The sequence below is a fragment of the Nesoenas mayeri genome (assembly GCF_963082525.1).
Source record: "Nesoenas mayeri genome assembly, chromosome: 14".
NCBI lineage: Eukaryota > Metazoa > Chordata > Aves > Columbiformes > Columbidae > Nesoenas > Nesoenas mayeri.
Window position 1 is genome coordinate 3677894 of NC_137556.1, and position 121896 is coordinate 3799789.

The following is a 121896-nucleotide window of genomic DNA, read 5'->3' on the forward strand; positions in this document are numbered from 1 at the left end:
CCTTAAGCTACAAAATAGCACACATACTAGAGCTGGAGACAGGCAGCTTAATTTCCAAAACAATGCACAATGTGTGGATACAAATTGTACTCATGTCACTCTCGGGATGGCTTTTTGAGTCTGCATGCATGGGATTTATTAAACATGAAATCAGCTGAGGCATGTTAGCAGAAATAATTTTAGACAAAATAGCTGTCAGGTTTGTAAATAACAGGTTATACTAATAAGCCAAGATAACTTTAGCCTCAGCTTAACCTTTGCGGGAAAATCAAGGGCTCCTGGTAATCGAACAACAGCTATGAACTCTCTTAAAGATCAGTGAAGCACACTGGTTAAATTGATATTAGTATGCTGGATATTCCACAGGGAAAACCACAGTAATGAGTACAAAAGCACAGAGCAAAAAGTAGCAGCAGAAACAACTATTACGTTGCTGCTAAAAACAAAACAAAACAAAACAAACTCCAAGGATTTCAAATTCATTCTTGAATGATAAAGACCCACTAGCAGGGAAAAAAGGATCAGTGAGAGAAATGATTTCTAGTCCCCAAACGCTGCCAACAAGAGGCCTAAATATTCAGTATTTTGATTGTAGATTATGGGCATGTGCATCTTCAGCTGGATGTTACAGTCTGGAGGATTCAATAGGATTGATCTCAAAAAGGACATCAGTGCCTTTGTGAACGTTGACTTTTGGACTCTTTCCAATGGCAACCAGTGCACAAAGCATCCCTGGGTATCAGGTCACTGGTGAACTGTGTGAACGAATCTGGACGCTGGCAGGTAAAAAGAAAATGAACAAAAAGCCCAAACAGAAAAAAAAAAAAAAATGAAATTCTGAATTTAAATGACTCGTTTGAGGCAGCTCAAGCGGGCAGTGGCAGAGCTGGGCACAAAGGGTGATGCGAGGAGGGTGTAAATGGGGAGGATTTGTTGGGCGGTGGTGCTGGTTGCTGGATGCAGAGCTCCCGTGCTGGCTGCAGGATGCTGGCCGGGCAGCACCAGGCTCTGCTGCTCCTCTGGCATCTCCCCTCCCGGCACGTTGATGCTCGACTGCCAGAGCTCAGGCTCTGCTCCCCTTTCCTTTCATCACAGGCAACCCCTCGCTGCATCTGCAGCACAAACCCAGAGCAAAGCTGGTTGGTTCAGCTGTAACCCCACCAGATTGTGCAACAAAAATGGTTCTTTTGGGGAGAGAAGGGGAAGACAGGAAGGCAAGAGAAATGCTGAACCTGTAGCTGGTGATCTGAGCAGAAGCTGCCAGCTGAACAGTCCCCAGCCTCTTGCCACGCAGGAGCCACGGGTAATTTAAGCTCGGTATGATGCTGCGAATAACCGTGTTATTGAATCAACAGAGTTTATGCAGTGACTTTTTATGGGGTTTTTCCAGTTCCACCCCCTCACTCCCACAGGCCCACAGAAAGAGAAGCTTTCCACAGTGAACATCTGGAGTGACTCTTGCTCTCGCAGCTTGACCTGCTCCATCAAACCAAACTGGATCTTAAATCACCCTGGAAATCGCTGAGACGGGAAAGCCGAAAATTTCCCCCCTTCTCTTTGTGAGATTTCCATCTGCTGCAGATATGGGGTAGCAGAGTGATCACTGCCCTGCCAACACTTCCCTCCAGAGTGGGCAGAGAGCCAAACTGCAGAGGATTATGAGAATAAATTATATCTGAGAGGAGAGCTCTAAAGAAAGAAAAACACTTCCTCTGGCTGCCCAGACCCCTGCTTTAAAACCTAAACTAAAGCAACAAATGCAAAATATCTCAGTATTTCTGACCGTTTAAATAACAAATGTAGGCACTTGACGCATTGGTGAATTTTATATCCTAATCCATGTGTATAAAAACCCAACCCCTACACAGCTGATTGCTGAGGTCCTATTACATGAAATAGCACATAAACTAGTATGTTAACACAATGTTACAGACTGGCCCATTGCCTCCCAACTTATGCTTTATTTGCATGTGCATGGTTTTTAAATACTGTATAACTTGCATTTTTTCTTTTGTTCCTCACTGGATGGACATTTTAAGTCCTCTGAAAAATCGAAATCAAATAGATGAATCAAAAGAAAAGTCACGGAAAAAATGACAGCACTTCTAATGCTAAAGATGGCTTTGACATATTAATTAGTATCTCAGAAATGAAATAAAGCCAGTGATACAGAGTGATTCATTAGAATGAAATTAATCTGAGGAATAATTAATTCTGAGTGGATGGATAAAAAGAATACAAATAGATATATTAGCAGCAAAACTCTTCACAGATGAGTGCTACAGTGATTTCTAGCAACAGTGGATGAGACTGCAGCTAACACAATTTTCTTAGCAGATGGCTTGGTAGGTGGCACTTTCCCTTCCTAAACTGGTGTTACAGATTTACTCCTGAGCTGCGTGCCAGCATAAAATTCATCCTTCCCCGTATTCCATCTCAGCCCCCAAGTGATGGATGGAGAAGAACAGTTTAACTTCCGCCAGCAGATTTTTGTGGGTTTCTGATGCAAGGACGTGTGACGACAAAGAGTACACTTGGTAGCTACCGGAGCCCATTGCCTCAGAAGGTTAGTGGAGCAAGTGACAATAGTTTGCACAACAGTTGATTACGTTTAAGTCCACGTTATTGCACATTCGGTATGGTCGGGAGCTGTAGCCCTTTCATCAGCAGACTACAAATCTTTGAATTAAAAATAATGACCAGACCACTCCAAATGTCCCAGTTCTGGAGCTTTGCTGTGTCAGGCAGCATTTTCCCCTCTGCAGCTCCCCAGACAAGCCTGCAGACATTGCAATGTTGCAGCTGTACCAACCCAGGGTCTCACCTTCAGCTTCTGGGATTCAATTGTTCTTGGAGGCAAGATGCTGGTTGTCAAAGTCCTTACCAAATCGCATAGTCTGGGCTTGATGGCAGTCACAAATGTTTCACCAAGTTAAATAAAGCACTAGAAAGATATTCCAAAGAATAATCCACACCAAGGCATAAACTTTGGCTGCTTCACTCCTCCTGCCACAACTTCCATTTGAACTTTCGAAGGACCCAGTGATCTAACCAGATTACTCCAAACTGTGACATAATCCCAAATCCACTTTCAACCTGGCTCATCTGGCTCTATTTTCCTGTTCCAGCCTCCGTGCCTGTCCCACCACATCAGGCAGGATTGCTTCATCCCAGCAACATAAGCAACATCTCCCTCTTTGCGGCCCGCCTCGGTGCCCTTGGCTTTTCCCTGCGAAGAGTTGTTGCTGTGACGGTCTGTAACAGACAGTACTGGAAATGTTTCCTGAGTTCATCACTCATTTGTCAGAATCTGCCTCAAGGTCATGGGCTTTCCAAGTCAGCTCCCTCCCGCAAAGCTCAGCTGCCCAGGGCTGGGCTTAGTGCACATCGGGGCTCAGCTCCACCAACTCAGGTTTCAGCGTGAGCTGGTCCTTACCATTTAGAAGTTCAAATTAGGGATGTCTTCTATGTACAAGTTACATTTAGGGAAAGCTATTGGATCTGATCCTATCTACCTTCTGGTTTTGCTTTCCCCCCACTTTTCACAGTAGTTGATTTTCTGCGCTTTTCTCAGCATTGTTTCTAAAATTGTCCCCCAGGGCTTTAGGAGCCACAGGATATACAGCTCGACCAGGAATTTTCCATTGCTTTCTTGCATTTTTCTGCATCTTTTTAGGAATTCCATGTGCCTTTCTACAGTTTTCCTAGTGACGTCTGGGAATGTTCCTTCCATCTTTCTAGGAATTTCTACCCAGCTTTCAGGGAATTTCGTATTGCTTTCCTATTGCCTTCCAAGTAGGTCTTTCACCTTACTAGGAATTTCCATTTGCTTTCTAGGAATTTCCAGATGCTTTCAAGAAATCCCTAATACTCTTCTGGAAACTTCCCTGAATTTTATAAGAATTTCTAAGAATTCCCTTCCACTTTCCAGGAGTTCCCTCTTGCTCTTGAGAAATTTCCCACAGCTTTCTAGGAACTGTGCATTTCTTTCTAGGGATCCTCCATTGCTTTATAGCAATTCCTCCTTACTTCATAAGAAATCGCCTCTAGCTCTCTAGGAATTTGTAGCTAGCTTGCTTGGAATTCACATTTTGCTTTCCAGCTTTCTAGGAGTTCAATTCTGCTTTCTAATAATTTTCTATAATTTTCCAGGGGTTCTCTTTAGCTTTCTAGGAATTTCCCATGGTTTTCTAGACACTTTCCGTACCTTCCTATGAATTCCCTGCTGTTAGGAATCTCCCTCTGCTCTCTCAGCATTTTCATCAGCTCTCTAGGTGTATCTGTCGTGCTGTGGCGCGGTGTCAAGTGTTGTTCCGTGCTGTATGTGATATTGCATGCAAACTCGAGTTGTGGTATGTTGTGTGCTATTCAGAGCTGTCCAACGGTGTCTTGTTTTGTCATATGTTGTGCTGTTACATACAGAACTCATCTGTTTGCTTGTGTCACTTCATGCCTTCCCATGTTGCTATGGCACGTTCTTGTGTGTGACATCTTCTGCTTCCCTGTGCTGTCTGAGGATATCACAGAATCACAGAATCACAGGATGGTTGGGGTTGGAAGGGACCTCTGGAGATCACCCAGTCCAACCCACCTGCTAAAGCAAAGTCACCAGAGCAGATCACACAGGAAGGTGTCCAGGTGGGTTTGAATGTCTCTGGAGAAGGAGACTCCACAACCTCTCTGGGCAGCCTGTTCCAGGGCTCTGGCACCTGAAAGAAGTTTCTCCTCATATTCAGATGGAACCTCCTGTGCTTCCGTCTGTGCCCATTGCCCCTCATCCTGTCTTTGGGCACCACTGAACAGAGTCTGGTCCATCCTCTTGACACCCACCCTTGAGGTATTTATAAGTATTGATGAGATCCCCTCTCAGCTTCTCTTCTCCAGGCTGAACAGCCCCAGCTCTCTCAGACTCACAGAATTTTCCAAAGCCATTGGAAACACTCAGGAGGTGATATCTGGTCCTTAGAGGATGGTGAAAAAAAATTGTCAGGCCTGGTTGAGGCAGTTTTGAGATCCTGTGGCTGTTACCGGTACCCTATCGGATGGTGCTACACCTTCTCTTTTTCCCATCCTACATCCATAGCTGCTTATTGCCATCCCAAATCAGTCTGCCCAGTCAAGTGTCTTCTGCTGACAGCAGCTGGCACAGATGCTTCAGGGCATGAGCGATCCCACAAGAGACATTTATAAAATAGACACATCAGAGATGAAATGGCTTCCTAATCCCCTCGAAAGGCTGGTTTATCCTTTTAAATGTAGCTTAATGCCTCTTCTAAATGCAGATTGGCTTTTCATGTCCATTCCCTTCCAGTCTTATCTGATATAATTATGCACGTTTTCATCTAGATAAATAGGAAAATTCAGTATGCATCAATTTAGCTTGGCACAGTATAGCATGAGTAACCTAGAATTGGGTTCAAATACTACAGATGAAGCCAAAACCTTTAAATGATTTTGTAAGTAGTCCTCTATCAGCTTATATAAGGGTTTCATTACAATTTATATTGCCAAAAATTGTAGTGTTACTTGTCTGCTTGACCAAATTTCCCTAGATAATAGTTTATTCATTATCAGCTGAGACTGGGAAAAGAGTGGTGGGGTTTGATACACTGACACAGATTCAGAAATCCCTGAATCACTTACAGAAACAATCTTTGAACTGACGGGTATTTCTCGGTCTGTACTGATGTCCCTTCCAGTGCAGGGTTTGGATTTTCTCCATAAATGTGCAGTAAGTCAGCAGACCATAGGAAATGCTGGATATACATGGTTCACCTTGACCAGTATTCTGCTGCTGATAGCAAAACCCACCACAGAGCCTTCACAGGCACCTCCCGTCAAGTGAGTGCTAGAGAATAGTTCCCAGAAATGTTGCTGGTTTCTTCAGACAAACCCCTGATAACCGTCAGCGTGGTGCCAAGGCCAGTTCCTAACACCACTTTTCAGAGCTAGCAGCCGAATACACCCCAGTTGTGTATTCCACCCTTGTGCTGCACGCTCAGGGCCATCACCAAATATAGTTTCCCTCCTGCTCTACAACTGCATTTTCATGGAGCAGAAAAGTCTTGATATATCCTACACCTGCCTTTACTCGCTCAGACTGCACTGTTTGTGATCCAGGGTTGCAGAAAACCTGGTCCTGCAGTGCCGCTTGCTGGACATTTATATTCATAAACGGGATGTGCAGCAGCACTTCATTTTCCTCAGATAACGCCCAGTGCCGGTTTGAAATGATAAAAAACATGAAAAGCATTAATTTCCAATGTAAATATTAGGAATACAGGAAAGCTTGAGGAAAGCAAATATAGTAAAACTCATTTCTTAGATGAGGCAGTAATTGTAGAGGAACAGAAATCCTCCTTTTCTGGTGAGCACAGGGAAGACTGTGCGCTGTAATCAGATGGATAAATTCACCCTTAGTTCAACAAACGCAAAGGACTGAATGTACATGTGGAGGTTTGCAGGAGTCAAATGCATTCCTTGGGAAATGCAGGAGTTAATGCATTCCTTGGGAAATAAGGCAACGGAAAGGAATGCTTCAACAGGCACTAAGGTAGGGTTTATTTGATGAATCTAATACTTGCCCTGTAATTTAACCAGCAAAGTGCTGTACTCTGTGTGAACCTGTAAGAAAACACACGCTTGAGCTCACAAATGAAACTGACCAAGTTACATGGATCGATCTCATGGGACTGAGACCAGCTCACGTGTTGCTGACTTACAACACTATTTGGCTTAAACGTTAATGTGCCAATTCTTGAAACACGTGTTAGGGATCGAGTTTGTGCATTTGGCACTGTGTTCATTAGGAAGTTGGGGTGGAGAAAGAGTAGGAACAGCGTAATTGAGTATCCCTACTATTTGTATTAAACCTCAAGTGATCGCACATCTAATCTCAAACAGAAGCTATCTGATGCTATAAAATGTGAATTGGCCATAATTACAAAAAGAAACGCTCTCAGCCTTCCAACAAAATCCGGGATACACGTTTATTTGTTTTCTGGCTGTTTTCTGCAATCGAAGCGGGAGCCACAAAAACGTCAAGCAAGCAGAAATCCATCCTGCCCCCCGCGCTGCCTCCGGGCCCCCGGCTCCTCCGACCCCGGCTCCTCCGGGCCCTCGGCTCCCCCGCCCCCGGCTCCCCCGCCCCCGGCTCCTCCGCCCCCGGCTCCTTCGGGCCCCTGGCTCCCCCGCCCCCGGCTCCCCCGCCCCCGGCGCCGCTCCCCCCGTTAACCGACACCCCGCTGCCCCAAGCCCAGCGCCGGCGGAACCGGCCCGTGACAGCCCGGCGACCTCCCGGCAGTTTCCCCGTGTCGGTTACACGGACACCGCGGCCGGGGCTGTCTCCGGACCGTTAAACGGCCACCGGCCGCTCCCGGAGCCGCCCTGCCCGGCACCCCGGGGCCGCCGATCCCCCCGGGGCGTCTTCGGGACTTCAGAGCCTTCGCCGGAGGGAGGCGGGGGTCAAACGCGAGGCTCCGGCGGGACCCCCGGCTGTCTGCCCGGCCCCGCCGGGGCGGAGCGAAGCGGCGCGGGGCGGCCCAACCGCCTCCCCCGGGCCCTGAGCCGCGGCGCCGGGCGAGCCGCTTCCGGGCAGCGGGGCCAGCGCGGTGCGGAGCGGGGAGAGCGGCCGCCGCGGTGAGTACCGGGGCGTCCCCGCGGTTCGGGGTCCCCGTGGGGCTGGGGAGCGGGCGAGGAGCCAGCGCCAGTGTCCCCCTCGGTGTCCCCCCGGTGCGCTCCGCGGGGGCCCAGCCCCACGTGTCGCCCCCGTACCCTCCGCAACGGCGCAGACCCGTCTGTCCCCTCGGGCCCCTCCGCATGGGCCCAGCCCGCCGTGTCTCCCCTGCCCTTCCCCACGGGCCCGGCGTGTGACCGCCGTACCCTCCACAGGCGCCCAGGCCCATCTGTCACCTCTCATCTGCGTGTCACCCCTGTCCCCTCCATAGGGCACAGCTCCGTGTGTCACCCCTGTCCCCTCCATAGGGCCCCAGCTCCGTGTGTCACCCCTGTCCCCTCCATAGGCCCCAGCTCCGTGTGTCACCCCTGTCCCCTCCATAGGGCCCCAGCTCCGTGTGTCACCCCTGTCCCCTCCATAGGGCCCAGACTCGTGTGTCACCCCCGTCTCCTCCATAGGGCCCAGACCAGTGTGTCACCCCTGTCCCCTCCATAGGGCCCAGCTCCGTGTGTCACCTCTGTCCCCTCCGTAAGGCCCAGACCCGTGTGTCACCCCCGTCTCCTCCATAGGGCCCAGACAAGTGTGTCACCCCATCCCCTCCATAGGGGCCCAGGTTCGTGTGTCACCCCTGTCCCCTCCACAGGGTCCCAGCCTTACTTGTCACCCCTGTCCTCTCCTCAGGGTCCCAGCCCCATGTGTCCCCCTGTGTGGGAGCACAGCCGGTGTCCCAGCGGGTCACCCCTGTCCTGGGGAGGTGCTGTCACAGCCCTCCCTTCCCTGCACACACAACAGCTCCGCTTCCTCACCCGCTCCCCAAATCTCCCTCTGACCACGAGTCGCCCTGTGTCACAGGGGCAGCCGCACGAATCCCAGAGCTGCAGGACAACAAGCCTCCCTGCCGAGGGATCAGCGTTTCCAGGAGAGGAACACCACAAGTAACTTGGAGGTCAGACACCTGGTATCCAGAGGCAGGGATATATAACTACTGCCTTTTTTTATTTAATGAATTATAAATAATTTATTGTTATTATAACGGGTGTTGGGGGTGGGAGGCTAAAGACTGGCTTTGTACCTATGTGCAATTTAAAAAAATCACCTGTATGGATATCAGAAAACAATATATGAAATAGTTGAAAACAACACGAGAGCCATGAACATGTCTGAGTAGAGCCAGGTAGTGCTACTTCCACTTACCAGTTGGGCGATTAAAAAATAAGCAGCAGAGACAAGCTTGCAGCAGTCAGGACTGAAATAAGAGCTTGCACTAACCCTTTTTAGCAAAGCAGCTTTGTTTTTCTTAACAAAGAGATGACATGAACGTGTGATGTGTCTCTGCAATGTACCCCATGTGATGGGAGAAAAGGCAGCACATTGAAAGGCGACACTGCTGAGCTGGCTGTGGCAACTTCTAACATCTAGAGGCAGCTTTAATGCAGAATGATGAAATCTCTCATCAAGTTACACGCCGAAGATGGCTGCTGTTTTGAGGAGAGAGCCCCAGCAGCAGGCTCTATCCATTTCACACAGACTGCTGCTTTTGTTGCTAGGCTACAAGCGGGACGCGCAGTTATAAGCAAAAAAAAGGTATCTCCTAGTGTTGCTATGATTTGCCTTCTCCAGCATTCAATTTGTTTTTATGATTGCAGCAGGAAAAATCACAGTGCAGACAAAGATCTTTTTTTTTTCACTTGTGATTTAAATAGATATTTACTGATAGAAGCTACTTTGGGGAAGGAAAACTTGGCAAGTGGCTTTGTTAACATTTGGTGTAAGTACGTTGCATCAGACTTCTCCCAGTCATCAGCTATGCTGCTTCTTTCAAACCGTGGTAGCAAATATAGTACAAATAGAGAAATACCATTGCTTAATGACCCCGGTAAGTCTGATAAGTGCTCTTTTGCCATCACACAAAAATGCTTTCTTCCCCTAAAAATCTATTATTTCTTCTCATATGAATTGATTATTGTGCCGTGATTGTCATCCGTGGAGAATGCATTGTGTTCTTTTCTCTGCCAGAGCAATTAAAATATGGGTAGTAGATGAGTTTGCCTTTCCGCTGTTGCTTTGCCAATGTGTTGTAAAATAAAACAGGTCACATTTTACTAATCAGTAAGTAGTTAATTTCCTGTCTGTTCTCCTAAGCTAATATAGCAGCTTTTGTGGTGGGCATTGCTCCTGGAAAAGAAAAACCTGAGACTCTTCAGGCAAGGTAGCCCCAAAAAGGACCAATCTCTTATTTGAGGAATAAAAAGGCCTAACAGGATACTTAAATATTGCTCTATCAAAACAGCATGGGAGGTGCTTCAAAATAACATGCTCTACAAAAGCAAACAAGAGGCCATTGTGCTTTGTTTATAAATATGTCAGAGGATGAAGATAAACTGTTCCTCTCCCCATTTTATAGCAGCAGGTACTTTTCTCAACTTGGTGTTTTTCTAGTCTGTATCTCTCATTTCCCAGAACAGGGCATTGGCAGCTGGACATCAGGCTGTCAGGGAACTGCTTTGAAGAATTGAGATCTAGGGGCCCGAATGTGTCAAATCTTTATTTCCCTGTCCCAGTGAATCTGCATGTGAAATGTTTTCAGCAGCACCTGGCTCTGACCTGTGAACTATTCCTGTTCTATAGCATTCTGGTAGGAAAGAGGAATTGCCATTACCTTCTATTTTTACAGAGTTTTCAGAGGAAAGGCTTGCTCAGCTTGTTCAAAAAAGGAATGCTTAGCTGCCTCTAGGAGATTTTATGAATCATGATCTGACCTGAGGACCTTTACATCACCTGCTGTTGGGATCTGAGTCCTGGTAGAGGACACCGTACAAGTTACAGCGTTTTTTCAGCATTTTCGGTGCCTAGTTTTCTCCTTTGCCCTCCTGTATTCAGGCTGGGTTGAGTTCTTTTTTAAGCTACAGTGCCCAGCACAACCCGTGCTTTGTAACAGGCTTGCAACATGCAGTTTGAGAGTCAGGCACCAAGAAGTGGGATGTCAAAATGTTCATTATCACAACTATGTGCACATTGCTTTTGGACATAGACTTCTCCCTCCCTCAGCACTATTTTTGCTGACTTTCTGGAATGGTGTGCAAGAGAGGTGAAAGGCCGCTCTTGTTAATAGAGTCCACTTCTGCAGGAGGCTATAATCTGGACTCCAGACCCTGTAAAAACAAAAACCAACAGAAAATTCTGTGTAGAGAATGAAGCAGTACCCTATCCAGTACCCAATCTAAGGATCTTCAAGACAATTCAGACTTTTGTATCTGTTGAGGAAAACCAGCTGCTGGAGTAGTTCTCAGGCGAGTTTCTTTCACATTCTCTCTGACAATATTGCACTCCTGGCAACCTAAACTGCATCCCTTAAGGAATGTCCATTTTGCCATTAGGGATGGTTCTCGACACTAGAACAGTGACTGTAGCTTTAAAAATGTGTGTTTAGATCAGACATGGAGAATTTGGTTCACAGTTATACCACCAAGAGATTTATTTTTCTGTCACTCTGTTCCAAATTTTAGCTTAAATACTGGCAAAATTAGTGACATACCTGGTAAAGTTTCTTAGTTGTGGATTTTTTTCAAGACTTGAGGTAAATTACGAGGTGTCAGTAACACAGTGTCCTGGTGATATATATATAGTATAAATACATATAATATTTATATATGCACTGCTGCATGAGCTTAAGTTACCCAGAATCTCAGAGATCATGTGCCCATCTGGATTATCCAGTCATGCAGTAGGGTTTAAAATAAAGGAGCAACTATCTGGGTTGTTTAAAATTGAGGGGTATCTTATTGTCTGAAATAAATGAAATGGTCATTGCTACTCTTTTGGCTATTGCTTGGGTTTGAAAAGTGGTTAAATGACCTTCCATTTGATGTTTAAAATGTAAACTTTGAAAAGGAATAGCAGAGAGTTGAACTCCTGACAACTCCTGAACCAGCGTTTTGTAGAATTGCTGCAACTGCTGTTGTTAACCTCTAAATGAGGTTTAAAGTCTTCTGCTGTGGCTCTGCCACAAATCTAAACATGGCCTTTGCGCTAAACTGGTAATCAGGCTTTGTGCAAGTATTTATGTACTTATTTTTTAAGAGAGGCTGCTCTCACTTAAGCCCTCTTTCTCCCTCCAGTTAATGTTAGTATTAAACATTAGGCCATGAACTAGCAGATGGTTCCATCTGATGAGAGATGGCCAGAAATTTTGGGGTGCTTGGTGCTGGGCTTCGAGCCATGTTCAAAGCTCACCGGTATGTACAGGAAAAACTTTAGGAGAATCATCAGTTATGATTTGGAAAACACACCTGGGTGTATGGGAAGAGCCGTAGCACGAATCATATGGATAATCAAACCTCTGTGTCAGTGCCAATGGCATAACAGTGCCAAAAAATGCTCGTGGTGACAGGAGCGCGGTCCCTGCATTGTCGGCTCTGCAGCGGTTCTGCCAGGACGGCTGATGCTCCCCTAGACAATCCGGCAGCACGAGGGGGGATTTAGCTGCCATTCTCCATGGGCCGTTTGGATACAGCCGCCCAAGTTTGGAAACAAAGGGTTTAACAACTTGAATGTGCCAGAGAGCAAAGTCCATTCCTTATTACTCGTTTAATTTGCCAGTGTGGACTGTTAGCAGCCTCAGGGTTTGCAGGCACAAGTGGTTCTCTTAAATACCTTTCCAATTGATCTGTTGTTTGACACAGCAAAAATGTCTATTATTTCTGTCCTTACTGTGTATTTTCCACAATAGATGTTGATGGTTTGGCTGGGTTATGATGTCGTCTTTTATCTTTTCCAGTGATGCTGGCTCTCCTGTTCTGTGAACATGGCATCAAAGTGACATTTCAGTATGAATTATGATAGTAACTCAATTTATTGTTCCCATATCTGTTGATATTCAGTAAATACCAACAGAGGGGAGACCAGTATAAAACAGGACAAAGCTGAATCAACAGCACATTAAATTTTAGGGTGGAAAGATAACCAATGAAATTATCCAATCTGATCTTGAAACCCTCTCCTCCTCAAACAACTCCATTAACAGAGGATTTTGGGAAACAGAAAAAAACAGTCTTTTCCCTGAATAGTCCCCGCTCTATGAGCAATTCTGGCTGGTAAGAGGTTGGTTTGATTTGGTTTTTGCTAGAAAAGTTGTTCTATAGCGTCTTCTAAATATTTCCTAGTTTTCTTCTCCTTCCTGTTGCTTTTAAATCTGCCAATTTAGGGCTGGTTGTGATAGACGTGGAGACTTAAGCCCTTCTTTCATTAGATGTTGAAGTAAACTTAGTCATCCTGAAGTAATTTTTAATCTTCTGGGCTTTAGGCCCTATAAATGCACAACTGTGTTGGTTCTGTGTCCTTTAATGTCGTTCTTTAACCATCTTTGAAGTATCATTAGGAGATCTGGTCATGTGTTCATAATGTGACAAATGGTTGCATTATATAATCTTTGGTTTAAAACATGGATTTAGAGAAACAACATTTATTAAAAATAAATGGTTGGGTTTGTGCTCCTAATTTTTTGTTTGGCTGCACCAGAGAAGTTAACTGGATTTTATTAAGTATTTCTTCTGTCACTGCACCTTCCAGCAGCTCTTCAGGCATCTCTTGAAATATTTAATTTCTCCTTCCCCTCAAGACAGTATTTTTGGCCAACACTAATTCAACATTGAAATAAAGCACCATTCTGATTAGTATATTGGTTTTTAATACAGCTATTTATTAATAGATTTCTATACTTCCTCTGCATCGGCCTCATCCTCCGATATTTGTACCTGTATATGATGCGCCTCTAGCTCATAATCAGATACTCGTACTCTTACAAAGATGTAATATATAAATGTCTGGGGGAAACAGGCACAAAGTCATTTCTGTAGACATTTAACTAAGTTCTTGCTTTTCTGCTTCTCATTAAAACCCATGATAGTAACTGACATCATCTCCTTTCTGGGTATGTACTTCCCCCTTTAATGTTTAGTTCTACAGATTGTTTGGCGTTCGTTCTCTGCTTTTTTACTCTAAGCATAACCACTTTTCATCTTGCAGGTTTGTTGTGAAATAAGTGGAATTCTGAATTGCAAATGTTCATGTTTTCTTCTCAGGGTTTTTGAAGATGTCAGGAAGTGTACCACGAAATATTAATATAAAGGAGCCCCGATGGGATCAAAGCACTTTTTCTGGACGAGCCGCTCACTTCTTTACTGTAACAGATCCCCGGAATCTTCTGTTATCTGATGCCCAGCTGGAAAATGCAAGAAAAATTGTGCATGATTACAGGTATGTCATTGACCACTTCTACTGCTGGCCCAAAAAAGTCCATGTCATTGATAAGTACATGGTTATATATTTAAAAGGAAATATTTGAAGCACTGCGTTCATTGCACCACACTTCTTAGTTTGGAGGTTGAAACACTTTTTTTTAAGACAAATTTGCCAGTCATTGAGGTAATTCTGTCATCTGAGAACATCTATCAAGTATTCTGAAATACAGAAGTGTGTAATTCTGAAAATAGTTACTATGACAACAGAGGTTAAAACTTCCTCTTATGTGTGATATTGTTTGGAGTAAGTAGTTTCTTAAATACTTGGAAAGTAAATTTTCAAAGTTTCATGCTGATGACTCCAGAGATTTTAGCTCTAAAATCTAGTACAGCTTTGAGTAAATAGGAATTTGATGCTGGAGATAACAACTCAGCCAGCGTACCCACTGCTGGGAGTTTCAATTCTTTTTATTTTACCACTCCATTTAAAAGCTGAAGATCTACAAGCTAACTATGAGGCTAGATTAACGTATTATGAACATCCCAAAGTCCTCTGATACCACATTTGTCAGCGAAGGTTGCAGCATTTTATAATAATTGTGCTTTTTGCTATTGTCTCATTTTTTAACTTGTCCCAAGACAAGGTATTGTGCCACGTGGCTTGACAGAAGATGAATTGTGGAGGGCAAAATACATCTATGATTCAGCCTTTCACCCAGATACTGGTGAAAAGATGGTTTTGATTGGCCGCATGTCAGCTCAGGTGCCCATGAACATGACTATCACAGGTTGTATGATGACCTTTTATAGGTAAGTGATGGCAACATACCACATAACTAATTTGTAGGCAAATGTTTTAAGCGAAAATCAATGTTATTGTCAAAAGAGCATTTTAGAAGATTTATCGTAAATATTTTAAAACATAAAATTTCGCTTCCTTTTCTCTCTGCATTCCCTCCCACTGCTTAGTGGTTTCCTCCAGAACTAGCTGGGAGATAAACTCTTAGCCCTTATTCTTCACCATCCCACTTTTCCTCCAACTGGGGAAGTTGAATGTTCCAAAACCCCATCCTTGTAGGAGAGTTGTGTCGGGGACAAAGAGGAGGAGATACCTGGGAGTTTCTAGTCTTAGAGATCTGCTATGTAGGATGTTCTGTCTGCCAAGTGAGTGATCTGTACACTTCGGTCCATCAGTCATCGAGCTCCTGTTTGATCCTGCCATTTTCTCAGTAGTTCTTGAATCACCTCTTATGTCCAATTGGAATGTCCCCATGAGTAACTTGTACCCATTGCCCCTCATCATTTCCATGTGACTCCTTGTAAAAAGGGAATCTCTATCTTCTTTGTAGCCACCCTTTAAATACTGGAACATGGTGATAAGATCTCCCCTCAGCCTCTTTTTCTCTAGGCTGAACAAACCCTGTTCTCTCAGCTTTCCCTCATTTGGCAGCTTCCTAGGCCTTGGATCATCTTTGCAGCCCTTCTCTGAGCCCTGTCCTGCCCGCCCACATCGTTTGTGTACAGTAGGGACCAAAACTGAACACAATGCTGAGTAGAGTGGGTTGATGACTTCATTACCTCTGCTGGTCATGCTCTTGTTGATGCAGCCCAGCATCCTCTTGGCTCTCTTTGCCGCAGCAGCACCCTGGTTACTCATGTTGAGCATGTTGTAAAGCAGGACCCCCATGTCCCTTTCCACGGAGCTGCTACCCAGATGGGTAGATCCCAGCCTGCACTGCTGCTTTTTATCTGGTTATACATGCAACTGAATGTTTTAATGTCATAGGGATTTACTGAAACAGTGGCATCATATTGGCATTTTGAAAACACAGAAGATAAACGCTGTCTCTAAAATCCACTTCTCAGTCACTTACGGAGCTTCCAACAGAACTAGCAGACTGCAAGGGAATAATAACGCTGGAAAAGTATCATAGAAATTAGACTGTTTTATATTCCTCTGTGTGTTTTTTTAGGGAGAGGTTTGCTATGATGCTTTCATTATTACAACAAACCTTTGTCCCAAGTGAACCTTGCTATTTAATTACAATGCTTTTAAATTCTGTTCTTAGAAGTAGCTTGTACTTTCATCGTTAAGACAGTATCTCATTGTTGTTATTGTTTTGTTCAGATAAACTAGAACCTCTGCGTGATTACTGCTTGCACTTGCTTTTCTTGGTTTGCTGTCATTTTTCTGTACTGTTGATTCAACTATATTTTCAATAATAATAATAATTGTTTCTCCTTTCAAGAACAACACCAGCAGTGGTTTTCTGGCAGTGGATTAACCAGTCCTTCAATGCTGTAGTAAATTACACAAACAGGAGCGGTGATGCCCCAATTACTGTCAGGTCAGACACTGAACCAGATACTTCTGATGTGTTTACAAATTGCTCTTTTGTGTACTGGAACGTGGTTGGGCTTTAAAGTTTGAGGTGACAGAGGGATAAGTTTTTCTGTCTATGCTTATTATTAATATGATATGTGCAGATGAGAAGTCTGAGAATGATGGAGGCAAGGACTCCATTTCTGCCATTAAAGATAAACCCAAGCACCTTGATCATAAGCAGTTAACAGTGGTCTGCAAGTATGGGGTTTGGTACAGTTGATTTTAATTACTATTGTAGGCATGGCCTTAGAAATCCAAACTGATTTTATTAGTGTAAGCAAGTTAGAAATTAAGTACGGAACTAAATCTTCAAGGTGCTCATTCAGACACGTGAGACGGTGCTGAACAGATAGCGACACAGAACCAGCAGAACCTGGCTCCATGTTAAAATGTTGCTTGCACGTGAGTTTTTACTGCTAGTGAGAGAGAAGCAGAGTGTCCCATTTGAATCTTCCATCCACATCTTATTGCAGTATCACAGAAAGGTCTACTTCTTAACTTTTGAAAGGTATAACTACATATGTAAAATGTAATTATTTTGCATGTGCAAATGTCTTTATTTTTATTTTAGCCAGCTGGGAACAGCCTATGTTTCTGCTACCACAGGTGCTGTCGTAACAGCTTTAGGACTTAATGCCCTAACAAAGGTATTGCTGGTATTTTTTTCCATTCTGAACTAGACTTTGGTGTTTATGACGTGCTCATTTCTCCTCTGTGTATCTGTGTCATGTACAGCTCCCAGTAACTAGTTATGATGCCTTTTGGCAGCTCCTTTCTTTAGATTCCAAGCTTATTTTTGCCCCATGTAGATGGTTTTATATGTATATTAAAAGCCTTGTGTTTTAATACAAACTGTATATAATAAGGTGCCTTTTTTGCCATTTCTTTTTGTATGTCAGAGTATCTAATAGCCCTTGAAAGTTAATTGCAGTCGATATGTAATTACAACAATGTGGACTCATTATCCTATAAACTGTATAGGGTGTGGTTTTAAGGTGCAGTATCATTTCTGCAAATGTGGATACCTACCCTAGATTGGCTGAAGAACTTGTAAGGAGGTGTCACTCTTAAATGCAGAAAACTCGAATTCTTTAAACAAGTGCACAAAGCAATCAAGAAAAAAGATCCTCTACAAAAAAAAAGACACAACAACACAGCAATAATGTATTTTTTACCCCTCTGCTTATGCTTTATACTGAGTGGTATAGGATTGACAAGTTATTTGAGAGACTGTTCTAATTAGAGTAATTCATATCGTGTGAGACACTGGCCCAATGAACAGTCTCCACAGCCGGTGTCTTTCCATGCAAAGCCACTTGCTCACTCCCCCCGGGTCCCTGGGGGAGAGAATCAGATGAGTGAGAAAACTCGTGGGTTGAGATAAACACAGTTGAATAACTAAAGCAAAAGCCCCGTGTGCAAGAAAAGCAAAACAAGGGATTTATTCACTGCCTCCCATGGGCAAGCGTTCAGCATCCCCAGGAACGCCGGGCTCCAGCACACACAACGGTTACTTGGGAAGACAAATGCCACCACTCCAAACATCCCCACCTTTCTTCTTCTTCCCGCAAAATATCTACTGAGCATGAGCTCCTATGGTGTGGAACATCCCTTTGGTCAGTTGGGGTCAGCGGTCCCGGCCGTGTCCTCTCCCACCATCGCTGGTGGGTGATGTGAGGAGCTGCAAAGGCCTTGACGCTGTGTAAGCCCTGCCGAGCAGTAACCAAAACATCCCTGTGTTATCAACCCTTTTCCCAGCACAAGTCCGAAATATAGCCCCATACCAGCTACGGCGGAGAAAATAAACTGCATCCCAGACAAACCAGCACACTTTGCCAGCGGAGACGGTGAAGTTGAGGTGTGTTTAGTGTTGCTGTTGTGCTGACAGGCGTACTGAGAAGCTGACAGTGCTCTGCAGTGATGCTACTAAATTAAGATTGGTTTTGGCAACCTCCTGCCACTGCTCACTCTGAGAGAAGTATCCGACTTATGTCTTATTTGTTTGTTGTTTTGCCTCTGCCCCACCAGTGAGTTTTCATTGAATTTTAATTTAAAAGAAATAAGTCTGGCCTATCATTAGCACATGAAGCATTTTAATATGACCTTTGGGAAAGAAAATAATGATGTAATTGTTTTTCTCTTTTTTTCCCCTGTGTTTTACAGCATGCCGCGCCTCTTATAGCACGGTTTGGTCCTTTTGCTGCTGTTGCTTCAGCTAACTGCATTAATATTCCACTGATGAGACAAAGGTAGGAAAAAGAACTAAGATCACTCATTCTAGAACATGGTGTCAAACTCATTTTCATCGGGGGCCACATCAGCCTCACGGTTGCCTTCAAAGGGCCAAATGTAATTTTAGGGCTGGATAAATGTAAGACTAGTTACATTTGCTGTTGCAAATACTCAATTGTTTGCTTTTCAGCATAGTGTTCACCATATTTTTCACTGCCTTTTAATTTTTTTTTTTGCCAAAGAGTGTTGCAAACAGGCTGATTTGAAAATAAAATAAAACCTTAATTCTTTTAATTTAGAGTTTTAAGGGGAGAAAGATTTAAAAAAAAGGTGGATAAATGCATGTCAATAAGTGCTTTATTTTTACCCCTTAATCAACAGGGAACTCAAGTTTGGAATCCCTGTCACGGATGAGAAAGGGAACAGGCTGGGTGAATCAACAAAAGCAGCTCAGCAGGCGATTGCCCAGGTGGTTTTATCAAGGGTTCTTATGGCTGCTCCTGGCATGGGTAAGAATAACTGACTATCACTGATGTGAAAGAGATCTTAAATTCTATATAAGTGATTTTTCTCAGCAGCCAAATCATCTTACAGTTATGCAGGCAGTATTTATATTTCTGTTGAGAAGTTCTACAAAGAAATGCACTTTACTTACTGTGAAAACATCCACAGTGTGTTACATCAGAAGAGTTCCTGGGATGCTTTTGCAGAAAAGATACAGGTAGTAAAGGAAAGGTGACAAATTCTGCTTGAGTGGAATTAGTTTAGTGAAGGGCAGGTGCTTTGACCAGTGCCAAGTTACTGAGCTCAGGTTTAGTTATGTGTGAAATTAGAAGTTTTGCTTATTGGGAGAATTTACTTCTGTAAACACCAATCCAGTATGTTGAATTGGCACAACGTGAAATGAAAGCTCGGTTAATGACAAAAGGCTGTGAAAATTGTGTTATGGTATTAGCTGATCTTAGCAGAAAATGAAAACCAAGTGCCTTTTTCTCCAAGGTTAATGTGGGGTTTTTTTCCTTCATTTGCAGCAATTCCTCCCTTCATAATGAATGCCTTGGAAAAGAGAGCCTTTTTAAAGGTTAGTCTTAGATAATCTATGTGTATGTATTTCATATTCTAAGATAATATTTTCATTAATTTAAAGTGTTCTTAGTCTTCATATTTACCTCCCAAACACTCTGGGAGGACATCACCGCAGAGCTGGCTTTATAGTTGTTGCATTCTTGATGCCTTTCTTAGGCAGAAATAGCTTGGTTCTTTTAATCACAGTGTAAAATAACATTAAGAAAATATGAACTTTGTGTTATTTTTATAATTGTTCTTAAAATGCAGAGTCCCTCCTAGTAAATAGTAAGTAAACCTTCCTTGAGCTGAGACTTGTAATAGAGTTTATTAGAAAGAACATTGAAAATCTTAATAATGCTTTTCTTGTCAAGATGTCAATAACTTTGTTTAGCTGCTGTAAGAGCAATTTGACTTTGGGAACAACGATGGTAAAAATCTCCTTTGAAAATGAGTCTTTAAAGTTTACTCTATGATTAAGTGCATAGAATGGGCAGGCGTCATGAAAGGTTACATGTTTGCTATATTCTGTTTATACTAAAGTCGTGTAAAAAGTCAAACACGCAGTGTTAGTAAATATATACATCAAATCAGCATTATGGACTGTGTGTGCATGAGAGGGAAAAGAACAATAATGAAATGAATTATAAGATTGTCTGACACAAGAGAAATAATATTCCGATGACAAAGCCTATAATCCTTTACCAGTAAAGGGAGTTTCGTCTTCCCAGCTGATATCCCTGATTTATTTCCTTGTGCTGCTCCAGGCGAACAATCGTCTCCTTCCTGTTAGAAAAAGTCAGGAACAGACAGTGTAGTCTGAGTTTCCAGACCCTGGCTTGGAAAACTGGTTTGGGTGGGGACTGGGAGGACAAGCAGGGGAAGTCGCCTCATTTTGTCTAAGGCAAAGCTTTCTCAAATATTTAAATTCTATTTCTTATTATTTCTGCCTTTCATTCTTCGCATGCATAGTTAGATTACCCAGTTACCTACGTTATTGGAAAGTGCTTCTGTATTAGTGGATAAACATTGCGAAGAGGTCCCAAATATCTTCCAATTTTAGGGTGGTTTTTTTCCTGAAGTGCTTTGCTATTTTCCTCCCCTTGTCAGCAGAAAATGCTGATGCTCGGGATATAAAAATAGGAAATGTGGCTGTTGAGTTTGAGAGTGAAAGCCGGTGTGTGCTGCTTAGTGCATCCCAATAAACCGCCTGCAGCCTAAAGAGCCCTGTACTGATGTAGCTAATTCTTAATTGCCGATGTCTTTTGACCCACACCCCGTTTGCAGCGTGGCTTTTAGCAGTTTGTGATAGCGTTATGTTCTTGTTAATGTATTGCTCAGGACATTAACCCTTGTTTAAAAAAGAAAAATAATTTGTAAATTTAAAGCCAGGGTGATTTTATATGTATTTGACACAGGAGAAATGTCACAAATGCTATCAACTCAACTGGAAAATAAATTTTCTGAAGAAGTTGCAGCAATTCTCAGAGTTTGGAGACAAATATCTATTGGTTTTGTGTGGCATAATCAATATAAGGGTGTTGTGAATTTTTCAGATCAGCAAAAATGAGCGATTTCTTCAGTGACTTCCCACTGGTCTTTGGGACCATCATGACCGTTTATGCTCATCTGTTCCTCCCCCTCAGCATCAGAGACTGTGAGTTCAGGTGCAACCCTGCTCTGCAGGTAGTCAGTGGTAACACTCGGTAGAGATTAGTATTAAAACCATTAAGGAATGAGCTGCATTTTTAACAAGCAGCTTCTGCATGTCGTCTGGAGGTCTCAGAAGCACCATCCCATTCGCACAACTCCAGCACCATCCACAGAACGCTTTACTAACTCATTTCCCTTTGCTTTGCGCACCATCACTCTGGAAAATAATTCTCGTACGCGTGGCGAAGCCTTTTGAGCAACACACATGGCCAGACAATAGTCAAGTGGTTGTGAAATGATGAGGACAATAGAATTATGTTCTTCAGGAAGATAAAGAGCAATAAGTGCCTCTGGAATGCTGGTCTCAGTGATAGCAGGCTATCATCCTCTGCTATTTGAAATAAGATGTAGGTTAAGTAGCGCTATGAGTTCTCCATATTCTGACATTGTTTCGCACGAGGACATTTTGATGATAACATCAGTATTAATTAAAATTTTTCCAGGAAGGTGTTGCTAGAAATTGCCTCAAGAATTGTTTTAGAACACAAGCACATCCTTGTTGATTCAAAAAGAATCTGATTACTTCTTCACTTGAAAAAGTATTTTATATAGATATATATATACGTGCTTTTGTGATATGTTTCAGCAGTGGCCTTGGCTGCCTTTTGTGCGGTTACCCAGTGTCGTAGTTCTTGATCAGGCTGTATAGTGTCTGGTTGTTATCTCCGTTGTCACACACTTGAGTAGCTCTGTGCCGAACCCACTTACTTTATCTGCTGAAGGATCCATAAACAACCTTGCTCTGAGGCACAGCTTTTCTAGATTTATTTTAGTTACAGGTAACCATAGAAACTTCTGAAGATTCCAATCAACATTAAGGTTTAATTTATGTAACTACTCTTAGAGGTTCAGCTACTGTTTCTCTCCTGTTCTACAAGCTGGGTTATAATAACATTCAAGTTGATTTCAGAAATTTTCTCATATATCCTTAAAACAAACTCCTCAGGGTCTCTTAGTCTGCAACTAAAATATGTGTTGCAAAGTGTTACAAAACTAGAGCAGAGCCTTTTTTTTAAAGCATCATTCCTGAATGTCTTATGCCTTAGGGTCCTCCATGCATTCCTGATTTAACTGTCATTCCATTTATTCATTTTTTTTAAAAACAGGCATAGTGGAAAGTTGACAGATTTTAAGACCCAACAATGAAAGGAAGCAGTTAGAAAAAAGCTGATTCTCCTTATGGCTTTTGTTTGCTTAATGATCATTTCTTCATTTTCTCTGTTTGCACTAACCACTAAAGATGCCATAAAGACATCTGGAAATTAACTCCTAGTTCATCAGGAACTGCCTTCTCCTGGAGGTAAATGACACATCCCTAACACAGTAAATTCTTCTGCTGTCTTGTACTTCTCTATTTTATCTCTTCGTAGGGATGTACAGACTGCACTTGTTTTACGTTGTTCCATATGCAACTCCAGTTCTTAATATTGACCTCCCAGTGTTAGGGTTTCACCTCACCATCTTTCCTGATCAATGCAGCCCGGTAACATTCTTGAAAAAGGCTGCAACTCATATCAAGTACCTTGACAAAAAATGCTCCACCACATGAAACAGCTGCTGTTTGCATTGTCTGTGCTAGCAGACACCTCTCTCTCCCTTAGATTTACGACCAACTCCGATCAAGGCATGAAACCATCTATTATACTGTGATACTGTGATACTATGATTATTCTCATGACACCCTCCAATGTTCTTTACACTTATAAAATCATATTTGAGGCTTTTCTGTTATGTACCTCAGGTCCCGTGCTTGTGCTTCAACATGTAGCTTCACTCTCCCTTAACTGTCCTCAGTCTGAAGTCATTTGCAGCACAGTTTGTGTTCCCAAACACGTGTAGCATTTCCCGATGCCACAGCCGTATATCCCATCCATGGCCAGTCACACCATCTCATCTTGAACTGTCCTTGTGTATAAATATAAAGCATTTTGAGTGACTTTATCTCAGCTGAGAGTCAAGCAAAGGTGTGTTTAGTGGAACGCCAGAATAGCCGAGCACTGCAGTCCCTCTGCATCCTTGTTGCTATTGCTGCCTTTTCCCTTTCTTATCTATTGTTGCAGGTTATTGCTGAACTCCACACTTCCTCCTGCGATCATTTCTGGATTACACATTGACTCCAGGGCAAAAAAAAGTCTTCTACATGATTTCTTCTCCCTCAGGCTTGTTTTCCATGCTTCTTACGCTGCTGCGACCTTCCTTAACACCAAGCTTTGTCCTACCCAGCTTTCTAAATTCCCTTCTATTTCTACTCTCAAATAGTGCCCATTTTTTGTTCACCAGTTTCCCCTTTAACTTCTACATCTTGAGAAATACTTCTTGCAGAAAAAAACATCATTTTTGTTGTAAACATCATCCCCTGTAACATGTGATTTTTAACTCATTAGCTGTTTTGCTTTAAATTCGACTTCCCGTTGTCGTAGCGGTTGTGTGCGTCCTGCTTACTGGAGACACTGATTTTATTGTAGCAATGGGCCGTTGCAGCGGTGTCATTTAAATAGGTCTGGCTTTGTTTCTGTAGTAATTAACTTCAACTAAAATTCTTAACATGGGGGAGTAGATTCCTCGATCATTTAAAGGCCTACAAGAAAATTATCATATTTCTTGGCGTATGTTCAAGTTCTACAAAAGTCACAGTAATGAGGAGTATGCTAAAAATGCAGCCATAGCTTGTTGCTTTTCAGTGTTGTTACCCCCATTCTTCTACCATTTTTTCCTGTAATAAGAGGTGAATTCTAACCGAACTGGAGCATATCAGGCTGTGCTATGGGGGTGAGTGCCTGTACACCAAATCACAAGACAAGGAATAGGAGATGCAGACTTACATTCTTCCTTGACACTCCCTTCTTCATGCTTGGTGGCCGCAGCTGCTGTTGCTCACATAGGAAATCTCCAGTTGCAAGTTAAAACCGGTGTCACTGGAGGGACAGGAGCTGTAACCAGCCCTGGCTCTTGGCTGCGATGTCCGGGCAGAACCCCCTGAGCCCGGTACCTGCAGCGCTGCTCCAAACTTGGGCTGCACTGGCGGCTACTGTGGGCTCGTGTGACACAAACAAGTGACCAACACACTCGGGATCAGGTCGTAAGTAAAACAACCGCCTGTCATCGTTTCTAAGGGCCGCTCGCTCAGGATAACGGCATACACTGATACCACTGGGAATTTTCTTATTGCTTTTCAAAGCTCTCAAAGCAGAGCTCAGCTTTAAGGTGTGTTGGTAATTGTTTTGCCTTCATCACGCCCAGGAGTCTTTTAGGTGCAATTTTTCTCTTACAATACAAGAATTCCAGGAAGGTGGGAAGGGGCAGGAAGAAAAGACACTCTGTTCACCGTGTGTGGTTTCTTTTCAACAGCGGTTTCCTTGGATGAGTGCTCCTATTCAAGTTGGATTAGTTGGATTCTGGTAAGTGATTTCTTTGAGCTGCGTCTGCTATTTTAAGATATACCTGGAGGTTTTTTGGAGGAAGTAGCAAGGTTTGCACTTTGTGAGAAATTATTTGTTTCTCCACTGAGCTGAGAAGTTAAGGAAACTACAGCAGTGACTTCACTTCCATATCTGTAACTGATAATACCATTAAAAGCCATTAGTAATAAAGAAGCAGCCAAGAAAAGCAGGGGTTGTGGGGGCAGAGAAAGAGAGTGGAAAAAAAGCCACCACCACCCAAAAATCACATAAACCTGTAGCATTTAAAAAGATGCTTTGGCTGCTACCTCCATAAATAATAATTGGAATCCAGCTCTGTAGAGGTTGATGAATTCATGCAACATTTGTTTAATAGAGAGGTTTATTTGCTGTTGTCCAGCATTTTATGTTGCCATACACACCAATGCAAACTGCTGAAAGGCCATCAAATGATAATTTTATACACATTTGTAAGCATGGTATTGGTACGTGTAGTACTACATAGTCAGTAAATAATTTCATAAGGTATAATGCAGCGAGAAATAAAGGTTACATAGCACTCTGTAAAACTTCACCTCACTGTACACATCAAAAAGCTCCTAGAAGACCATGCCTAAGGGGTTTGAATTTTCTTTTAGCACCCTAAATATTTTAAACCCATTTTTGTCTCTTCTAGTCTTGTGTTTGCAACACCCTTGTGTTGTGCACTGTTTCCTCAAAAAAGGTACGTATTCTTCTTCTTTTATTACATTATTCTTTAATGTTACACTCTCAGATGCATGCAAGGTACCACAAAAACACAGAAACAAGTGGTCATTGCTCCCTGGAGCACAGAGTCTCAATTCCCATACGACAAGTGTGATAAACTTGAGAATATTCACAAAAGTAATAATTCTGTTACTCATCAGTAATATATAATAGTTTATTTACAAAGTCCCAGCAGCTTGAGATGCAGCTATATAGACTGAACAAGATATTTGTGTGAGTAGTTTAACCATGCTATTGCAAGCAGAGAAGTATGAGCTTGGTAACACTGAAATTATTCATCAAAAAAGACTTTTGCAGTATAAGCAATACATTCATGTCCGGTAAGGTTATGGCTTCATTAAATACAGAGTTCGTTTTAATTTTAGCAGGAAACTCCTCTGGTTATACAGCATTTGACTATACATGCTTAGTTGTAATTTGATTAGTATTTTTCCAGAAAGAGTTTATCTACATACAAATAGCTGAGTACCAAAAACTGTCTTAGAAACACTATTCATTATAGCTGAAACCATAATGAAATGTGGACAGGTTACCTATAAATAAATTCAGCTCAATTTGCAATATGAAGAGGGTCTTAAATTCAACTAAGCTGTCCCTCCCATATTATTAGTGGTTGTGCAAACTTGAGAAGCTGCCAAATGTGGCTTAAACAACGCAAACTGCAGCCAAATCCATTAAAACAGCAAGCAACTAAAGTAGCTTTTGGCTTTCAGGAAACAATACCCAGTTCTCATCTGCTTTAATGGAGTACAGCAAAGCAGTCTGACACCACCCCATTCCCCACCTGGCACAGAATAGAGAATTGCAGTAAATAAGTGTCATTAGGCCACCTGGAGCAGATTTGACCAACAAGCACAGCAGGTGTGGGACAGTTCTTGATTTCACCCAGGGCTCTGCACAGGAAGATTAGACCTTAAACTGGATTTAAGGAAACCACAGCTGTTTAAGTGACCTGGCAGCTTAGTTCACTTTACTGGGAGATGACTCCTATAAAAATAAACCTTTTATTCAGGAAAATGAGGCAGTAAGTTAAATATGCAAATACATTATATTGAATTAAAACACCTTGAGGAAGGTAAGTTTCTGTTGCCAGCAACAACCTCAAGCAACTGAGTAGATTCCTCCACCCTCATGGTAGCAGCAACAGCTGTTTCTTGACTCTATAGAATATCTTGTTGCCTTTTAAGCAGATTCATTTGCCCAGGTCTGTGAGCATGATTCCTTCCCAGGGAGTTTAAAAAGGATCTGAACACTTTTTTCACAATGCAGGAAGTTTAACTAGATGCATCATCCCTCATCTTTTACATTCAAGTGCTTGTTTTATATAACCATTTTACTGTTTCTTTTGCTTAGTTCTATGCCTGTTACATCCCTGGAGCCAGAATTGCAAGCCAAGATCCAAAAGAGCCACCCTAAACTAGAACGAGTATACTTTAATAAAGGATTATAATTCAAGGAAGGGAAGATATCTGCCAAGGAAGATCTTACAAACTTACTTTTTAATTTTGTGCCAACATAGTTGAAGATGAGAACTTGTCCCTCTGTTAAACAAGTTCAATCATCTGCGTTGTTTTCTATTTCAAGACTCTCCTCATTGTAGTGTTTAAATGACAAAAGGTCGTTTTGTCCACTTTGGTATCGATTAAAAGTTTAAGTATACATATCCAAAAATGTTTACATAAGCTCTCAACAGCTACAATGACAATAAACAAGCACACAAAGAAAAAAAAAATGATGCTATTATATTTCATTTGCCACCTCTTCCAGTAATGATGGGGCAGGGATCTCTTTGCAAAAAGTCATAGAGCAACTGAACGCAGTTGCCAGGCCCCCCTGGCAGCCGCAGGTCGCGCCGCCGAGCGGGTCAGCAGGTTGTGCAGAAAGGGCCTTTTACCAGGAGGCTGAGTAGGTTGTAGGTTTTCCCTGTTGGCACAGAACCGTTTCTTTAAGGCAGACGTTGGAGGAGCCTGGAGCTTCTGCACGGTGTGGTACTGTTCAGCAATACAAGCCGCTTTCTTCCGCAGATCTAGTTTTACCAGCATCATGTTGTTCTGCAGTTCTGCCAGTGTTTGGTCCTGAGAAAGGGAAGGCAGTATGTGAAGATATGACAAGTTGCCTCACTCCCTTGTTGCTATGAACTGAAGAGGGGAAACTGCCTGTGCCCAAAATTCACTGACTGGTGTGTTAAATAAGGCCGTGCATAAAAGCTTCTACTGTCAACAGTTCAATAGCAAAATAGGAACAGTAGGGCTAGGAAAAAGCTGAATCCATCCTGCTGTAAGTGTGCTGCCATAGCAACTGTGATTGAGTGAAGTAGATAACGAAATAAGAACCCTGAATTCTCCTGCTGTAAGTGCAAGCTCTCAGTTAACTGACAGGAACAATTAGGGGTCTCCTTTGGAGAGTTAAATATACAGCCTGACCTCAGCCATTGAAAAAAATTAACAGTATAGTTCCCTTAGTGTAATAAATGGTGTCTGGCTAGATAATAAGTCATTTTTCTTTGCAGCTGCAAGAACCTAGGTTGTTTTGCTGATTATGGCAAAGCGCATAAACTAAATCCCCCTGTGCAACCCACAATAAAACAGACATTACCTGTTTAGCCAGAATGTCGTCGCATGTACATAGGGCTTCTCGAAGTTTCCCGGCACTCGTACTGTGGCAGCACGCCCTCTCTGCAGACTGAAGAGACTCCCCAAGCTTTTGCAATTCTGAACGCAGCAATCTGACATTCTACAGGAGAAAGAATTGTAATACAACAGCTGGTTTTGACAGCGCTCTGCAAACAAAGCCACTCCAGAGATGCATATGAGGGAGGGTCCCCTCTGAGTGCGGTACACCGGCATCACTGGTACCAACATCTCTCACAGATGCCACATCTCAAGTGAGGGTTTGTTTTCAACAGACCCATTTCAATACTGACCATTTGTTTAAAAACCTGGAGACAGCAGCTCCAAACACTGCTTGAACAGGCAACCACGTTGCCCTGCAAGCATTCCTTTCTGTAACAGAGGTGGAGTTACCTTCTGTCCATCCTCCAGCTTCCTGTCTACATCCACAGTAATGGGTTTGGCAGAGGGAGGTGGCTCCAGTAACTTCTGGTACTTGCGCAATTCTAGAAACAGACAAAAAGTAGTGAGCAGAAGGACATTCACAAGCTTTCAGTTGTTCTGAAGTCAGGACTTCACTTGAGATAAGCTGCCACAGGCAAGCTTAGAAAAGCTGGGACTTTGTGTAGACATGCACAAACATTCCAGGCTTCTCCCCTTCAGTTACACAAAGGAACTTTAGAATTTGAACAGGGAGATGATCCTGCCCTGAAGTCCATTTTCATGTGAAAGTTAAGTGAAATGCTGTCCATCCAGCACATTATTCCCATCATCTACAACTCAGAACAGTAGTTTCGGGATGTCTGAATCCACTGTACCCTACTGCAAAAAAAAAGTATCTCTAACCCTCTACAAGGATTGCTCAGGCACAGTTCAGAACCAGTGCAGCATCACTGCCTTACCTGCTGTTGCAGTATTTAACTCCAGTTGACATTGCTCCAGTTTGGCTTTAGCATCTACCAGCTCCTGTTGCAGAGCGCAGGAGGAAGCCACTCTCTTTGATCGACGCAAGCCTTGCCCTGAGTCCTTTGGCTTAGTATCCAGGCTCTCCAGTTTTTGTTTTGCCTCCTGCAGAGCAGTTTGGAGCTCCTCAATCTTCTCATCGCGCTCCTTAAAAAGCAAGTTTGTTCAAATATTCAACACGATTTCCTTAACGCATTTTTTCCGAAGCTTTCAATGTCTTTCTTCCGGGAGACTCTCTCAGTCACACACTTCACATGTTGGACCAGCCTTTAATGTCCTTTAAGTGAAAACACTGAACCCATTTCCTGGGAGCCTAAACCACTTTTTTAAGAGTTGTCATCTTCAGAGAGGTCTGCAACAAGTCCTAGCAGGCACTCAAATGCCATAGCATGAAAAATATTGACAGGCCCACACCCATCTTCACAACTAAGATTAAGAACAGAAATTCACAGAACTCGTGTTAATCTGAAGAGTGCAAAGCAAACCACTAGGCAAAAAGATTAAGGGGCAGGAGAGAATCATGTTGAACAGCGAAGTCGGAATAGTTGCACATTAGCTTCCAGATTGAGGGCTGAAAATTAGAAAGCCTAGCGAGCCACATAAAGCGGTAGACAAGAAGCAAAAATTGTGGAGGAAACTTAAATTATATCACAAAAAGCAAAGCAACCTGAAATATTCAAGTTACCTCAAGTACCCCATGTCCCCTCCCACTTTCCTGATGTTATTCCATTGCCCTGAACAAACCTGGATCTCCTCCTGGTAATAGTCAGTCAGTGACTCCTTCAGGTTATTCAGTTTATCCTCATACAGTTCCTCCAGCAGCTCCCTCTGAGCATCCACGTGTTGGCTACAAAGAGAACAAACAACTCCATGTCAGGGTCTGGCACTTCTTGGTACTGTAGCTCACTCTGAACAAAGGGAGATCAGCGTATATTGTACCTGCACCATTGCTCCTTCTGCTGCATGTGCTCCTTCATCTCATTGCAGATCTCCTCACGGAGACGCATTTCTAGTTGCAGCTTCTCCTGCCGCTCTTGCACCAGAAGTTCTCGTGCAGCTTCCACTATACGCAACAAGTCCTGCAAGAGTGACACAAACTGCATTGCCCACACTGCACAAACAGAATTAAGACTTAGAATAAACTAGGCGATCCCTTGTCATTAGGCTGGAGTGATCTGGCTTTGAGATTCTTTTAGTCACTTGGAAAGGTTTGCTCTTAATTCCTCCCCATGAGGTGGCTCAGACACCACTGCACTCCAGATGGAGCCATCTCCAGCCTCCCCTGCTGCAGCGCCCAGGGCTGGACCTGCATTTGCTACCTTGACACATTACAACTCAAGTCTGTGTAGGTGTATGACTTCAAACTTTCAGCTATTCCAGCTGCCCACTTTGAGTATCTAGGAAGTTCAGTTATTTTTCCTCAAATTAGCCATCTGTTTTGCATGTTTTCTGATCTCTAGATTTCCCCTGCAGAGTAGCTCTTAGTCTCTCTATTCCACAGATGACAAAGTGTTTCCAAATGAAGCATGTGCTTTGGATTTAGACCAACTTTGGAATGTTTTCCTCGTGGATTCCCTGTTTCCTGGGTCCTCAGCTGATGTTCTCTGTCATCTCTTGGTATAGTGCTGAGCTGCAGCCTCACACTAACAGTCACGTTCTTGCCCTTTTATCAATAGAGGCTGTAAAACAAATCACAGCTCACCTCCTTCTCATACATGGAGACGTCTGCTTCATCCTCACTCTCTTCTTCTGATTCCACTTCTTCCTTTGCCGCTGCCTCTAGTTTCTGGCTGGTTCGCCTGTTGTGCTCTTTGATGATTGATTGGATGGATGGAAGTCCCAGCTTTGTGGGAGGTGCCTGGACAAGCTGAAGGGGAAAAAGACCATCATTACTCATGCACAAAGCCTGGAAACTGTGTGGTCTTTAAACATGGTGCTTCTCTTTCAGTTTAGCAGAACCTGGGGATAACTGTAAAGGTAATAATCCCCTGGAAAAGCACAGGGAAGGCTCACAAGCATTCCCCCTGCATTGTGATGGAAAGGGGCCCATTCCCACAGAAGCAAGATGTGTCTGAGTGTGCCATGATCCTCATGTGTGCGACTTACCTGGCTGGCAATGGCTGAGAACTTGGCTACATGGAGAGTTTCATCATATGTAGATGCACACTGATTAATGTTGACTATCATGCAAGAGCGTCCACGTCCAGTGAAGAAACCCTGGAACACCCGGGTCAGCTTGCTGTCCCGGAAGGGAACCACCGTCTGCTTCAACCTGTGGGGAGAGACAAGAGTGAGCCCAGGGAACGCAAAACAGCTTCCCCACACACTTGCTCCCTGCAGGGTTCCGGCTGCTCACTTGGACTGCTGGTTCTGGCGGAGGGCAGTAATGCAGCGACCCAGCGTGTGCAGGGAGGTGTTGATGTTGTTTGCTTCTTTCATTCGGTCCCCACTTTTCTGGTCTTTGCAGCGCTCTGAGCCAGCCAGGTCACAAAGGGATAACCTGAAGAAAACACAGGCAATATTCACATGACCTACTAGGTTTATCCTATTCTATCCAGGTTTACAATTCAGATACCCTGCGATCATCTGCCATGCTCATCTTCTCAGATCATCCATAAGGGGACAGAAAGCTCTTCTGGGGTGTGTGGGCTATTGCTGGACAGAAAGGTCCACCCTAAGTGTGGTGGATACACAAGGTAACACCAACACAAGCTTTGTGATGTCAAGTTCAAAGATCCTTCATCAGTCAGCATAGCCACTCCCCAGATACTGAGACAGCCCATTTCCAGATAACTACATCCCTTAAATGTGGGACATTGCAAATACTTTCAACAAGACCTTCCTCAAGATACTTCCCATCCTCACAACAAGAGACAGGAAAATTAAGCCCAGAGAGAACTCCCCCAGAATGATAGAGAGCATGAAACTTACTCGCTGATTTTTGGAACAGTTTCACTGCCACCTCTTTGCAAGTGCAGAATCCGAATGGAGAAGACACTGTGACTATAAAGAAACATGCAGATATTTTAAAAAGGGAATGCAACCTTTAAAAGCCCCTCAGACTTGGATGTTTTTCAGACTATCCCCCCTCCAGACCTGCGACTGGAGTTCTGGTTCATGTGGGTGCTAGCAAAACTCTGGTTTTTCCGACCCAATTTCAGGAGCTTCCAGGCCTCATCAGCATCGTGGACATTGATCCAGTTCAGATCTGGAAAAGCAGGCACAGATTGGGGAGGGTAATTAGGAGGCTGGCAGAAAACTTAGTTATCTGAGCCCCAACTTCACCATTGCATTTGCTTGCCATTAACAAACTTAGCACTCCTGTAATCCAGAGGTCTCTGAGGAGCCATAGATGACATTGTGCTCCCCAGCACATCACTGCTGAGCCACCCACCTACTCAATCCTCAAGTCTCCTTAGCAGGCCACTAAAAATATCTTTGAGGTGAAGCTACCTTTCACATAGGGGTTGCCAGTCTGGTCTTCACAGAGCCGCAGCGTCTGCTTCTTGCGGTTCTGGCCAGGTAAAGGTGGTTCTAACAAGTCATAGATTAACTCATTGTAAATCTCAAAGAAGGAGACCCAGATGGAGAACTGTACGTCTCCTGCGTTGGTGAGTGAAATGCGATCCAAGTCAGCCCACCGAGGGCCCAGGTCTGGGGAAAAGAAGAAAAAAAGGGATCACAATTGCAGCTTCTCACAGGTTCAACCTGAATGGCTTAGCTCTGGAGCGAGATATATTTCTTCAGCAAGAACACCACCCCAGACTCAAATTATTCTGTGTACCTACTCATGTGGACCTACATTAATGCCAGTCAGACACACTAAGGTTTCCTTTAACAGTATCTGCTTTGTGCAAGGACTTTTTAAATACTTGCTCTTGACTCCGGAAGTACAGCATATTTCAAACAGGAACTTTTCCCAGTATCAGTGAAGTTTTAGTCTTTGTTACCTCAGTCACACCATACTTTTGGATACCTAATCAGCTAATAGATCTTGAGTTTGAAAGTGTGTGTGGAAAGCAACACAGCACTTGAGCACCCTGTGTTCCAGCTGCCCCATCCACAGCATTCAGCTGGTCAGTAACTATATCCCATGAATGAAGTAAGTGGGTATCAAGTAACTTTTCATTTCACAAAGTTTGAGTTATTATGCAGCGGCATGTTCTTTGTATGTTGGCAAGACATGTACAAAGCTCTTCAGCCCCAACATCCTCATCTTTCAAAGGGAAAATCTGGGAGACTACAGCACCTTAGCTCCCTTACACACAACACAGCACCCAAATAACCATCGCACTTTCTTCCCCCATACTCCAACAGCACACAGCAGGTAGCACCCAGTGGGCTTTCAGACATACCTTCTGTCTGGCTGCTGTCTGAACGGTTGGTGAGCTGGCTGGATGAAGAGAGGCCAGCAACTCCACTGTCAAAACTGCCACTGGTGGTGGCCTGGAGCTGAGATTCGGCACTATGGCTCCTCTTCAGTGGCGTTAACAGCTCCTCCTGGAAGGAAAAAGATAACATGTGCATGTAGTACGACATCGTCCTTTCCCTGTTATTATTAAGCTGCCCAGAAGCCACACACTTACCTCCCAGAGACCCCCTCGCAGCAGGGTCTGCTTCTTGGTCTCCTCCTGTCGAACCTGCCTGCTGTCTAGCCAGATCACCTCGTTGGAGAGGGACGGCTTTAGGTCCATGGCTTGGTACAACCGGTCCCCCACGCTGTTGAAGATGACCGCTAAGGAGCGCGGCAGAATTCCCCCATCTTTGTGGCTGCCTGAAGCAAGAACAGCGAGCTGAGGATTCACATGCAGAAGCAGACAACTCCCTCAACAGGCCACCAACACCTCGTGTGTTCCTTACCCTGAATAGTGTGAGTCTTCCCCGAATTGGTGATGCCATAGGCGTAAACCAGCCAGTTCTGCCCATTCAGTACATCCTTCACCACCTGCTTCATCGTCTCATCAAAGAACAATTTCTGCCCTACATCTGGTCCAAAGATCTGCAAACGAGATGAGTGAAAAATGACCCCATGTAGATCTTATCTTTTGACTGCTGATGGTTCTTCAAGTGATACGACCTTAGTTCCCTCCACAAGCCCCACATGACATGCAACAGACCCACCAGCAATTCCAGTCAAAGCCCCCTACAAAAACAAGCCGTTGAATTGCTTAATCCAGTAACATCTAATATCACTACAGGCTCTAGTGTGTTTAGAGTCTCATAAGCAAAACAAGAGTTTGGCATTTGCTGCCAGGAAAGCTGCCAGGATGAGCTTAAAAACAGAAAAACTGAGGAAACAGCAGCAGAAACAAACTTCAGTAGGAAGACTGTACAAGACTACGTAGTTCGCACAGCGTGCTGGAATCGGTGTGTATTAGTAAGCCAGCTTTTCAACCTGCAAGGCTGTTTAAGCTTGAAAAAGTTCCAGATGGATTGTTTGTCCCAGTTACCTACCTGGGTGAAAGAGAATCTGTGCGCTGCTTGTCCCACTCCACGTTCCATGTTCCGCATGGTGAAGGAGTCTTTCGGGGCTTTTAGAAGGAGATTCTCTGAATTCTCAATGCAGACACAGCTCTAAAGAACACATAAAAACCTGTCATTGCAATGGCTTACAAGAGACAGTGGCGCAGACAGCAAAGGCGAACGGCAGCTCTCAGCAGGCACACAGGCTACCAGCTCAGAGCCTGCTTAGTTCAGTGTCTCACCTGGTCTTCCCCTTTTTCCACTTCTGTAGGTTTCAGAGGTCGAACTCTCAGATACACCTTTAATTTCCCATTGTTGTCTTCAGCTACAGCCTGCAAAACTCAGCACAGGTTAGAGCTGTAGAGACGGCGCACAACCATCCACCAGAACACTGACAGGAACCACAGCAAAGAACACACGCGTGGCTGCGCTGACGGGTGCTCAGTAACTAATGGACCCTTCTCAGGTCCCAAAATTCCCAGCAATGCCAGAAGCTTTCTTGCACATTTCCAGGCACATCAGCACTTCTTTTGTTTATCTAGTGAGTCAGAGCAACAACCTGAAGACCTGACACTAAGACCAGCCCCCAGACTAAGTGCCACACTACAAGGCATTGTGTTAAGATGCACTTACTGCGCCCTTCATTGTATGCTGCTGTTAACAGGAGCTGCTCCCCCCAATGCCACATTTTGTTCTAGTCTCTTCTGAAGAGTCTGTGTTGGCCCTGCATCACAACACCGCTGTGCAGCGACAGAGCAGCCATAAGTCAAAACACTGCTCTGTTTGTGACAGATGAGCTCCATCCTCACCTGCTGGGAGCCCTCCAGATTGGGCGAGATGGCAGAGAGCTCGGACAGCAAGTCCTTGCGCACATCAGCCCCAAACCCCGTTGCTGTGGATTCAAAAACAGGGGACACCGCAACTTCATCATCAGAGAACAGCCCTGGGGAGGCAAGTGCTTGTGCCATGGCGTCTCACGCTGCTCCTGGCAAAAAAAAGCAGCACCGTAAGGATATGGTAACGTTCCAGCAGGCTCCAAGCTTTGCTCCCCGTGCGTACACCCCACTACAAACAGTCTGCTCCCCCTATCACAAAAACAAGCACAGACTGGCACATGGAACCCTGCACATACGCAGGATGCCGCTGCAAAGGCACACACACCCCCACCAGCACGCAGAACCAGACACCACAGTACAGACTCCCCGCAAAACACGCCCCCACTACACAGAACCCCACAGACATAGCACAGACACAGGACACCCCCACACAGGACACCCCAGACACCAGCCCACGGGCCCCCCCGCTCCGCTCTCCCGTTACCGACCCGCCGCAGAGGGCTCGTTCGTTCCCGCCGCCTCGCGCCCACCCCGCGTCCGCGCGGCACCGACTGCTGGGGTTTCAAACCTCGCCGCCCGCCCGCTCCGCCAATAAGGGCCTGCGCCCGCTCGGCCGCCAATCAGCGCCCGCCGTGAGGCAACGGGGGCGGGGCCTGGGCCACTGTCCGCGCATCCGGGGACGCGCGCGCGTCTCCCGGCGGGCCTTGCGCGCCGTTCCGCCTCGCCTCCTTCGGGCCGGGCGGGGAAGATGGCGGCGGGGACGGGCAGTGAGTGCGGGGCCTGTCAGGAGGGGCGGCGGGGAGCGGGAGGGCGACGGAGAGGGAGCTGCGGCGGCCCGCGGCAGCGAAGCTGGGGCGGGAAGGAGGGCAGGGAACGGCCCGAGGAGCGCTGAGCGGTTCGGAGGGGAAGGGGCGGGGCCAACAGTGTTGCGAGGGTGGAGGCAACGGGCCTGGAGAGGGGCGGGGCTACGGGAGTTGTGTCTGCGTGAGGGGGCGTGGCCGGCGGGGCGGGGTCTGCGGCGGGACCGCGCTCGCTAGTGCACCCCGCGCACCTTCCGCTGTCCCGGCAGAGCACAAGCTGCTGAGCGCCGGCCCCACGGAGCCCTGGTCCATCCGCGAGAAGCTCTGCCTGGCCTCGTCCGTCATGCGCAGCGGAGACCAGAACTGGTGAGGGAGCGGGAGCGCGGGTTGTCCCGGGGGGCACTGCGCTGGTGGCTGTACCGGGGCAGGGCCAGTTCATTGGGCAGCAGCCAGTCATAAACACTTCTATGTGATTTCTTTTCAAAACGAAGCTGGGCTATTGAAGATGGGGGTATTCGAGCTGCACCTTGACAATCCTTTTGCTGGTTTTGCAACTACTGTGTAAAAATGAAAGTGTGTTAATGAGAACAAAGAGTGACATGTTCATAAGTTGGAAGAGGTGAGTTGTGGTCAAGAAGGATATTTGATAACAGGTTCCTGTGCACTGCTGCTGAGCTTGTAGCTGTTTTGCTGCCTTTTTACCTTCTCTGAAGTTTCTGTAGACATGTAATGGTGTCAGAAACTAGAAACTTGCTTTTCAAAGCAAGGGAGGGAAACTGTTGTTTGTTTGGAATTGGGCAAAGGACTAGTGTCCTAGCCCAAAGACTACACTTGAATAATTTCCAAACATAACCTCTTAGCAGGTTCATTGTGTTTGTGGGGCTGTTCAGTGATGAACATCAAGACATGTCAGCATCTTTTCTCTGCATGTTGCTTGGGGAAGAAAGCAAGTTGATAGTGACTCGCTATTTCTCTCCTACAGGGTCTCGGTCAGCAGAGCTATCAAACCTTTTGCAGAGCCAGGACGCCCACCTGACTGGTTTTCCCAAAAGGTAAAATACTGACATTTGAATCTTGGAAAAAAAATGAGTTTTGTATGGGGTATGTAAGACAGCTGCCTAAGAGACTATTTATTTTTTTTAAAAAAAAGACAGCATTCTATTTACATCAGATTAAGTACTTTTTCCTGTTTCTGAAATGAAATTTGAGTTTATATTAGAGTTGGATAAAGTTAAGAAAAAGACAAGGGTGGTCAAAAACACAAAACAGCTTCATTGTACGGGATGGCTGAGTAAAGTAGAACCCCTAACATACCAAGGAGATGGGTAATGCAAATTCAACAGACATCTGCACCATCAGAAGTGGCATGTTGAGGATGAATAAGGGTTAATTGTTCAGTGCTTTGTCCAGTACAAGATTTAGAGGCTATTAAGTCAGACTAACAGGAGGCAAGTTCAAAGCAAACCTAAAGAGATTGTTCTTCACCAGGCATGTAGTTAAGCTGTGGAATTCCTTGCCCCAGGAATTTGTGGATGCCCATGTATTTTGGTGTGTCCTGCTGTTTGGGCAAATACCTGGGATTCTTGTTGAATGAAGGACAGAAAGAGATTAAGAGAATCAAGGCAGGAGTAGCTGAGGGGTTTATTTTGCTTACTGTTTCTGTTAAGCTATGAAACTGGCCTTGATATGTTATTCTGTCTTCTCCATTAGAATATTTTTGCTTTATGTTCACAGATAGAAGCATTACAGCTACAGTTCTAATCATGGTTGCTTGCTTTGATTTCTAAATCATTACTTGAGACTGTCTGTTCTTTAGCTTTGTTCTGAAGATCAGCTTGGGCAGCGCTAGAGTAAAAGAGTCAATATGCTTCCTCACTTTGAGCTACACTAAATTATAGCCCTGGAAAAACTCTGGAGAAGACTGTTGGCTACATTCATAAAGTGTTAGAGCTCTGAAGAAGTAGGAATAAGTGCCTTGTAGACTTTGTGGATAGGTGTTTGAAGGTGACTCCTTGCTGTCCTCTGCCTTTCTTTGTTTCTTCTTAGCACTGTGCATCTCAGTATTCAGAGCTCTTGGAGACTACGGAAACCCCCAAGTGAGTACAAAATCTGAAGCAAGTGCGGTGTGCAGCGGTTTTGGGTGGGCTTGTCGGTTTTCACAGCAAAGTACTTGCTAGTGTTCCTCCTAAAAGGAGCGTTCAGGAAGGAAGAAATTCAGTTGTGTTGCTTGGGTGGACAGTGGGATTGGGGTATGGCAGATGGGGGCGACAGGCAAGCCCAACGTATTTCTTAGAATATGCTTCCAGTATCTTCTTCATCTTGTCTTCTCTTTTCATAAGACCGAAATGTTTCAGTATTACGTGGTTCTAAAACTGATCACTGTGTACCCGTTAGTATCCTCCCTATACCCCTGCTGTCATGACAATTCATGACAGGGTAATTGGGGCTTCTTTGGCACAGCTCCATTTGTAAGAGTTGAAACGTGCACTTGGGGACTTAATGCAGAAAAAAAAATAAACTTATTTGGAAGGAATAAAACACTACATATTAGTATTATTGATGTGAAGCTTCACACATAAAATTATCATTCAGAATAGGGGTAGAAAAGACAGCAAGAGTGAGACGGGGAAATGGTTTGTCTCTTATTTTGCTGTGGTTTCTTGTAGTTTTCTATCAATGCTTCCACTACGGCTTCTTGGTCTCTGATATTTCTCACTCCTAAGTCCAGGTATTTTGTTTTGAGACTTCAAATTAAATTAAAGGCAGGAGGTTTAAAAGCACTATTTGTTTGTGATAGTGCTGAATGATCTTCAGCACTAGAGTTGCAAAGCCAAAGGACTTAGTAGAGTTATTGAGGAAAAACAATAGATGTTTCTTCTTGGGTAGTAAGAACCTTATCTGAAGTTGAATGATTGACTTTTCTCAGGTTGAGAATTTGCAGTGGGCTTGCAGCTTTGATCTATTTCTCAATTCTTTGACACTGGACACATTTAAGAATTATATGAAGTTTTCAGAGGAGATTGTTTGAACATGGTGCTGTCCAGTATCATTTAAGGGAAATTACAAAAGGAGGTTGTTTTGTTTTGTTTTGTTGGTGCAGGTTTGTGTCAGGAATGGCAGAAAGAAGCCATTTGTGGAAGGAGAACTGGGCTTTTCTCTTTCACAGCTGAACTGTTTTTGTTTTTCTCTTATTCTATAGGAGAAAACGCGGTGAGAAGGGAGAAGTTGTGGAAACTGTAGAAGATGTTATTGTGCGGAAACTGACTGCAGAACGAGTGGAGGAGTTGAAGAAAATTATTAAAGAAACACAGGAGAAATACCGGTGTGTTGGCAGAGGCATCGAGCTGTGGTGCACCTGAGAGTCCTGTCTTGAAAAACTGGCCTAAATGTGATGGTGCTTGGGGTGGAAATGCTGCTGAAGGCGTATTGTTCAGCGATAAGTAAAGAGATTTTCTGATTGCAGGCAACTCAAGAAGGATGCAGAGCTGATCCAGGCCGGACACATGGATAACAGACTGGAGGAGCTGTGCAATGAGATTATGATGTGGGTTCCTTAATTATTTCCCTGTCACGCTTTCTGCTGAGTTGTAGTTGCCTGTGTGTTTGTCAGACGCCTCTTGCTCCACCTACATGGGGTTAAGAGAAACAGGGCAGCTGGGCAGATGCTTTTAGCTCTGAGAGTGGACTTAGTTTGGACTGGGAGGCACCAGCTCATGTGGAATATCTTGAAGTTTCAGTGGAGAGCTGAAGTGATGGCTTGCAGTGTCTTGCTTGCTCCTCCATTTTGATAATCAGCTGGAAGTGAATTTTCCTGCCAAATGTGTCGTTCTCTGACTGACCTCTGACTCTGCTCCCCTCCTCAGAGGAACTGAGCCTGAGTCCGCAGAGACAGGTCATTGTTGTCTGGAGATAGTGGGGTGGGGATCAGTAAGCTGCAGGAGGAACTAAGGGGGAGTGGGACGCTCTGTGACTGTAGGTTTTGGTTCTGTATACAGAAAGAAAAAAATGGAGGAGGAGGAGGCAGAAGTCAAGAGGAAGGCTACAGATGCTGCTTATCAGGGTAAGCTGGAAATTAGCTTCCTTACTCCTCAGAGAGAGATGCATATGTTCATAACAATCAGGAAATATTTAAATCTTGTTAAGATCTGTTCAGGAGGAATTCCTTGACCCTAGGAGCTGAAAAGAAAGATTATATTATCTTCCTAGCACTGTATTTGTAACAGAGCAAAATGCTGACACTTTTGAGAAGGGAGCAAATTCTGTGGAAAAGGTCTAAGAGGAAGCAGGATTAACAGGGAGTTCCTTGTTAGAATCTCAGGCTTTCCACCCATTTAGTTTTCCTTATAGTTTTACTATTGTCTGAAAATAAGAGAAGAGAGACATATTTCGAATGTTTAATTTATTTATCATCCTTGGGACAATTCTGTGTACTAACCTACCGGTGGTGGGAGGTGATGAATAACCAACTGCTACTGAAATTAGCATTACCAGCATACTAGTATTACCCAATGCTAGTAGTATTTGTGAACTGAGCCTAGTGTGGTGTAAGAAATTCTTACAATATAGTTTATTTTGTAGGGTTCTTTAGGGTGAAGTCAGAGGTAACTCTCAGGGACTGTCCAAGATGGAGTCATGGAATCTCACTTTTTTTCCTGTTCTCTTCCAGCTCGTCAGGCCATTAAGAATCCGCCACGACGATTAACGGGTGTGGTGGTTCGGTCCCCTGCAGGCTCAACCTCCCCAGGGGGAGACTATGCCCTGGGAGATCTGTCTCAGCCCGCTGTGGATGAGGCCAGTCCGGGGGTAAGGAAACTTCACATGGTGAGAGCGAAAAACCAGCTCGAGACATGGGGGTCTGTGTCCATTGTGGAACAGGAGCCTGGGGAGACGCCCTTGCCTCATTTTGCAGACTTTTTGCTGTGGTAGTGCTGTAGTGTGGTTGGTGTACAGTGCTGCTGGAGATCCGTGTCCTCCTCTTGTCTGTGATGATCAGGTGCCTGGATCAAAGGCTACGTAGGGGCATCAGTGGGTTGGCCAGACAGTCTTCAGTGTGTGCCCGGGCAGTGGCGCTACAGGGCAGGGAGAGGGTGAGGGCGTATGCCTGTTGTAGGTGTAGCGAGTGAGTGGAGCAGGTGTTGGATCAGTGCTCTTGGGGGAAGGAGCAAGTGGGGCTAGTCCGTGTGGTGGAGTGTGGCTTTGAACAGTGTGGTTTTTCTCTTTCTCAGGTCACTCCAGGGACATTGCCCAGCACCCCAGTTGCCTCCTTCATTGGAATCCCTGACACCCCTCCAGGCTCTGCTCCCCTGGATGCCCCCATGACCCCAGTCACTGACGATTCACCCCAGAAAAAGATTCTAGGACAAAAAGCAACTCCGCCTCCTTCCCCTCTGCTCTCAGAGCTGCTGAAGAAGGGCAGTCTCCTGCCCACAAGCCCCAGGCTGGTATGGAGCTCTCTGCTCATATATGCAAGCACACAAACAATTTGCTCCAGACTCTCTCAGTGAAAAAGGGGGAGCTGCAAAGGCTTTTTTCAAAACATATAGTTCTTGTGAGAGTCCAAACAGAAGTGATACCTGAAAGATACAATTACCCGCTGTGAGCCCGAGAGGTGGGACCCTTTCCCAGCAGTACTGTGGGTGCAGGGCTGTGGGGTTACTCAGCACGCAGGAGTGGCCGTCTCCCCTCAGCTGTAAGGAGCTGGAGTTGCAGGTTTTGCTAGAGAAAATCTTTCTCCCTGGAATAGGGGGTGTGTTAAGTCAGTATCATCCTGATCAGTTTCCACAGAGGCATTCTTGGTCATTTCTACTTTGGGTTCACAATTCTTTACGTCTTGGCAGGAAGTTGAGTTTCGATATTTGTAATGGGTCTTAGCATAGGAAAAGGGAGTCCTTTAGTGGGGTTTATGACCAATATTGAAGTACTTCAGTCTCCTTATTGTTGTAGGCAGTTTTTAAAATCACTGTGATGACAACAGCTTTGACCCTTCTTGTGTTAGTGACTCTGGAAGTCTCAGACGCTGTTCAGAGCCCAGTCTGAAAACAGCAGCCATCAGCCCGTGGCTCGGGTTCCCTGTGTTAGTACTTGTGTGATGGAACAGGTGCATTGCTGTTGACTTTGGTTTTTTAATAGTCAGATTTGGGATCTTCTCTATTTGTTAGCTTGGGTAAACGTTTCATGGGTTCTGTTTGCAGGGTGCAATGCAACACAGGGTGGAGCAAGGAAAGATAATGGCTATGAAAGACTGGGTTTGCTTTGTATCCACAGGATGGTTTATATCTGTTTTAAGGTCCATCATAGATTTACCGTGTGACCTTGATGGAGTTACTTTCCATCTTAGTGCTTCAGTTTCCCTCAACTCAAAATAAGGGCTAATTTCATGCCATCTCAGGGGGTAGCGACTGGTGTCTGCAAAGGATTGTGAGGTCCTTGAACAGAGGAGCTAAGGTAGAGCAAATCCTGTATTTGGCCTGACTTCAAAGGAAGGTGGCACTGCAGCTGTATTGTAGCTGAAAAACAACTAGTTTCAGATTGTCATGTTGTGCACTTGCATGAGAGGCCTCTGGCAGGTTCTAGGCTGGACAAAAAGAGCAGAAGAAATTCCGAGACAGTAAATGATGGACATATTCATGTGTATCTGGCAGATAATCACTGATGTGATGGTTTCTTCAGGAACTTCAGTTGTGTCCTCCCTTGGCAGGTCGGTGAAAATGAAATGGCAGTGGCTTCTGGCCACATGAACAGCTCAGGAGTCCTGCTGGAGGTAGGAAGCGTCCTCCCAGTGCTGCACAGTGGGGAAATGCAGTTGGCACCTGGTGCTGTCCCTGCATCTCCTGCCGCTTCAGGTAACTTGAGACTCTGCCTGTACAGTTCTCCCTTCAGATGTACTTTAAAGCTGTTCTGTGAGTTCTCTTTGGAGAGGGGTGAAGGGCATCTAGCCTGACTGGTTTGGGGGCTTCTTGATGAGTCGTATTCCTATTTCTGTACCTCCGTCCCTCTTACCCCTACTTTTTTTGTTAAGAATACTTTAATCCTTACCAAAAAAATAACGCCTTGATCTAAAATGACTGAAACAATTAGATTTCATTTGATCCTGGTCCATGCAGTCCAGTTCTCTGGTTTTGACACTGGCTAATACCAGGCAATTTAGTGTAGAAAGAAACTGTTGACAGCGAGCTGGGGAAAAATCGGTCTTGTATCTGGTTCCCAATGTGTCAAACATCACTCCTTGTGAATCTGACGAACTCATGTTTTACCTGTGCTTTAGCTTAGAGGTCCGTTGAGGATTAGACCACAGTGTACTGTGAGCCCTGGAGTAAGTTCCACAGAGAGGGGTGAGAGGGACGGTGCAAGAGTCTTTGCATTGGGCCTTGTCAGAACAACCTGCTTCAGGTGAAGTTTCTTCTCAGCTCAAGCTCACTCGTGGTTTAGTCACATTGTGTGCAACTGAGGATTTATGCCATTCATTCGTATATAATTCCATATGAATAATCTCGCTTTCCTAATCCATGTCTATTCTGACCTGTTAATTTGGTCCAGACAATTCAGTAAATTCAGACTGGAAATTACAGCCAAGATGCGTGGCAACTTTTGATATAAGAGGAATTCTTCAGGAAAGACCTGCAATGAGATCTCTTCTGCTCCCTTCCAGCTCCTGTGATGACTGTTTGCCTTGGCTTACCTTGTGTGGTGCTCTCAGCCCTGTTTTTCAGATTTCCCATAATTTATGGGGATGAGCCTTTGGAAGGGCATCTCTCTGCATGTGTGGCTTAGCCTGTCCAGCCCTTACACTGAACACAGTGTCCCATAGTCTGCATGATTCTGTCTCAGACTGCACACACAGAGGAGTTGTGCATTTTCGGTGCAGGTTCTCCAGGTAGCTTTTGGGACCGTTTATAGGTACCTCTCCGTGTCTTTACGCAGAAGAAGCCACCAGACAGCGAAGAGCCCAGTGGTGGCTTTGTGGGCTTCAGTGGTGGCTGCTTCTTGCTCATATTGCATTTGCCTTCTACTCTCTGTTAGGTGCTCCTACGCTTTCCCGGCTTTTAGAGGCTGGTCCTGCACAGTTCAGCTCACCTCTTGCTTCCTTCTCCGCTGTTGCCAGCGAACCTCCAGCTAAACTCCTGCCACCCCCCGTAGAGCCTGTGTCGCAGGCAGCCATTGTCATGATGCCCACGCTGTCAGCACCGCCCGTTGTGCCACCAGCTGCAGCTCCAGAAAGCGTAGCCACAGGTGCGTTCCTGAACTACGCACTCGTAGGTCGTGCACTGCTGGAAAGCAGAACTTCCCCTGGGATGAGCACCCAGCGAGTTCTCAGCTGGCTTTTTATCACCTCAGACTCGCCCTCCTTGCTGAAAGGACTGGGTTCTGGAGAAAACAGATGGTTTTAAACATGACTGCTGGGTGGGGGCGGGGGTGCTAATGGTATGTTGCTGGATTGCAGTTCAAGCGCTAGAATCCTTGTCTCTACTGTGGGAAAGCAAACCTGTATTTCTGTTTTATTTTTCTAAGCCCTGTTGTGGTGGATGGACCTGGAATACTTGCCGTTGGTCCTTTGCCTTGTCCACTGCAGCATTTGTTTATGTGGGCTTGACTTCTCCAGATTAGTCTCTGATTGTCACTCTCGTCCCTGTGCAGTAAGCCAGACAGAAGCCTGCGTTGCCATGGAGGCTGTGTCTGATTCCCACACCGTGACAGTGTCCATGGACAGCAGTGAAATATCCATGATCATTGATTCCATCAAGAAAGAGTGCCTGGGTTCTGGGGCTGGCAGCGCTGCAGGCTCTTCCAAAGATCACTGCATGGATGGGAAAGAAGACCTGGATTTGGCTGAGAAAATGGATATTGCAGTGTCCTATACAGGGGAAGAGCTGGACTTCGATACTGTTGGAAATATTATAGCCATCATTGAGGACAAAGTAAGCAGAGTGCCAGTGCTTTTTGTTCCACATCCAGTTAGGTTAATCTCAAGTGATTACTGTTCACCAGTTAGTTTAAACCAGCAAGAAATAAGTATTCTAAAATACACATTCTCACCATCATTATCCAGATCAGTAGGAAATGCCTGTGACACCACTGCTGCTAGTCTGCCAGGTTTAGCCTCATGTTCCTCTTCAGAGTGCAGAAAGAAATCTCTTTCTTCCTCATGTTAGGCAGGGGTTGGGTCGTGTCTCTGGCAGACCGATTGAGTGCTGTATTTCTGAAACTGAAGCTCCACGGGAGACTCCACAGGGAATGATATGAGTCTGGCTGCAAAAGGCAACTTTGTAAACCAGATACACTGTGTTTTCCACAATTGTCTCATTACCTCCTGACTTAAAGTTGTTTGCTTGTTTGTTTGTTTTAATCCCTGTTTCTGACCTTGGCCTGCACTGCTGCTTGTTTGTTTTGGCAATAAAGGTAGACGACCACCCTGAAGTCCTGGATGCAGCAGTTGTTGAAGCTGCTCTGTCGTCTTTCTGTGAAGATACTGATGACCCTCAGACACTGCCTGGCCCGTGGGAACACTCAATTCGTCAGGAGCACGAGAAACAGGCCCAGATACCCCAAGTGTCTGTGACTGTGAAGCAGGAGAGGCTGGAGTGTGAGGAGCCAGAGGCAAAGGGAATTCGAGACCTAATGGGCATTGGCGAGCTGGGGTCAGAAATAAAGATGGAACCTGCAGAGCAGGAGCAGAATCAGCTGGGCCCTGAGGAAATCATACCAGCAACTGCAAGAGGGACGGAAACACCGGAGCTTAGAAGTCAAGAAATAGAAGAGGATCAAAGAGCAGCTGTAGTAGCAGGAGAGACGGCTGAAATTGAGATAGAAACGGCCAAGGGAGAAGACGCAGTGCACAACATAGTGAAGACAGAGGTATGTGAGCAGATAGGCTGTCTGGAACTGGTGTGGGGAAAGAAGGGAGCAGTTGTGACAGGTAGGAGAGAAGTTTAGAGGAAGGATGACTGCTGGGTTGAAGGTGACCCTTCAATGAGTGTGACTGACTGTTTTCGTGGGAGTCATGCTGCTGATCTCTTCAATCTGCAGGGAAGTTCTGCTTTAGGCAGTACCTTTGTGTATCTCCCCTGCCCATGTGCAGAATTGCTGTTGGGAAGGTGCTCAGTGAACTTCATTGCCTTGAGTTAGGTTAGGATGAGTGAGATGTGCCCACACCTTCACTGAAGTAAGCTGACACAAACATCTAGATATGTGCATTTCTCTTCCCTCCAGACCCCACCTGATGATGATTCATCCCCTCCACAAGTCCCAAATGTGAGTGAAGACTCCTCACAGGCTGATGTTCAGCACAAATTTGAGCTGTCAGGTAACTCAATTCAGCTAGGAAATCTTTTACATGCAACATTATTAGTTGGATAGTTGTCAGTGATCTGCTTCAGGTTTTTTGGGGAGGAGGGAGAAAAGGTGTGTAGGCACAGTGGTAATTACTGCAGGATAGTAGGCATTGGTGCAGGAGCTTTTGTAGGAAAGACTGCTTTGGAGAATCAACCTTTCTGGTTTTCTTTCTTTCACAGAGTCAATGAAGGAGGAGGCCCAAGCCCTGTTTAGGAGTCAGATGAAGGTAATTCTCAATTGGTTGTAGTCATCTCGAGTTAGTAACATCTCACTGCTGCTGCCTCCTGGCTCCCATCTGCTGAAAACCAAAGCTTGCATTCATCTTTCTGCACTGAAAAGAATAGCGGGCAGTCTGCAGCTGGAGCGAAAGGGGAGATTGCTTCAGGCACTGCAAAGCTCTGTGTTTGTGTGTCTGTGTCTGCAGGGGGAGGCAGGGCAGGATAGAGCAACTGGGATTTTGTGAAAGTGCCTGTGCAGTTGTCAGCAGCTTAGCAAGAAAATCACTTTGCTTGCTGCGCCGTGGTTGCTTTGGAGGCTCTGCGTTGCTGCTCTCACTGGCTGTGCAGACTCATGAACTCTGTGTTTCAGGATGCACAGGGCGAAGAGGATGATGAGGATGGTGCCAGTGAGGCTGCCAGTTTGGAGGAACCCAAAGAAGAAGATCAGGGTGAGGGATATCTATCAGAGATGGATAACGAACCCCCCGTGAGTGAGAGCGATGATGGCTTCAGTGTCCATAACGCACCTTTACAGTCTCACACGCTAGCTGACTCCATCCCCAGCAGCCCAGCCTCCTCACAGTTGTGAGTATCAGCGAAGCTCTCAGGCACACAGGTGCAAATCCCAGCCTAGTTTGTGGAGGGAGCATAGGAATCTCATTTCTGTTTTGCTGACTGGGTCCAAAGGGGGAATTTGTTGATGATTTGTCTGGTTCTCCTTGCTCACAAGTGTGAGTATGCAGACAGCGCCATGGTATCAGGTCCTGTTTTTTTCTTGCCGTCTTTGGTGTGGATTAGCGTAGGCATGTCAGAGGCAAAATAAACTGTAAGGTTTCTGCTCTGGGGCAGCACGCAGACTCCAGGTTCTCTTCTTCCCAGCTCAGTGTGCAGTGAGGACCAGGAAGCAATACAGGCCCAGAAGATCTGGAAGAAAGCCATCATGCTAGTCTGGAGAGCAGCAGCTAATCACAGGTGAGTTTGTCTTGCGAACTGGCAGAAAGAAGTGACTAATCCCAGACAAGTCTCCACTCTCCCATCTTGGAGTCTCATCTGCCTTGGTACCAGGAGATGATGAATCATTGTTACTGGTAGCAGATAAATAAACATGAGAGCATGAAATAAATATTTGCCAGCTGGGAGGGGGCACTAAGTGGGTCCTTCTCTCTCCAGGTACGCCAATGTCTTTCTACAGCCTGTAACTGATGATATAGCACCCGGCTACCACAGTATTGTGCAGAGGTGAGTCTCAGCAGTCTTCTGTCATTAGAACTGTATATATTTGCATGTTTTATAGGGATTTGTGGCAGGAACAAAGTAGTTTTTGGCTGCCATGCAGATTGCAAGACTTGGATTTTTTTTTTCTGGCATGATTTGGTCAGAAGCAGGTTTCCCTAAGAAAGGGATCATCTTCAGTAACAGATACGTGTCTGTATGCAGCCCTGTCTTTGAATGAAGTACGCTGACTTACAGAGAACATTTTCTGTAAGTAAGGTGGTATAGACTGATCTGCTTCTCCCAGTTTCTATCCAAGGGTAGGATTTAATCTTTGAAATTCCAAAGACCTATCTTTTTAATCAGCACTTCTTACTGTCTCAGATAGTGGACTCTTCTGGAAGAATTACCAGAATCCCCTGCTAGCCCCTGAAATCTCTCCTGAAGAGTTCAGTGGCTGCAGCTCTAGCTCCTTAGTGGCTCCTTCAGTGATGCCTGGAGGAGGCAAACACCTCTCCTGATGCATCTGTCACACCATAGATACTGCTGGTGGTAACTGCTGACCAGCTTTTGTCTTCTGACTCAAGACCCTGGTACTCAGGAACACAGCCTGTGTGAGGGAGAACTTATTTGGCTAAGTTAAATGAATGGTCTAACTAGATCTGTTCCAGATGCAGGGCTGTTTGCAAAAGAGAGGGGAAAGGGTTAAATATTTCTGTTGCTATTTTGACTGCATTTCTTTCTTAGGCCAATGGATTTGTCTACCATCAAAAAGAACATTGAGAATGGGCTGATACGAACCACAGCTGAGTTCCAGCGTGATATTATGTTGATGTTTCAAAATGCAGTGATGTACAACAGCTCTGACCATGACGTTTACCACATGGCTGTGGAGATGCAACGAGATGTCCTGGAGCAGATCCAGGTAAAGTACTGAGCTGAGGCCGGTGCAGGACAGAGCATCCCATAGGTGTGGGAAAGGCTTCTAGAAGAGCACAGTTCACTCACAGTGTCTTGGAATGCCGTAGTCCCCTCTTTCCCTGCACCTCTCTTGTGCTACCTCAGGTGTTTGTGGTGAACTAGACTGTGGATAAGTTGAAACTAACGCAGCAAAATGGTTTTAGGTTCAGCCCAGACCAATTTCAAATCTCATTTCCTTCAGGGAAATGTTAGGCCAGCAAGAACCAGGGTGTGGTTCTGGAACAAACAAGCAACAAGAATGGTGAATGACAGGGGACGCGATTGCTTCTTTAGGTGGCTCTGCTGGTTTCTGCTGGTGTAAAGTGTGTATGAAACTGTGTCCTCTGAATACAGGGCATTTAAAATTTGTTGTGAAGTAGAAAGTCCCAACTGGCAGGGCTAACAGAGTTTGAACTGGGGTTTTGTAGTTCCACAGGATTTGTGTCTTCTAAGGTAAATGGGGGAACTTATTCTGAGCTGCAGACAAGGAACCGAAACTGCCTCTGACCCAGTAGCTCCCAGCCTGTGGTTTGTGATAGTTAACTGACATGCCCTAACTGAGCTTGTTTCACCTAAGAATCTTTAACAGAGTGTGGTTTTCTTGCAGCAATTTCTGGCCACTCAACTGATCATGCAAACATCAGAGTCAGGGATCAGTGCAAAGAGCTTGCGTGGGCGAGACTCCACTCGCAAGCAAGATGCTTCGGAGAAGGTGAGAGTGCTGCACCGTGTGGAAGGGCACTTGGTATGTTTTGAAGAACCCCAAGATACTGCATGAGGTTCCTGTACCAAAGAGGCAGAATGTTTTTTGACATGGTGATGGCTCCAGCATCTTCATGTGAACGCTTGTTTTTCTAAGTGTGTCCATTGATTAGATTCCAGCTCTGGAGCTGTACATCATCCCAGGGGCAGGTCTTAGGAGTTTTTTTCCCGTAATCCAAATAGTTCTATTCCCTGTTTTTAAAAACAGGTGATGAAAACTGTAGGGAAATGAACAGAGTATTGGAAGAAGTGTGATAAGGCAGGAAGATGAAGGTATAGAGAACTGAAAGACTCGTCTCTGCTGGGTTCTTCACTTCCTAGTCAGATTTTTTAGAACCAAGGTATCACTCCAGTGTGGTTTGCTGTGTAAAACACACCTGAGAACCTTTGACTTCCACACTGATCTGAAATAATAGTAATGTAGGTTTGGTTTGGTTTGCTTTTCTTCTGTAAAGACACATCCGATTAAGTGGCCTCCAGTGCTCTCAGCTGGTGCATCCAGCATTGTGACAGCAAGGACTGCCTGCTTAGTTCTAGTGGCCACTGCACAATGCAGAAATTGTTTGGTAGACCAGGCCTTGCCACGGCTGAGGAGGGAACATCCCTTTCCTGGCATTCTGACTCTCGCAGTATCTGTCTTTTGTCCGTTTTTGTGTTCCTGCTGCATAAGGCTGATGCCATGCGGGAAGGGGAGTGGGGCACATGTTTCTCTATGCTCATGTGTGGGCTCAGTGCTTCTGTGTGGTGTGTGCATTTCCGTATCTGATATCTGATAAGTCCTTCTGTTTGGCCTTTTAACAGGACAGTGTCCCAATGGGCTCTCCTGCCTTCCTTCTCTCTCTCTTTGTAAGTATTGAAAGGCTCCGGCAGGTACCACAGTACTGCTGGCAGCGCGCTCTGCTCCTTGTCTGGGTGATCACTGCACTGTCACAGCATCCTAAGCGTTGCAGCGGGGTGTGTTTAACTTGGGGGCTGTACAACAACTGAGAAAAAACATCTCAGTCCCATATTCTCAGCGTGGGTGAGGGGGAGGGGCTTCAGCCTTTTCTTCTGGTTCCAAGTGTTCTCATTTTGTCATCTGCCTTTGCTTTTTTCCACCACTTCTCTCCTGCTTTCTTTCCATGTAAGTGGGAAGACAGACCAAGTGATGCAGTATTGTAGTTCTTACATCTCTCATGTTTATACAGCTGCCCCTTCCCCATGTTTGAGACAGTCCACAGGGTCTTGGGAAAGTGAGGAGTCAGCTGTGTACTCCTTTATCATTCATGGTCCAGAAAGAAATAAGATACTCCGCAGAAATACTTTGCTCTGTGCCTGTGGTGACGTGGAAGTGTTTGGAAAAATATTCCCTCCAGGAAACCCCAAGTCTCTGAGTTGCGGGAAGGAGAGAGGGAAGGAAGATGGAGAGTTGTTTTTTTGTCTCGCATATATTTAAAGACAGAGGAGTACTCCAGCAGAGTCAGCATGTCAGCCAGAGAGAGAGGGCAGCGGATCAGAGGAAGCTCTCAGCTCGCCTTCTACTCATGGAAAGGAGCTGTGCGGAGAAACTAGGGAGCTAGTGCCAGGGTCACTCAACTGGAGGAGCACTTCCCGTAGGGATCAGCAGCTCATAAGGTAGGTTAGTCAGCCATTTCCTCTTCCCATCTTAAGATCCAAGCTAGAATCTGCCGCTCAGGAGAAAGCCTGCACTGTACAGGCTCAAAATGCCTGTCTGGGTGAGAGCCTTGCTGCCTCTCTCTGCCCTGGCTGCAAGCAGCGCACAGAGATGCTGCAAATCCCAGCGCCTGTGCTGTGTCCAGAATGAATTTTAGGTAGGTCTGCAGACAGGCCTCCCCAGGCCTTCCTAGGAAAGCTGCCCTTTCTCCTGTTCAAAAGGCATAAAAAGTTGTTACCAGATGCCCAATTCCTTACCTCCCTGAGTGCTGGAGGAAGCATTTTGTGTTCAGGGTGCATAACTTTCTCTTCTCATTTGCCTTGTCACTAGGACGGAGGCACCAGAGGGCGTCGCTGTGCCATCGAGGCAGACATGAAGATGAAGAAATGATGCTGCAAGCAGACAGAAAATCCCAGCACCTGGCATCCAGAGCTGGGCTGCGGGCAAGATGCTGTTAACAGCTGTTGGAGGAGGAAGAGAAGCTGCAGGTCTATTTCTGGGACCTGATCCACCTTCTTCACTTGCCTCTCTGGAAAGCAGTCTCGTTGGAATGTGTAACCCAAAGAAACTTCCCCGGAGGGGAAGACCAGCCCCCGTGCCTGTTTTAGGGCAGTCATCTTGGGCTTCATCAGTGTTCTGGTGTTAGCTAGCAACTGGTGGCTCGTATGTACTGTAATGTGAAGTGTACAGATTTTTACTAGTGATGTGTAAATGTGTATGTATATTAAAGTCTGGGAACAAATCCAGCGTGCAGTGTACTGAGCATCGCAGCTCTCCACAGGGAGGAACCCTGGTTTTGTGCAAGTGTTTATACCTGTCTTGAATATGTGCAAATATAACTCTCTTCCGGTTATCCGTGTAGCACACAAGTATGGCAGAGCTTTGACACTAGAGACAGTCCGTTAATCATGGGAATGTTGGAGAGTGCTTGGATTGAGTGGAACATTCCCTGCTTGAGCGTGTGAGAATATGGCACTACTGTGATGAACCGGGAGATCTAACGAGAAGTTAAAAACTACAGTCTTGTCAGAGGTTTCCTTAAAAGATTGATGTATTGAAACGCACCTTACATTTATTTCCGTGGAGATCTGTAAAGGGTATGCTAGTCAGAGTGAAAATCTGTGATTCCAGCAGCTGTAAGTATCCCAGTATCTGGTATCACATGGAGCTTGTGAACTGTTTCTACTGGAAATAACACTTTTCCTCAGCAACATGGATGCTTCACTGAGGTTTAAGTTCTCTCTGACAATTTTCAAGTCACCTTCTTATTTTCTGCTCATATGACCTGTGAGATAAAACTTGTGTATTTTCTGCCCCTGTGACCTTCTGGGGGCGGGGGGGAGTATATATATGTGTAGATATATATATCCTTCCTGATGGTTGCAGCAGCTGGGAGTGGTTTACACTTTGAGCAGCATGTACAGGGTGCAGCTTTCTGACACACAAACTGCAGGAAACTGAGTCATTGCGATTTAAGACCAGAGGAATGTTACCTATTGAGAGCTCTTGAGTTTTCACAAGCTTTTTGTTGGAGTTGGTCATTCCTGCTGTGTTGAGTTCCGTGTAGAGCTGAGGCATATTTCCACCAGGAGTCACTCTACTGGTGCTAGAAATGTAGAATCCTGTGGTTTGCTTACTGGTTAATTGTCCTTTACTCCTAAAACTGGGAACAAATTTCTGATTTGAATGTTTATGTTTTCGGTTTCCAGAGATTACAGATTCTTCATTCCATAGCACAAAAAGTTACAGGTTTATTTGGCTTTCATGTATTTTATGGAATAATTCAATTTTGGGTTAAACTTTTTAGTAGGGCCTGTAGCAATAGGACAGGGAGTAATGGTTCCAAACTAGAAGAGGGTAGATTTAGACTAGGTATAAAGAAGAAATTGTTGGCCCTGAGGGTGGTGAGAGCCTGGCCCAGGTTGGCCAGAGAGGTGGTGGATGAACCATCCCTGGAGACATCCCAAGCCAGGCTGGATGGGGCTCTGAGCAACCTGAGCTGGTGAAGATGTCCCTGCTCGTGGCAGGGGTGGCACTTGGGGAGCTTCGAAGGTCCCTTCCAACACAACCCACTCTATAATTCTAAGCTGGAAAGGACGACTGCACGTTCATCTCGTCCAACCTGCTGCTCAAGGTAGCTCAGGCTGCTCAGAGTCTTGTCAAGTTTTGACCATCTCCAAGGATGGAGATTCCCTAACGCCTCTGGATAACTTCAGTGCTTACCCTCCCTCGTCGCTGTTGGCCGCTGAGAAGAATCTGGCTCCGTCTCCTCTGTAACACCTTTGTCCCGTCTTTGTTAAGCTTTTCAACACACAAAAGTTATGGCACATGATAAAACCTTTATCGCGCCCACCAGTAACTTGCTTTCGTTGTGAAAAGCTTTGCTGTGTGTTCCTACCCTCAGTTGCTTCTCTTAACCAGGTAATTTCCCCTCAAAGAGCCTTTTCTGTTGTCCCATGACATTTTAATAGCCTTTAGTGATTTGTAAGGTCTTTAAAAATCCAAGACGTGATTTGCCTTCCAGAGCCCTGCTGCCTCTTTCCCAGTTCATCATCTCGTGCTCTGGCTAACTCGGTTTTTCCTAATACTTTGTTCTAATCTGTCTAGTGCAGAGCTCAGGCTCTGCCCTTTTACATACAAATTCAACAATCACATTGTTCTGTTTTTCTTGTGCTAATCGAAATGACAGCTCGCAGAGCATTGCTTTGCTCATGTTATATTTAAGCTTCTTTAGGACTCCCGAGTGAATCCCACCAGGCTCTAAGGTTTACGCCGTCTCTCAAATTGTTCTAAAACCTCCCCTGTTGACATTTTAATTAGAAACCGTCTCTCAGACCCATCCCAAGAGAAAGTCTGGAGTGATCTCCTCTGTGGCAACTGCTGATAATGATGATTAATTTGGTTTTTCCAACTGGCCTAATTTTCCGCCGAGATGTTTGGCACTGATCATGCGTCACCCCACTGATCATCTGGCAGCTCTCTGTTGTTTCTGATGAGGTTTGTTGTTGTTATTTGCTTTTATGTCTTTAGCAAATTGTTCTTTTTTTTGTTCTATTTTTTTTTCCTACTTTATTCTGGATTCAACGTTTCATTTACTAGAGCTCAGGCTTTTATCATTTTTCTTGTTTTGACATAGAAGTTCCTTTTAAAGGCTGTCTTCTTTATTTCTAACAGCTTTTTCTCATCTCAGTGAGGGTGGTACAGTGTCTGATCTCTGCAAAGCGAACTAAAAGTTTCCAATTTGATAATGATTCCTTGCTGGTGACTTATGTAGGCAACATAATTAAGAACTGTCAGGCAGTTTTTAATTAGAAGTTGAAGTCTATCATTTTGTCCCTTATTTTTTTGCACAGAATTAGTGTGGAACTAAGCAGCCTGTAATTATTTCACTCATTCCACTTGTCTTGCACTAATGCTGCTGTTCTGCTCTCTGCCATCTTGAGTCTTCCATGATTTAGTAAAACTCAACATAAGGCCACAGATCTTTTTCATTGATGCTTTTGCCCAAGTTCCCTGGGCTTCCTGGTTTTTAAAATGCTTGGATTACCTTAGGCTAAAGCTTTTCTGTTCTTCAGCTGAGCTGAGGTGGCTGGTTCTGCGTGTCCGGCCGGCTCTGCTGATGCTGCAGGAAGCGCTTTAGGCGTGGGTTCATCTGCAGATGAAATCACAGTTGGTCCAACTCCTCTAGCTGGAAGCTGAGAGCAGGTAATGTTATCTCTTACCTCATCACATTTTATCTGCTTCTGCTGAAGTTCACTTTGAAAGAGGCTCCAGAAGGACAGCCTAGCTCGGCTTTTAAGTTCGTAAAATAAGCAAGTTCTCTCATCCCAAACCCAACGGATTCCTTATTTCTCCCCGTTATGCACTGTAAGCTGTATTTGTAGCTGCGCTGGCAGTCCTGAGAATGCAAAAGGAAATCGGTGAGAAATGTGCGTGTTCGAAATTCTGGAAAAATGAGGTTGCACATAATTAAATGAAAACTCAAAAGACACTGCTAATTAATGCATAGAATTCTCTATAGGTACAGCGTCCAGGCAGCTGAGTTCAGTGGCAAGATACAGGTTTTTCTAACAGCTTTTACTGTTGTTACTGTGACTCTGCAAGCAGTTCCCCAGACTTAGAGAAATCATACAGGACTCGTGCATTAGAAGACAGGCATGGACTAACAAAACAGACATTAAATGAATGGTTTCTTCCTTCTTAAGAGAATGCAAACTTCTATTTTCTGAAATGTCTAGAACTATGCCATGAGTGTGTGACTGTGTGGTTGTAGTTCTGGATCAGGTACACAAGACATCACCATCCAGCTAAATCACATCCGTCACTTTCAAAACAAAGTGTCTGTAGGGTTTGTAGTAAGTTGTTTCCAGTTTTAAAAGTTCTCAAGGGGCAGCAGAGGGAATTCCAGTGTGTCGTCCTTGCTGTCACTAGTTGTTCACGCCTGTCAGCAGCTCACGAGTGGATGACTTGGTTTGAGCTTGCTGCTGGATGCCTTTGGCACCTTAAACCTGTAGCATCCAGCAAAGCCACACGCTCTGAACCAGCTCAGCACCCCCCGAGCACAGTAACCCATGGACTCGTGGGCAGGGGACAGCGCAGCACAGCGGAAGCACCAGAAGACCTGAAATTCAGTTGCTCTGACGGCAGTTGGTGTTGCAGAGCTACAGCCCTGCCACGTGCTGCAAAGCGCGGACTCAGGCGTAGGCTGCTCGCTTCAGAGCCCTTCCCGTGCTTTGGCTCTCCAAGGGTGTCAGGAAATGAGCTGGGCTTTGCGGTTCTGGATCAGGGCACAAAGAAATCGCTGTCTCTCTATGTTTGTTCGCAGATGGGCCGTGCCTGGGCCTGGTGGGAGTCTGAGACCGAGTCCACCAGCGGGTCAGAGAGGAACAGTGACTTCCAGTCTCACCTCAGCTGCGATTCAAGCCTGGATCTGGACATGGGGAGCTGGAGGAATACTGAAGAAGCGGCCATGGGGAAGCTAGAGGAGAGCAGCCGAGAGGCAGACTGTGAGCTGGACTTCAGTGAGCCTCTCTGGGACGATGATGGTGAAGACCACCAAAAGACAGACACGCCACGTGAAGATCAGAGTCTTCTCCAGTTCTTCTCAGAGGTAGGGCTGTTTGGATGACAGGAAAGTGGGTGGCGTAGTTCAGGTCCTCCTGAAACATGAGGGTTTTCAGGGCCTCCACCATCCCGTCTGGGGAAGGAGTGGGTGCCCTGTGTTCAGTTGCTCCCTGTTCCAAGCCGAGCCTTTCCTCTTATTTCAAGCTGACACCGCAACCAGGCAGCAGCTTTGCCAAAACACAGCTCACCCTGAAGCACAGCGATGTCAGTGAACTGACACTGTAATAATCAGAAGATTTTGCGAGGATTCCTAAAAATGGAAAGGCTTTCATGAGTGAAAGTAAAAATAGCATCTGTGCTGTTTATTTCTTCTTGCATTTGCCATCACCATTTGAAGCAATAAATCTCTGTTGCAGGTAACCCAGATGTTGGAACCTCTCCGCATTAGCAGCACAGAGTCGGTACAAACTCGGTGGGTTTATTGTGGCTCGGGGAAGCAGAATGATGGGGAAGATGTCAAGGGCCAGGAAAACACCACAGGGACAGCAGTCTCAGGAGCAGAGGAAAGTCCACTATGTGTCCTGGCAGAAGATGAGAAAGAACACTTCCCAGGAAGAGAGGTAGGGGAGAGGTGGTCCTAAGAGCCTCTGTCCTGGATGAGACACAAGAGACAGTGACGGAAATAATCCCTAGAAGAGATGGGGAAGTCCCAGGTTCTGAGTGGGGAGATGGGGGACACAGAGGAGAAGACAGCAAGGGGGGAAATGCAAAAGCAATGTATGAGGGGAAGGATGGGGTTTTTGTGTATGGAAATGTATTTTCATGAACAGGAAGCTTGTTACAGATCAAACCCTCAGATGTGAGTTGGAGGCATTGCTCTTTGGCGGTGTAAAGGTGACTCATGAGAGCTGGCAGTCTGCTCTCAGGTTGGAGGCAAGACTGGAATACTTGCCTTGTTCTAATTGCTGTGTTGTGCAGCAGACAGCTTGGCTGGTTTCAGGCCCACGTGGCTGTGACAGCAATAACCATCTGCCCCTGGAGACCGTCATGTCTTGAAGCCAGCACTGTCTAGCCTGGGTTTGCACCAGTCCTGTGACTAGGGAGACTGGGATCTCTCGCCAGCCTGCCAGGTGTTGCTGGGACAGGTGACATCGCGGGGGAAGAACAGTGCCATTTTCTCAGTTCCACACTCATATTTGTTCCCTTGCAAACGTAGACAGTGGAGGTAGAAATTACTTTCAGCGTTCTCATATTTCACCTGTTCAGCCAGAATGGTGTTATTCCCAGCAGTTCCCTCGCAGTTCTCCCAGTGATCACAGCCAAACGCAGCACAGCGTCCGCTTTCTCCCTGAGGAGTCTGCTCCACGCTTCAGATCAATTGAGGAATTCTCAGCTGCCCCTGCTCATAATCCCACTTCTAGACTCCAAAGAGCCCCACTCCCCGCACTCTGCCTTTTATTGGCAAATCACTACACCAACGGCACCGCTCTCCTTCCTGGCTTAGTCTATTCTCTGTCATATTCATGTAGGAGGTTGTGAGGAAACAACCCTGTTGCACTCTAGAGGATCCTCTTATCTGTTTTGAGCTTTAACAAGCCTGAGGCAGTCTTACCTCAGCTCCCCGTTGCCCTCTCACATCCATGACTCTTCCCAGAAAAGCAGACAGACACAACACCAGGCACCAGTCAGCTCCGCAGTGTTTGTATTAGCCAGAGGCAGCTGTGATCGAGGAGATCACACCCAGCTTGTACTGGAGCGCTGGACGGCACAGTGAAGGTCTGAACAGTGTCAAACATCATCCTCCAGAATAACAGAGTGAGCTAGTTCCCAGCTGAGACTGCACACAGGGAGGGAATGCGCTGCAAGCTGCCTTGTAGATAAATAATTCAGGTGATAAGCTGCCATTTTAGCCATATCTCCCTTTCCCTCTGTGCTCTTCAGGACAAAACTCAAGCGACGCCTGGAGAACAAGCTTTAGGTGAGGTGCAACCACAAGAGATGAGCAGTCAGGCCCGGGATCGGGATGAGAGCGGCAGCATCTCTGCAGCCCCCGTGCGGGACTCCGTGAGCCCTGTCGACACGCAGCTGTAAGTAGTTCGGTCTGCTCTCGTGCAGATGCAGCGGGACACAGTTGTTTTCCGTCTTACGTGAGAACAAGTGTGTGCCACTGGTCACCTCCAGGAAAGTGAGAGAACAGGAGGGCAGGAGGTAACTTGTGCTGTCTCTGTGGGTCTGCCAGCGTTTTTGGGCATTGAACCTAAGCTGAAGTGAGAAGAGCAGAGATTAAAGAAGAGATTAAATAGAAAATGCATGCTTTCTCAAGGCAGCTGCGCCTTGTGTAAGCTGAGCATCACACTTTGTCAGGCAGCGTCCAGTCCAGCTCCCAAGAGAGGTGTCACCAACCCCCTTTAGGCAGGTGCAGGCGTCAGTCCCATGCAGGCTCTGCCATGTGTGTGATCACCTGGGCTGCCTTTCAAAGGAAAACGGTGGTTTATTGGGATGGAAAACCAAATAAAAACCACCTCGGTAAAGTTCTGAACTTCAGAGTAGCATGAGCTTTTCTGTGCGATTTGATCCTGCCTTTTAGAGCTGCTCAGCTCAGATCTTGTTTCTACCTGCATCTTCCTGCATTCTGGACATCCAGTTGCACATTCAGATGCAGAACGCTCCTACCATCTCACTCTGAGAGGCTTTGCACAGCTACAGCAAAGGGTCTCTGAGCTTCATCCACCTGGATGTGATGGGTGCTTGCAGAATTGCCACCTCCTACGTTGTCTCAAGTGTGGTGATCTGGCGATGTGTTCCCTCCACAGGGTGCAGCTGAGCTGGGAAAACCCCCTGCAGCGTTTGCTCTTCAAAAGGACTCTGTTGTCCATCTGGAAGATGATAGCCAGCCACAGGTAGGTGGGGGCAAAGGGTAGGATTGATGTGGCTCCTGAACGCATCACCCTGGCCTCCAACTCCTGTGTCACCAGCCCTTGTCCCCCGCTCCACAACAGCCATCGCAAGCTGACTTGTCTCTCCATGGCTTTGCTTCTGGCTGCCCTTGCAGCAGGAACAGCTGGGCGCTGCAAAGCTGGAGAGAACGCTGCAGATTTATTTCTTCTGCTTCATATGGCAAGAGCCCGAATGTTGCTCCCTACACAGCTGGCACAGCTGGCTGTGGCCATCAGGGCAAGTAGGGAGAAGCAAGCACTGGCGTGTTGGGGTGTTGTCTGAGGTGGAGAGGCAGACAGCGGTTATTCTTGGTGCTTGTCCCTGTAGATACAGCGGCCCGTTCCTGAAGGCAGTGTCAGAGAAACAAGCCCCTGGATACAGGGATGTGGTGAAGAGGTGAGTTTGGGGAGGATGCACTCACTACTTGATTCCTCTCTGGTTTTTTCCATCTCCTCTGGTTTCCAAAGGGTGAGTGGGATGGTTTCCTTCCTCCTTTTCCAGAGTCTGGCTGTTGCCAGCATCTCCCACTGATGTTTTTCTATTAAAACTCCCTTCCAGGTGGTTAGAACCTGGAAGCTTTTCCATCATTGCACAGCTGACATGCTCCAGGCAGGATCCATGCAGCTGTGAGCAGGGGATTCAGCTTCTGCAGCTCAACCATCTCCTCTCCCCACGGTGCCTCGGTCGATACCCTCTCCTCATCCCCTGCTTGTTCCCCAGATGTTTTACTCTCAGTGGAGAAGTGGGTCATAAGAATATTTCCCAGAAAGATTAAGGGTATTTTTCAGAGCTGACTCATATTCTATTCTAGTCACAGTTGTCCTGTCTGCAGCCATTCATTTTCTCATTCTGTCAAAATAAGGGAAGTAATATTTATTCTCCATCATGTTCCTCTTCTCAGCACTGCTATTTTTGCTAGCGGCACCATTTGATTTTAAGGGGTTATAATAGATACCTATTTTAGTAACTTTTCTTTCTCCACTAAGACCTGGCCTGACTTCATGAAGACTAATTACTGGAATCGCTCTGCTTGCCTTCTCTGGAGCTCAACATCAATTTTCTTTTTAGAGGTGACTGCTAATGACCTCCCAAGTTGATTGGATAGCAGGTGTCGCATTGGCTAAACTTACTTTTGTCTGACTTAGAAGAGAAACCTTTCTTGCTCCCCCTTTTTGTCCTGAGCAATAAAATTGATTGAAAATAGCTGTGCTTTCAGGACCAGGCTGAAACGAGAACAAGCATGTTCATGCAGAGCCTGAAGAATACCTGGCTGTGGGTTGCAATTTAATTATCCTTCTTTCTATCTTTTGTAGACCCATGGATTTAGCCAGCATAAAGAGAAGATTGTCAAAGGGCCACATTCAGTCCATGATCCAGTTCCAGCGCGACCTCATGCTCATGTTCCAGAATGCAATGATGTACAACAGCTCCGACCACCACGTGTACCGCATGGCCGTGGAGATGCAGCGAGAGGTCCTGCAGCAACTGCAGATGTTGGCTGAAGCCCTCCTGTGCCCAAGGGACCAGCTAGGGTGGGGGAGAAGGTAACAAGCCACGTCTGAGCCCCGTTTGTGTTGGCGCAGTGTTGTGTCCCTAGTTCAGGAGGTCTGCTGGGGGGGCTTGGATGTGCTGCCACTGCACCGTGCCCTGCGGCAGACCTAGTTATCCCCCAGTGCACCTGCCAGGGCGGTGGGATGAGGGGCAAAGTGGTTTCTAGGAGCACCAGGAGGGAAACCTTTCTCATGGGGTAACGCAGCGGTGTAGCCCTGCAGTGAGAAGAGATTCCCTGGGACACACACACAAAAAGGGAGAAACTCATCATTGTGAGCAGCTGGCGTGACTCAGGGCTGGAAGGTGCGTGGCTGTCGCGGGGTGCTGCGGGGTGGCTGTGTTGTTCGAAGCCTTCGGTACGTTCGCACTGTTGCTGTGTTGGGGTTTGCACCGAGTTGAGCGTTACCCGCCCCGGCCGCCTCAGGCCGTGAGGGGGGCCCGGCCTCCCCCACCGGCTGGGCCGGCGCTGGCAGCACCCAGTAAAGGCCCGTGTTGAAATCTTGTCCCCGCGTGTTTGACACCGCGGCCGGTGAGAGGTGCGGGGACCCCACGCTGCGGGAGCCCCGGGGCGCCGGAGGGACCTGGAGCCCGCGGGGGGCGGGAAGACACCGCTTTGCCATTGGCTGGCGCGGTGGGCGGGCAGCGCCTGGCGGGGTTGCCGATTGGCTGGCGGGCCTGAGTGACACCTCCCGGGCAGCGCGTGCCCCGGAAGCGGAAGCGGCGGCGCGGGGCGGCGGGGCCATGGCGCGGGAGAAGCAGCCGGAGGCGGCCGATGCGGAGGGAACCCCGGAGCGATCGTACCGGGAGCAGCTCGACTTCCTGAACCCCATCGCCCAGCCGCTCGCCTCCCGCAAGCTGACGCGCAAGCTCTACAAGTGCATCAGGAAAGGTTTGGCCGGTACCGGGGCATGGCGGGGACCGGGCCGCGGCGGCGCAGCCCCCTCACGGTGTGTGTCTCTTGCAGCGGCCAAGCACAAGCAGATCCGCCGCGGTGTGAAGGAGGTCCAGAAGTTCATCAACAAGGGCGAGAAGGGGTAAGCGCTGCCATGGCCCCGCTGTCCTGCCGTGGCCCGTCTCGGCCCGGCCGCTGACACGGGCTTTCCCCGCAGGATCACGGTGCTGGCCGGCGACACGCTGCCTATCGATGTGTACTGCCACATCCCCATCATGTGCGAGGACAGGAGCCTCCCCTACGCATACGTCCCTTCCAAATCGGTAAGGGGCTGGGGCTGCACAGCCGGGCGGATCCACCTACAGTGAGAGGGAGGCCCCAGAAAAACACAAACCTGGTGCCTGGGTAAAGCGTCCGGTGCCTGTCTGGGGCCGGGGCACAGCAGGGACGAGCAGTCACAGTGCAGACGTAGGAGTGTTTCACTGCGGCACCACAGCATCTCTTCCCCTGGTGGAGTCCCTGCAGCATTTGGGGATGGGAGGTTTCAGGGATGGAGCCAGAGTGAATTTTCCCGCCTTAGATCTGAGCCGCTTGCGGAAACGAGACACTGGCCAAGGTGTGGTGTTGGTTGTTGGTAGACTGGAAGCTGGGGGGGTCTGTGTCTTTTGGATAGGCTGTGGCTCTCTGCTCTAGGGCAGGAGTTCAGGTGCCAGTGCGGGGTGTAGGAGGCAAGCTGGGAAAAGGGTTGTAAACCCAGCACGAGTCTGGAGGGCTGAGACATCTTGGCTGTGTTGGAGCTGGGCATGGAGCGTGTTGGCCAGTCCGGCCTCCCCTCAGGGGAACCCCGCGCCCCCAGCCTCCCTCATGGCCTCACCCTGTTCCCGCAGGACCTGGGGGCTGCAGCCGGCTCGAAGCGCCCGACCTGTGTGATCATGATCAAGCCCCACGAGGAGTATCAGGAGAGCTACGATGAGTGTCTGGAGGAGGTGGCGGCCCTGCCTCTGCCGCTGTGAATGGACTGCAGGGTGGGGCGGAGATGTGCCCCCCGTTTGTGGGGACCCCGGGGGTGGGCGGGGATGTGCCCCCCGTTTGTGGGGACCCCGGGGGTGGGCGGGGATGTGCCCCCGCTGTCTGTGGGGGCGCTGAGCGCTGTCAATAAAGGTGTTTGCGATGTTTGTAGGACGTGGGACCGATCGCAATGGGCTGGGCGCATGTGCGGGGGCCGCCGCGCCGGCAGGGGGCGCTCGCGTACCGGCCCTCCCCGGGGAGGAGCAAACCATTCCGCGGCTGAAGGGGGAGCGGTTGGGCCAGGTTAAACCATTGCGGGGGGGAGGCCTTTCCCTCGGCGCCGCCCCGGGCTCCTCAGCCGCCCCCGCGGGGACCAGCCGGTCGGACCGGGCCCGGCCGTGCCGTGACTCAGCTGCTGCGCTGTCCCGACGGGTTTTTCCGCCAGCCCCGGGCCGCCTTCCCCCCCCACTTGGCGCGGCTGAACGCCCCGGACCCCGCGCCGCGCCGGAGGAAGCGGAGGCCGAGGAATGGAATGCGGGTTTATTGCGGGCAGGCCGAGCGGAGCGGGCCGGGCGCGGGCCCCGCGCAGCGCTGCTCGCCCTGGCTTCCCGCAGCACCGCCCGGCTCAGCTGCCCCTCACCCCGCGGGGGGACCCGTGGGGACACCCCAGCCCAGTGCTCTGTCCCCTCCCCAAAGGCCTCCAGCACGGCAGAGCACCTGGGTCCATCTCTCCTTGCACAAGTCACCCCTCTCAGCTCCGGGTCCCTCGGGGAAGCTGCATTAACCACCCTCCGTTACAGAGCAGCCACGGTGCTGCTGGCATGGGAAACCAGAACAGAGGCGTTGGGGCAGCTGTCCCCTCCCAGCAGCACCAGCACCTGCCTGCCTTTCCTGCTGTGCCCCCACCAGTGCCGGCACCGGGCACTGCCACGCCGCCAGCTCCAGGAACCGCGCGGGCAGGGCGGCCGCTGCAGCCAGCGGGGCTGGGGATGAAGCCTGAGCCTCCTCTTAGCAAGACACGAAGTTACTGGGTTGTAGGGAATGGAGCAGCAGAACAGGAGGGACAGGGAACATCTCACAGGGCAAACGCTCCTGCAGTCAGAGCATGGGGCACATGCAAGACCCCCCCACCCTGGCACAGGTGGCCCCTCCATCTCCAGAGACTCCCCCCAGAAGGGCCTGAAGTGCTGCAAGAAGGAAAAGCTCCCTTGTCGCAATCAGTCCTTCGCCCCAGGGCAGCGCTGAGCGGCCGGTCCTTGTGCAGACCCTGAGATCGTCCCATTGCAGCAGCAAGAGACCTTCCCCCTTCACAGTCCCGCAGGCATCCTGCCACTCAGATCTTGGAGGACTCCACCCGTTCGATCCACGGCGTGTCAGCCCCGACGTCCCTGGGCTCCGACCGCAGCTGCCGCAGCTCCCGCTCCAGCGCCTGGCTCCGGTGGTACATCTCCATGTAGCTGGCCTGGAGCTCCCGCTGGTACCGCAGCACCTTCTCCTTCTCCTCCTGCCAGGTTTTCCTCTCCAGCTCAAAGTTCACAGCCTGCAGCTGGCCCTGGCGCCGCTCCCGCAGCAGCTCTGCCCACAGCCACTCCACCTGCCGCTCCAGGGGTTCCGCCGTGTCGCTCTGAAGGCCCCGGCACTTGGAATCATCAGTTTCGCAGCCAGGGAAGTCCTGGCACACCGGCATGGGGTCATCGCCCAGCGGCAGCGAGGCACCGGGCTCTGGGGGTCTCTGGAGGGAGTCTGCCAGTTGTGCCAGCTGGGAGTCCCTGGCTTGGACCTCTGCCTTGGCCTCCCGTAGCTGCGTCTTCAGGCTGAAGATCTCCCCCAGCTTCTGAGCCATCTCCTCCTGGGTGTCCCGGAGCTGCTGCTTCAGCAAAGAGATCTCCGCTGCCTTCTGGCACACCTGCGGTACACGGACAAGGGGTGACGGTTACAGGAGCAGCACCCCAGGGGTGGCATCACCCCAGGTTGTCACCACAGCATCCCTGAGAGACCATGAGCATCACGTCTGGCTCATCCCCTCTGTCCTGTGGCCACAAGTGACACTAGAGCAGGGAACCACTGCCCCCGTCCTGGCTCCACAGCCAGGAGGGCGGCAACAGAGAGAGAAGGACGGGGACTCACCTCCCACTTGGTCTCTTCCAGCTTGGGGCTGACGCGCTCGCCCTGGGACTGCCGGAGCTTGGCCTCCTCACACTGGCACTGCTGCATGCTCAGCTCCTCCTGCAGCCGCTTCTTCTCCTGCTGCGCCTTGTAGAGCTGCAGCTGCAGCGCCCGCTGCCCACGCTGTGCCTGCTGCGTCACCTGCTGCAGCCTGGCCACGTACATCTGCTTCAGGTCCTCCAGCTCATCCAGCCACAGCCGCTGCTTGTCCTCAAACACCTGCCAGCACAGGCAGACGCTGGTGAGGGTCCACAGCCTGCACCTAGGCAGGGCAGCCCCAGGGACGGATCCCAGGTCCTGTGATGTTGGGTCCTCCCATGCTTAGACATTCCCAGCCCATCACCCACCATGGCAGGACATGGGCTCCTTCACAGCTCCCTCCCCACAGGCACCATGGCCCCACACCCCAGCATAGCCCCATCTCCACGGCTCACCTGTGTGAAAGGGTCTTCGGTCTCGCTAAGGCTCCTCTTGAGCTGCCGCAGCTCTCCTCCCGTCTCATGCAGCCGGTCCTCCAGCTGCTTCACCGCGTCCTCCAGCGAGTAGGTGAACTCGTAGGGTGGCGGGGGCTCCCCGGGGCTCTGCAGCCGGCTCAGCGTGGCCATGCTTTTGCAGGACAGGGGCGCCTTCTCGGGGGCCAGGGGGTCCCTGGGGCTTCGAGACACCCTGTCCAAGGAGCCCCCGATGTGGTTGATGTGGCCCATGGAGGCGCTGAACTGGCTCTGGGCAGGCTTGAGGCGGGAGCCGTAGGAAGGGAAGCTCTGGATGGAGTTGTGGCTGGAGTCAGAGGCCTCATCCAGACTGATGGCATGGAGCAGGTGAGTGCGGACTGGGCCCTGCTGGGAGGCCGCAGTGCTGCTCTGCGACAGCAGCGTGTGCAGGCTCCCGTTGCTCTTGGACAGCTTCTGCCCCTTGGACGAGGACAAGCCCTGCATGGAGACCAGCCCCTTCCCGGCTACTGCCTTGAAGGCTGAGGGTCTGATACGGCACTGAAAAACAAGAGCGGGGTCAGGATGAGCCCAACAGCCCCCACCAGCACACATAGGGCCCCCAAGCCAGGGAGAACCCCCTCACTCCCAGCCCCATATCCTCAGGCATCCCCAAATCCCCATATCCCACCCTGGGCATGGACCATTCTCCTCCAGCCCCATCCCCTCTCGGATGTATTTCAGGGCCCAGCACGGCACCCACAGCCACCTCACCTTGTCGAAGCGGCCCCTCTCAGGAAGGGAGCTCTTGGAGAAGTCGGCCCCACGGTGATGCTCGCGAGAGCAGCGCTCAGGGGACCGGTTCTCGCGGTCGCTCTCATAGTCCCGCTTGTAGCAGGCGCCCGATGTCTGGTGCTTCCGCTCCAACCGCGTCTCCTTCTTGGCCCCGTGCAGGTAGCTGAAGAGCTCCCGCTGGCTCGGCCCCTTCCGCAGCAAGCCATCGGGCTGCCGAAGCCCCCGCGAGCCCCCCAGCGGGGCCCGCAGCTCCAGGGGGGACAGATCCTGCTTCTCCACCAGGCTGCCCACGCTGCCCATGCTGCCAACAACACCGACGGGCTCCGAGGAGAGGTAGGTGCCAAGGACGCGGGTGTCAGGCTCACAGGTCACAGGACCCTGTGCTGCTGCCATGGAGAATTAGAGAAAAGCCCGGTACCAGCACTGCTGGAGGAGAGACAAAGTCAGCAATGCCAGCCAGCTGGGACTTTGAGCCCCCTGGCACCCCCTTTCCCAGCTGGCCCCATGGACCAACATGGGCTCCTGGTGCTGGGAGGGACCTGCCAGGTCCCTGCGGGACCCAGGAGCCAAGCAAGCAGGGCACCGGGCACAGCGCAGCACCGGGCACAGCGCAGCACCGGGCAAGCCACAGCGGGGCGGGGGCTCCCTCCTGCCGCCCCCCCCACGGCAGAGCGCCTCCCTCCCACACCCAACCCCACCTCCCGCCCGGGGCCGGGGCCGACACCAAAACAGGCACCTGCCGCCCAGCCAGGCAGGCGAGTTCAGGAGCCGGCAGCACCTGCCTGGGCCGGGTGCCAGCCCGGCCCGGTGGCACCGAGCCACCCCGCCAGGACCCCACCGTCCAGACACACTCCAGAGCCTTCCCCACAATTATGCAGGGGATGCACAGTCCTGGGTCATTGGCTCAGCCTCCCTCGGGTTCGCAGGGGATGAGCATCTCTCCTGCCCCACGGGGACTCTTTCTGCCCAGCACAGGCTCCTGCCCCATGCAGGGCAAGTTCCCAAACCCTCGCCATGGCCCTGCTGCATCTGCAGGTGCTCCCAGCCCAACACTGGGCAGGGATGAGGCGGCCACAGCTCAGCTGCTACGTGCGTGTGAAAGACCCTGTGGCCAGAGACCGTGGGAAGGGGCAGGATGCAGGCAGGACAATGCAGCTTCCTGCGCAGGTGGCCGGGGAGGAAGGACGGGAAAATGCCTTCAGGCTGAGCTCTGGCTCCCCAGCGGGGACATGATGGTACTCACAGCCCTCTGTGGGCAGCCCTGGCAGAGGGGACGTGGCAGGGGCCAGGCAGACCCCCCACCGTGGCTCCCAGCCCTGCCGAGGGCTCCTGCGCCGGGTTACACCCAGGAAGCTGTCCTGGTTCTCAGCACCACGCACCAGGTAAACAAACACCCTGCTTTTAATTGCTGCCACGCACAAACCTGTCTGACAGCTCCCGGCCTGCGCTGTCACCTCCCTCCGCGAGCCCAGCACCTGCTCCAGGTATCGGCACCACACGAAGGGCAGCAGGGATGGATCCTTTGGGAGGGTCTGGGCTGCCTGTGGTGCTACCGGTTGTGCGCTGGGATGAGGGACATGGATGTCCCCGTGGGGGGAAGCTCAGCGCATCCAGCCCCCGGCACTGGGGCATCGCGGGAGCAGCTCGGCCGAGCCCTGCAGTGGCTCCTCCCGGCACAGTCGGCCGAGGAAGTAGGTCAGGTTGTGGGAGGTTTGGGAAGCGCCGGGGGAACCTGAAGGTGTCCTGCCTGCGGCGGGAAGGGTGTCACCCCCCGGGCGGCAAAACACCGGTCTGGCCAGCCTGGCTCCTTCCCGCCCGGCTCCTTCCCGCAGTGGCGGATGAGCTCCGGTCCCAGCCCCAGCCGTGCCCCCGCCGAGCCCTGCCCGGGCAGGACGCGGCCACAAACCCTCTCCCGCCCGCTCCGGACGAGAACCCGCGGGGCTGCGGGGAACCCGCACCCTCCTCCCCGCAGCCCCCCCTGCGCGCCCCCGCCGATCCCGGCCGGAATTTCCGGCACGGAGGAGGCGGAGGGGAAGGTCGGTCCCGGGGCCGGCCCGGGCTGAGCGCGCCGCACCCCGGGACAAAGCGCCGCGCGGCGGAGCGCACCGGGGGAGGGGGGGGGGGCACCGGCAGACGCCCCGCGGGGGCGCATCGGGGTTCCCCGGGAGGCGCATCGAGGCGAACCGGGACGCGAACCGGAGCGCACCGCGGGGGGGCTCACGGGAGCGCCCCGGGCCCGCACTCACCATGCCGGCGGCGCTGCGGTCCCGCTCGGCTCCTCTCCCCGCGCCTTCCCTCGCCGTGTTTGAACGCGCCCCTCGGCCGGGGCCGCGCGGGCAGCGGGCGGAGCCGGCACCGGCAAATCGCGGCGCGGAGGCGGGCGGCGGAGGGGCGGGGGGAGGAGGAGGAGGAGGGGGCAGGCCCGGCCGTGCCCACCGGCGGGCGGGGCGGTGTCCGGGGCGGTGCCCGGGGCGGGCCGGCCGCCCCTTGCGCAACCCCCGGCGCGGCGAGACCCCGCGAACCCCTCGGCTGCAGCCTCGGGACTGGCAGCGGCTCCAGGCGCCCCTCACCGTGGCGGGGGCCGGTAGGAGGAGGCCGTATCGCCCCCGCCGGGCACGGCTTAGGCTGCCGGGGGAGAAGCGTTTTTCTGAGCCTCGTTTACCGCACCAAGGCCCCGCGGAGGGCAGAGGGGTCTCGGCTCCGTGGGACGCTCTTTGCAGCCTCCTCTTGCAGGACGGTCCCGTCTCTCCCCACCCCAGCACCCACGGGTGCGCAGGAGCTGCCGCAGGCGCCTGGGCAGTGCTGCTTGCCCCACGGGCTGCAGCGTGCATGGAGGGCAAGGAATAGCCCTGCGGGGCTGCCACCCGACCCAGACCCCTGGCCTGGAGCTGGTGAGACACGACACATTTCATCCCTCTGAATCAGCCCCGCCATGTCCTGGCTGGGAGCCGGTTTTGTCACTCACCACCCCTACAGCGTGCTCAACTTGGGGATGCTGGCATAGCCGGTGGGGAGGGGAAACCTGGTCACCCAGTGTCCCAGCCGCCTCAGGGACTGAGACACCTGTAGCAGCCTTGCTCCGTCCCCACGGCAGCCCATGCACAGCACCCATCACTCCATGGGGAACAACCACACCCGCACTGTCCCCAGCCTGGCTTTGGGGACACACGCATCCTGTGTGCTCGCACACTGGGGCTCTGCTCGTTGCCAGCTCCCCCCGCCGCACACCAGAGTCCTCAAGCTGTGCTGCCAGTGCTCACCCACACACACACACTGTCCCCAGTCCCTGTTCACCAGGCTCACATGTGAACATTCTCCTCAGTGCAGTGCCAAGGCACGCAACCGCTCCCTCCATCTCGGCCTCCCTGTTCCTCGCAGCTCCTTTCCACCGCCCAGCTGCATGCTGGAGCAGCAGCACACGCAGCCTCTGAATAGGGGGACACTTCACAACGCTGATATTTCCCATCCTACCAGTACTACAAATGCATCTGCAATGCCCCATCCTGCTGCTAGAAGGACAGACATACGCCCATGGTTACAGGCAGGAATGACATCCCACCACAGCCTTGGTCCGGGCAGGTCACAACGATGCTGGGCTGACTGCAATGGGTGCTGGTCACAGCCGCACCCCTCCTTCCCGTCTGCCCCGTTTCCTGCCACCACGGCTTCACCGCTCCCCCAGGCACATCTCCACGGGATGGCAGCTCCCCTGGGATGTGCCACCAGCCAGGGATGCTCCCTGGGCAGAGATGCTCCAGCCCCCCAGAGGCTTTTCCCAAGCCCTCAACCTCTCTGCTCCCCTTAGCCCCCTGATCCCCCTGACACTACAGCAACTTCACGTGGCTGCCAGCAAACTGCTCCCAGCACTACCCGGTTCAAAACAACTCAGCCATAAAAAAGAGCCGATTGCCATGCCCGCAGCAGCCCCCACATGGCCTTGCTGACAGCAATTTGGGTGCCAAAGAACATGTCACAGAGGGGCAGGGCTGGGTCTCCACAGGCTCTCTCTGCCTCCAAGCATCCTGACCCCCTCCTCAGGGTTGCGAAGAGCACAGGAACACCAGGAGGCCTCCGGCTCGGCTCCACAGGGCTCCCGGGACAGCAGGCAGGGTGTTCTCCATCTGCAGAAAGGTGATGGGCAAAAACCTCATTCCCTCCCGCTGGGCCATTGCTAATAACGAAGTGCGTGGGGGGAAACGGAGCTGAGCGACCTCCGAGTCACATTCAGGGCTATAAAAGGAAAGCCAGGTCTCCAGCACGGCGCCTCTTCCACAAAAGCAACTGAAGGATGAGGGGGCTGCAAGCGGAGCTGAGAAATAGCTGCCAGGCAGCGGGAGAGGAGCCTTCAGCGCTGAGCAAAGTGCGAGGTGCACATATGCTCTCTGTTTCTGCACATCTACATCTTTGTGAAACCTGCTCGAAACTGTGTCATCTATTTTGAACGGCTCAGAGAAATACTTTGATCTGCCTCCACCATGCCTGGCCGCGGTTCAGGCACCAGTAAGCAGCTGGTGTCCAGGTGGCCGATCCCAAAACCTGCACGATGGAGAGACAAGAGCGGGGCTGCTGGGCCAACATCTCCTTCCAGCTGACCACAGTGAGGGACATGACGGGTCCCAGGACACCTCCGGAGCAGCGCACCATGTGGCCGAGCCTGCCTGCACTCTTTATGCCAGACGCCAGTGCTGCTGTGAGGCTGGAGAGGCCATTGGGAGCTCTTGGGCAGCAGGTCCCCACATCACCCTCTAAGGAGCTATTAAAGGAAGAATGTTGTTTTCGCAACCGTAAATCTGAAACCTGACCCAGCACATCAAGACCAAGACACCCACTATCAGACCTTAAATGTAAAACAAAGCCTCTTTGCGCTAATCACGGAAATGTACTAATGCAAACCGGTTTCTGTGGTTAAAGGTTAAGTTAGGGGGGAAGGTAGTAGCCAGAGAGCCAAGAAACCATACATTAAATGGAAATAAATAAATAGGGAGAGGGAGTCATTAGAATTGGAGTAGCGACAGAGGTAAACTGAGGCAGGACATCTGGGAAGTGTCAGGTAGGCTGTAAACCCCGGAGTACCCAACCAGTGGGGAACGGGAGGGAATTTGCGACTGGGATTAGGGGGAATATAAGCAGGGGCTTTTGCCGTGTTCAGTGTGCCTCCCTTAGATAGAACACTCAGTCTTGCAAAATCATTAATAAAATACACTTTGCCGAGAGACCCCGCCTGAGCCTATTATACTGGCAAGATAATAGTTTCTTACAACCCTGGGGCGCCGACGAGGCCGCGAGCTGGGGAGGAGCCCACGCTGGGCCTGCCTGTGCCTCGGAGGGTGCAAAGCAGCACAGCCTGATCCTCGCTGCCCTGCACCACCACCCCCCCAGAGGCAGCCCCTCGCACCCCCGTCTGCAGAGCTCCAGACTCCTCATAGAGAGCAGACAGCGCCAGATCTCTCCCGATGCTCCATCCTGCTGCCCTTACACTGTACACGACCCCCACACTTGGCTCCGATGCTTTTTCTTCCCTCATCCCAGCGCTCCTCCCCGGAGCTGCCATGTCGCCAGGGTGACCTGGCTTCCCAGGATGGTGACAGCTTTAGTCTGGGGACATCTGCAGGCACCCAGCAAAGCAACCGCTCTGGGAAGCACCAGGGAGGAGGACAAGGACAGAAGGGGCTCAGGAAATGCAGGGGGCTCAGTGCCAGCACTGGTGATGGGGCTGAGCAGAGGGGAACTGGCTGCTCGGCTGGGTCTGCCCAGCGTGAGGAGCCAGCAGCACTCAAAACACACCCCAGGACCCCAGAGCAGTGCAGTGCAGTCCCACACCCGGCACCCTCCACTCCGGAGCGGCACAGCACCCTTCCACCCGCCAGCCTGAGTGGGCAGCCAGGCCAGATGCTGATGGAAGAAAGGAGCCCAGTGCTGGCAGGGGTCTCCCTTGAGAGTCTGGGTGACTCTGCCACCCCTCAGCAGATCAGGGTGAGCAGCAGCACAAGCAGGCACAGACTAGGCGCTGCTCCACAGCCACTGCTCCCACCCAGGCTCAAGAGCCAGGACCCCAGCAGGACGTGTGCCCCCCCTGCCCAGCTCTACACACCCCACCTCCCAGCAAAAGGTGCTGGTGTGGCTGATTTCTACCAAACCCAAACTGGCAGCCTCCAGGGCCCTTCCTCACCTGCCGAGCTCTCCCTTCTTCCCCAGCTTGTGGATCTGACCCTGCAGAGCAACCCAGGCACGTTCCCAGTAGCCAGAGGAGGACGTTCTCCTCCTTCTCGCATCTCCTGTCCCAGGGCACTCTCCCAGCAGTGCCAAGTGCTTCAGCTGCCTCCCATGGGCTGTTCTTGTCTCCAGGTCACCACACAGGTTGGGCTCCTGGGGTTTGCAGGGTGCAGCTGCCTGGCCCCCTCCTGCTCACCAGCACCCCATGGCCGACGCAGCCTTTTGCCTGGGCACCTTCCCCGAGCCGTTCACTCACCCAGGCCACATCCACAGTGCAGGACCTGAGCCCAGAGCAGAGCCCTCACAGGCCCCACCAGCAGCGGGGGACCAGCACTGTGACACACTCCAAAAGTAAATACCCCCCCACGCTGCTGGAAGGGGCAGCCCAGGTCCTCATCATGGGAGAAACTGGCCCATTGGTGAGGCAGGGCTGGGCGGCTAGAGCGAGGGGTGAGACCTGCAGCCTTACCCTGCACAGATCATCATCCCAAACCCTCCTGCTCCCACCTCGAGGGGAGCATCCCTGCCCCTGCCTCACCCAGGGAAGCTCTTGTTCTCCTCAGCTCAGGTAGCTTAGTGGCAACCATCCTAATTCCTGCACTTCACCCACGCCAGCAGCCAGTCCTTCCCAGGACACCTCACACAGGACCAGCACTGCTGGGGGGATATCAGGTTCTCCAGCATCCCCTGTAAAAAGGCTGAGGCAGCACATGCCACAGAAGGCAAGCAGGAAAGGGGGCAGCTCAGCCAGAACTCTCTTCCTTACTCCACAGAGAAGTCCTGAGCTACCTCAGCCGCTGACACCCAGCAAAGCTGGAGACGCTGGGGCTTGGGGCACAGCTCGATCACAGCTGCTTCCTGCAATGAAGCAATCACAGCACAGCCCTGGGGGTACCCGGCAGCTGAAACACAGGCACCGTCTCGCTTGAAGCCCATTTCAGACCGGCTTGACCTCCAAACTAGAGCAGATCACCTCTCCAGGCAAAGGGTGGCTGAGGCCAAGCCAGAAAAGGGTGTGCTGGAGCCAGCGAGGTGAAGGGAGCAGGAAAAAGGAGTGGCGCGGCATGGCCCAGGGCATTCACAGCTCACAGGTGCCCTGATAGTTCTTTATTGTCCTCTGAGCTGAGTGGCAGCTCAGCCATGTCCAGAGCAGGAAAACTCTCCTGCACCTGCCCCAGGAGGCAGCACCAGCGTCCGCAGTGACGCCACTGAGTCCCACTCTCAGCCTCTTCTGTCGGTCCCAGCAAAGCCTGGTTCTCAGCCTTTTCTGTTCCTCTGTATCTCACCAGCACCGCCATGCTCAGGCTGCTGCAAAAATCCTGCCTGCTCCAAGCAGCGTGGCGGCAGCCCCGGCATCTTGGCACAAGCACAGCGCACACGACTGGCGCACAGGATATGGGCTCAGCCGAACGTGCACCAAGGGGTCTCATCTGTATCACAGTCCAGCAAGATATTAAGGACGGTGCAGGGGGCTCCTGCCACACTCAAGGCTGTCCGTGACTCGATTCGGTACCGCACGTTGTTCAGACCTCCTTCCCGATCCACCTTAAACTGTTCCTGAAGACAAGAAAGATCATTCAGCCCACGCTGGCTTCCAGGGGAGGGGGAAGCAGCCAGAGCCCGGGGAGGGAGCGCAGAGCTGGTAGGGAAGGATATGAGCAAGGAGGGCTCAGAGCACACGTGGTGATCACAGCCCGCATCTCCTGTGGTCTCCCTTGACCACACTGAGGTCTCACCTGCTTCTGTGCAGCGATGCGCTTCTGGTCTCTTTTCCTCCAAGCTGGGTCATGCAGGTGCTGGAAAGTCTCATATCCAGTTGTGATTCCAGAGGGACGGCGAACCTAGAAGAGTAAAAGTTCTGTAAAGCTACTGGAAAACTTGTCTGTACCCACTGCACCTGCTACTGGAGTGGGGAGTGCAGAAGAGCTGCCGTCCCCTGGTCCTGACCTGGGCAGCTACAGCTGGGGACCAAGTTGGGAGACATGGAGAAGGGCAACTTCAGCCTAGGAGGCCACAGAGCACCCCTTACCTGGAGACCAGCTCCTTTGATACGTCGATAAAACTCATCGTCCTCCCGTCCCCAGCCCCAGAAGCGGTTGGACATGCCATTGCACTGAAATGAGAGGGCACCGTATCACCGAGCTCCCATATAGCACAACTCCCCACACCGCAGAGGAGCAGGCACCAGCATCGCAAGCCCTGAGCAACAGCGCAACTCCTGTTCCCAAACCATTTTGACTCCTTTCCCTCCTTCCCAAGCACAGAGCGCAAAACGTACGACTGTTCACCCTGACAGCATCACAGCCCCTACTCCAAACTGGCTGGGATGTCCCACCCACGTGCTCACCAACTCATAATGCTGCTTGGTGAGCAGCAGGATGCCGCCCACATAGGTCTTATAGTGGTAGAGCGGGTGCAGCTCCGGGGACGCCACATGGAAGGGCCCAGCCTCCGGGAAGCTGTAGTCCAGCTGCTCATTGAGAGGCAGGAGATCGACGTCGTGCATCGCGATGTAGTCGGTGTCGTTGCCGCTCTCCAGGAAGCCCACGTTGATCAGGGATGCCCTGTTAAACCTGCCGCGGGACCACGGACTCAGCGCCACACGCAGCGGCTGCCATCCCTTCATGTCCCGCTCCCGTGCTCCTCAATGCGGAATGTTCAACCAGTCCCCAAATGGGGACATGCAGACACGGCGTTCCCTGGCTCTGCAGCGCAAGGGCTGCCTGTCCCAAAACGCACCCCTGCTTCTCCCTGCTGAGCCCGATGGCAACACATGGGAGTTTGGCCACTGTGGACCCCAAGGGGCTACGGCAAGTCCCGGCCGGCCCCGACAGGGCTGCACGCAGGTACTGGACAGCGAGCCGGGGGGAACAACCGCGTTTCCAAACACCCCATGGTATTTCTCTGGATTTTGACATCCCCAGATGTTTAGGAGAAAGCTGAAAGATCTAGGGAAGATAATGCTCTTCTAGAAGCTCTAGAGTGAGTAAATTTAGGGAGAGCATCACACCTCCGTGTTGGTCAGATCCTATACTTCACCGGAGACAAGCGGGAGACCCGTTTGGTGGGCACAAAGTTTTGGAGAAGGGGCCCCTCGCTCTCTTTTGGGCTTCGCTGCAGCGAGGGGAGACCCTACCTGAAATGATCCACCTGGTTGAGGATGAAGATGTGATGGCGGATCCTCTTCTTGCTGAGGAAGCGGTGCATGTAGGGCACGAAGGCCAGCAGCTCCTCGAAGCGCTCCCGGAACGGGACGAGCAGCGCCAGGCGATGGGGACCCCACGACGGCTCGTCCTCCGGCGGCGGGAGCGGGGCCGGGGGCGGGCAGGGCTGGCGGGGAACCCCCGGGCTCTGCGCCCCGCCGGCCGCCGGCCCCTCGCCCGAGCAGCTGAGCTGGAGCCAGAGCAGCGAGGCGAAGCCCAGGAGCAGCGCCAGGAAGAACAGCGGGAAGACGGAGAAGCGGCCGGGGAGCAGCCCCAGGAGCAGCGGGGACCTGGGGCACAACGTGGGGTCAGCGGCCGCCGGGGACCCCCCCGCCCCGGGACCCTCCGCCCGCCGCCCGCGCCTCCGCTCACCCGGCGCCGCGCAGGCGGAGCGCAGCCCTGCGGCGGGCAGGGCCCATGGCGCCCGGCCGGCCCCGCACCGGCCCGCGGCGGGACACGCTGGCTGCGCCCCCGCCGCTTCCCCCCGCCCGGAAACACGGCCCGGCCCCGCCGTTCCGCCCCGCTCCCTTCCGCCCGGCGGGGCGGGCCGGGGGCGGGCCCGGATTGCGGGGACACGCTTCCCCGCCGCCGCCGGCCGGAGGGTCCCCCCGCTCGGGCACCGCAACGAACCCTCCGGGACACTCCCCCTCCCTGGGTGTCTGCCCCGGAGCCTCCGCGGAACAAACCCCCACAGGGATCGACCCCCGCCCAGCGACCCCCCCCGGACACCACCCAAGAATTATGGAAGGGACCCCAGGATGATCGAGTCCAACCATAACCCGACTCGAGCACCAACCCGTGTCCCTAAGAACCTCATCTAAATGTCACCATCAGGGATGGTGACTCCAGCACTGCCCTGGGCAGCCTGTTCCAGTGCCCCACAGCCCTTTCCGGGAAGAATGTTTTCCTAATACTGAGGCCATTTCCTCTCATCCTATCCCCTACTGCTTGGCAGAAAAGACCAACACCCAAGGCCTCCCCCCGCTGCTCCACACTGCAGCCCCTCCAGCTCCCTACCCCCCTTTTCCCAGCCCAGACAGAGCCAGAGCCACAGCTGGTGTCAGTCCTTTAATGCCCCACAGCCCCCAAAATTCACAGCCACCGCCGCTCGCCCTCCCCGCCACAGGTCTCACCCAGCACAGGGAGCGCTGGAAAAACAAGGGGAGCGACCTCCAGGCACCCCCCTGCACCACAGCCCGGGGGCAAGGGGCTCTTCTGCAGCGGGAATCACCCCCCTCAGTCCAACAGCCAAATAGACAGATAAGAAAATACTTCTAGTATTTCTCAGAAACAGCTTTTAGAAACCACAGTTTTTACAGCTCCCCATAGAAAAAAATTTGGGCACAGGCCCGGGTGGTGCACTAGTAGAAACGCTTGTTCCGCTCCTGGCGCTTCTGGAAGACCACAGCTCCCACCACGGCGCAGACAATGATGCCCAGCAGGGCGCAGAGCAGGAGCAGGAACACCTTCCAGCCCGTCAGAGGCCCACTTCGGAAATTCCCCGTCGGGTCATCCACATTATCTGCAAGGACAAGAACAGTCGCACAGACTGACCCAGCCTCGGCTCCTGCGAGGTCTTGCAGCTCTGACGTCTTTCAACAGGTCTTAAGAGCCCGGCCCCAGCGTGCCAGCCCTCCACCAGAGAGGTTTCTGAGGCCAGAGCTCACCTTTGGGTGATTTAAGGAGGCTGACGCTAGGCTCAATCTTGGTCCAGTCAACGCTCTCATCTTCTAGAGGGTGCTCCACCATGAGCTGGAATAGCTTCATCGAGATAATGTCGTGATTGTCTAGGAAACAACCAAAACGCTGTCAGGGGACCCGAGAGATGTCCACACAGCCCTAGATGTGCTCTGACAGGTCTCCTTCCTTCTCAAACCAACCTCACACCCCAGGCACAAAGCTGGGATTTGAGATGTTCCTCAGCTCTCAGATGCCTCATCCCCCAGGCCACAGGCCCCAACGCAAGAGGGTTTCAATAGCCTGGTGAACAATTCCAGGGAAGGAAGCCCTCAAATGCCTCCAGAGTGTTACAGTCCAGGCCCCAAATCGCAGGTATTCCCGTAAGCAAAGCCCCCTCCCTCTCACCAGACAAATCTCCAGTGCCAGCAGAGGCACCGAAGAAGTAGCCAGTTGGCAGCTGCACCCCTGCAATGTCAATGCAGTTCTTCCACTCGTTCTTGTCTTCCACGTCCGTCATCACCTGTAAGACCAGAGGAGCGTCACACCAAGAACGCGCACTGCCCTCGGCCCACCCACAGCTCTTCTGGAGCCAGAGGTGCAGGAGAGGCAGGTGGTCAAGCCTCAAAAACCATCTCTAGGCCACCTACTGACACAGCAACACCTGCTCCTTAGCACTGCCCTGTCTAACGTGCGAGAGACCCTGCAGAAGGTGTCCACCGCGTCTCACCGTCAGGCGGCCCCGGGAGTACCGAATTGCCAGGAAAGTGTCGTGGTTCTGGTTCCGAAGGTCGGCGGTGCACCCCGCCAGCTCCGTCCAGCGCCCGTCCTTGCTGTGGTCATACGTCAGGGAGCCATTGTTCACCATCGCGGAGATGTAGGGGAACACGCGCTGCGGGGAGGAGAGCGCTGCTGCTTTCGGTCTGCAGGAGCCTGCCAGCTGCAGACCAAGAGCCACCTTCCCCTGCCCGGTCAGGAACCTGAGCGAGAGCAGATCTCAGCCAGGCACAGCAATAGAGCCATGGCTTTGCTGCACAGGGGGGTACGGAGGGCACAACAACGAAATCAAGGCTCACTTTTTACATAAAACTGATTATAAACCGAGAGATTGTTCTGGCTAAAGCAGAGCAGCCATTTCTGACCTTCTGCATGGAGACCCCTGCGAGCCCCCACTGTACCACATGGCCAGGGCAACCAGACAGCCCCAGACGTGCGGAGTGAGCACCCAACAGGGCAAGAAGTGTAAGAACAGAGCACAGGACCCAGAACGGGCACAAATCTCACAGGAGCAGCACAACTACACTCAGGGCTTTGTAGTCAGTGATTACATACACCAGGAGAGTCCAACTCAAGGCACAAATTCACCTCCCAGTGAGCATCAGGCAAGAGGGAGATGGGGCATTTCCAGGTGCTTTATGACTTAAGTGTCACGGTTTTGGTGCAACAGATCTCACCAACACAGTTGTTTTCTGATTGTGCTGTAATGAGATCCACGAACAAGAAGCGGGAGAGAAGGACCAACCGCCCTTAAACTGATCTGTATTTTGGCCACAGGGAATTCTGGAGTAAGAATCCACCCCAGAGTTTCTCTTTTAGAGACACCCAGGTTGGAAACAGAGAATATGGCCAGGAACAACATGGAATGATCAACCAAAGCATGGAGAAGCCCGAGAAATGACATATTCTTTGAGGTGGATTCCTCTAACTTAATAGGTGGTGCATATTTTACACCAGCTCTGTGCCGCCCTCTCATCCTGAGGGGAAAAGGCCTTGGAAACATCTGTGTAGTCAACAACAGCAGAAGACGGAGTATGGATGTTCTTATCTCTGTTAATGCACACACAAACTCTTCCCGTTACCAGCTCCCATGACAGGATGAGCAGCACGCTCTCTCGTTAGGATAGACTTTTCCTTGGTCCAGCCATGAAGCACTTGGAACACAAAGCTGTGAGGAAACAGCCTCCTGGGCAATGAACGAGCTCCCTAAACCACTCACCTCTGTTGCTTCATCATTGGGATACGTATCAAGGAAAATAGCCAGTCCGTGAAAGTTGTCCTTGCTGCCAAAGACAGGACCTGGAACAGGACAGAACACAGGGGACAGAGCGCTCTTAGAAGGAATTTGTGCTCAAAGACTTCTACTGAAGAGAGCTGCGAGAGCTGTTCATGGCCGAGCAGATGACTGAGGGCACCTGTTCCCACGGCACAACACATAGGACACGTCATCCTGATCTACTGAAACCAGACAGAGAGCAGCTCAAACGCCCTCCCTGGCGAGAAACCTCCCAGGACAAGGGCAGTCAGTGCAAGGGCATCTCCCTGGGCAGATGCAAGTGCTGAGGAGGCCTCAACCCAGCTAGACAGCCCCCGTTGTGCACCGTACCTGGCACCAGCCGCTCCTGCGTGTACCACAGGGCCAGCCCGTCCCCGTGCAGGTTCTTCTTGCCGGCCCCGTGGATCTTGAAGTGGACGTGGAGCTCCCAGTCCTTGAGGAAGCAGGGCTGTGTGGAGAGACCGCCCAGCGGCGTCAGGGCAAGAGCCGGGAGAGGCGCTGGGGCCGCCCCGGGCCCCTCCCGGTCTCCCCCGGGCTCTCACCACACGGTTCCAGATGGAGCCCTCCCGGCTGCGCTCGTCGGGCGTCAGGCGGACGTACTGGCTGGTGACCATGGTGCTGCCCTGGAAGTCCCACAGCGGCATCGCGGCGGAGCCCGCGCCTGTGAAGGGGCAGAGGGAGCGCGGCTCAGCCCGGGCCGCCGCGGGGCTCCCGTCCCGGCCCGCCCGGCGCCGCGCTCACCTTGATACGGCTTCATCAGCGAGTGCTCCCGCTTCAGGTGCTCGCTGTTGCCGTCCGTGAGCTCGGCGGGCGCCGGGCGCGGCCCGGCCACCGCCAACAGCAGCGCGGCCGCCAGCAGCCCGCCCGCACCCGCCGCCATGCTCCGCTTCCGGGAATGCGCGCCGCTCCCGCCCACGGCCCCGCCCGGGAGCGGCTGCCTGCGCCACCAATCAGAAACCCCCACACCACCGCATTCCCGCCTCCGCGGGAGAGTGTCACTCCTGCCCGCCTATGGTGGAGAAGGGGGCGGGGCCAGGGAGGTGTGCGGCTCCCGCCGCTCGGTGGGGCCGGGCGGTGGGCGGAGCGGCAGAGCGCCCCCTGGCGTGCACTGCGCGGCGCGCTGCGGCGCACGGCACGCCGGGATCTGTAGTCCGCTCTCCCGCCTCGTGCCGGTCACGTGCACGGCTCGTGCCGCCCGCGGGGCACGTGACCCGCTCCGGCAGCCCGTCGCCATGGCAACGGCACGCAGGATGGCTCTGGGAACGGCCCCGGGCCGGGCCCCGCAGAGCAGCGGGAGCAGCGCTGGCGCAGCACCGCGGAAAGGACCGGCCGAGGCGGCGCAGGTCACAGGCAGCTTTATTCAGGGTCTGCAGGCCGGGGCCCGGTGCTGCAGGAGGCCCCAGCCCCACCGCAGCTGGCCTCCCACCCATCCCCAGCGGCGCAGCTGCTCAGCCGCGCTGACTGCGGGGGCCGGGGAGCTGCATCTTCCAGCCCTCGGCATGGGCGTCCTCGGCAGGGCAGCAGAAGCCCCGCTCGGTGTGTTCAGGACAATGCGCTTCCCAGGGGCTCTCCGGAGCAGCGCCTCTCGGTGACACACACAGCGTGGCTGCAACCAGGGCTGCCACCAGGAGATGAAACACCTCCATGGGTGACTGTACGGCCATGTGTCCGTGTTTGTGTGCTTGTCCCAGGTCGTGTGCACATGCAGGATCTCCTCTGGACAGCAGAGGATACCGAATCCAGCCCTTCCCGAGGCAGCTGCCACGGCTGGGGCAGCACCAGTCACATCCCACAGGAGCGGAGGGGAGCACACACCATGCACTTGGCTGTATGTGCCGTGTCTGAGGATGCAGCCAGTGCTGGGGAGGGTGCCCTGCGTGCCCTGGACAGTGCAGCCTCTGCGGGGTGTGCCAGTAGTGGGAATGCACCGGTCCTGAGCGGGTTCTTGTTCTGGAGATGTGCAAGCCCTTAACACAGTGGGACACGTGCTTCCCTCTGACAGCACAGGGGCTGCAGGAGCGTTGGGGGTGTACAAGGAGCCCAGGGGAAGGGAAAGCCAACCGATGAGTGAAACACTGGGTGGGAAGCCCATCTGAGCACGGCAGTCTGAGGCTCAGGGCCCAGCTGGGCTTTTGGGGGTGGATTTAGGGACCAGAGGAGGGTGGCCATGGCTTAGGGACCTGCAGCTCTGTTCAGTCTGGCACTTTGCAGCTCTCACTTCTTCCTGTTCATGATCTGGCTGGAAATCCAGTTCATTCCATCCTGGAGGGAAGAGAGAGACATGAGCACAACCTCAAGAGCGTGACAGGTCCTTGGGTCCTCTCCCGGCTCTGCAGAGCCCTCCGGCCCCCATCTCTACCTGCACTCCTTCCCCAGACAAGGCTGAGCAGGCCTGGATCTGCCATTCCCGGTCCCGGTAGGTGTGGAGGTTCAGCCCTTCTGCAATTTCGGCTGCAGGTGCTGCAGTCACTAGATCCTGCTTGTTGGCAAACACCAGCAGCGGGACCCCTGTGAGGGACTCGTCCTCAGTGAGCTCTGCCAGCTCCTGCCAAGAGAGAACCGTCTCCCAGAGCCGCCAGCCACTGCTGCCAAACTCCCCGGAGCTTCTGTGCTCTTGCCTGGGCTGCCCAGGGCAGGCTGGGTCATCTCACTCCCCCCAAAAGTGCATTGCTCCCCTTTCTCTGGTGCTTATATTGCAGTCAAAGAAGCTGTGAGGTCTCAACATCCAGAGGGAGAGATGTGCACCCCTGGAGCTCCATCTGCCCTGGAGAGAGCTCAGAAGCTTCACGAGGTGCTACCTGAGGGCTGAAATGCTCCCAGCACTGAGAGCCTTGGGCAAAGGACAGCTCCAGGAGGCTGCTGTCAGCCTTGGGCTGTCTGGCACAGTCACACCACAATCTGGTGCCGGTACAGGCAAGACTGGCACTCAGAGTCTCACCTTCCCCTCTCCAGATTCATTCCCAGGGTTTGTGACTCTTAATTTGCTACTCGTAAACCTTTGCTTGGTCATATCACTCACCTGGGGAGGTGGTGGAAGGGTGTGAGGCTGGTGACTGAGAGGTCACTCTCACCAGGGGCCGTCACCCCTGTGTCACGTACCCCTGAGGCATCACACCCACCTCAGGGAGGGCTGCTGGCCATGGATCTGCCATGGGGTGGGGTGGCTCTGCGTGCTGAGACCCCCATCATGAGCCCTTCATACCTCTGAGACAGCATAGCCCCCACAGCGGTGCTGCCTCAGACCCCACAGCCACCCCCCATCCCAGACCTCTTGTACCTGCCCCGTCTCTTCGAAGCGCTTCTGGTCTGCACTGTCAATGACATAAATCTGCCGTGGGGAGGAAAGGGACAGTCAGTGTCTCCTCGCCCAGCTGTGCAGCCATCTGCCTTCTGCAGGGGCTGCAGCGCTCTGCTGGGGTACTGGGTCCCAACAAGGGGCTGCAGGCAGCCACCTCACTCACCAGCAGGTCTGTGCTGCCCAGATACTTCCTCCAGTATGGGCGGATGGAGCGCTGCCCCCCAATATCCCAAACATTCAGCTTGAAGCCATGCGAATGGACACTCTTTATGTTGAAGCCCTGCACAGGTACACAAACTCTGGTATCACGCAAGGGGAGAGAAGAACCTGCCACCCTCCCGCCGCCCATGTCCCCCAGTGGCACCTACCTGGGTGGGGGTGATGGTGCTGACCTCCTCGGACGCCAGGCATTTCAGCAGCGTGGTCTTCCCCGCGTTGTCCAGCCCCAGCAGGACGATGCGGAGCTCCTGCTCTGGGGCACCCTTCAGCTTCTGGATGACGGAGAGCAGCCCCTGGGGACGTGGGGTGCTGGGGGAGGCCTGTGGGGTGCCAGGTCACTGCAGAGCACCCTCATTTTGGAGTGGGGAGCTGGGTGCCCTGTTGGCCATGGGTACCCTGTGTCTACAGCCTGAGAAAAGCCTGGGGTTTGGCTCCAAAGGTGTCCAGGCTCGGAGTGGCCCCACAGCAGATCCACCCAGCCTCGGTCCCCCCAGTGTGTGCCATCCTTACCCTGGGAGCCCTGCCAGCTCCTGGGCATGCTGGGGGGACAAGCCCAAGGTACAGCCCTGGTCCTGCCCTTCCAGCTCACCCAGCACTGCCACCAGGAGCTGGTGCCAGCACACCCACCCTGGCACAGGCAGGATGTCACCAGATCCCGCTTACCTTCTGCACATCACCCATGGTCTGGCAGTCGCTCTGGCACACCTGAAGACCTGCCCGGGGGCTCGTCCCCGGGGCTCACTGGTGGCTGCGTGACTGGCACGCTACCCGTCGCTGGGGGAGGAAGAGGATTACTGGCTCCAGAATTAGCTGCTGTTTCTCCATTTACCCACAGCATTAAATAATGCCCTCGGCAAATCCCGCAGCCAGCTGTCGCCCCGCCGTCGCCTGCCCCCAGGATAAATCAGGTCCGGCTGGGCTGGGGCACTGGGGCACAGGACGTCCCTCTCCTCACGGGGCCAGGCTCTGTCTCGGGGATGGCGGCACAGTGGCAGGATGCGGTACCCGGGCACCATGGGCATCACTGCGGGATGGAGCTGTGCAACCGGCGTGTGATCCCGGGGGAAGCGCTGCAGCCTCAGCCTCCCAGGTGGTCGCTGCGTGCTGTCTGGGTAGCAGTAACAGGCCACAGGTATGGCCGTGTCTGGGTGCACAGGGCTGACACAGCCTCTCAGGAGAGGAACGATGATGCCTCAGCACATCCCCATGTCACATCCCCTCTGAGCAGGGTGAGGCAACACCAGCACCCATGAGCTGCCCCCTTGGAGAGCGGCAGGAGGTAATGCTGAGGCTCGAGCTGCTTGAGGCCACGTCAGCTGCTGCCACAGCTCCCGCTGCCATCAGAGGGAAACCACTGGGCACCGGAGCAGGTCAAGGGCTGCGATGTTTGCAGCCAGAGGTCAGAGATGGCACAGGACAGGGGGCCAGAGGGGTACAGGCACCTTCCCCAGTAGCCCACCCCACCCCATGTGGGGTAAGGGGCCAGTCTGTTCACCATTTGGATTAAATATATTAATTAAGCAATGTGTTTGATTCTTGCATGCCGCAGTTCAGTCCTTGGATCAGGTTTCCTAGCAGAGAGGTTATCCTTGTGGTGAGGACCGTGAGTCACGCACTCTTGGTGAGACATTTTTATTTATAACTCCTGTTGCAAAGCCAAGCCAAACAGCACAGCTATGCTTTGACAAAGGGAAGGGGAGAAGCAGGATCACCCACCACCCCACTGCTGCTCTGTGGCACCACCGGGGGCAGAGGGGCAGCAGCAGGGGCCACCCTCTGTTCCCCCCTGCCCACAGACCCTGCCAGGGCTGCGGCTGCTAATGCCGCACTGCTTTTGTGCACGTTCGCAGTGGGAACACTTCATTTTTCTGTGCATAGATCTGCACCCAACTTAATGTTAGGGTTCTGCTTTTGATAGGTTAATCACTCACCTTACGTCCCAGTTATTAGCATTTCTATGAGTGGGTTGCCATGGTGCTCTGCGGTTTATCCTCTAACTGTTAGTTACTTGTATTTCCTAACAAATATCCTAAAATATCCATGACTGGTTTGTGGTTGCTGATCAACATGGAACCCCAGCCTAGGAGATGGGCAAAACTGCTTAGGCATCAGTTTGGTGACTCCAAGCTGCACGTCCACCACTCCTCTGCACCAGGCTCTGCCGGCATCCGTGGCACAGGCAGCTCTCCCCAGGCGCTAAGGCAGCAGCACCACAGCCCTGGGGGCCACTTTGACCTACTGTTTGGCGTGGGTCTGGGAGGCAGCCGTGTCCCTTGCCGGGTGTGACCGGAGCAAGCGGCACCAGGCTGGTGGAGGGGCGTGTTTGGCATGTTGATGTTGGGCTTTCCCTTGGGTGATGTGGTGCTCGAGATGAGCCCCCTTGTGCTGCCCAGGCTGCTGGGAAGGGTGGTGATGGGATGGTGAGCCTGAAGCAGCACAGGCCGTGCTGGTGATGGGGACTGAGTGGGTGAGGATAGGAACTGGGATGGGATGGGGATTCGGATGGGGATGGAGTCAGGGGTGAGGACAGGGATTGAGATGGGGACGGGGATGCAGGTGGGTATGTGGCCACAGATGCAGATGGAGACAGGGATGGGGATGCAGGTGGGTGGGGACGGGGATGAGGACGGGGATGGGGCCGCGGCGCCTCCTGGCCCCGAGCTGGAGCCGGTGCCCACCGGGGCGGTGCCGGGGCCGGTGGCGGCGGCGGCGCGGGGCGGGAGGGCGGCTCCGCTCCCCCCGCTGCGGTCTCGGTTCCCATGGCGACACTTCCTGTGGCAGCCGAAAGCGGTAGTGCCGGGGAGCGCCGGGCCGGGCCGGGAGAGCCGCGCCGCGCCGCCGGCCGGGGATGCTGCGGGGCCGCGGGCCGCGCCGGTAGCGCGCTGGGCCGGGCGGTGCCAGGCATGCAGGGCAAGGCCAAGCTGCTGCTGGTCCACAACGGCCGCATGGTGAGTCCCGGCCTGGCCCGGGGCGCCGGTCCCCATCCCCCGGGGCGGCCCCGCCCGGCGGCACGGCGTGGGGCTGGGTGCGGGCAGGCGGAGGGCGGGGGGCTGGGTGCGGGCAGGCGGGGGGCGGGGGGCTGGGTACCGGGCAGGCAGGGGCTGGACGGGGCCAGGGAGTGGGCAGGCGGGGAGTGTGGAACGGATAACGGGCAGGCAGGGGACGTGGGGCTGGGTACCGGGCAGGCAGGGGGATGTATGGGGCATGGGAACAGGCAAGCAGGGACATATGGGGCTGGGGTAATGAGCAGGCAGGGGGCTTAGGAGGGTGAGGCTGCGATATGTGGGGATGCACGACACTGGGGTGTGGGGACGGGGTAACAAGAGTCAGCAATGCTGGTGTGTCGTGGCAGGCAGGGCAGAGCTATGTGGGTGTGGGCAGGGATGGATGGGGAAGAGCAAGGAGCTGGCAAAACAGGGGTATGTGGTGCTGGGGTGATGGGCAGGCAGGGCTGGGGTGTGTGGGGCTGAGATAAAGGGCATGGCAGCTGCATGTGGGGTGGGTAGCAGGGACAGGCAGGGGTGGGGTCGTGGGGCTCAGGTGTGTGGGGCTCGGATGGGGACAGGCAGGGGTGTGCAGGGCAGGCTGGGGTGTGTGGGGCTGTCAGGGTGGGGGGCACTGGCCAGCCAGGTGAAGGGCACCCCTTCAGTGTGGCTCCAGGAGGGTGACGAGAAGCAGTGCCATGCTGGTGCTTAGCTGGGCTTTGACTGCAGAGGCTCTGCCCATCTCCCTTCTTGCTGTGTGTCCTGGGGTACCACATCCCCGCAGCAGGTGTCTGGGACAGCGCAGGGAATGGTACAGGGCACTCTGTCCTGCTGTGCCCTGGGCTGGCAGCTCTGGCAGGACCTGGTCACTGTTTTTTGGGCATCTGCCCCAGGCCACAAGGAAGGAGGGAGCAGGCAGTTTGCCTGCCTAGGGCTGTGGTTGTCCTTCCTTCCCTCCCCTCCTCCCCTCCTCTTCCTGTGCTGAGGAGGCTGCTTCTCTCCTCCACGGACAGGGTGGCAGGGTTACATCTGATAGCAGCTGCCCTTTCCCAATTGCTGCTCTGGCCCCAGGGCAGTAGATGCATGGGAGGTGGGAGAAAAGCTGCGCACCTCTTGTGACCCCCCCATCTTGCTGCCCCACGGGTTGGGAGCCCTGCATTCTGCCCCTGCCATGAGGCAGCCGTTCTGGTTGCAGTTAACGCCAGGGTGGTGGTTGCTGGCAGCCCGTGTCCCGTGCGCCTGGGTTTGGACTGGGCTTGCCCTGGCGCTGCCGCCTGCCCGGGTACTGCTCCACCGAGCCGGCAAATGCTGTGCGCCCCCTCTCACTTCTCTTCTCTCCACCCCCGCAGGGCCCAGCTGTGTCAGATGGAGGTAAGGCTGCTCTTTGCTCTGGGACGGGACGCCAGCATCATCCTCAGGGGAGGGGGAGGCCCAAAGCCAGGGGCAAGGAGCCAGCAGAGCGCCAGGTCCTGTGTCAGCACAGGCTGTGCTGTGGGCGGGTGCAGGGCTGAGCCCTGTGCCAGGGACTCATCAGACCCCTCCATCTCTCCTGCATGGCCCCATTGTACCGGTCCCTCCCTTCTGGCTGTTCAGCTGGGACCCTTGGGGGCCAAGGGGCTTCCTGGCGCAAGCAGAACCTGGGTACCAGCCAGTCCCATGCTCCATGAGAGTTTGTTTGTCTCTCTGTCCATCTGTCTCATGGTACACTGGATATCTCAGACGTGCCATTTGACCATCTCAGCCCCACTGCAGGATCCTTCCAGCACAGAGTGCCAGGGGCTGCTGTGCCCACCTGTACATGCAGGGTGTGTGCGGTTATCCTGTGTTTTGGACAGGAGGAGAAGGACAAGGAGCTTGGCAAAGCAGCAGCCTCCTGTCTGTTCTGCTCCCGCAGGCTGGGAGAGCCTTGCTTCCATGTCCTTATATGCTCTTGCAAATGACCCTCTGCACCCAGGGCTCACCACCCAAGCTATTTCTAAAGCTGAGGTTGCCGCTGGGAACTTCCATCTTTTTATGGAGGGACTCCATTTGAACGTACAGTCACCTTGGGTTTCCTGGAGGGAGAGTTTCCTCAGGGTTGGGAGCCTCATGTGGCATCATGGTGCTTGATCCATCAAGGTTGCCACTGCGACACCAGCTCCTCATCTTCCCTCCTGAGGCCTTGCTGGCTCGCATCAGGATCAGGGAGATGAGCTCCCTGCATATACAGGGGTCTGCTAGCAACAGGGGCGGTGCTGGGGGACACCCAGGCAGCCAGAACTGACTCTTTTTCTCTCTCAGAGTTAAATGCCTCCAGGGCCCGTGGCAGCAATCACAGCGTGAACAGCCTGCCAGGACCACCGGCCACCTGCGGCTCCGCACAGGGTTCCGTGGTCAGCTGGGCCGAATCCTTCGAGACGCTGCTGCAGGACCGCGTGGCTGTCACCTACTTCACCGTGAGTGCCGCAGCCCAGACCTTGGTCCCTGCTCCTGTCCACCGTTGGCAACCAGCTGTCCCTCAGCCATGGTGCCAGCTGGGCCAGCAGCTCGCTCTGCCCCGCAGGAGTTCCTCAAGAAAGAGTTCAGCGCTGAAAACGTCTACTTCTGGCAGGCATGCGAGCGCTTCCAGCAGATCCCAGCCAGCGACACGCAACAGGTACCAGCCTCCGCACAGCCACAGTGCGGCCGAGCCTGGGAGGGACGTGGGTGGAGGTGGCCATCGTGCCTGCGTGTCCCAGGGTCCCAGCAAACCCCCGTAACGGGATGCTGAGCAGGCTGGGAACTCTTGCGGGAGGGACAAGGAGATGGATGTGATGTGCATCTGAAAAGCCGCAGCCGGGACTGCCTGCCCTCCAGAGTGGGTTGTGCTTCTCCAGCCCAGGGTGGCCGGAGGGTGGAGAGAGCTGCTGGGAGGAAAAAAGAGACCAAGGGCAGAGAGCTAGGCTGGGGATTGTGGGGACAGAGCCACACAGCTGGAGGGGACAGTTCCTACCTCAGGCTGTACCTCTGTGGAGAGACTACCGTGTTGTACCCAGATCTTGGTGCTGGGTGGAGGTGGCTGGTGCCAATGCCTGTTCTGAAGCCCGGGTACCGAGCTTGTCCCAGGGGAAAATTGGTCCCTCAGGACTCGGGTGTCTTCGTGGGGTGAGCCAGGGGCTCCCCACAAGGTAGGAGTGAGGAGAGGGCTCCTGGCCTCAGCCTGACCCTTCACCCCCCCAGCTGGCTCAGGAGGCACGGCGAATCTATGACGAATTCCTCTCCAGCCACTCAGTCAGTCCCGTGAACATTGACAAGCAGGCCTGGATTGGGGAGGACATGCTGGCCACCCCCTCCCCAGACATGTTTCGCGTCCAGCAGCTCCAGGTATGAGCAGCACCCGTGTTCCACCCTGCCCGCAGGATGGGGGCTGCAGAACCACCCTGCACATCACCAGTATCGCTGCTGGCACCTGGGCCCATGCCGCGGGGCAGCGGCCAGGCCAAGCTGGGGGCGGGCAGGGGTCTCAAGCACGCGCATCCTCCCTTCGCAGATCTTTAACCTGATGAAGTTTGACAGCTACACGCGCTTTGTGAAGTCCCCGCTCTACCAGGCCTGCCTGCGGGCAGAGAGCCTGGGGCAGCCCCTGCCCGACCTGCGGCCCCACTCCCGCAGCAGCAGCCCCCCACCTGACCTCAGCAAGGTGAGCAGGGTGGCAAGGGGGGCACGGAGACCTTGGCCTGAGAAAAAGGTGCTGGGTCCCTTTGCCACTGCTTGGAGCAAACCCAGTGTTGGGCTGAGGATGGACAAGTGGTCAGGGGACCAGGGAAAGGGCAGCCTTAGATGTCCCCACACTGAGATTCTTCTCTGTTCACCCAGAAGTCGAAGCTGAAGCTGGGCAAGTCCCTGCCGCTGGGTGTGGAGACAGCGGGCAGCAGTGCCAACCGCAGCCCCCGACGGTCCTTCAGGAAGGGCGAGCGGCGGGAGCCCTCCTGGGCAGGTACGTGCTGTGCCAAGCGGGCCAGAGAAGCCGTACCCCCCCCTGAAAGGCGCCTGCGGTGCCCACCACTGTCTCTCTGTCTGTCCTAGAGGGGGGAGAAGGCGGTGGGAGTGCCATGCTGTGGCGGGAGTCCCAGGGCTCACTCAACTCCTCAGCCAGCCTGGACCTGGGCTTCCTGTCCTCGGCCAGCACGACCGCCAGCCCCTGGACAGAGGTGAGTTGTCGTTGTGCCGGCCCCATGGCATCATGCTGCCACTGGCTGGGCTCATCCTGCCACATCCATCCCACAGGGCCATCGGAAAAGCCTGGGGGGCAGCGAGGCGGAGCTGCCGGCCAAGCCCATGAAGTACTGCTGCGTGTACCTGCCTGACGGCACGGCTTCGCTGGCCTCCGTCCGGCCCGGCCACTCCATCCGCGACATGCTGGCAGGGATATGCGAGAAACGTGGCTTCAGCCTCCCCGACATCAAGGTTTACCTGGTGGGGAACGAGCAGGTAGGGCAGGCAGGGGGAATGGGGGCTTCTGCCAGCCAGATCAGCCTTGTGCAGGGAAAACGTGCCACTCTGGCATGCTCTTTCCTGATGGTTTGGCTTTTGCAGAAGGCACTGGTGCTGGACCAGGAGTGCTCCGTGTTGGCAGACCAGGAGGTGAAACTGGAGAACAGGATAAGCTTTGAGTGAGTGGGAGCTTTGAGGCTGACGCTGTTGCCCACATGTGTCTGTTCCACATCACAGACAGCACCCTGACTTTGCGGTGCCCCACACTGAACCCCCCAAACACCCCAGCTCTGTCCTACCTGTCCATAGTTGCCCTCAGACAGCCTCATCTCCTCCTCCACAGGCTGGAAATCTCCTCCCTCAATAAGACCATCCGCATCACGGCGAAGCCAACCAAGCGCATCCGGGAAGCGCTGCAGCCCGTGCTGGGGAAGTACGGTGTGCGCATGGAGCTGGCGCTGCTGCGGCGGGTGAGCCTGCGCCTCGGCGGGACGGTCCCAGCCCCTGCGGCCGGGATGCTGCGGGGGGTTGGACCAGGGGCTGCCGGCAGTGGTGGGGAGCAGTGGGTCTACATCAGGGGCAGCCTGTGAGCTCGTGGAGAGTCACCAGTGCCATGGGCCAGGAGGCACTGGTGTGTGTGGTGCAGCTGTGACCCCTGGTCTGCCCAGGGAGCTCACACGTCCTCAGCCTGGCCACCTTTGCCATGCTGCAGCAAGCGTGACACCGGCTGGCTCTTCCTATTGCAGCAAGGTGAGGCGGCCACCCTGGACCTGGAGAAGCTGGTCAGCACGGTAGCTGCTCAGAAACTCATCCTGGAAATGCCAGCAGGTAGAGTGTCCTGCCCTCCAGCCGTGTCCCCCCTCAGGCTGTGTCACCCTGCCCAGAGTGCTCAAAGGGCTTGGCTGCTTTCGGCTGGTCATGGCTCCTGCTCCCTGGGATGGGCTCCATCCTGTCACCGGTGGGGACAGAACTGGTGTGCTGGCACGGGGTGCTGAGCATCACTTACCTTGCAGACGTGCGAGTGACAGAGAGTGCTGAGGCCGCAGCCGCCCCCTCCCTGCTCCAGAACGAGGTGAGCTCAAGATCCCACCTTCCCTGGTTGGAGATGCGCCCGTGGCTGCTGCCATGGCCTGTGGGAAGGTGTGCTCTGCCGTGGTGCCGGCACGTGCCGTGGGGCTGCGCAGCGGGTGCCGAGGCGGGGGCCAGGCTGCGGGAGGGCGATGGGGACACGGGCTGGGGGAGTGCTGCCTCCTCGCCGCGTTGCTGAGGCCTGGGCTGCTTATTGCAGGAGGGCAGCCCGACAGGAGCAGAGTCGGACACACTGTGGGAGATGCCCTCCTCCTTCTCCCGGCCCCGGTCTTCAGCTGCCGTGAACCTGAACCGCCGCACATATGACCTGGAAGGTGAGACCTGGCCTGGCTGAAACCTGAAGGGCTGGGGTAAAACACAGGGCGAGGGATGTGGGACCCCCAGTCTACTGGGGATGGATGCAGGGTCCCATGAAGCTGCAGATGGGATATGAGGGATTTGGGGGTCTTGTCGCGGTTGAGACGGACAAACGACATGGACCAAATTCTTTCAAGATGAAAGTAATAGGTGCCATTTATTGCTACAAGTGCATTTTTATACAATTCTACCAGTTCATATGTCTTTTCACTATTGGTTACAAGTTACAACACTAACATCTCATTGGTTAATTTTTCTATCATCTATGTTATTCTTCTATCCCCTTCTCTCTCTCGGGTACATCTCTCCTCTCTCCGGATACTCCTTTACTCCCATCCTTCTCAAGGGTAAATCTTAGTATCTCAAGGCTGATCTCTACTCCCATATTTTCTGTCAAGGATTCCACAGACCCGCTGCAGTTTCCCACAGGGTCCCTAGTTTGCTGAAGGGGGGTGCAGGGTCCCATGGGTGCTGGCATGGAGCAGGGAGAAGTTGCAGGTGCTGTGACTGGGACATGGTCAGGATCACATCAGGTGGAGAGGGCAGCTGAGGTGTTAGAACTAGAGCCTGAGTGCCAGGCTCAGCTGTGTGACCTGCATTTCTCCCAGGCCTGGTGGAGCTGCTGAACCGTGCCCAGAGCTGCCGGGCCAATGACCAGCGTGGGCTGCTCTCCAAGGAGGACCTGGTCCTGCCTGACTTCCTCCAGCTCCCCGGGCAGGACGACAGTGCCTGTGACGGGTCGGATCAGCCCCGTGACCCTCACCCAGGCCCCGAGGGAAGTGGCTGTCCTCAGCCCTCAGCCCCTGTGCCAGCCCAGCCTCCGGTTGACCGTGAGCTCCGATGAGTCCTGCTGCACATCCGCACCCGGCATGTGGTACCCCCGGGCCATATCAGGGTTCAACGTGGGGTCCGACTGGCCCCTGCCCTGCACTGCCGACACTGCCTGGACCGCAGATTCGTCCACGTCCTGTCCCAAACTGTTGTGTCGTGTCGCTGTGAGTGGTTGAGCAGCTGCCATGCCCCTCGATGGGGTCGCATCCTGGTGCACATCAAGGGAGTTCTGTAGATAGTTTGAACCCCCGTTGCAAAGCACTTTGCAACGTCCCATGCATGCCTGGCACTGTCCTGCCCAGTGCCTCTGCCTGCTGGCATGGCCCTGCAGACTGTTCAGGTGGGGAAAGCACCCTTCCAACCAAAGGGTGTGCAAGAGAGGAGGACATGGGCGGGTGTGGTGGCAAGGCGGGCCCGAGCCCTGAACCCTGGTGCTATGCGCAGGCAGGGTCAGGAGAACACATGTCCAGAGCGGAAGGACAGATCCGGTCCCTGACCCCACAGGAACAGAGGTTCCCCCATTGTTGATGAGCGGTTCTACCCGTCCCAGGAAGGGTAAGCATGGCCCTGCCAGCATACGTCCTGGGCAAGTTGTTACCATCTGCATTGCATGAGTGTGGCTGGGCCTGATCCTGCCAGGCTCAACGCAGTTGTGGAGCAGGGCATGGAGCTGTATGTGGTTCCTGCCCCGAGCAGACAGAGGCAGAGCCAGCAGGCTGTGCCAAAGAAGCCTTCCCCCTCCCTGCAGGGAGGTCCTGTGTGGGCGACTGCTGAAGTGTCCCACAGGAGTGGATCCTCGTAGGTCTCTGCTGCAGCCTGTCTGGGGCCGTGGGTGCTCAGCCCCTGGGGACAGCCCTCCCTGGTGCCAGGGGAATGCAGCACCACTGGGTGCTGAGCATTTCAGCCTGGTGTGTGGGTACCCAGCATGTGCCCAGCTTGGCATCCCTGCTGGCAGCTGTGCTGGGCAGTAACCTTGTGCCTGGCAGGTCCCCATTCCTGGGCAGCCCCAGAGGTCTCAGACTCTGTCCTTGATGGAGACAGCCCCCCAATAGCAGCCAGGAGATCCCTCCAACATCCGTGTGTGCTGGGGCCCTTCCCTGGGTCACTGCTCTGTCACCACTGCCCGGCCAGAGGCAGAGGGGTGGCCCAGGACAGCTGGCTGCAGCCCCATGGCCCAGGTCAGAGCCCCTCTGTGTCTCCATGGTGTTGCTCAGTCCCGTCTGTGGTGTGAAATCAGGGGAAATAAAGAGCATTGCCTGGACATGCATCTTCTCCTTCCTCTGCTGCTAAGGCCAGATGGTGCTTTTCCTGGCAGCAATGTCCCCCCAGTCCTCGCTGTACCCCACAGAGACCCATGGGGTCAGGGCAGAGCTGGAGCCAACCCTGGCCCTGGTGCCGCCCTGCCCGGCAGCAAAGGGCAGTGCCAGGAACTTGTTTTCCGAGCACTGCTGATGATGTAGGGGAAGCTGCAGGGCCGGCATGGCCAAGGACTTCAGCCCCGACACTGTCAATGAGTGACAGCCAGAGCTGCCAGGGCCTCACCAGGTTAATGATTGTGGGGGCAGCTGGGCAAGAGCCCCGGGGACGGGGCAAACGCGGACACCAGCCTCCTCCCACTGCAGCTGGGCACGGGGCTCTGCAGGGGCCACTGGCCACCCTCTCTGGCCAGAAGGGTCCCCAGGCCCTGCAGAGGCAGGACATGTCCCCTGCTGTGGCGCCTCCTGGGCATTGAGGTCCAGCAATTTGTGACTCTGCAGGGGCTCGGTGATGCTCCAGCAGCGGCAGGGATGTCCCCAGGCTGTCCTTGACCACTCTGGGGTACCTGAGGGATCTCCCATTCTCTCCCCATCTACAATTGCAGCTGGTTTGTCCATGGTGATGGGTCCTGGGAGCGTCTGATCCAAGAACAGGGACGTGGCAACCACGTGGCCCCTCTGTGCCCATGCCATGCAGGTGCCTGGGCTGGAGGGGCCTTCGGCCCCTGGCTCTCACCAGGGCAGATGTGGGGGCGAGCTGGCCGGGTGCCTTGCACGTGGATGGAAACTTGGCTGGAGGTGCATAAACAACAGGTAATGATAAACGGCATCGAGGAGGTGCTGATGGCAACGCTGGTGTTGCTCCGCTCCTGCCTGCCCTAGCAGAGCGTGTGCTGGAAGACACAGGCTCTGCGCCGCGCAGCCCTCGCAGCACTGCCGGCTGCTCCGTGCTGAGCCGTTGGCATGAGCTGAGCCGGGCCGTGTGCCACCATCACCAACAGCGACAGGACATGGGGACTGCACCGGTGCTGACGTAACCCACCGTCAACACCCTGGCAATGCGGACAGTCTGTAGCTTGGGCAGAGCTTGGCCCCTTGCAGCTGACGCTGAGGTGTCTCTGAGGATGGTGGATGTGTGTGTCGCCTCACCTCCAGTCTGAGACACCTCAACAACACCAGCACTGACGCCTTCTCCTCCTCTTCATCTCGTGCAGGGCGTGAAGCACCCAGCACCAAGTGACAGGGAGCTGAGGTTGCTCCAGCACCGACCCAGCTTTGCTCCCCACCACACTGGCTGCTGCTCACCCAGGGCGATGCGGAGCCTCGGGCAGCCGAGGCGGGGTGTGCGGCAGCACGGTACCCCGGGGACATGTGCCACATCCTGCCCCACGGCTGTGGCTGACGTGGGATGCAGCACGGTTACCCATTAACTGCAGGAATTTCTGGGGAGGAGGTGAGCAGCAAGCAGTGAGGGGCAACGTGGGGCTCCTTAGACTTTGCTCTTGGCCTGCATATAAAGGGCCACGGTGCCCCGCAGACCACTTCGCTGGAGGGACGCGTGGATGTGGCATGTGGATGTGGCACTGCCCTGAGTGCCCGGCCAGTCCAAGGTGAGCAGGACCCTGGGCAGGAAGGGTCACCTCCCCGTGTCCCCTGCCTGCCCTTGCGGGAGCTCACTGGGATGATGTGGTAGTGGCTGGTGGCCCAGGGGACCAGTGGGTGGTGGGATGGTCCTCCTCGGTGGTGCCAGCACTGCTGTGGTGACACACCGCTGCCTCTGCTCAGCCTCAGCAGGAGCGATGCTGCCCTACCGGAGGGAGAGCCCGGCCCTGCCCCGCTGCCTGGTGCAGGGTGGAAGGGTGGTGCACGGGCCGCAGTTCGCCTTCTGCCCCAGCCCCCAAGGTAGGTGCCCGCAGCCTTCTTCCTCCTCTTCCTCACCACGCGCTGGGCTCAGCTCTGCTGCTGGCCAGACCCTGGCCCAGGCAGTACCGGGCTCTGCTCTGCAGGGTGGTCCCCACAAGGATGGGGCCATAACGGGTGCTCCCTCTCCCCAGCTCTGCACCGGCTGCCGGCTGCCCATGCCTGTCCCTTCACTGTCGGGGCAGTGCCTTGCCCTGACCACGGCTTCCCCTGCCCCGGCTCGCCCGGGCGCCTGGGCGAGAGCAGGGAGCGGTATGAGCTGGATGTGCTGCCCTGGCAGGGGCCCCGTCTGGGCTTGGAGGAGTTGCAGAGGCCAGGTGAGACCTCCTGGGTGGTGGACACAAAGAACCCTGGTTGAGGAGCACCCCAGAGACCTACCAGAGGTGCCCAGAGGGGGCCTTGGAGTGCCGGGAGAGCCCCAGCTTTGCCCCTGGGGCTGGCAGCAATTCCTCCTCGCTGCCCTGCAGTGCCAGTTCTTGTGCTGGCACCCCAGCCGGACACCCAGCATGGCAGGGTGTCTGCTGGTGAGGGAGACCCTCAGCTCCCCAGGGTGCTGCAGAGAGAGTGAGGGGCAATATGGGTGGATGGCACGAAGTGCTCAAGTGTGGGAGGAGATGGAGGGGACCCAGGGAGTGGTGGCACAACTGGGGACACAAGCCTTGTCCCACCAAGGGGCAGAAGAGGATGGTGTAGGGCTGTGGGAGCCCAGGGACCTGGGGCCATGCCGTGGCCGGTGTTTAACACTCTCTCTTGTCTTGCGCAGAGCTGGGGTTCTGGGCCAGGGTCCAGTCCATCTGTGTCTCCCTTCTCAAGGTGCCCCTGATGTTCGGGTTCCTGTACCTCTTCGTGTGCTCCCTGGACGTGCTCAGCTCTGCCTTCCAGCTGGCTGGAGGTACGGTGGTGGGGGCACCTGGATGGCTGGTGGCACCCACCATACCAGCACCCTGCCGCTCACACTCTCTTGCAGGCAAGGTGGCCGGGGACATCTTCAAGGACAACGCCATCCTCTCCAACCCAGTGGCGGGGCTGGTGGTGGGCATCCTGGTGACTGTGCTGGTGCAGAGCTCCTCCACCTCCACCTCCATCATTGTTAGCATGGTCTCCTCAGGATGTGAGTGTGTCCATGGGGCTCCCCAGGACCTGAGCCTGGGCAAGGGGGTGGCTGGATCACATCACCCCAGGCTGGACCATGCGGGCTAGTGGGTCTCTTTGTCCCCAGTGCTGGAGGTACGCTCTGCCATCCCCATCATCATGGGCTCCAACATCGGCACCTCTGTCACCAACACCATTGTGGCCCTCATGCAGGCTGGCGACCGCAGTGAGTTCAAACGGTGAGAGTCAGAGGGGACACGGGGGTTGGGGGCTGCTCCCTAGGGACCACCCCATGCCAACAGGCCCTCCACACAGGGCCTTCGCTGGTGCCACGGTGCACGACTGCTTCAACTGGCTGTCAGTGCTGGTCCTGCTGCCACTGGAGGTGGTGAGCGGGTACCTGCACCGCGTCACCCACCTGGTCGTGGCCACCTTCAACATCCGCAGCGGGAAGGATGCCCCTGACCTGCTGAAGATCATCACAGAGCCCTTCACCAAGCTCATCATCCAGGTCTCCTCAGCCGTGGTGTCCCCAGGCTGGTGATGGTCACACATGCTGGTGGTGATGTCCCCAGTGCTGGTGTCACTTTGATGGTGGTTACTTTGATGGTGGTCATGCCTAAGTTTCTCTAGGCTGGCAGTGGTGTCCCCAGGCTAGTGGTTGTTCCCCAGCGTTGCTGTCCCTGTGCTGGTGGTGATGTTCCCAGCACTCATGTCCCTTTGATGGTGGTCATGTTCAAGTGTCCCCAGGCTGGCAGCAGTGTCCCCATCCCAGCAAAGATGTCCCCAAGCTGGGGGTGCAGTCAGCCCTCAAGGGCCCTCTCCAACGTGTGTGTTGTTGCAGCTGGACAAGTCGGTGATCACGGGCATCGCAACAGGAGACGAGACCCTGCGCAACCGGAGCCTCATCCGCGTCTGGTGTGGTCCCGCACCCCCACAGGTGAGTGGCTTGTGGTCCTGCTGGGGCCACCAAACAATCCCACGGAGGGTGGGTGGTGGGCAGGGGGCTGGCCAGGGATGCTGTGGAGCCAGCTGCAGCCCACCCTCTCTTTGCAGATGGCTGCCATAGGGTTTGGGCCGCCTCCAAACTGCACAGCCCTTGGCCACTGCAGCACTAAGGGCATCAGGAGCCTCCACAACGTCAGCAGGCAGAAGTGTGAGTGGGTGCGGGGGGCTGGAAAGCTGCAGGTAGGGCTGGGGGGCTTAATGTGAGATGCAGAGGTGCTGGACATGGGGCAGGGCTGGGAGATGTTGGGGCTGGGGCCCCGGTGTGGGGCTAGGGGGCTGGTTTGTGAGCGGGGCCGGGCCAGCCCCAGCCCCTCACCCAGCCATGCTGTGGGGCAGGCGAGCACCTCTTCACCGACACACCACTGCCCGACCTGGCCGTGGGGCTGGTGCTGCTGGCTGGGTCCCTCATCGTGCTCTGCACCTGCCTCATCCTCCTGGTCAAGCTCCTCAACTCCCTGCTCAAGGGACAGGTGGCCAAAGCCATCCAGAAAGTCATTAACACTGGTGAGTGGGATGGGACCTGCCTGCCCCGCGGCCACCCAAGCCCGTCCCTACCTGCCACCCTCAGGCCAATTCCTGGCTGCCTCTACCCCCTATTCCTGCTTCTACCCCTGTGTCCCCTGCCTGCTGCTGAGCCCTGGCTTCTGCCTGTCATGGCCTCCTGGCATCCACATCCTCCTTCCCCGGCCATCCCAGGCACCAGGCTGGCCCCATACCCACAGCCTGACCCCATACCCAGAGCCTGGTCCCACAGCCCCCTCCCCAGCATCATGTAGGAGGTCCGGGCTGCTCCCAGCTGACGTGTCCGTGTCCGTGTCTGTGTCCATGTCTGTCCCCATGCTCGCGGCCATGCCGTGGCAGACCTCCCACACCCGCTCAGCTGGCTCACTGGGTACTTCGCCATGGTGGTGGGTGCTGGAATGACCTTTGTGGTGCAGAGCAGCTCTGTCTTCACCTCTGCCATCACACCTCTGATTGGTGAGTCCTGGCCAAACCTGCCCCCCTGCCATGTGCTGGTCCCCCCGCACAATGTCCCGGGTGTGCTGGGGCATTTGGAGATGTGTCTCCCTGGGTGACTGTGGGGATGGCACTGGCAAGGAGCAATGGGACAAGACGGGATCCCTCTCCCACAGGCCTGGGGGTGATCAGCATTGAGCGCGCCTACCCGCTGACCCTGGGCTCCAACATCGGCACCACCACCACTGCCATCCTGGCTGCCTTGGCCAGCCCGGGGGACAAGCTGGCCAGCTCCTTCCAGGTACAGCCGGGGGCCATGGCTGGAATCATGGGGGGCACTGGGCAAGCAGGAGGCTGCCCACGTGCCAAACCCGACGGGGATGCTGTCCCTGCAGATTGCCCTCTGCCACTTCTTCTTCAACATCTCCGGCATCCTGCTGTGGTACCCGCTGCCCTTCACCCGCCTGCCCATCCGCATGGCCAAGGCGCTGGGCGAGCGCACGGCCAAGTACCGCTGGTTCGCTGTGCTGTACCTCATTGTCTGCTTCCTCCTGCTGCCCTCCCTCGTCTTTGGCATCTCTATGGCGGGCTGGCAAGTGCTGGTAGGGGTGGGTGCACCCTTCCTCGGCCTCCTCTTCTTCGTGGGGCTGGTGAACGCGCTGCAGGCACGCAGCCCCGGCCGCCTGCCCAAATGGCTGCAGACCTGGGACTTCCTCCCCGTCTGGATGCACTCCCTGCAGCCCCTCGACCAGCTCATCACCCGGGCCACTCTGTGCTGCACAGACCGCTGCCGCGGCCCCGAGGGCTGGGAGGAACGCGAGGGCCCTCCCTGTGACAAGGCCAGGCTGGGGCTGAGCAGCCCCGCACTCTCCTACCCCGAGGAGGTGCCCGGCCCCGCCATCCGGGTGGGCTCCCCTCGCCCACCCCTGCACAGTGCCACACGGCTCTAGCCGCCACCGGACACCTGGGCCACCGCTCCCGTGGCTGCCCTGTTTCCACCATCCCTGCTCAGCTGGTGTCTAATAAATGCCAAACGCCTGCGCCCTGCGTGTGTGCCTCTTAGGTTCCTGCCTCTGCAAACCTTATCAGAGACACAGGTGCCAGACACCCACCATTCACCCCATCTTGTACATACACTACCCCTGCACAGCCCGTATGGGCGCCCGACACTGAGGATGCACCAAACACGCTGCCCGTGCCGTGAAGGTACACGCTGCCGACGCTGCAGCCAAACCCTGCAGCTGCAGCCCAACCCCGCACCTGCAGCTTGCAGCCAGCTTGTACCAACATGCCATGGGCAGCACCTTACACCCACCTCATCCCCAGATGGCTGAGCGGGCAGGACGGGGTCAGTGTCACACCACTCTGTGTCACCGCTCAGCGTGCTGGTGAGCTGGGCACAGCACAGGGCTGCCGGCGAGGTGCTGTGGTGCTGCTGGGCTGGGGCTCAGCGAGATCCCTACTCAGCATGGCCGGGCAGTGCGCCCAACCCCCTGGATACCCCAACAGTCACAGCAGAAGACCACCCACTATGGTGACCCTGGCAGGAGCCCTTTAAGCATTGGCCATAACTGCTTCTCCCACTGCCCACAGATGTTTGGGCTCCTGCCAGTGATACAAGCCCGTCCCTCCCTCCTTCCCGCCTGCCGCCTCCTGGGCTGGGACCAGCAGAGCCAGCCGTGCCGCCGCGGGAGCGCTCAGGGGCTGCCGGCACCGCTGCTGCCCCACATGCCTGGCCGGGTGACCACCGGGCCAGGACAACCTCCACCTTGCTGCTGGACCGGGTCAGTACGGGCGTGGTGGTGGCCAGGACATTGCCCAGGGGCTCGGTGATGCCGGGGCTGTGCCATGAGAAGTGGTGGGGCGGTGAGTGGGGCGTGTGTGGTGGGGGGCAGCCTCATGGGTCTTTGTCCGTCTGAGGGGCTGAGCCAGCATGGAGCCAGCTGGTGCCCTCTCCAATGCTTCCAGTAACGGCAGCGGCACCGGCAGTGCCCCCCACTCACCAGCGGCCACTGGGCTCATCCTGCTGGCTGCCCTGGCCGTCCTGCTGGCCACACTGGTGGGCAACACGCTGGTGGTGGCAGCCATTTCCACCAGCCGGGCTCTACGGGCTCCACAGAACCTCTTCCTGGTGTCCCTGGCCTTGGCGGACATCCTGGTGGCCATCCTCGTCCTGCCCTTCTCACTAGCCAACGAGGTGATGGGCTACTGGTATTTCGGCGGCCTGTGGTGTAGCCTGTACCTGGCGCTGGACGTGCTGCTCTGCACCGCTTCCATCGGCCACCTCTGCGCCATCAGCCTCGACCGCTACTGGGCCGTCACCCGGGCGGCCCGGCTCAACCTGCGCCGCAGCCCCGGCCGAGTGAAAGGGATGATCGGGATGGTCTGGGTGGCGGCGACCCTGGTGGCTCTGCCACCGCTGCTGCGGGCACGGCCGGGGGACCAGGAGTGCCAGCTGAGCCAGGAGACCTGGTACGTGCTGGCCTCCTGCGCCGCCTCCTTCTTCGCTCCCTGCCTCGTCATGGTCGCTGTCTACTGTCGCATCTACCACCTGACGGTTCGGCGGACAGCCGCCCTCCTCGCTGCCCGCTCCCTGCACCCTGTCGGAGCAAAGGGGCCGGGGGTCGGGGTGCCAGGCCGGCGGCGCCAGAGCCAGCACCAGAGCATGTTGCTGTGCCGACAGCGGCTGGTGCGGGCGCGGGAGCGGCGCTTCACCGTCGTGCTGGCCGTGGTGATGGGCGCCTTCGTGCTGTGCTGGTTCCCCTTCTTCTTCACCTACAGCCTGGGGGCTGTCTGCGGGGAGGGCTGCCACATCTCCAAGCCCCTCTTCAGCTTCTTCTTCTGGATCGGCTACTGCAACAGCAGCCTCAACCCCCTCATCTACACCCTCTTCAACCGGGACTTCCGCGCTGCGTTCCGTCGGCTCCTCGCCGTGCCCCGCCAGCACTGCATCTAGGGACACCAGGGACACCGCAGACATGGCCCCAGCCCTGCTCGCCACCAGCAGCGCCCAGTCCTGCTGCAGACCCCGGACTGTGGTGAGAGTGTGCATCGCAAGGTACTTTTGGAAATGCGGGGCTGAATAAAACACGGCCAAACCTCTGCCTGGGGCTGGCACCTGACTCTCACTGGCACCTGTCGTCACCCATGTCCCCCCACCCACCCCTGCTTGCAGCATGGATTTGTCACTACCAGTGGTGACAAATTACCAGCTCTGGTAAATGCCAGCCCACCCTGCTGCCACGAACCACAACTCCTCTGTGTGCCCATGGCCACAAGCCATGGACCCACAGCTTCTGTGAGGGGGGACAATAGCCCCCCACGTGGCAGCATCACTAGCACTGGGATGAGCTGGTTGTGCCACCACAGAAGCCCAGCTGAGCCCTGTGTGCCACTGCCAGGGCTGTCCCCTCTGGCTGCCCCTGAGCATGTAGCTGTGCCATGCGATGGAGGCTCTGTGGGGCACATACATACCCCATAGTGACGCAGGAGTGCGGTGGGACACCCCACATCCTGCTCAGGGTCTTGCTGCAGGAGGGAAAGGAGGAGTGACATCCTGGTGGTGGAAGGGCTGTCCTCCCTTGGGAGAGCGTGGGAGATGGGAACACATGGGAACAGGCTTCAGCACAGCCTGAGGTGTGAGGGGCCATGGGGACAACCGTGGGTCTGTGGGTCAAAGACCCGTGGGGCAGCCACATCCTCCTGGGAGCAGCAGCCACCCCACACCCGCCCTGCCCCGCTCCCAGCCCCGCTTCACACAGACACCCGGGGGTCAGGGGCTGCTCCACTTCTCCAGCTTTGCAGCTCAAAATAGAAAATCTCAAAACATCGGACTTTCACTCAGCTAAAAACAGCCTCCGGCGCCTGAGAGCTGGAGCCTAAGGAACGCTGGTCCCCGCCAGCCCACGCCAGCCTCACCGGGGTGGGCACAGCTCAGCCATGGGTCCAAGGGGCTGGAAGGGACGGGGACAGTCACAGCAGTGAGGTTCCCTGGGCCATCCCCTGCACCCACTGGCCCCATGCACAGAGGTTCACAGTACGAGCTCTGGGACCAGTGGAGGCTCCCAGTGGGGATCGTGCTGGGACGGGGGCCCAGTGCTGACCCCCAGGAGGCGGCTGGCCCCGGCGGTTGGGGCCACGCTGGCACCATCTGCGGAAGGAGCTGCCCTATCGCTGCCGCCTTGCTTCCCCTCCCGCAGCCGCCTTTTGCCTTTTCACAACTAAATAGCATTTTGCTACTAAAAATAACCAGGGACATTTGGCCAGGCCAGCTCAGCTGGGGGACAGGAGCTGTCCCCGAGGGGACCCATGGTGCCCAGGGTCCTGCACCCTGCCCTCACCATTGCCCAGCACTGCTGGGGCTAACCAGGGGACCACTCACTGTCCCTTCTCCCAGGCAGGAGTGCACGGGATGCTGCAGGGCAGGAGGGGCAGGTTCCCCCAGCTTGGGCAAGGAGTTGCCATCACACACTCTCTGTGCTGGCATTGGGGCAACATGTGAGCCACCAAAGGGATCTGCAGGCTGACGTCCAAAACACCAAATCCCGAGGGCTGGGTGGGGTCTGGGAGTACCTGGTCGCCCCCATCACCCCAGGCACTATTGAGGTTCTGGGATGCTCTGGGGAGATCTTCCGCACTAAGCATCTCCCACTGCATCGCCATCCCGCATATCATCCTGCCTATAGAAGACTAGTTACGAAGATCACTCCATCTCTCCACAGCAGCTCTTCCCTTCCAAGTTTGTACAAACAGTCTGTTTAATCCATCAAGTTTGTACAAAAAGTCTGTTTAATCCTTCACAGCGTGACCCTTATTCCTGTTCTTCTCATGAGCCACCCTGACCCCAGCACCGCTGGGAAAGCGGCTCCCCCCTGACTACTGATTACTCCTGCCCAACTGCAGCACCTGTGCTCGTCTGCATGGAATTACATCCTGCTTTTTCAGGCTGTTTGTTCAATTTCTCAAGATTATTTCGAATTAGTCCCCTGACAGGCTTGGGTTCAGAGCCCCTCCCTCTCCAGCCACATCTCCTCTGCAGAGCTAAAAACAGAGCACTGGTTGCACCACCTGGGCTGCCAGCAGCTCTGCTGGGAACACCAGGACCCCTCTGGATGCTCGGGCTGCTCCGGCAGCACCTTATGGCTGATGGCATTTGTCGGTGGTGGGAACGGTGCTGGAAAACATCATCTGGGAGCAAACCAAAACTGGCAACCTAAGGGTTAAGCAAGGAAATGCATGGAGACAAAGTCATCGCCTTTGAAGCTCAAAATAAGCAAGTGCCACCTTTCAAAGGAAAGCGGCTCTAAAAGAAGAAAGCTCACAGTGTGAGCTCATCCCTCATGGCAGAGTGACACGGGAGATCATCTCTGAGGCAACTCATCCTCCTCCTCATTATCGTTGTGGGTTCATCACCAGAAGATGCAACACCTCATCTCCAGGGCATGGCAGATCAGTCAGTACCGACTGCACGGGCAATGAGCATTTGGAATAATTTGTGCTATTATCGGCTTTGCTACAGCCTGAGGACATGAACCTCTTCCCTCCTACTCACCAGCATGGCCTGGCCAAGCAGCCCTCAGGGGCCCAGGCTGGTCCCCACCAGCAGGTTGACATCAACAGAGGTCAGTGGAGGGACTTGTCCACCGCCACATGCCCCTCCGTGCCCTGGCCACCACCAGCCTCACACCCAAGCGGAGGCAGAGGGCATCACTCATGGGCTGGAGCGAGAGACAGGAGCTGTCAGAAGGCAGAGGTGACATCTGCTTCAGGAAGCCAGAAGGAGCAGAAAGCAGGGCAGGCACAACTGGCTAAGGGGTAAGCGGGTTAAAGAGCAGTTTTACACTCAGGAGAAGCGGGGAGCCGGGCAGGTCATCTGCAGGGCTGAGGGACCACCAAGGGGTGCTTGAGGAGGACAGCTCTGTGGAGAAGTCAATGACTTCTTTGCTGGGGAGCAGGCAGGGAGAGGTCCCCATGCCACGGCTTGTCTTCGGATGGGGTAAAGCTGCTGCCAACTGAAGTACCAGGGGAAAAGGGGCTTTTAGAGCAAAGCAATGGAAGGAAGAAGCTTGCAGGAGCAGCAAAAGGAGCTCAAACTTTGAAATGGCAAACGAGCAGCCACTGGGGTCAGTCCCAGCAGGACGCGGCTGGCAGCACAGTACCCCCCGAAGCCAAGGGATGAGGCTGAATCACAACGAGGAACCCCCAAACGTCCACAGCAGCAGTGACCAGGTGCAGCACCAGAGCTTGCATCACCTGCCCTGCAACACAGGGACTGACCAGCACCAGGCACAGGGACACTGGGAGACCTTTATTGGTGCCAACACACACACAGGGCCGGGCTGTAAAGAGAGGGGGCCCTCAAAACATGTAACTGATTTTCAGAGGAGCTCAGGACACCCCGAAGAGGCGCTCAGCTCCCTACCCAACCCCCAGCGACAAGAAACACCCGCAGCCACTCAACCCTCCCACTCTATGGAGCACCCCCCGCCCGCTCTCCTTTATAAACAATCGCTCGGCCCCACCCCCTACCAAACACCCCTATCACAACCCAGTCAGCAGCGGAGTGGCAGCTCCACACCCAATCAGATGCCGCGGAAGGAGGGCCTCTCGCTGAGGTGGGCGCCGTTGGCTCTCGTCCAATCGATTCCCGGAGCGGCGGCTGCGCTCCCTGAGTGACATCTCGTCCTCCAATAAGCACCCGCTCCCTCTTCCCGGTAGGGCTTCGCCAATGGCCGCCGAATGACGCGCATTTCTCTCTCCCCGCCCCGCCCTCCCACACACCCGCCCGCCGCGGAGCCAACGGGAGCGCATCGACTCGCCGGAGGAGGCGAGGCTTCCTGGGGGGCTGGACCAATGAGAACGCGGCGCGGGAGGAGCATGGGCAGGCATTGGCGGGCTGCGCGCGGGTGGGCGGGGCGCGGCGCGGCGGTGGGGCGCGGGCCGAGTGGAGGGGAGCGGCGCGGAGCCGGCGGCGCCGCCCGGGCCCATGGAGCTGGAGAACATCGTCGCCAACACCGTCCTCCTCAAGGCCCGCGAAGGTGAGCGGTGGCGCCGGGGCTGGGGGGGGGGGCGTGGAAGCAGCAGGCCCGAGGCGGCGCTGGGGCAGCCCGGCCGCCGAGCGAGCCCAGCGCCCCGGAGGTGCCGGCTGGCCGGTGGCCTGAGCCGTGAGCCCGCCGGGCCGCTTCCTAGAGCGGCGTCCGCTCCCCCGGCCTGCGGGCTCCGGCGGTGTCTGACCCCGGGGCTCAGCCCCGGGCTCTCCCTCCCGAGGGGTCGCGGCCTCCGCTGCCCGCGGCGCTGCGGGGAACGGGAGGTGACGGCGGCGGTTGGACACACGGGCCGCCTCGGAGCGCTAAACGAAGTCCCGGCGCTGCTCCGGGCAGGCGGGGCTGCTCAGCGCCCCGTGCTGTGTGTGCTCTGGGGGGCTGTGCTCCCCCGGGGCCGCCTCTCCGCGGGCTCAGCGCTGCGGCCCCGCCTGCCCCCACCCCCAGCCCGGCCCCTTCCAGCGGCTGCTCCTGCTCCTCTGGCGCGGGGACAAACCAGCTCTGGGTGCCTTGGGACAAAAAACCTGATTTTAGGCTGATAAACCGCTCCTTCCCACACAAGGGCTGGTCCAAAACTGCGGCGGTGACCACTTCTCCTCCACCTTCACGCCAGCCACGGTCCCTGGTCAGCTCAGCACCAGGGGCTTTGCTGCGGGGCCACAAACCTGCTGCTGCTTGCCGGGTCATGGCTGGATTCCACGGGGATGCAGGCAGCAGTGGGGCTGTGCAGAAGCACAGAGGAGCCGTGCTGGGAAATCTGTCACGCAGGAACCTGGTCCTTTGCAGAGAAGATCTGATTCAGCCAGGCATCAGGGAGTTCATTAGATCATGTAAAGTGGCAGGGCAGTACAGTCTCTCCTGGCCCACGGCGTTCAGCTGGCCAGACCAAGTCATTTTGGAGCCTCAGGGTCCACAGAAATCTAGTTAAAGAGCTTTAGAGATTAGATTTGTGGGAGCAAAGAGCAACAAAATTAAATTTACACAGACAGAAACATTTCTGAGCTGCCTGAAAATCAAGCTTAGTGTTGATACTTCAGGCACAGTGACCGTGGTGGACCATGACGCTATGGTTCGTAATGGCAAGGTTTGGTTCAACACCAAATCCAGGCAAAACCAAAGAGTGGTGTTTGGGACTTGAAGCTACAAGGCCATGTGTCCCATAGACCGAGGGACCAGGAGCCTGTGGTGCTGTTGGGAGAGCAGTTTGGTGGCCAAGGCAGAGCGAGGTATCGGAGGCTGCTGTGCTGCTTCCCCGTGCTCCTCCTCGGCAGGTGGTGGGCAGTTTGGGCATGGGCAAGTACAATCCGCTGGCACACCTGTGCTGCAGGGCTCCTGGCCGTGGTGGCCACTGGGGCAAGCTCTGGCAGCCAGTGTGACAGAACAGAGCCATTTTGCTGGTCAGGTCTGGCAGCACCAGGTGCTTTGTTCCAGCCCAGCCTTTTTTGGGAGCCTCCTGCTGCGGGGATGGGATCACCCTTGGGGACTGCTGACAGCCACCATCAGCTGCTGCTATAGGTCACCACGCTCTGTGTTTCCTTCAAACTCTCCCTGGAGGGTTTAGCCCAGGGAAGGTGAAGGATCCTTCCCCCATCATCCCCCTTCCCTGCTGGCCTCTGACAGAGGGACAACAGGCCAGCTTAGTGGTGTCACCAAGCCCTGAAGCTCCCCTGTGATGAGCTCTGGATGGAGGTGGCCCACACCTTTCCCCGTCTCTGAACGATGGTGGGAGGTTGGCATGCAGGAGACGAGTTCACTGCCGGGCCGTTTGCTGCGGCACCGCGAGGGCGGGGGAGAACCCTGCGTGATGGCGCTGGAGCCACCTTTCAAAGCAAACAACTTGAGGAAACGCAAGCGGCTGGGCCTTGTCCTCCGGGTGCTGTGGGGCACAACTGCCTTTCACTGAGCGCTCCGGGGGGTGAGGGTGGCACGTCCTCCCATGCCCTCACTTTGTTGTCCCCGTCCGCTTGGTTGCCACAAGCTGAGGCTGACAAGGTGTCTGTGCTGCTGGTTTCTTCCAGCTCTGCTTAACCTTGAGTCACTTCCTTCCTGCGTTTGTACAATCGTGCGGCCCAGCTGCTGCTGCTGCGGGGCAGACGGAGCACAGACAGAGCACAGCGACCCACAGCACGCCAGGGGCTGAGACCTGGGCTGGCCCTGTGACAGGCGGCTGCGGTGGCCCCGTCCCACCTGTCTGTCCAACCAAGGCCTCCTGCACAACCAGGAGCAGTGTGCCCAGAGACTGTGTCTGGGATTAGGGGGCTGAATTGCATCTGCACTGGAGGAAAGTGTTATGAAAGTGTTTCTCAAGAGCTGATAAATGATGTTCAACCCCCCCTGGCTTCAGAAAGCCTTTGGCCCAACTCAACAGGATGGTTTAATGTGTTTCCAAAGGGAGGTGTGTGCAGGGTGGGGGAAGGCAATCCCTGGAGGGCGGCTGATCCCAGCAGTCAGTATTTCAGTACTTAGTGCCTGCTATGATGTAAATTTTTTGGTCTATCTAGAAGCTTTCCCACCCTGTCCTACAGCACTGGGCATTTACTCCAGCGACTGAAGCTGGAATGCTATCTGGTTCTTGGATCTTGCTTTTCTGAGGCTGGCTTATCTCTGGAGAAGGGTGGGAGTGTCCCCACTTCACAGATGGGAAACTGAAGTGAGAAGCCCCGGGCGATGCAGTGAGTTGTCTGTGGAGCAGGATAAGAGCCCTGTCTCCCAGCTCGTGTCCTCTCTCCGAGAGCCCCTCCCTGGAGTAAGCAATCAGTCTGGAATGAGTAGGTGGCATGAACATCATTACTACAGCAGGAAGAGCTTCACACCAGCAAGGCTTGGCCTGGAGGGTTGATTAGTTATGCAGAGGTCCTGAGGACAGGCCTGGCAGCCAAAAACATGTGCAAGCAGAGTAACCTGTGGATTTAGGCTCTCCTGCCCTGATTCTCCCATCTTATATACAACCTGAGATGTCCAGGTGAAAGGTCTTCATGTTCTAGGTTGGGACTTTATTCAGCAGCCAGAGCGGTTTGGTCCATCCGCTTCCTTTGACAGTCAGAGACTCCAAAGCTTTTGTTCCACCAGCCGGGAAATGGCGGTGCCACTTCGGTCTTGTTCTCATTGCCCGGGCTTGCACATGTAAATGGACAGAGGGTGTCTCCTCTCTCGGCTCCTGGCAAGGTGAGGCTACAACCAGACGGCCTTGCTTCATAACTCGTGGTACCGATTTTGTGTGCCCTGCAGGTGGTGGCGGAAACCGGAAAGGCAAGAGTAAGAAATGGCGCCAGATGCTGCAGTTCCCCCACATCAGCCTCTGCGAGGATCTTCGCCAAACCCTCGGTGAGACGCGGTGGCGGGCAGGAGCTCCGGAGCGGGGTGGTGGGTGGGTGTTGTGCCCCCCTAAAGCCGGGCACACCTGAAGGAGGTTGAATCCATGGGGGTCAGGGACCTATAATGGGGAGCGTGTCAGCCAAAACCTGGACAGGATCACTCAGAGCTCAGGGTGTAGAGAAGAAACAATAGGTGGGTAAGTCACAGCTGCGTGATGCTCACCAGATAATCCCTGTTGATGTATCCGCACACTTTCTAGACTGTGAAGAGCTTCACTAGAGATAATGCCACCTTCTCTGTGCACACAGGTCTGCTTGGTGTCGCGGAGCTCTGGAGCATCACTCTGGGGTGCCTTTGCATAAGTAAAGGGCCTGCTAATGTCCTCTGGGCTCCCGGCCTGGGATTCAGCCCTCCTTTGCAAACCTCAGCTTCTAAGACTAATACAGCAGCTTTACTCGGGCAAAACTGGGTTCTTGCTGTGTGCTATGGATGAGGTACAGCTGGGCAGGGCTTGGCCTGTCTTTTCAATACTGCACTTTGTATTCGTCATGGTTTGAATGTTGTTTGTGCAGCAGGCTGGGCCCTGAGATCGTGTGAAATTGTTTTGGGGCACGGAGGGTGGGAACGCTCTGCTTCTTGGGAAGGGGAGCGCTTGTTTGAGTTGTCACTCCGGATCCAGCTGCCAGCTGGAGACTGCAGCAGCACTGGCCTTGTTTCAGAGCAGGTGTCACTGGGCTGAGTGGGTTTGGGAAGTTTCTGCAGCTCTAGTCCCCAGTTCTGCCCTGCCCAGGTTTTCCAGGTCCTGGCAGCCTCAAGGAGAGAAGTGATTCCATTTGAAGGCAGAGGGGACTGTAGCACTTGGAATAACTCAATCTCCTTCATCTACATGTTAACCTGCAAGCTCACAACATCCTGGTGCTCACTGTGCACCACCACCTTGCTGCTGTGCGCACCACGCACCGCTTCTCGGGGCCGGTTTTGCAGCTGAGTGTGGTCAGATGGAGACTCTTGCCTTGGTTTTGCTACAAACTGCTTTTCTGGAGCAAGTTCTCAGGGCTGAACACAGCTCTGGGCTTTCCTTGGAGCTCCCATCTTGGCCTCTCTCTGCCTCTCAGACTTGTGTGCCCCCAGCAGAGATTTCCCTCGGCTGGTGTCCATCCTCTGCCCACGGCCGCCCGTCCTGTGGGGGTCATGGCATGTTTTCCAGCACTGAATTTCATCGTTGTTGTGCTGCCCCTCTGCCGGTGGCTGTGGTCTGTCTGTCTCTGCTGTCCCACTGTGCAGGACAGTGATGTTTGACGCTTTGGGAGGCAGGTCCCTCCCAGCAGCTGGCTGGCACTGCCCATGTCCCCATCTCTCACGAGGTGCTGGCCCAGGTGACAGCAGCCTCACGTAGCTTCTCCACGGTAAAGGTGGCCCCATTCCTCACACTCGGGTCACTCTTTGGCTGGAGTGGTTTCATTTTCCCCTCTCAGCCTGCTAGAAAGGCATTTCCAGAGGCTTGGCAGGCCTGCGGCCATGGTGGGCTGGTTGCCCACTGCAGAATTAAGCTTTGTGTGCCCTGACCGCGGGGAACACCCTCGTGTGGGCCTGGGCAGCGGCGAGGGCGGCCAAAAGCTTCTGATCTCACCTCAGCAAACTCTGGTCCTCCCAGCTGAAGGGAACTCCTTCCCCTGCAGACACAAGGAAACCGGCCCGTGCAGCAGAGCTGGCGAGGCCGCCTCCTCCCCCGCCACAGCTCCGCGGCCTCCGCGCTCTCGTGCACCCTCAGGAAGCCGCAGCTTCCTCGGGAGAAACTGCTGCGCGATGGGGGGAAGCCGGCAGTGCCCAGCCCCAGGAGCGCTGGAGCATCCCCTGCGCGCGGGCGGATGACTGCACATCTGCACCACAGCAGCCCTTGGTGGCAATAGCTGTGACACAGTTCTGTTCTGGCTCGTGATCAGACAACATCTTGTGAGTGGAAGGGAAGGAAGAAAGCAAAGGACTGGAAGTGCTCTGGGTAGTCAAAGGGGTTTGTCCCTGGGCTGCCAGACTTCAGAGAGGGTAGAAGGAATTGGCCGGGAAGCCAAGCTCCGGAGGGCAGTTGGAGCTGGTGTACAAGCAAATGGCTGTGCCATGGAGTGGAGGGTCTCATTGCTGTGAGCAGCGTTAACAGGCATCTCTGGAAAAGCTGCTTCTCATTTTGATGCTGCTGCTTCTAGCAGGGCCTTTGGGAATACGAGTGGTTTGTAAGAGTCATAAGAACAACTATTGGCCTGGAAGATCTGCCTGAAAATGAGCTCAGTGTGTTCCTCTTGTTCCAAGGAAAGTTGTGTGTCTGGAGCAGCCAGTCGGTCTCTGCGGGGAGAGGTTGAGAAGAGAGCCTCCAGGCAAGCAGGAGATACCAAGGTCCCTGCTAAAAACAAGAGAGACAGGCTGTACAGAACAGCAGCTCAAACCTCTTCCAAGGAAGAGGATCTTGCACAGTGGAATGTAAAAGTGCGGTCATGCCTCTTGTCCCCGTTGGGTGCATCTCCCTCTCCTGGGGGTCTCGTGCTGGTGGGAGACGCGGGCCAGGGCTGCAGCAGTGAGGGATCTTCTCTACCTTTGCAGAGCGGGACTACCACAGCCTGTGCGAGAAGCAGCCCATCGGGCACATGCTCTTTCGGCAGTTCTGCGAGACACGACCTGAGCTGTCACGCTGCATCAAGTTCCTGGATGCCGTGGTAAGAACAGAACCCGTTGGGCTTCACTGGGGGAGGTGAGGATGTTCTCAGCGCCCTGGGCATGGACCGGTTGGCCCTTAGTGACTGTGACCAGGTACTTCTGGGCACATAGGATTTTACTGAAGGAAAAATGGGGGAGTTGCAGTTTCTCTAAGACAGGGTTGGGCCGTTGCTTAGGGAGCTGTTTGCCGGAGATCTGGTTTTCCAGGAAATCCAGGGAAGCCTTGGGCAGAGGGTGTTGCTGCTCTGCAGCTGCTGCCTGGTTGCAGGGCTCGATTCCTGCTCCTCACGCTGTTTGCTCTGTGCAGGCAGGGTACGAAGTGGCTCCAGATGAGAAGCGGAAGGAATGCGGGCAGCACCTGATTGAAAAGTACTTGAAGCCACATGTGAGTAAGAGGGTTGTGTTTGCTGCCTGCAGCAGCAGAGCAGTTGGAAAGCTGACAGCTGTCATTACCCATGTCCTGCCACAGCAAACGTGCCGGGCAGGATGGTGAGAGCAGAGTACAGAGCCACCTCATAAGCATCCATCGCTGCTTTTCCCACTGGCCCTCAAGCAGAGGGGCACCTGTGGGCTCCTCCTCCCTGACAGGACCCTTGGGCTCTGCTCTCTGTGTCTGACTCTCTCCCTTTGTCCCCAGAGTGAGGACCATGTGCCTGAAGTCCCCTCGCAGCTGGTAGATGCCTGTTGTGAGAAGCTGGAGCAGGAACCTTCCAAGGAGCTCTTCAAGGAATCCACTAAGTAAGTTGGAGTGCTGGGGCCTGACCTCAGGTGGCACCACGGCACGGAATAGACACTGCAGCCATCTCTCCTCATCCCCCGGTGCTAGGGCTGAGGTCTGGGGAGTTTTGGGCTGACAGTTTGCAGCACAGCTACAGGAAAGCAAACACAAGGAGCTCCCATGGGCTCTGGGAGCCACAGGCTGCTGCAGAAATCCCTGTCACTGCTCTCAGTCTGCTGTGGGTCCGAGGCTGCCATGTGGGAAGGCCCTGTTCCAGCAAACCTCAGCATCTGGCCCTGCTGTTCCGAGTCGTGTGCCAGGATCTGTTGGCACCCGTAGAGCAGAGCCGACAGCTGCAGACCTGGTGCCAGCTGTGCTTTCCCGCTGGCCACAGATGTGGCCGTTGCGGTTGGGTTACGCTGCCTGTTGCTGCAGATCACTTCTGTTCCGGCGGCAGAAGCGCAGAGATCCTGGCTCCGGGTGGAAGCGGAAGCCGTTAGGTAAACGGGGCTTACGGCCTCCACCCCTCCCTGAACAGAAGCTGGAGCACGTTGCTTAATCGAGTGCAGGGCTGTGGCAATGGGTTCGCTGCAGCCTTCTGAGGAGCGTTGGCTCTGTGTGTGGTAGCTGGTGTTGCTGTCTGAATGCGGAGCCTCCGGGCTGGGCCCTGCCTGCTCTTGGCAAGCTTTGGAAAGGGAAGAGCCCATCCCCTTCTCCTTGATGCATGTCTCCAGTGTAGTCGCTGTGTCTAAGGCTCCATACTCTGCTGGGCAGCCCTGGCACTGCTCTCCAAGGCAGTTAGCTCTCTTGAGCAGGATCCCTGTGGTCTTTTGTACTGGATATTCACCTGAGAGTGAACAACTCAGCGCCTGGTGCTGAACATTCCGAGCAGCTTTCAGCAGCTGATTACAGCCTTGTGTGCGCATTTGCCCTGTGAGCAGAGGGGCAATTGCAAAGAGTCCCGTCGTCCCCTTTTGTCCCACAGCCCAGGCTGGTGTTGAGAGGCCACAATTAGCAGTGCCGGCCCAGTCTCAGGGTGCTGTGTTCGTCACAGCGGTGCCTCCAATGCACCTTCCTTTTGCATCAGGCTTAGCCTGGAGGGGGAGCTTTCTGGGCCAGGGCTACGTGGGTAATTCAGCACCAGGCTGGGTGAGGGAACAGCAAAGTAAACGGGCTCTCGGGGCTGCTCACCTCCTCTTTCCTTGGACCTCTGGCTTTTTCCACAGCTGTGATCAGCTCTCAGGACCCTCGCTGGCTCTGCTCTCTCCTAGGCTTATCCATGACTACCTGAGTGTGGCTCCCTTTGCTGACTACCTCGACAGCTTGTACTTCAACCGCTTCCTGCAGTGGAAATGGCTGGAACGGTAACGCTCCCTGGCATCGCTGGGAGACCTGCACCCCGTTCGCGTGGGCTGCCTGAGGGTTCCTCGGGCTCCTTCCCGTGCTGGGCCATGGCAAGAGCCAAGAGCCTGGCCTCTGTCTGCTCTTGTTCTCCTTCAAGGTCCTTCCTTGGCACCATCAGCAGCCCCAGCCTTGCTTGCCTCACATGGCAGCAAGGTCTGCTTGAGCAGGGGTTTTGGGACAAGCTGCAGTCTTGCAGGCCAGGACACAGGGGTGGTTTGGGCTTCAGGCCCTGCTCTCTCCCATCTCACTCCCGTTTCCTTTGCCTCACAGGCAGCCAGTGACCAAAAACACTTTCCGCCAGTACCGTGTGCTGGGCAAGGGCGGTTTTGGGGAGGTGAGTGACTAGCATTTCCTCTGCATTCGGGTACCCAGCAGCCACCATTGCCCGCTGGCAGATGCAGACCTGGGTTGGCCATCAGGGCAGCACGAGCAGGTGCTGCTGGCTGGGGGGGGCTGCACTGGGCGCTGCTGTGCTGTGGGCATTGCATGAGCTCCCAGTTCCCTTTTGAGGGGCAGGAGCTCCCCTCCTGCCAGGCGCTGGAGCTGCAGGAGGTATCGCACAGCGCAGGTAACGTGTCCAGTGGTGTGTGCCGCTGCCTGGGCAGAGTCAGGTCTGCTGCTGGTGTCTTGGCAGGGGAAACTGCTCTGAAAACTGTCACTGTCAGGCTTCCTTCTGTTGCTGGAGTGGCTCTTCTGTCTTCCCAGGCACCAGCCATGGTGCTGCTACAGGTGGCAGGGACATCGCAGCCCTCTGCTGCTTGTCTGTGACATCTGGAGATGTCGCTCTTCTCTGTGTCCTTGCTTTGACGAGAGGCTTCTCGCTAACCTCAGAGTGAGGTGGGGACAGAGACGTCTGCTTTCTTGTACCTCTTTCTGAGAGCAGAACCTAGACCTCCCCCGGAAGTGGTAGCAGGAGGGTGCTGAGCCTTGTCCCCCTGTTCCAGGTTTGTGCCTGCCAAGTGCGTGCCACGGGGAAGATGTACGCCTGCAAGAAGCTGGAGAAAAAACGGATCAAAAAGCGGAAGGGAGAGGCTATGGCCCTGAATGAGAAACAGATCCTGGAAAAAGTGAACAGTAGGTTTGTAGTAAGTACATAGGAGTTGCTCTCACTTTGCTGTGATGGTTGATACTTCCTCCAACCAGACAGCCCAACACCTCTGTGCTCCTCACCCCGCGGGGAGAGGAGGAAGCAGGTCCTGCCCATGTTGTAGGATCCTGGTGGCTGCAAATCTCCTGCAAGGCCGGGCTCTGGCAGGACCTCCTCCTGCCTCCACGAAATGCTGTAAATGTACCCCAAAGTCAGGCCCAAACACCCATCTGGTCTCACAGGCACCTTGTTACCTCTGGGGCAGAAGAGAGCAGCAAGAACTGTCTCCAGGAAGCCAAATGGGCAGAAGTCTAGCCCTGAGCTGCGTGGTGGGGAGCTCCCTGCCTGCACTGCCGTGCGGACAGCCTGAAACCTCCCTTTGTGGAGGGTTCATCAGAAACTGCCCCGGGGGTTGCTGGTGGGTGCTGCTTGCCCTGGCGAGGAGCAGTGCTGGCTCAGGGAAATAGTGTCTGAGGAAAGCCGGGGGTGCGCTGGGGCTGCTGGGCACTCCCACATCCTCCCTGGGTTTGCACAGTTCCTCCTCTGCTGGCAAAGGGCCAGTCCTGCTGCCCTTGAGCGGCTGCTTGGGTGACAAAGTGCCCGTCGGAGTGCGGGCACCACCCTCTTCCAGCTGTGTCTTCTAACAGCCTTTCTGCCCTGAATTGCAGGTGAGCTTAGCCTATGCATATGAAACTAAAGATGCTCTCTGCCTAGTGCTGACCCTCATGAATGGAGGGGACCTCAAGTTCCATATCTACCACATGGGAGAAGCTGGCTTTGAGGAGCCCCGGGCAGCTTTCTACGCTGCTGAGATCTGCTGTGGCCTGGAGGACTTGCACCAGGAGAGAATAGTGTACAGGTACGCACTGCCTGGTGTCCCTACTGGGAGACCTTGTACAGGCTGCAGATGCAAGAGGGTTCCTGCTGCTCTTATTAGCCCAGCCGGGTCTGTCTGCTCAAGAAAACAAGCTCAGGCTTGAAAGCAGCACAGAGCTGGGTGAGTGGAGATCAGGAACAGAAAGCATGGGAAAGCTTAGCTTGGCTTCCTCACACTGCATCACCAAGAACAGGATGTGATTGTGCCGGGAACACCTCGGTGCAGGCGCTTGGGTGCTTAACTTGCTGGGCAGTGTTGACACTAGAACAAAGGAGGATACGCTGCCCAAAACCCTCCAGACTGAGAGCTGGGCAGGAGGAGAACAAGCTAATTGTATGACTGTACTCAGTGGGTTGTGTGATGCCGTGTTAGGGATAATATGGCTGAACATGGAGCAGAAGGTTCCTTCTAGTCATACCCTGTGCCCTGCCCTGGGACAGGACAAGCAGAAGAAGCCTCTGCTCCTTCTCTTTTGCATGTCTTGTCCTGTAGTGAGTTCTGCACCTGCAAGGAGGGAATCAGGCACACGTCCACTGCTTCCTCACGGAGAGGTGAAGGTTGTGGAAGGTTGTGGTGCCTGGCCTCTGCCTGGGAGGGGACAGCTTGCAGGGCAGGGGTGAGGGGAAGATTATCTGTGTGCGAGAGGCAGGGGCATTTCATCCCTCTGCTGCTGATCTGTGACTTCTTGAGATGTCACTGTTCCTCATGTCCTTTGCTTTGACAGTTGGCTTCTTGCTAATCAAGTCTCTTCCTTCCTAGGGACCTGAAGCCAGAGAACATATTGCTGGATGACCACGGTGAGTGCAGGTCAAGAGGAGCCCTGGGTCCTTCTCTCTTCTTGTGCTTGAAACAGGTTACTCTGTGTTCTTAACAGCTTCAAATGTCCCTTGACCTTGTTGTGCTAACTCACCCCCTCCTTTGCAGGCCACATCCGTATCTCAGACCTGGGGCTGGCTGTACACGTGCCAGAGGGCCAGACGATCAAGGGCCGGGTGGGGACAGTTGGCTACATGGGTAAGTGGCCCTGATTTAATCAAAAACTGGTCTCTGACTGCTCCCACTCTCTCCCTGCCCTCACACATCCCTCACCCCTGCTCCTATGTAGCTCCGGAGGTGGTGAAGAATGAGCGCTACACGTTCAGCCCGGACTGGTGGGCTTTGGGCTGCCTGGTGTACGAGATGATCGAGGGACAGTCCCCCTTCCAGCAGCGCAAGAAGAAGATCAAGCGGGAGGAGGTGGAGCGGCTGGTGAAGGAAGTGCAGGAGGAGTACTCGGAGAAGTTCTCGCCCTGCGCCCGTTCCCTCTGCACCATGGTATGATTGTGTCCCTGTCCCTTTGCTCCCACCACCTCTTTGCACATAGCAGGAGAACGTCGAAGCTGCTCCCTGCGGAGGTGCTGATGGCAGCTGGGGTCCCTTGTCGCTGATAAGGCAGCGCGGGAGGGTCGAGAGTGCCTTAATTCCTCGCTCCCCCCAGCTGCCCGGCAGGCCCTGCTGTCCATAGAGGCGCTGCAGGAGCCTGGGTGACCTCAGGGCTGCCCCTGCCCAAAGTGCCCTCCACCCGGGACACTGATTTCCTTTGTGTTTGCAGCTCCTGTGCAAAGACCCTCTGGAGCGCCTGGGGTGCCGAGGAGCTGGGGCCAAGGAAGTAAAGGAGCACCCTCTCTTCAAGCACCTCAACTTCAGGAGGCTGGAAGCAGGCATGCTGGACCCCCCCTTCAAGCCAGATGTAAGTGACTGTTCCGTGTCCTGGCCCCTTTAGCCAATGGTGTTGTCAAGGGAAGCACAAACCCTGGAGTGGCTCACCTGACGAGATGGCACCCGTCCCCTTCCCTCTCATTTTGGGAGCCTGGCAGAATGGGGCTCATGCAAGCTCTGGGCTGCAGGCAGAAGGGGCCTGAGCTTGGCCACGAGCCACAGTTGTTTGAGGCGGTGGCATCGTCATGGAGCCTGGCGTTAGAGCAATCTTTGTGCTGTTTAGCCCCAGGCCATCTACTGCAAGGATGTTCTGGACATTGAGCAGTTCTCCACAGTGAAAGGAGTGGAGCTGGAGCCCACGGACAATGACTTCTACCAGAAGTTTGCTACGGGAAGCGTGCCCATTCCTTGGCAGAACGAGGTAGGTTTACAGGACAGGTCTTTGCTCCTGCTTTTGCCCACCGTGGCCGAGTGCAGTGTCCCGCAGGGTTCATGCTGTCCCTGCTGCTCTTGCACTCTGCTGAGCTCTCTGTGACGGGCTTTGTGTGGCAGTCGCTGCAACCATCTTTACCCTCTTCCAGATGATCGAGACGGAGTGTTTTAAGGAGTTGAATGTCTTTAGCACAGATGGCACAGTGCCCCCAGACCTGGACTGGAAAGGGCAGCCTTCTCCACAGCCCAAAAAAGGGTTACTCCAGCGCTTATTCAGCAGACAGGTAAGAGTGTTTGCCCAGCAAGTCCTCTAGCAGCAGTCAGCCTGCTCCTGCCTGTAGCAGGCAAATCTGGCAGGGGGGCGGGCACGAGGGGGCAGCAGGCAGAGTCTCCTCCTGTGCTGGGCCACAGGACCCCAGGGCTCTCAGGGGGACCCAAGCAAGGCTGTGGGGAGCCAGCCCTCTCCTGGCTGGTGTTCCCTGTGCTGGGGGAGTCGAGGGGGCTGGGATGGAGTGTCCTAGCTAAATGTGCTGCGATCACACAGGCAGAGGGGTGTTGTTGAAGGCACTGAAGTAGCAAGTCTGCTCCTTTCCTCCATGAATAATACCATCCCTGAAGAAGACCTGGCTCTTGGGATGGGCTGTGGGGACTCCTGAGTTCCCCAGAGCATTTTTGACAGACCTTGAGCAGGCAGAGAGAGCAGTGCTTTCGAGGGATGAGGAGAACGGAAACGTTTTGCAGCTGCTCTGGGCTTGCCTGCCTTTCTGTCTCCTCTGCCCAGAACAGTCTTTGCCTTCTTTCCAGGACTGGCAAAGTCTGGGCTGCTGCCTCCCAACAGCTGCTGGCAGCTGCGGGACTCAAGTGTGGTTGGCTCTGGACCCGCTCTCAGCTGCCCGGTGCTGACTCCGGCTTCCACCACGAGCTCTGAGTTGTGTGTCACTGTTCAGTGGGCTGCCCGAGTCAGGGCCAGCTCTGGGCTGGGATTCCCAGCCCTTCCCGAGGCAGGCAGGACCTGCCAGAGAACGGGCAGCTGCCTGTGGCAGGAGTTGAGCTGTGATTTGCCACGTGTTTTCTCTTTCCAGAGGTGAGCAGTCTCTCCTGGCTGCTCTGCTCAGGGAAATACCCGGTGGCTCGTGGACATGGCAAGATCTGGGAAAGAGGAGTGTTGTCCTTCAGTGTCTGACCCCTTCCCCCAGCAGAGCACAAGCTGCTTGTTGTTCTAACTGCTCCCTGAGCCACTAATCCCGCTTCCCTGCTCTTACTGCCTTCCTGGGGGAGGCCTTGTCCTCAGCTTGAGCCAAAGCTGCCCCTGCACTGCTGCAGCTGGGAGCTCCGCTCCCAGGGGGCTGTGGGAAGTTCCCTTCGTTCCTCTCTTCATGTGTCCAGGACACACAGAAGGGTTGAGAAACCATGAAGGGTTTGGCATTGCCCCGTGCTCAGACTCCCTCCCAGTCCAGCAAAAAGGGCTTCAGCTGCTTCTGCAGCCGGCTGAGCCCCAAGTGGAGCAGATGGCCTGTGCTGACACTGAGCTGAGTGCCTGTAGTCCATGGAGCCCACCTTCCCAGCTTCTGAGCCAGTCAGCTGTGTGCTCACCAGTCTGTCTGCCAAGAGCCAAACCCCCAAATGCAGTTTGATTGTTCCTCTGCAAGCTGGGGGTCCCCTACAGCCCTTTGCCTCCATGTAGCTCTTCATGCGCAGGCCAAGGGGTGCCTGGCCCTTCCGTGCCAGAGAGCAGCTGCAGGCTGAGTTTTGTGACCGTGCTCACCTTCTGCTTGCTGTGCTCCTCTCTCCCTCCTCCCTCTCCTTGCCCTTCTGACTTCAGGACTGTTGTGGAAACTGCAGCGACAGTGACGAAGAGCCCACCCGGCTGTAGAGCACAGCTTGTTCTCCAGCCTCTGGGACCCTTTTGCCTCTCCGGGTGCCCAGCAGAACAACAGCCCAGCCTGAAGGACAAAAGTAGCAGCGGCTCCGCAAGGTGGATTTGTTTACAGCTTTACTCATCTGTATTTGAAGACTGTGAGGACGGCTCCAGGGCTGGCAGCAGCACACAGCTCGGGCCGAGGTGTCTCTGGCCGCGGGCAAGCCCTCGTCCCCAGGACAGACCTGGACCCTTCCGAATCTGCCGCTTGGGATTGTCTCATCGGCTGCCGCTCCTCTCTCGGGCCCGGGGAGAGGGGGAGCGATTGTGCCAGCGTGGGCCGAGGCCAGGCTGGAGCAGCTCTGCTGACACATTCCACAGTGCCGAAGTGGCACTGCAGGGTTGGTGTATATTTATATATGTTGGTCTGTACATATCATATGTTGGTTTTTAATCTATAGGTGGGGGCCTGCACTGCCCCCACCCTGTCACAGGCACAAATGTCCTCCTATGGGGGGAGTGACGGTCCCAGCTTTGTACCAGGGAGTCCTGGGCAGAGGCCTCTGTGCCTTGAGGTATCTAAAGCATCTTTCCTGGACCTTTCTGGCCGTGCTGAGGCGACCCTGGCTCCAGCGGAGTCCATTGCTCAGCCCTGAGGCACAGGAAACCGCTGTGCCAAAGCGTCTACCATTGCATCCTGGCAGCAGAGCGTCACTGCCTCATCCCCGCTTCCCCGTCTGCCGGCGCCTGCTTCCTCCTGCCTCGTCTCGCACATGCTGCCAGCTCTGGGGAGCTGGTCCCGGCCCCCTCTCCGGCCCCCCGGCAGGCTGCCCATGGCACCTGCTGGGTCCAAAGGTTCAGTCTGATCCCCGGCGTGGCACGGGATGGCCCCAGCACCATCCCACCGGCTCTGGACCAGCCATCTGGGGATGCTGCGGTCCCCAGGCTTAGCTTGTTGTCACAAGGAGCTTTGCTCTTGGGGAGCAAAGCCATGGTAAAGGGATTCCAGGGTCATGCTGTGAGCTGTGACCCAAGCGTGAGCGAGGCTGGGGCTGTCCTGTCCACACCAGCTCAGCCTGTGTCCCCGCAGGTGCTCCTGTGCCCAAGGGCGGGAGTGGAGGGGCTGGAACCCTGTGTGTTCCTGGGGAGCAGCGTGGGGCTCAGCCCCCCTCTCTGTCCTGCTTGTCCTGTCCCTTCTTGTGCACACCCGTCCCAGCTGTGTCCCGAGCAATAACTCGTCTCCTGTGTGTATGTATGCACACGCGTGTGTCCCTGCATGTGTGCGTGCTGCTGCCTCGTGCTCATTCTGAGCCAGTACCCCAGGGGGGCTGAGCACCTACTTGGACCTGTGGTATCATTCGCTTGCCTTGCACTAAAGTTGGAGAGTATTTAAATTTTTAACCTCTTGTTAAGTGTATGATTCGCCGTGCCTTGCATTGCTGCAGCGCCGGGGGAGCCTGCTCCAGGCTGTCCAGGGTTGGGGGCTGTAAGGAGGGGAGAAGCAGGGACCCTGTTTCTGGACTGCTGTGGCTCTGCTGGTGCTGAGCCCCAGGGACTGCGGGTGGCCCTTGGTGGCTTCTGCTGGTTTAAGTCGCTGCAGGGGCATGACAGGCACAAGGCTTCGTGCTGTTGGGATGCTCAAGTCTGCTGCGATCCCCTTTGGGGCATGTTCCCCCACTCCCATCTGCCCTTCTGGGGTGTCACGAGTGTGTGGGGCTGGGGGAAGAGTCCTGCTGCCCTCCAGGCACCATGAATCACATCTTTGGGGAAGAGCTGTGCAGAGGTGAGCCTTGTGCTGGCACTGAGCGCTGCCCCCTTAGCCCAGGGGACAGCCCCTTGACTTGGGGACGCAGTGTGAGCAGGGTTAGGGTCAGGACAGTCACCAAGGGGGAGCAGCGTGCTCAGGGCTGATGGGAGGGGGGTTGGGGTCCAGGGCCGGCAGCAGCGTCGGCAGCCTCATGCGCAGTGCTGGGGGGGCCGCACACAGCTGCACAGGGATGAGAATAGCAAGTGTGGCTGGGTAGCTAGG

At 53.7% G+C, this 121896-nt stretch overlaps 13 protein-coding genes across 23 annotated transcripts; 8 read left to right on the top strand and 5 right to left on the bottom strand.

The window, feature by feature from the left end:
• Positions 1 to 13766: 13766 nt before the first annotated feature.
• On the top strand, positions 13767 to 26926 carry SFXN1 (sideroflexin 1; the record flags this gene model as incomplete). Of its 2 annotated transcripts, XM_080353378.1 has the most annotated exons (10): positions 13767 to 13930; positions 14554 to 14724; positions 16164 to 16262; positions 16872 to 16947; positions 18464 to 18549; positions 18914 to 19041; positions 19564 to 19613; positions 24659 to 24708; positions 25385 to 25432; positions 26830 to 26926. In XM_080353378.1, 10 exons carry the CDS (start codon positions 13767 to 13769, stop codon positions 26924 to 26926), a joined length of 969 nt encoding a protein of 322 aa, XP_080209504.1. The 2 variants fall into 2 exon arrangements, with proteins under 2 accessions (XP_080209504.1, XP_080209505.1); XM_080353379.1 differs by lacking the exons at positions 24659 to 24708; positions 25385 to 25432; positions 26830 to 26926 and adding an exon at positions 21154 to 21183.
• Positions 26927 to 27275: 349 nt separating this feature from the next.
• Positions 27276 to 35479, bottom strand: KIF20A (kinesin family member 20A; the record flags this gene model as incomplete). Its single annotated transcript, XM_080353441.1, has 18 exons — positions 27276 to 27551; positions 28072 to 28209; positions 28500 to 28591; positions 28988 to 29195; positions 29793 to 29895; positions 29988 to 30127; positions 30751 to 30915; positions 31155 to 31320; positions 31405 to 31548; positions 31980 to 32051; positions 32145 to 32256; positions 32502 to 32702; positions 33404 to 33548; positions 33635 to 33822; positions 33909 to 34047; positions 34503 to 34622; positions 34754 to 34843; positions 35321 to 35479. 18 exons carry the CDS (start codon positions 35477 to 35479, stop codon positions 27276 to 27278), a joined length of 2658 nt encoding a protein of 885 aa, XP_080209567.1.
• A 557-nt stretch (positions 35480 to 36036) lies between these two features.
• BRD8 (bromodomain containing 8) lies at positions 36037 to 52018 on the top strand. 8 transcript variants are annotated; one of them, XM_080353584.1, is made up of 22 exons: positions 36038 to 36114; positions 36417 to 36513; positions 37130 to 37199; positions 38194 to 38243; positions 39347 to 39469; positions 39611 to 39691; positions 40143 to 40207; positions 40814 to 40950; positions 41373 to 41588; positions 42845 to 42989; positions 44167 to 44376; positions 44782 to 45062; positions 45544 to 45999; positions 46354 to 46447; positions 46656 to 46702; positions 47065 to 47279; positions 47574 to 47666; positions 47865 to 47933; positions 48654 to 48831; positions 49474 to 49611; positions 50430 to 50474; positions 51613 to 52018. In XM_080353584.1, exons 1-22 carry the CDS (start codon positions 36096 to 36098, stop codon positions 51670 to 51672), a joined length of 2889 nt encoding a protein of 962 aa, XP_080209710.1. In that variant the 5' UTR covers positions 36038 to 36095; the 3' UTR covers positions 51673 to 52018. The 8 variants fall into 8 exon arrangements, with proteins under 8 accessions (XP_080209717.1, XP_080209710.1, XP_080209714.1 ...); XM_080353588.1 differs by having other exon boundaries at positions 44284 to 44376; XM_080353585.1 differs by having other exon boundaries at positions 36040 to 36114; positions 49474 to 49578.
• A 4089-nt stretch (positions 52019 to 56107) lies between these two features.
• On the top strand, positions 56108 to 60831 carry LOC308045801 (bromodomain-containing protein 8-like; the record flags this gene model as incomplete). The annotated part of the gene is made up of 5 exons (XM_080353310.1): positions 56108 to 56392; positions 58288 to 58433; positions 59160 to 59246; positions 59611 to 59679; positions 60597 to 60831. The coding sequence occupies 5 exons, from the start codon at positions 56108 to 56110 to the stop codon at positions 60829 to 60831; spliced, it is 822 nt and encodes a 273-aa protein (XP_080209436.1).
• Positions 60832 to 61535: 704 nt separating this feature from the next.
• On the top strand, positions 61536 to 62905 carry NHP2 (NHP2 ribonucleoprotein). Its single transcript, XM_080352985.1, has 4 exons — positions 61536 to 61723; positions 61799 to 61868; positions 61944 to 62049; positions 62614 to 62905. Exons 1-4 carry the CDS (start codon positions 61576 to 61578, stop codon positions 62737 to 62739), a joined length of 450 nt encoding a protein of 149 aa, XP_080209111.1. The 5' UTR covers positions 61536 to 61575; the 3' UTR covers positions 62740 to 62905.
• Positions 62906 to 64067: 1162 nt separating this feature from the next.
• N4BP3 (NEDD4 binding protein 3) lies at positions 64068 to 66516 on the bottom strand (the record flags this gene model as incomplete). The annotated part of the gene is made up of 4 exons (XM_080353134.1): positions 64068 to 64640; positions 64862 to 65119; positions 65335 to 65889; positions 66103 to 66516. 4 exons carry the CDS (start codon positions 66514 to 66516, stop codon positions 64068 to 64070), a joined length of 1800 nt encoding a protein of 599 aa, XP_080209260.1.
• Positions 66517 to 73611: 7095 nt separating this feature from the next.
• B4GALT7 (beta-1,4-galactosyltransferase 7) lies at positions 73612 to 75958 on the bottom strand (the record flags this gene model as incomplete). The annotated part of the gene is made up of 6 exons (XM_080353171.1): positions 73612 to 73893; positions 74073 to 74177; positions 74366 to 74449; positions 74684 to 74909; positions 75473 to 75829; positions 75912 to 75958. The coding sequence occupies 6 exons, from the start codon at positions 75956 to 75958 to the stop codon at positions 73738 to 73740; spliced, it is 975 nt and encodes a 324-aa protein (XP_080209297.1). The 3' UTR covers positions 73612 to 73737.
• Positions 75959 to 76600: 642 nt separating this feature from the next.
• Positions 76601 to 80177, bottom strand: LMAN2 (lectin, mannose binding 2). The gene is made up of 8 exons (XM_080353249.1): positions 80011 to 80177; positions 79812 to 79930; positions 79600 to 79717; positions 79213 to 79292; positions 77947 to 78108; positions 77625 to 77739; positions 77207 to 77326; positions 76601 to 77061 (listed from the first exon to the last, which is right to left on the bottom strand). The coding sequence occupies exons 1-8, from the start codon at positions 80147 to 80149 to the stop codon at positions 76901 to 76903; spliced, it is 1014 nt and encodes a 337-aa protein (XP_080209375.1). The 5' UTR covers positions 80150 to 80177; the 3' UTR covers positions 76601 to 76900.
• Positions 80178 to 81483: 1306 nt separating this feature from the next.
• LOC308045774 (ADP-ribosylation factor-like protein 3) lies at positions 81484 to 83467 on the bottom strand (the record flags this gene model as incomplete). The annotated part of the gene is made up of 6 exons (XM_080353279.1): positions 81484 to 81531; positions 81629 to 81814; positions 82547 to 82597; positions 82731 to 82847; positions 82936 to 83079; positions 83450 to 83467. The coding sequence occupies 6 exons, from the start codon at positions 83465 to 83467 to the stop codon at positions 81484 to 81486; spliced, it is 564 nt and encodes a 187-aa protein (XP_080209405.1).
• Positions 83468 to 85610: 2143 nt separating this feature from the next.
• RGS14 (regulator of G protein signaling 14) lies at positions 85611 to 92512 on the top strand (the record flags this gene model as incomplete). Its single annotated transcript, XM_080353380.1, has 15 exons — positions 85611 to 85734; positions 87120 to 87141; positions 88051 to 88205; positions 88313 to 88405; positions 88969 to 89112; positions 89279 to 89428; positions 89605 to 89725; positions 89815 to 89939; positions 90016 to 90219; positions 90325 to 90401; positions 90566 to 90692; positions 90969 to 91050; positions 91236 to 91294; positions 91511 to 91625; positions 92277 to 92512. Exons 1-15 carry the CDS (start codon positions 85690 to 85692, stop codon positions 92510 to 92512), a joined length of 1755 nt encoding a protein of 584 aa, XP_080209506.1. The 5' UTR covers positions 85611 to 85689.
• A 2813-nt stretch (positions 92513 to 95325) lies between these two features.
• On the top strand, positions 95326 to 99682 carry SLC34A1 (solute carrier family 34 member 1; the record flags this gene model as incomplete). The annotated part of the gene is made up of 13 exons (XM_080353469.1): positions 95326 to 95365; positions 95541 to 95657; positions 95810 to 95992; positions 96439 to 96567; positions 96643 to 96786; positions 96895 to 97006; positions 97083 to 97278; positions 97612 to 97707; positions 97824 to 97923; positions 98112 to 98279; positions 98637 to 98753; positions 98909 to 99033; positions 99128 to 99682. Exons 2-13 carry the CDS (start codon positions 95555 to 95557, stop codon positions 99680 to 99682), a joined length of 2028 nt encoding a protein of 675 aa, XP_080209595.1. The 5' UTR covers positions 95326 to 95365; positions 95541 to 95554.
• A 983-nt stretch (positions 99683 to 100665) lies between these two features.
• On the top strand, positions 100666 to 101688 carry LOC308045802 (alpha-2Db adrenergic receptor-like; the record flags this gene model as incomplete). The annotated part of the gene is made up of 1 exon (XM_080353311.1): positions 100666 to 101688. The coding sequence occupies one exon, from the start codon at positions 100666 to 100668 to the stop codon at positions 101686 to 101688; it is 1023 nt and encodes a 340-aa protein (XP_080209437.1).
• A 4029-nt stretch (positions 101689 to 105717) lies between these two features.
• On the top strand, positions 105718 to 119882 carry GRK6 (G protein-coupled receptor kinase 6; the record flags this gene model as incomplete). 3 transcript variants are annotated; one of them, XM_080353024.1, is made up of 16 exons in its annotated part: positions 105718 to 105769; positions 109001 to 109106; positions 111672 to 111792; positions 112101 to 112178; positions 112431 to 112531; positions 113783 to 113875; positions 114186 to 114249; positions 114860 to 115000; positions 115671 to 115861; positions 116639 to 116676; positions 116804 to 116893; positions 116985 to 117193; positions 117471 to 117608; positions 117861 to 117998; positions 118159 to 118293; positions 119832 to 119882. In XM_080353024.1, 16 exons carry the CDS (start codon positions 105718 to 105720, stop codon positions 119880 to 119882), a joined length of 1746 nt encoding a protein of 581 aa, XP_080209150.1. The 3 variants fall into 3 exon arrangements, with proteins under 3 accessions (XP_080209150.1, XP_080209151.1, XP_080209149.1); XM_080353025.1 differs by having other exon boundaries at positions 109001 to 109096; positions 111680 to 111792; XM_080353023.1 differs by lacking the exon at positions 119832 to 119882 and adding an exon at positions 118814 to 118912 and having other exon boundaries at positions 109001 to 109096; positions 111680 to 111792.
• Between the last annotated feature and the right edge of the window lie 2014 nt (positions 119883 to 121896).

Excerpts from the sequence above, each read along its gene's own strand:
- BRD8 (XM_080353584.1), top strand. Across the intron at positions 40,951-41,372 it reads TGGATGAGGCCAGTCCGGGG|GTCACTCCAGGGACATTGCC; the intron begins GTAAGGAAACTT and ends TCTCTTTCTCAG. Across the intron at positions 49,612-50,429 it reads ACCGTGTGGAAGGGCACTTG|GACAGTGTCCCAATGGGCTC; the intron begins GTATGTTTTGAA and ends GCCTTTTAACAG.
- NHP2 (XM_080352985.1), top strand. The coding sequence starts at position 61,576 with ATGGCGCGGGAGAAGCAGCCGGAGGCGGCCGATGCGGAGGGAACCCCG. Across the intron at positions 61,869-61,943 it reads ATCAACAAGGGCGAGAAGGG|GATCACGGTGCTGGCCGGCG; the intron begins GTAAGCGCTGCC and ends CTTTCCCCGCAG. Across the intron at positions 62,050-62,613 it reads CATACGTCCCTTCCAAATCG|GACCTGGGGGCTGCAGCCGG; the intron begins GTAAGGGGCTGG and ends CTGTTCCCGCAG.
- LMAN2 (XM_080353249.1), bottom strand. The coding sequence starts at position 80,149 with ATGGCGGCGGGTGCGGGCGGGCTGCTGGCGGCCGCGCTGCTGTTGGCG. Across the intron at positions 79,718-79,811 it reads GCTCCATCTGGAACCGTGTG|CCCTGCTTCCTCAAGGACTG; the intron begins GTGAGAGCCCGG and ends CTCTCCACACAG. Across the intron at positions 77,740-77,946 it reads ACTCCCGGGGCCGCCTGACG|GTGATGACGGACGTGGAAGA; the intron begins GTGAGACGCGGT and ends CTGGTCTTACAG.